This window comes from Ixodes scapularis, unplaced genomic scaffold, assembly GCF_016920785.2.
Source record: "Ixodes scapularis isolate PalLabHiFi unplaced genomic scaffold, ASM1692078v2 PGA_scaffold3__209_contigs__length_174095766, whole genome shotgun sequence".
NCBI classification, from domain to species: Eukaryota; Metazoa; Arthropoda; class Arachnida; order Ixodida; family Ixodidae; genus Ixodes; species Ixodes scapularis.
The window spans coordinates 132,284,647-132,407,679 of NW_024609868.1; the positions used below are offsets into that span (position 1 = coordinate 132,284,647).

General features: G+C 41.8%; 1 protein-coding gene across 1 annotated transcript; it reads left to right on the plus strand.

Moving 5' to 3' along the window:
• Positions 1-23,861: 23,861 nt before the first annotated feature.
• On the plus strand, positions 23,862-115,276 carry LOC8029480 (nose resistant to fluoxetine protein 6). Its single transcript, XM_040212424.3, has 13 exons — positions 23,862-23,967; positions 27,559-27,649; positions 32,715-32,818; positions 62,532-62,702; positions 82,164-82,257; positions 84,520-84,612; positions 85,889-86,057; positions 88,552-88,631; positions 88,960-89,082; positions 100,817-100,937; positions 107,475-107,661; positions 111,491-111,633; positions 114,972-115,276. Exons 1-13 carry the CDS (start codon positions 23,877-23,879, stop codon positions 115,236-115,238), a joined length of 1,734 nt encoding a protein of 577 aa, XP_040068358.3. The 5' UTR covers positions 23,862-23,876; the 3' UTR covers positions 115,239-115,276.
• The last annotated feature ends 7,757 nt before the right edge of the window (positions 115,277-123,033 follow it).

The following is a 123,033-nucleotide window of genomic DNA, read 5'->3' on the forward strand; positions in this document are numbered from 1 at the left end:
ACTTGTAACGCGAATTGCAAGCTGTAAGCATATTCCATCCTCCCTGTATCACTGGGGCACGTGTAACCTACCCAGCCCATCCTTTCGCCCCACTTCGCGGCGACAGCCTGCTGCGTCGCATTACCAGAAAAGTGGTCCCACATCCATTTCAGTTCAGTTCGTCCACGGCAGTCGTGAAAGCCCCGAAGGAGGGGACTTATTCTTACGGAATGCCACTAAAGCATTGGAGCTTTACTGGTCAGCAGAGACACTCGTTTGTCAGATTTGTTATACTGTAACGGATGGTTGGTCCAGTCCTTGTATCAATCATTAATGTTCTAGAAAGTTGCAGGCCACGCTCGGCTGTCATCGTACGTTGTGGTGGAGATGCTGGGTATGTTACCCTTGGCCCTTCACTTTGTGTGCACCGCGGCGGCTCCCCAGTCGAGTTGCCCGACAACAAGACAAGGGTGGCGGGCTGTCCCGCGTGTTTCACCCCAGGCGAGGCGTGAACTAAGTCCAAATCTGAGCCCGGCAGAAAAACAACAAGACGAGCAATACAACGAGCGAACTCCGCAAATACACCACGAAGAACCTGAAATCCGAGTCAATTGCTGCTATCAAGAAAAAACAAAAACAAAAAAAAACGCCGGTATTGGATCTCCTGCCAGAAAAAGCGAAGTGGACTAAGCCAAAGATGACAAACCCGTAGCAGCGAACCGCGTCCGCTCCAACCGTTGCTGGCATGCCCGTCGCACCTCACACTCCGACGCTCTTTCACTGCAAGGTGTAGAACGACGTCGAGGACTGGATTGAACAGTATGACCGTGTCGCCCGCCACGATGGGTGGACAGACGACCAGCACCTGCAGAACCTATACTTGTGAAGGAAACTGCCGGGCACTGAATTGAGAACCATGAATCCTTATCAGCGCCCTGGGAAGTTTTCAAGATCGAGCTAAAGTGCACGTTCGACGGCCAGCATCGAGCAGAGAGGGCCGAATACCTAATTCGGCTCAGGAGACTGCCCCGACGAGAGCATTGCCGTGCCTTCGTGGAGGATGTTTTGCACCTGATCAAGCGCCCGAACCAACCCTCATTCTACATAAGGCAAGAGGCTGAGAATCCTCATGTTCCTCATGTGAGGGACAACATCTTCGGCAGCCTTGTCCGCAACCCTGTGACAAAAGTCGAAGGGTTCATCACCAAGGCTTTCGGCACTGAACGTGCACTGCACGCCGGAGCCCGTAACCATCAACAACTCCCCAGCGTCTCCACACTAAAGTCGTCCAACTGCAACTTCGACGCCAGCCTCCCAGACGTTCGCGACATCGTACACAATGTTGTCCGGGAGGAGATCAGGAAGCTACTTACCGTCACCAGTGGCCCGGTTTTTATTGGTATTATCGAGATTGTTCAGGATGAAGTTCAACAGACATTTCAACCGGAGTCTTTTACGAGCGAAGCGGCATCTGATGAATCGAAAGTGATTTACGCTGCAGTGGTACAACGACCGCCAACGGCTGACCATTAGTACACCGATTCAACGGGACACCTTAAGGCCTCAGTATCTCCGACGTCGGGAAGAACCAGTGTGGGCCCGCACTGAACAAAGTACACCCAGGAAGACGGAGCTGTTCCGAACGGCCGACCGACGACCAGTCTACTACCACTACGTGAGCCTGACCATGTCTACCCGGGGGTGCCCCTACCAATGATTGGGCCTGCGACGGTTCGTGCCGAACCATCCTTGACCACGTATCGAGGAGCGACCGGGGTACATTGAGGAGCATCTTTGGCAGCCTCCGTCCCTGGTGCCGACATTACCCCGAAGCTCCCGATTCGAATCACTTCGCCGGGAGGTAAGCATGACGCATGCTTCTCCACTAAGCACGACAAGGCAGATGAGCGGCAATTCAATGACGGTTGATTTGGTGTCTGTCGTCGTCCTAGGCAATAATAATTTGCCGACATCATTTTTTTGTGTCCACTGAACGAAGCACACAATTTCCAACTTTGAGGAAGAATTCAGCTGAGTGGCTTGAGGAAATAGAATGGTTTGTCGTTTACATTAACTCAACACCAAGCATCACCCGACTTCACTTTGCCACACGAGACTTACACGAGTTGCGTTGGTCGCGGCATGCAGAAAAGATCGCCATTGTGGAATGGAAGTGAAGTGGCTTGGGATAGCAAACAAACATTGTTGCGAGCCGTCAGTTCAACGCAACAGCAAAGGGCACAGCCACTTATGCAATACATGCCCGAACTTAATACATTAACGCAGAAAACTGCCAGGAAATATTGCGGATTAGAAGCCAGCCCTGCAGATTCAGTGCATCAGATGCCAGTGGCGGCACATGACACATGATCACAAGATGGTATCAGGCAGTCAAACTTGCAACTCGTCCAAACTGAATACCGACGTACCAGGAGCGTCATCCGGCAAGGATCACAGTACTACGGCCGAACGCCTGACACAAGACTGTCGTAGAAAGAGCTCGTAAAGGAACTGTCTGACAAGACTCAATAATTGTGTAATTAAGTGGAAATAAGCATATTTGATATACTAACCAAGTATGCATAATATTCACACTCCAGTCTCTACGCCCTCAGAGCCTACACGCCAAGAATTGCGCTCACTCTGTGAGGTGGAGCTTTTAAGGACAGTTGCATCTCTGACCCCCCAAAATTCATACATGGGGCAAACCAAAGTGGCGGACTTGTTGCATGGGGTTGCACTTTTTCAACGTCTCCTAAACATGTGGTGCTTCCGGAAACAAACTCCAGTATTGTGAAAATGTTATTTTTCATTTATTCCCCTCAAGACTCCTGTAGGCATTCTAGGAAACGTGTTAAAAACATTAGACACATTAGAAAGCCATCATAGCACACTGACATTAATAAGCCCCACACGGGACCACCTACCGAAAATAAATGTTGCTCTCGCAAGAAATATTTATTGTTTTAACGTGTTAATTACAAAGACGGACACACCTCTGAGCACCTAGTCTAACAGCGTGTGTTGATGCATTGTCACATAGCCGTACATTTCATATACGTTTAACACAATAGACCCTTTGCAAAACCCCATCAAGCGACATTGACTGTCACCATTTTTGTTCGGCGTAAACCACGTGAATGGGCCCCAGTTCATGTCGAACGCTAATGCAGCATTCGAGTCTAATGGGCGCTGAGCCGAGTTCACAGTGATTGCTGACATAAGATCCTTGTCGAACAAATGCCGAGAGTGAGAAGGCCTTGGGTAATTATCGTATTAGCCGCTGTAATTCACTTCATCAAAATTTGCCAAAAGCGAAGGCTACAGTCCCAGTAAGCCAATATGCATGATTGAGAGAGGCGTGTGAACACAGATTATCAGGGTGCTCTCCTTCTGCGGACATTTCTCACATACTTTGTCTTCGTCTCTCTGATTGGCTCGAAAGGCTGTGGCGGTTGCCCTTTACCAAGTTACTGTGAAACGAAGTATAGCGGCCAACACTTTTGAGAAAAAGTATATTGAAGAGACTGAAAGGAAAGGTTGTAAACATTTTGCAACAAGACTGCTCTTCGGGCGAGGAACGATCGAAAATGTGAGTCTTCGTGCACAAGCAATAAGAATAATTAAATAATTGACCGACAAATACAATGCACTCTTGATGAAAAATATTATAGCTGGAGTAAAATATACGAAATAGAAAAATGCACAGTTAATCTTCTATTTCCGAGTTGAATTACATTAAACTAATTGATGATATGCGTGGTGCCGTCTCTGGACATCTAAGGAATGGGGCTGCATTTTTTATGAGATTCTAAATGTTACAGTGATAGATTAGACAACCAGCTAAGAGGAATCTAATTATACATATGGAGGTTACTGTGAAATATTGATATCGATCGTTAAGTTAAAGAGCCTACTAATACTAATTTCTAAAGGACATCAGGTTCAGCATTTTGTGCACTGATCAATCAAAAATGTGAAGATTTGCTAGCTGTCTTCTGAGTTCCAAGAGGACAGATGAATTGCTTTATGAATGTTAGTGGTGACATATTTGTTTTCGAATGACTGGTTCGAATGCTTTCTTCCAATTCGCGTGCACGACACTTATGCAAAAAACAAATTTTCATTTAAACAGAAGCACTGCGATGGGATGCAAGCTGGTGCAATGAAAGCACATTATATCAAGATCTTGAGAACCTCCAATACGCAGAATCGTCGATTAGCACAAAAAGATGAAAGATCGCAGAAGCTACCTCGCTAAAGTTGCTGTGATTATGCGGTTACTTAGGGTTGAAACAACTTTCGCGAGGCTCTACGTCTCACGCATACAGTTTGCATCGATTCTCAGACATTTTAACGTTCAAACAAGGCTAGAGTAGTGCGAAAATTACATGCTAAATTTACTAAAAGTTTTATTGATCCCCGAGCACATCCGGGAATCCGAACATCGGTACGGCGATACGGCTGATGCTGCCTGGCAGGTGTTAATATCCAGATGATCCCGAGTGACCTTAAGCAAGGAGAGTATAAAATGTAAGTCTTTCCTTTCTTCACATTTTTCCTGACTAAGAGAGCACGAAGAAGCCTGAAATCGCCGAAAAGCAGAGCAACATCACGATCGTCATGGGTACCGCGCACCGAACAAACAGGCATTCGGAAGCTCTTGGCGCTGCCATCTCACCGGTGACGTCACGGCCCTTGTGAGGTCACGTGATGAGTAGTCACTTTTGCGCAAAACATGGCGGCGATAGGGGGGGGGGGGGTGCCACTTCCGAACTTGTGGTTTATCACGCTAAGCCCCTATACCTTGTTGGGGTGGGGACACCCGTTTGTCAGTGGGGCATAGAGCGGGCCGTGTCCTACACCTAAATTGCATCTAACGGCGTAAATACTGAGAAGCATGCATAGTACAAGCATATATTTAAAATATGCTGGTCACATCTATGCTCTTCAAAAAAATATAAATTTTTGTTTTGTTTTCTTTTAGTGCACCTTTAACGGGGCATACATTCACCTCAAATAGAAAATGAAGGTATCTTTGAACTCATGCGGGACCTGCTCCTCAGCTCTAAGCAATATCAGGGTGTGCAAAAACGCTTGTGCAATTGTGACACAAGCCGAAACTTTATAGAATAAAGCTGTACATTGAAGAGAAATGCTATTTTATTCTATTTGTTTATCACAGAAAAACATTTGGGTGCCTTGTGAGTTACTACTGTTTTATCAACGTAAGTTCATACGTATGTTTGAGTGCTTAATGTCACACCCCCCCTGAGGTTACTTCTCCTACCAGCGCTCCTAAGGTTCGATATTTTTTGTGCTGTTTATACCTGTCTTAGTAGAAACAACGCACAATAACAAAAACGGATTGAAATTGAAAGTTGGATTATATCCGCCGCTTTAATTTAAGTGAAAATAAATAAGCAAATTACAATTTCAGTGCCTTGGTTGCTCTGTTAAAACACTAGCCTGCGCTAAGCAAACTGTCCGCCCGTTTGGATGTAAAGTGCGTTGTTTCCTAATTATTACCGTATTTCTAATCTAAATTGCAAAAACTACTCACAAGCCGCATACAAAAAAAGACGTCCTAGGCTTGGAGAAACCTAGTAAATCACAATGACATATAAAACTTTCTGAGTCTATATGAAGGATTTTAAAATTATTAAGAATATTCTGCGATTTTTTGCTAGAACGTTAGGATTAAAAGAACGAAAGACGTTTACGAATCTTTGTAATGCGAAACTAGAACGCAGCTCTTGACGAGGAGGAGCGGAGGGTACAGAGGGGAGGGTATGCACCTCCTCCTTCTCTCCACCTCCCATCCTTTACTTGTCATTCTCCTCCCATCCTCCTCCTTTCCTCGTCGTTTCCTCCTCCCGCAAAGATTACCCGCTAAATTTATCTCTAAATTAAGCGAAATTTCCCCGATAAATTTAACGGGTTACGTATCACCGTTAAATTTAGCGGGGAAATTAACCTCACGGGACCTGAACACCAATTCAGTTTTCGCCAAAAATTTAGCAGAGAAAATGACGTCATATGACTTCGTGTCACGTCACCCATGAACAAATTCAGTTTTTTCACTAGATGTAGCGGGAAAAGTGACGCCACGTAACCTTAACACCAATTCAATTTTCCGTTTAGATTTAGCCGGGCGGTTATGTCGACGCCGACGGCGACGCCGCAAAAAGCAGGAACGAGCGTTGAAGAGCTGTGCTCCAAAAGTAACCACTGTGACGAATCTGTTCCCCACGTCGTGGATGTTTTATTCTTCTCTAAGGACCAACGAGTATGCGTTGCCCTATTTCTTAATAAAGTGCCCCTGAAAAAAAAAGTTTTAAACAGTATGATTGTGACACGCGTGTTAAAATTAAATGTTACGCGCAAACAATTTTTTTTGGATCATCATTGACGGCACGAGACACGATTTAGTCGGTAGCCATCTCCATTCCACTTGTTTTCTTTCTCCGCATTTCGGCCGCGTGGAGGAGAGGAGGATTGACTTGGCCATCACGTTGAGGTGGAAAGAGAGTATGACCATTCCGTGACGTCATGGACCCCGCGCGCATAATTGAAAATCAATCTCGCGCCGTGAATATTGCTCGGAACAATTTTATTTCGCATAAAAGTTATTTTTGGCACACGAATGCCAACCAGACTGCTTAAAAAAAAAAAAAATTGTTTCTTTTTAGTGACCCTTTAGGAAGAGGAAATTCACTCCTGTTGAATAAGAAAGCAGGTAGTATAACTATTGTAGACACAACAACCGAGTGAACATTGCTACGTTTAAAAAATATAATTATGAATATAGATCAATCAGACAATATAAGCGGAATATCACACCCAATTAAAGAAGGATGCACTCTATGTAGGTTTATTTTTTATCACTTCGTCCATTACAATCAGTCTGGGTACATTTAGCATTTCAGATAAGAGTTGAAAAATGAAACATATATTTTTTCAGTACGAAACCAAAGGATGGTACAAAACCTTCCTTTCGTATTGCATCTCTCTCAAGTCAATGTTTAGAATCCATAGCCGCTCATCAATTTGGAGATTAACTAGCAAGATAATTATTAGAAGCTATCCAACCCATGTCGACTGATACGAACATGTTCTCCCATCACTTGGAACAATAACAACACCCCGTAACACCTAAAAAAAGAAATAGGCAAAGTGTTTAACACTCTCCTATGAAGTAAAACCAACGGATACGTACTCAAGTAAAAAATGCGTAAAATATTGGTCCGCTATCTCCTCCAATGACCGCCCCTTACACATTATAAAGTTGGTCAAGTCCACTGGCGAGAGTGCGACAGTCTCCAAGAGTTCACTTTGTTCAGCTTCCTGTGTTTATAGCCCCGGGAAAAAATTCGTCAGTTATTTTTTTTCTTCCTTTTACGCACTGCAATGCCCGAGTAATGAGAGCGACAAGCAAGGCTTCCTAAAGCGGCTATTTTAACGTCATGATTCTGGAGACCAGTAGCATGAACATTACGTAGTTTTATCTTAGCTGGACCGTGGTAAAAGCTATGAACCAACCCGGCCATTGAGACGCCGAATCCCTGTCACAACATGGTAATTTTCTGCCGAGTTGATGCCCGAAGCACATTCACGTGGAAAGGTCCAGCCCTGTGATTGGTTCGGCTGGTTCACACTCTTTACTACGTTCTACGTTATGCGTTGCGAAGTATACAGGTTCCCTTGCAGGCCTCAGAAAACACATTGGTTCTTTTACGACACAGCTGCTTCCACGGTGCATTCACTTTTTCTCGGAGAAACGCTCTTAGGAAGTACCTTGAAAGAGAGGGGGCAAGAGGGAGAAATCTTCCGGAAATGTGTTTCTCCTCCAAGCTTGCTGCTTATCTGCTTTCTTTTTACTTTTGGCATTTTACTGTAGCCTCTTTTGTGATGTTTTTGGGTTGTTTCCGTCTTTGAATGTTCGGAGAGCACACAATGGAACCTTTACTCACACCATACCTGCAGGCCTGCAGGGCGTGTTGCTTCAGTGCTCATATTATTTACACGGGAGGGAGGCAGGCGCTCAGTGTGTTCCGTGTACTCGTTGCACTTTTGGCTCCAGGAGCTTTCGTCCAACGGTGCTAGGCACAATGGTACGCCTTACACGCCAATGGAACAAGGGCTGTTTTTTGAACTATGGAAATCATTGTAATCGTATGATATTTCAGATTTATATTATTGTTTATTTTTTAATTTATCACTACAAAGTAAGAACTTGAGAAATACCTCGACCGTCAGTATTTATGCCTAAGTCATGACATAGTACCGGAAATTCCTCAAACATTGCTCCTTATCTGCTTGGCTTTCCTTTCTGCCATTTACTCCAGTCTTTTTTGTGATGTTTTGAGCTGTTCCAATCGTTGCATGTTCGGAGAACACACAATGGAAGCTTTATTCGCTCCATACCTTCAGGGCTTGTTACTTCAATACTTCAATGTAAAATAACAAAACAAAAATTTAGATTTTGTCTCTTGAAGGTATTTTTCTCCACAGCAACAACATTCCTTTTTGTCAGCATTTTCCCAAATAACTTGACTACCTCTGTAGAGGTTATAATGACAAAGAGGAACGCAGTTTAGCACCAAAAACGAGCTGTATGAATGTCCTTTTTGATTAATGAGAATCTTTATTAAACTTGCGCTAGCAACGATGCGTAATGAAAACACACCCTGCCGATTTAGCCATTATGTATTTGCTCCTTGCGATTTCGATTTGAGCGGACCTCATTGCGGTCGATTTCAGTGACCACAGAATTCGCATCTAGAGACTCCGGCTTAGTAGCGTCAGAACACTCGCTAAAAGTTCCCTAAGGAGCTTATACATTAGTTTTAAACAATTTAAATCTCACTTTTTGAAACCGAATGCTGCATACTTAACTTCAAATTAGATACCTGAATATACGAAGTTTTTTAATAATGCGTTGAAACATTTAAAAAGGAAGTCCAATAGTTTTGTGTGTAACTGTTGTTTTCCTCAAGAAATCAGCAGAATGGACTACCTTAAGGATCAACCGGTCATCATAGGTTTGTGTTCTCTATAATTTAGATGGTGCACCATTTAAACAATTCGTATTATTTCAATGAGTTGTTCCCTATATCTGTGTAGTGTGGACAAGAAAGGAACATAACCCCCTAACTTATTAATAATGGTTTCACAAATCTCTTTACAAAATAGAGCGGTTTAAGTGCTCTGAATAATGTGCTTGTCAAAGAATAGACGTATTCCCATGTGGAACGTATTCAGGCCGGAATCAGAGGTACAATCTTGATGGCGAATCTGCGATTGGGACATTGTTTAAACACACAAAGACTTGAAGGCACAGAGTAGTTAAAGGAGGCTATAATTAGGCAAAAAATGCGTCGAAAACTTTAAATGGATTTAAAAGCCTGGGGAACTGACGCCTAACCACTGTCATCAGAAATTGTTGATGGGCCATGCTGTGCAAATACATTCCTTTTTCTCCAGAAGCATAACTTTCGTTTTGGCTTACAAATATTTTCCAAGAAAATGTTTTGCAATACTGTATACTCAATTAAAGCATTAAAAAGAAGAACCACTGAGATTTAGTCGAGTGCCGTTTTTACCCTGCATATATTTGTCTCGGTGAATAATATAAAAGGATGATCTTGATGGTGAGTTACCCACTAAAATTAAAATTTGTGAATTTACACTTTAGTATTTGCTTGAAAGCGTAATATTGCAATAACAGTATGGGGCAGTTAATAGTAGAGGCCAGACTAATTAAAGGCATTCTCAAAAACGTAATAATTTATTAAATAATAAATAATCAGGAGTCATGTACTTATTACGATTTAAAAATTGCGTACAAAAGAAAAGTGCCTGAAGCCCCTCCCACAATAACGATAAGAAGAATAATGTGGCTTTTTCAATCACGCCGTCAGTAGTCTGGTCAGCGCACCCAAAGGTCACGCTGCCGAGATAGCGTCAGCATAACTGAAACGACTACATCACTCCTCCGAACGTCATTGTAGGCAGGTATTGCGATGCTCTTTTCGTGGGCAAATTTTAAGGCGGGCCAAAAAGACAAAATTATATCATGTAATATACAAAAGGCTATTATTTCTTTCGCAAGTACTTCTGTTTAGTTTTTTCTCAAATTTCAATTTCCATCAGTACTGAAATTGCCACACACACCCTCAAATCAAATTTTAGAAAGTTAATTAACTGGCTTATGCAATTTGCCAAATTACGATTATGATTACCGCCTCCTTTAATGTCCGTCGAGCCTGATATAAATGCGTGGCTAAGATGGAGCAGCCCATCTAACTTTTACTTATTACTAAAAAAAAGGTTTTCCGATTAAAAAGAAAGACTGTATATTTTATAGAGTTGAGATCAAAATGCGTATTTCTCACAGCTGGGTTGCAATCAAAATAAAATGAGGGCACATTTTATGTATATTACTTAAGAGATACGGATGAAATTCTGCAAGGCATATTGAGATATTTTGTTTTCTACTTTGTGTAATAATATATCAATACATAAAATATTCGTCCCCTGGTTTCCGCACATATTATAACAATAAAAAGAGAAACGTTTCCAGGAGTTCTGTATTGTTGCTCAAATTGTCTTTCATTCTTAACGGCTGCGATTCAGGGGAGATGCAAATAAAAAACAGGTTTCGCAAAAATATATTTTAGGGTTTTACGGAGTTTTATTATCCTTGCATATTTATATGTTATGTGCGAAATAATAAGGACCGATTATAACTGCGAATGCATTCAAAACGTATTTAAAACATTTAGGCGACCCAGAATGCCATAGATTTGCAATGGCAATATGCGGTCTTCGTCAAGTTCTTCAAATAAATATTATTTTTCCATGGCACAGGATTGTAGCCAGTAATTTGAAATGCGCCCTATATTTGTATTGTCTTCCCGTTCCTATTCTTTAAACTTTAAGTAAAAATAATCAATTCGTGCCAACTGGATAAAATAGCCCAGCGTCAGGTACCATCTGCACAGCTATATATACGAATACGTTTTGTCATGTTCCTCTTAATCCTGTTGCATATTGTGTAACGCAATATTTATTTCAACAAATATGAATCGCATTTGTGGAGCCTGGCAGCTACCATATTTTATGCAAACTAAATATAAGACAGCAAAGTAGCGTCCATGCAAAATACTATTGATTATTAATTCTTGGCATCCTAATTCTCACACACCCAGACAAAATTGGGTTTGAAATTAGTGCCGCGTGTATTGAAACACAATTTATTTCCACTTGTCACAGTCGGTACCATCGAACGTAATCCAAGTTCGTCTGGTTTGGTGTGGTGGCGTCAGACCACCGAGATCTGATTGGCTGAGACTGAAGGATTTTGGGTAGACCACAAAAAAAGCTTCCTTAAGATCTATTCACTATCCTGCAATCAGAGCCAGGAGAGCTCGAAGTTCTGACGTCACCACAACGCCTGCAAAATATGCACACGAACTTGCGCTCCACATTGTTTCGGGCCGCTCAAAACGATGCTGATTTAAAATAAGATTGGAACTTTCTATAGCATGAAAGTTAATGTCATTTGAAAGCCTTGGCTCAAATAATTACCGGGTGATTTTTCATAACTAGCCATCTCAACAATAAAGTTCTTATAACAGAGCTTTGGTAAAAAATGTTGAATTACCAGCCCTTTCCCAAGCACAATAGCCTGTCCTGCTCTCACCAAGAAGCACGAACTATTCATAACGTGGAGCTTACGATGGAGCGGATTTTCCTAATTTGTTATTTTACAAATGTTTGTAGCCCAGTACATAACACGAATAAAGAGTATGAATCCCCCTTAAACCGTCCAATGAAAGTTCTAAACTAGTAAATAAGGTTAAAGGTGAAGGAAGAATAGCCTTTTTAAATGTCTTATTTAAAAATAATTCTAAAATCTAGAGACGTGCAGGCGCTGTGCTCACTCTAAATCACATATGTTTTGCAAAATAATATTCAGCGAAACTACTCAAGTTCCATGTACCATAGATCAAACGACATATTACAGGGTCAAAGGTCCGCCACCCTTAAAGACCGGGAACTGGAGCACACGTGTGTATGGTCCCTTTCTATAGTATTATTTGCAAATTTCGGCCTCGATAAATCTTCCTGGAATACCCTTCAAGTTTCTCCAGACTTTAATGTTTTCACATTTTTTGGAACAGAAATCCTGCCTTTCCCTTTCTGCGGACGACACGCCTTACATTTTTACGATCATTTGTTCCCACATCATCACGGGGTGACAAACAGCGACCCTTCCAAAAGGGTCCATTCTAGATTTTTTTTTCAGTTGTGTTTGTGTGCTCTTTTACGTTTATTTTTTGAGGGAAAAAAGACCCAGAAACAAACGAGCGAAACATACATCAAGAAGAAACGAAAGATGGATGGCGCGTTCATTCTTTGCTCCTTTCTTACGTTTGATCAATCGAGCTTCTACACATTAAATTTTGCATGTGCCTCATTCACTGGGGTGTTGAGAAGAAAACGATCTGTTTAGCCTGAACTGAACCCATTAGTATAATAAATGCTATACAAAAATATAGTGACTTATAAAAAAATATTCTCTATATTTTATCAATCTGTCACTTTTTCTTTTATCCGAAAATTGTTCCCACAGATATCCGCAAATATTACTTAAATCGCATGACTACGTGATAGCTGTATGAAATAGCAAGGCCTCCTCTCACACGAACCTATTTCGAATAATCTAGGTTTGTAAAGTAAAAAGCAGCTTCCAAATACATTTCTTGAATATTTTATAGAAGTCAAGAACTATATTATAGGCATACGTTTCCAACGCAGTGCTTTCTCATCATTTAATCTTTGTGTTAATATAGACATCCTACACCCCAAATCCTCTGCTGCTTAGCCTAACTTTATGAGAGAAGGTTAGAATAGACTTGTCAGCCAAATCAGTCGAGTGTTTGCTAGTTTTATGGAAATGAGATTTAGTGTAATAGGGGTATCACGAATATTTTTAAATTTGCGAAAATTATTAAATCATTTGATTGATGTTTCAGACTGCTAATTTATTAGAAGATCTTTTGCTCTTACAGTAAACTTGAATATAATTCGAAATGTGCTCGATCCATTCAGTGGAAACGCTTGAACCTACCGCATTTCAGGCTCTGGCCTAGTGGTGGTGAAAACTAATAGGTATCTCGATAATCAATTAGCCACTAACCTGTCATAAAAAACACACATATATTATATAATTAACAACTATAATCGAATTCAGTCGCCTCATTAATCTCTTTATTTTACATTATCATGTATATCTAATGCCTAAATAAATATGCACATACACATTTTCGCTTGTCAGTAATGTCAATCAAGACAATTTGAATTGCTAACGAATCTGGCAAAATTCATGAGCCGTTCCACTCTGTAAAGGTGGATGACCAGCTAAGCTGTTCAGCTCATGACACAGACGTGACATAGAATTCACCGTATGCTTCATTAAGGTTGTCCAATTTAACAGCATCGTACTTGCGTCTTCCTGATGCTTCCTCCGCCCCGCGACGTTCGTCGTCTTGCCTGGTTTCCCGCATGCTCTCGGCGTTTTGTACACGATCTTCATCGGCGGTGTTTGCCGCCCGCCGCCGCCGCTGACATACTCGGTGCCGTTCTTGCCGTTGCACTTCGCAGGCGCGTTGCTCGTTGAGATTCCGGACTATATGCGGCCTCCCGATTGTGACGATACAAGAGAAGTGAAATAGACATGTTGCTAAATTACGCAAGCATCAAGGAGAATGCAGGTAATGGTGTTCCACGTACCGCACGTGCCGGCGTTTCCAGCTGTAACTGCTCTAAAGCAAAAGCCTAAAACAAATGGCATCTCGCACGCGCGTTCGTCAACTGTGTAACTTGGGAGTTTTGTTGCCTCCTCTATACTGACGAAGCCTGGCACATCGCCACGAGAAGCGGTCGCCGAAATTATTAAGGTAGAGCGCCAGACAACGGATGAGAGGAGAGCCACGTGACGGACGCCCCAGTGCGGCGAGACGCCGAAGCGCACTTCTAACGAGCGATGGAATCTCCGCTCCTGCTGCTCGCGTTCCTCGCGCTACCGCACTTCTTTCTTCGGGCTCAAAAGCATGTTTCGGGTTTTCGCCACAGCAAACGCTGTGCGCTGACGTCCAGGTTCCCCGAGAAATTCTGTATACTACGAGATCCTCGCGTTCCAAATCTGCGACCGGGCACTCTATGGCTCCGTCGTCAAACCGCCTGGCTTTGTGAGTATAGAGGAGGCTATGCTTATTTACTTCGAACTTTTTATACGGAAAAGGCGTGCGTGTGCGGCGCGTGAGGCGGTGCGAGTGTAGAGTTTTTGGTCACGCACACGAAAATTCCACGGAACCCTAGCCATAAGTAATTTCGCTGTAAATGTTTATTTAAAGACCGACCACCAGTTCGCGCTTTCCACTTTTCGCCCGCTTCCTCCTCTCCCTCCTACCCTTTCCACCCATGCCCGCCCCTCTTGGTCCCTTCTTTCCATCCTTCGCTTCCCTCGCCCGAAGGCGTGGAGAGGAGGGTCTTCTGCCTTGCAGAATCTCGAGTCTGGTTGTCGGCCTTTAACATAAAAAGATGAATAACGTAAACTAACGAGCACAAAATACAAGTACGAATGTAGCACACAATATTGGTGGCATATTTTGAAAAGTTAACAGCTGAAATTTCGAATCCTAAACTAACCTCCTAACAAATCCCACACTAGCGACCTCACTTTTGTCTTTGACGACGAGGGTAACAAAATTGGAGATAAATATAGTGAGAAAATGCTCGTGCACATATTTTGTCAGTGTTTACGCACGAACACTAAAACACTATTCTTTATCTAAACACGCCAGACCGTCCGCCAATGATCGCAATAGGTGTTTTGTAACTATTTAATTAGGAAGGGATTCAAGATATAACAATTTCTTTTAGCGCCGGTGAGAACTTTATCAAATCGAAAATTATGAAGAACTATTAGCACGCGGTCATTCTTTATTTGTATCCTATATTTAGGCAACCATTGTGACAGGAGACATGAAGAATACCGTAACTCAAAAATAGAAATAATTATTCCCTTTCACAAAAATGGGAATTGGAACCTAATCAGGAACTATCGCCCCTTGCAAGCTTCTTGAACATATTATTTTCTCAAACATATTCAACGACATAGAAAATGATATATTGTTATATACAAACCAAAGTGGCTTCCGTAAAGCATTATCTTGTGATACCCAACTGTTCCACAATGGTAATTCTTTTCAACCTTGATATGCCTTGATTTATCCTATGCGTTTTATGTGGTTCTTTAGCAACACCTCATTGCAAAACTAACACATCTTAGAATTTATCTGTCGATTCTAAGTCGGATCACAAAGTTCCCTAAAAATCGCACCCACTAACCGCTCATTAAAACAATAATTCTTTTAAGTCCCCTCTAACATAGGGCGTGCCGCGGAGAACGGTACTACGTCCATTATTGATTCCAACATGCAATAATGGCATATCAAATTTACGACTTTACTTGTGCTCCTTTTGCAGACGTCTGCGTCTTTTACAGATTCATCCAAACCACAGATGGCCATGTAGCATTGCAGAATGACTTCCATATATTTAGTAGGGGTGCGATGAATGGCATATGTGAACTAATATGAAAAAGTGCAATTTACTAACATTCCATCGCTGTACCATCGCTTCTAGTTTTCCTTACCATCTTGGCAGTATTAGCATCGATCACAGTACATCATATAAGTATTTAAAACTTCACCTCAGTATTGACCTCGAATGATGAAGTCACATTAAATGAGTTGTATTGAATACAAACCTCACACTTGTCAATCTAAGGCACAACCTGAAATTCACTTCAACTAAAATATAAAAAAAAGTTGGCCTACACAACACCTGTAAATTCGCAACTGGAATATGCAACGCCAGTATGGTCGGATTTCAAAATATTTTCATAGGCAATCTGGAGGGCATCTAAAACAGACAATTAAGGTGAATATTTACCGGACTCTTTTTCAAATATCTGCGTCACATCAATTCTGGAAGTTACAGACCCCCAAACCCTTTTTGTACGCCTAAGCTCTCCAGAATTCTCCTTCTTTATAATATCACGAGGCTAATATAAAAAACGGACTCTTTGAACACCCCGGACTGAGTTTTGGCAAGAGTTGACAATGTGTGTTAAATTTAATAAATGTATGCTTTATGTCCTTTTTTCGCTAATTCCACACTACAGCTCGGAATCGCTGATCGTAATTTACTCTCAAATAAAATTCTCAGAGAAACTGGCGTCACCAAATATCATAAAATGCTCAATGTCTTTATTAACCTTCAAAATTATGCTTAGTTTGTATTACAAATTCTAAACCTACTTTTGTCTTTTTTGTATGCTTTATGTTTTTCTCTCTTGCTATACCTTTACGAAATTATGAAATTATATTCACAATGACCTCTTGTGTAATACCTTGAAACGGGGTTTCAAGGTAAATATTTAAACAAATAAAAAATATTTAGTATGCACCAAAATATTTAGATATTAGAGAAATAACGCTGAACATTTGAATGTTGTAGATGCTGATGCTGACATTGGTGTTACAGGAAGTGTTAAGAAAATATTGTAGGCACGTCATTGAAATGATAGATTGGAATTTGCAACTGAGAAGGTGGGAGTAACTCCTAATAGTACCCTCGGTACATAGAGGTGAATAGCAGACGTGACGATCGTGCAGTCGACTAAACTGTGCAAAGCATTTATGTTAAAAAAAAGAAAACTTCGAGGACACCTAGTCATTTCTTATGAATTGTGAAGGCGAAAGCGTGAATGTCATTCCTCGGCTTCCTTAGTTTGTCTGCGGCGTAGTGGCGTGGACTCTTGATGTTCACTGTCAGACAACCTTGTCGTCGCAAAAACTCACATGATTGAAATGGAGAGTGCGACCAAAGTAGCGGTTGTAAACAATGCAAAAAAAGTCTCTAGACGCTTTAAATTTTTGCTTGGTTCGTAGAACCAATACAATTTGAAGCGCATAATTAAACTCAAGTTTCCTACGTGCGAAGGAAGGCTTCAAATTGAATATAAAAGTTGACAAAAAAGTTTTAGCGAACCTCTCGAAATATTGCCTAACGTCCGAAACACAGCCTGCGTAAAGTTCGAAAACGGCTCCTTTAAAGAGAAGGTTGAGTCAACGTAAACTCCTAAACTTCATTTCAACTTAAGTCCAAACGCAGCCTACGGTACGAGTTGAGGGGAGAAATCAAAGAGCGTCAAAAGCGCGCCATCTTAGTGTTTGTCGTTCTGTACGTGTTCTGTCATCGCTGAAGCCCCCATCAGCAGGAAAGACCTAGTAGCTTGCGCTTTTGTCACTGCTTATTTGATTCAATTACCTCGCAGCGTTCGAAGTGTCTGGGCCTTAACTGAAACCGCAGTATAGATATCACGTGCACTAAACCTAACCCAGAGGTAAATTGTCGAAATAAGGAGTAGAATTTATAATTAGTTATTTTCAGAGGAAGAAACAAAACTTCCGTATCTTTAGGATTTACATAGTGTTAATATATTAAGGTCGCACCAATGATGCAATTCCTTAACATAATTCACTTGTAGTACACAGTCGTGGCTAGATCAAGCCCGCCTAAAAGCAGGTTGATGTCATCGCCGTATTGTAAGATATTTGAATGTTTGACGCGGGAACTCTGATCACTTATGAATATCATGAAAATAATCGTCCTCAGTATGGACATCTGCGGCACATCTTATTATAATATATAAGGTCGAGAATGATGTCCAAATATTGCAACAATATAGTTTCATTCTGACAGATAATTATGAAATAATGATTAAAACTTGTTATCTACTCCGCATAACCTTCATTTGTGCACAAGATTTTAATAATCAACCATGTCAAAAGCTTTCCACAGATCAAAGCACGCGATATCTCTTCTCCCGCGCTCATTGACAATCGGTGAAACAATTTGTAAACATTATACTAGAATGATCTGGTTAGATCTACAAATAAAAAGAAAGAGTTCTGAATTGGACATTTTTTATAAAATTGCGCCAAATAAGGGCCAAACTCTACAATTTTATGAACTTTGGCAAACGCGTAAAAAAGCACTCAAGCCTATAATTCGTTTAATAATCGTACCTTCCACGTTTATGAATAGGCAAGATGCCTGCTATTTTCCAGAACCAAGGAAAGGTAAAACTTGACGGACACAACTTAAAAAGGCAGCAAGTATCGATCTTAAAATTAAGGAGATGCATTTTACAATAATACTTAGAATGCCATCAAAGGCGATTGATACCTTGGGTTTTATTTTTGTTATTTCAAGTTCAATTACTACGTTTTGAAATACATGGCATTGAAATATCTTAATTAAAATTGTAGTTGTCATCAGGCGTTCATGACTCAGCTTGACTGAAATAGTAAAGTGATTCGAGATAATCCGCGAACGCATTTGACCTACATACGTGTGCACTTAGCGCATTACCAGATGCGTGACGTAGGCTTACTCAAAAGGGGACGTGGTCATGTGATCATTGAAATACCGCTTAAATGTTATGCTCGCAGTTTAGGCTGCGTTTAACTGACTCGTTATAATATTTTTTCACCTCTTGGTCAACTATTTAGCCAGTGACCGTGATTCTGATAATCTATTGTATCTAGTCTGTGTTCTCGCACATATGATTTGTATGAGAGTGTAATTTTTTTTCTAAGCACACACCTAATCTCGTGTTAAAACTCTTGGAGATATCGGGATGAGTGACAACGATTATATAATTGAAAAGTTCGAGGGCGCTCCTAATACAGTTAAATAATAATGCAACGCTGGAATGCCCGTAGGTTGTGTTAGATATTGGTGTTCACTCAGCACTCCCAAGAAATTTGAAAAAAAGCTAAAATAGTCGCTTTTATTAAAAGCGGAAGAGTAATAACATATAATATATATGACCTTTCATGAACTTTTGAACGAAATGAAAAAAAAAACAATGTAGAACAAGAGTTTTAAAAAAACTTGAACGGGGTTGCCAACTTTAAGAAGTAGCGAAGGCGAGATGCAAGGAATTTACAGCAGGGTTTCGACAACTATTTAACGGCTTCAATTCCATAAATTTAATCAAGTTTAGTGTAGTATTCGTCTTATGTGTGAGACGACTGTACGACGATGAAGGTTGTTTTATATCCCAGCGTTTATCGGAACACTAAAATGTCCAAGAATGATAATATCATAAGAGTCTACATCTATTTTGTCACAAAGCAGTTTGTTTTTTGTTCAGAAATGCCGAGGACGTCGAGGCTTGGCGTGTACTAAGCTTTCCATTCAGCAATCCGGAGTTACCACAACAAAGTATCTTCACCCAGGCAGATTTGACGCTAAATTAGAGGAGAAATAGGCGGACAGCCCGCAGATGTGTTTTGACACTAATCAGTAGAGCAACTCCAAAGTTCACGGACATGCTTTCGTATTGTCTTCTCCTACAATATACAGTATACGGTATAGAATATTACTCAAATGACACAAAAGAGAAGGTGACCTATGATTTGATAAATGACAGTACGTCATATTCGCAAACAGCATATTTTTAAAACATGTTTTGGCCATTACATGTAGTCCACGAACATTTTAATAAAATGCATAACAGTAAATTTATAGAAATAGGCTAGAGTCTCGGATGACGTGTCTTTATTTACATACAAACAATAAAAGATTATTTGAAGAAGGATTCCATGGGCAAGACGTCATCATTATACTTCGCTTTACTGAAGTTCACAGGAAGCCGACGCTACAAGCTGATGAGACCGTTCAGACAGCTTCCAAATCGCACAATCATGTTTTTCGTCATGTTTTTGTACGTTTTCTATTATTTCTGAACCAATCATAAAAAAACTAGCAACCTGATGTTTTAACGCTGCATGAGCTCGTAGCGTCGCCTGCGCGTGGCCTTAAGCTGAAACGGAGCATATTAATATTTTTTAAATCTTTTTCGTTAAATGAAATGTGAAACGACGAGTAGCTTTCGTGCTTCGCTTTCGATTTGGTACACAAAAATGAATTGCGAAAATAATCCCTGGAGAGTGAAAGCAAGGGGGAAACATGGCAAACACAAATCTCCAGGGATTTGTGTTTGTCCTCTGTCCCCCTTGTTCACCTTCTCCAGCGATTATTTTCATCATTCTTCAACAGTTCGCTTGCACCTTTGCATTAATGCATAATCAAATGAAATGATTCCTATTTTCAAATTGGAGCGAGCACTGCCTCAACATCGCCACAGGTGATGGTTGGGTGCAGGTGTGAGACAAAAAGCGCTCTGCGCCTATGTGGTCTTGGAACCGAAGCCTGCTTCTATATGTGCAGGATCGCGATAAGTGCTTCACCCTTTTTTATGGAACAAGCATGTAATCTTTAGGATCCTTTGCTTCTTCACTCTCGCTCGTTAGGGACAATCGTAGAAGTTCGGCTGAAGCAATTCCGGTCGTGGGGAGTACACCGTTCTCAAGGTTACTTCCACGTATGCTTCTTAATATGTCATGAGCGCCTTGCAAAACATCACTCCTCGTAGAGTGCATTGAAAACTCGCCGGGAAGTAAACGTGATCTGCATGTCTTGTGTGATATTTTCCGTTCATGGCTTGTTATTGATCCCTTGCATGGAGTAGCACACACCGGGACGCAATGACTGGGGTTATAATTCTATCGGCATTCTGCCCAGCACTTACGTTGAACAAATGTAGGAATTGCCCGTACAAAATATGATGGACTCGGGTAACAATTCAAGCCGCTAGAAGAGGAGTTGCATTCATATAGTGGATCCGCTCCATGTCGCAAATAAAGTGGCAATCACAATGTGTACCTTACTATCATTCATGTGAATGTCATAATATCCCAAAAAACACCAGTCGTCAAAAACTGGCCCACCTTGATTTTCGGCATTATTTTCTATTATTCCAATGGCTTCAGTTGAACTCAATTTTGCACACCGAAAGTTAACCGACGCGGTATTTTCGCCTGTTATGCTCAAGGTGTTGGTGGGCTATCTCTCAAGATATTACGGGTAGTTTTGATTGAAACATTTGTTTATCGTGGCATTGGTATACTTGTGTTTCTCTGAAATGCATAGGGTAAACGAGGTCCTCTCCAGAATTCATGTATTCAAGAAATTAAATTCCCCTAAGACGAACGTTTATTTAAAGTATTGGTCAAATCTGCAGCTGGCCTTGCAGTCAGACAATTTGTAATTCGGCATTGATTTCGAAGTGTTTTAATTTCTCGGGTCGTATGTTTTATCTATTATTGTAAAAGAATTCCCATAGTAACGAGCTACTTTTTAAAAAATAATTTTGCCCAATACTTTTAGTGTTTAGTCCACTACTGTAACGTCTGAACTCTATCTGTGTACACTTGAATACCAGCTAAACGTAGAGGAAAATCGAAGGAGAGGAGAAAGCAAGGACACACACTGCTAGACTCTCAACCTTTTTAATGAAGAACTTCCCTTTCCTCGACACTGTCCGATGGAGAGGTGAATGCAAGGACACATACAGCGGTGTGTGTCCTTGTTTCCTTCTCTCTTTCGCCCTTCCTCTACGTTCAGCCGTTATTGAAGGAAGCATGTCAAACCAACCAGCTCAGCTCCAGGCTGTCACACCGATATATGTAATTTTAAGAAGTAAATACAGGGCATGTAATATAGAACCATTGTAATATAGCTTCTAAACATGGGCCTTTGGTGTATAGCGTGCTGCAATGTGAGCTTGACCAGCTGCGGAGAATCCATGAGTTAAAGCCAAAGTACTTTAGTGTATTTAAATGTAAGTTTAGAATGATCGACCCCATTACTCATGGTCGCAATGTGGAAGCTGTATTCATAGCGTAGCAACAGGAGGCTGCTAATGTGGCATTTCACTAATTTCGGCTAGAATTCGGCTGCACCAGCTGATATCGCCGCCAACTTGCGTTACTCTGTACAGCTATCCCAAATACCAACTGCTAAGTATCCGTACTTTACAATGTCAGCGAGGTAAGGAACGAAGCCGTCTTGTTCGCCTGCGGTGTATTTCGTCTCATCTTAAGTCGGAGCAGTGCCGATGCGACGAACCCTTATGGTCAATCGTGCAGCACAGAAAAGGCAACGTCACTGTTTTGTGGTATCTTTCTTGCGTGTGTCACAGTCGGCTCAATGAGAGCTTTAGGGAACCGTTTTTGCTCATCTGATACAGTACGGTGGGCCCTCCTGTACGAAACGCGCATAAGGAAGTCTTCTGAAGTAGCGCATGCGCAGTTCGTACCGGAGGGTCCATCGTACCGTGTCGGATGTGCAAAATCGTTTCCCTTAAACCCTTTAATGAACGAAAAAGGCGCACCGTTACCTCGCATGGGTATGTGCTTGCGCATCTTCCAACATTTCAATGCAATTTGACATATAATGAATATAATATATGCGACATGAAAAATTGTTTAATCTTTGTGCACCTCTTTAGTTTGTTTTATCCTCCAGATGCGCCCAAGTGATTCTTTTTTCCCCACCATCATCCAATGATGGCATGCGCTTGGCGTCATCGTCATCTCGCGTTATCTGCTCGATCTTTTATTCGCCGTTTATTGAAGTGCCCCTCCTAATGGGTGAATTCGCCAAAGACTTCGTTTAGAGCACTTGTTTGCCATATACGTTTGTGTTACGCGCGGCCATAGTATGCGTAAACTTTGACTGATATTTTGCATTCCTCTTGTTTTCTCATTTTCAGTTTTAGATGCGGCAGGCAAACCCGCTGGCGGCATTCTGACGGGGACTCTGACGGCTTTCGGCTCGTACGACCAGTGTGTGGCGATCGAGGCCAAGGACAGCCCGGACCAGACACCAAAGTTCACGGGTCGCTACTGCACTGTCGAGCTGAGGCCGCCCATACCGCACAAGCCCAAGTATTACACGCTGCACGACAGGGTGGAGCTCTTCAAGAATACTACCGAAAACAAGGCAGGCATACGCAGCTTCTTACTTTGGTGGTGAATTCTTGTCTAAGAGATATGACGCTCGCCTGTTTTCTTTAAGGATACACTGAGCACCCAAAGGCACACATTCAGCTTGTGGATTGGACAAACATAGTACAAGAGAACGCATAAAATAAAATAAAATATATAACTAAGTTACAAAACCTATTTTAGCTTTCCCGAAGCGTGCGAATGTGTCTGGGTTGACGCCTTAAATAAGAATGTACTTCGGGATTGCTAGAACTCTGAATAATGATTGCAACGTGAATATTCCCTCCAAATAACTGTCGGGACAAACGTTATCCTGTGAAATACGTTTCCTATTTCAACAGTTAAAGGTTGCTTTTTTGATGGGGTTGTTATCTAGTTTTGGCGATCGGGGAAGTTACGCGATCATTTTTGAGAAATATATTTATTCATTCAGATTAAAAAAAGCATACGCACTATCTATACAAAATATATTTGTTGCGCTTAGCTAAACAAGGATTTGTTTCGCCGCAACGTATGCATTAGGCGGTTTACAAAATTAGTTTACTCTTATACACGAGCTTTGCGGGTAAAAACGTGCGTCTCAAGAAACACCATTCAACAGCTTTCTGTGACTTCATGCCATCAGGCTTGTGTTGTTGTCCCGTCGCCATAACAAAAGAAAGCAAAAAAAAAACACACGAATTTGCAGCATGTTTGAAGCACCAATTTCTAGGGCCTGCTTACGCCAAGAAAAGGTACAAGTGATTGAGTGGAATATTATTATCTAGGAAGCATAACAATATTAAACTCGTGTTGTCTTCCTTCAGAATGACGGTGACCTAATTCAAATAATTCCAATTTTCTTTCTTTCTGTGGCATACACCTAACATACAGGTGACTGGAGAGATTGCCGAGAAGATGCACTTCTTCTACTTCTTGGTGTATCGGTACGGAGTATGTGTACCCTCCACCTGTCAGCGTGAGGACGTTGAGAAAATCGCCTCAAGCCGTGAGTATTATGCGGTTTTAGCTCTCGTCTGCAGCGATGTTTCACCTGCACAAAACCTAGATAAGTACTACATAGCCAAGAGAAACCATACAGAGATAGACAATTCACAATATATTTCTTGTACAAAGGATATATTCAGTTAATAAAAAAATAAATAAGTTTGACCTTATTATTCAGGGTTTAGTTGATACCTTTAGCGCCAATAAAAGCCAACTTAATGCACATAAATAAGCATCGGAAGCAATTAAGCGACCACTATTATGTTAAGACGTTTATCGGTTGATTAACCTTTTTTTCACTTCCAAAAAACTGCGGAATAAAGATCCGTTCTGTCATTAAGTGTAAAAAGAGGCTAATCTTTCTTATCAGCATTACTGCGTAAACTAGCTAGGTTACACTGCTGTTTTAGATTTTCCTAGACTGCATTTTTGCCAGTGCTATATTACTCTAGTAGACATAATATAACTTTGCCTGAAGCATACAAGTAAAACTGCCTGATTAAGGTTTCCACATATTTTGTTTTGTGTTCTCTTATGATATCTACTGTGGGAAAATGATCGCATTATTCTACTCGTTCGGCTTTGCAGTATGTAATAAATTTCTTGAATTGATGCTAATATTTCGGAAATTTTATTCACGATTTATTTTCACTGAGTTAGAAACATGTTTTTAATGTTTCTTTTTAAAATTATGCTTTCTTTGTATCTTATGGTAGCCATCTTATTACTACGCTTTTCACTAAAACGAATACAGTGAGCGTACGTCAAGATGTAAAAAATATCATTGTAAGAACTCTGAGTTTCTCATAGGAATCAAACAAGTTTTCTTCTTTGTCATTGCAGCACATTAATGCACTTATTTATTATTAAATTGAATGCTTGGTAGGCTCTCTTTTGTACGTATGGGAAATTGTAATTCGTGTTCTAGAAACAAAGCTTAAGAAATTAAACGTATTAAGTAAGAAGAGCCGATATTTGCAAAAAGAACATGTTATGCACTACGGAACGCAAAAAAAAACAAAACAGTAATAATATTTCTGTAATATTGGATTTCAGGCATGAATTCGTTTTAACGGCAGACCCCAGTCTAAAAAATTTGTTCATCCGTCCGTTCGTCCGCGCATGTACTGGTAGATATAGCGGGGAAACTAAACTGGTGTTTAAGTCACGTGACATCTACTGATATCATGTGGCCTGGAGTCAGGTGATGTAAACAATTAAATATGCCCGTCAAAATGGGCGTGGAAATTGATGTCGGATGACATGACGAGACGTTACTTATGCACAAATTGAGTTCCCCTGCTATATTTAGCGGGAAAATGACGTAACATGAATCGAAGTCACGTGACCTCCAAACCAATTCACATAGTTGAAAAAAACCCGAGACTGCTGGTAAAGGACAGAACACTAAAAGTCTCTCATACAGAACTTTTAGGGTTGTGTCGTTTACCCGCAGTCTCAGGGTTTTTTCAACCATGTGCAATGTACACCAGCTCGCTTGAGCCCTTACATTTTGTTCTTTAAACCAATTCAGTTTACCCAAAAATATTGCGGGGAAATTGATGTCATGCAATCTTACAGTTCTTGCTTCTACGCAAAATTTAGCGGACAAATTAACGCCACGTGACTTGACGACAGATGACACATTAATACAACTTCCCCACTCAATCTAGCCGGAAAATTTGACGTCATTTGTTTCACAAACTGTACTAAAAGTACTGGATTAAAATAATAAAACATAGAGGGGCCCAAACACAGACAAGTACATTCTTTCAAATCACAAGTTGGTTTGTTCATGGCGTAAAAACGACCGTTGTGAGTTGTGAGTTGAAAGAATGTACTCGTCTGCGCTTCGACCACTCAATGTTTGGTCCGTTCTGGTATCTAGCTTACTTTACCAACCCGATCGTCACGATTGTAAGAAATGCTTTGTAAAATAAAAAAAATAAAAAACAAGAAATGCGTAATTTGCAACGGTATCTTAGTAACGCAGTCCATGGCCGAAATCCAATTCTAAATATAATTTTACCAACCTCTGTAGTATTAATTGTATAAATTGCAAAGACAAGCGATCTTTGGAAGGAGCTCAAATAAGGACGGATTTAATTAGCCTTTTTGTAATACAAGGTCTATTGGCCGGAATCTTTTTAATGGGATTATGGTTTCAAGCAATCCACGATTGCAAAACGAATGTTGTTTTGTTTTGCTTTAGAAGGAAATATTTGGGGCTAGCGTAGATATGTTCACTTAATTTTCCTTTAATTCATTTGTAATCTAGTCGCTGACGAGGCATCAGTCGAGTTAGTGATGAAAAAAGGTCACCAGGATTTAGATTTACGTTAAATACACTTTAAATACACGTTAAATACACATGTCACAAAATTTTTATTTTCAATACTGATGTTTGCAGGCAGCTTTCCAAAACGACACGTGCCTTACAGTGAGACAACGCAAAATTTGATGTATGTATTTCCTTAATGAGAGAAAGCATTATGCTTTTTTGCATAAAGTAATTCTTAAAATACAAAGTAGTTTAACATGTTAACTTTGAGGAAGAGTAATATAAAGCTTACAAAAAAAGTATTGTTTACGTGCAGTCCTTTGATATGGAGATACGTATGTCATATTGACGGCTCTCAAAATTGGGAATCCAGAAATTATGAGATGTCCAGTGAAATGGTTTTAGAAACGCACTAAAATAGGCTATCGATTTATGTAGGTTGCGCTTATTCCTAACTCAACAGTGCAGGTGAAAGTAGAATTTTTTACATTGTATGGCTCATTAGCCTCCATGCCCTGATATAAATGATATTGTGTAAATAGGCGAGACTTGGAGTCCATATTCATAGACAGTATTAGTTTTATCGGTTGTCTCATTTACAATGTTTCCGTTTTTTAGGTTTCTTTAAATTTTTGTTGCTTTACTGATTGTATGGATTGGTATAGATTCTTGTATGTGCCTCTGATCGGTGCCTTTCCTGCGCGAGATCACGGCAGTCGGGATTTGTTTTATTTAAACCTGATCTTTCCGCATTTATTTCACTAAGCTTGATTATCTCCGTGTTCAATTTTAAGTTTTTTTTTGCTCTGGACTAGTAATAAAGGTGCTTAATAGATGAAATGTAGGTAAAATTTATTTGGTTAATGTGCCCCGTTTTAAATATTATTTTGTTTGTTACGGGCCTTTAGGATTTATGTTGCTCAATTTTTGTAGCTGCATTTCTGTACCCAATGCGATTAGTGCGACTGAAAGAAAGTGGTACATTATACTTTAACATTAGAGTAAACATTTTAAAGACAGAGCACCAGAATAATTAGATAATTCCGCTTGTTACATAACACACTATTTATATACTCTCTTCTGCGTTAGTGCCATAGATATAAGTAGGTCTTTTCTCATGGTACTGTTTTAATATAACTTAGCGATATTTATGAATTTTTTCTATGTTTGATAAGGGGTGCCTAATATATCTTAAAGAATCCTGAAAAATCATAGCCTTCCTTTACCAAAGTTCTGCGAAAGCACGCCCCGAATTTCGCACGAAATATAAAATCTGCCGGTACTTATTGCCAATTTCATTCTTCATTCCAGTGGCAAAGACTGCTGAATTTGAAGTCAAAGTATCGCGTTGCGAGGTTAAGCAAGATGGAGCAAACCTGAATCAAGATCAGACGACCATCGTGTGAGTTTCTACGCTTTCGAAGTTTCTCTGTGGTTAATTCGTGTTTTAGATATATATAATTTATTATTGAAAAATAAATTTCACGCTGAAAAAGAATTACCGCATGAATACATGTATATATATCTATATATATAAACATGTGCAGAAAAATGAACCGTACTTGATCCAATGAAAAAAAAATCGAAGTTTTATGAACCCGCCGAAAGCCCAAATGTACAAATGTACGCCAAAGCTTGGATATGAACTCTGGGCCTCTTAATGTCCCGTCGGGTATGCTGATATATACATATATATATATATATATTTAAAGCGCAATATATATATATATATATATATATATATATATATATATATATATATATATATATATATATATATATATATATATATATATATATATATATATATATATATATATATATTGCGTTTTAAAGATTTACAATAAAGGGTTTAAACACGACGCGATGCGTCAATTAACCATTAGGATAGCATATAATGCCGAGTTGTCTCGATGATCAATTCCACCAATAAAAGCCGCTGATCCTCATTATCACTGAAGAGGGGCTTTTTTGGCACTTAGATCAACCACTTCACGAAATAGGTTTAAAACAATTTAGTCGACAAAAATATCACAGCTGAATTGCCCCACCTTTTTCGAAAGATTAAAATAAAAAAAATTCCAATGTGGGTCCAGATCACAAGATGTGGAAATGTAAAATAATGATAAATTTAAAAAAAAGTGAGACCGAATGTTTTAAAAAAAGTTCAGTATTCGAACCAGATAAATTTAACTTCCCGATTTCAGGTAAACATCTTTTTTAGTTTTGTATAACGTATAACATCAATGCCCATAATCAAGGTGATCATCGGAAAGCTCCAATGTGTCGAATACCACACTTCAAGTAATTTTGTTTTTGAATGTATGAAATATAGAAATGCCTTGGCATACTAGCTAATAATGACTTATAGGCCGATACATTGAAGAAATAATCAACACAAATTATTAAAATACATTAACCTGTGACTTTCCAGCATTTGTATTATTGAGAATGGCTTGAACTAAGCCTTCCCTACAGCTAACACAACAAATCTACGATAAACTGTAAGGTTCGTGTTTGGTCTCATTTGTTTCTTGATTTAACCGTATTTTTAAGGACTCAAAGTTTGTTATTGCATATTCGGTTATATTCCTTATTAGGGTTTCGTAAGATAAACATGTGATCTGGTAAAGTAAATAAAGGAAATTTTCAAAATTTGATGAAATATTTCCGAGAAATGTTCTTAAATCTCTTAAAAATCTTCACTTTTAGTTCAGTGGTTGAACCATCAGGATCACTTCGTTTTTTTATGGTGGTCAAAAATTTATAAAAAATGCTCTAATAATGCCGATAGAAGGAATCTAACGCCTAAATGTAACTCGTGCATTAAAATAAAAAGTACACGTTCGTAATTTTTTAGTTTGTGTTACAATTAGTGTATAATTTCTGTCAATAAACAATTCTGGGAATGCAACGGCTGTAGTTGTTCGACATAAATTAGCTTCTAAAACATTTGGCTGAGGGTCGAATGTCCTCGAATATTGTGGATCGCATGCAACAAACTTCTCGATTTTGTAACACCGAACCGCCTTGTCAAGTTCTTGTTAAAAATAATACCGGTATCGTACGCTTTGAGCGATAGTCTTTTTATGAGACACATCTAAGAGAGAAAAAATGGGTACGCGAATTGTTGCGCTTTTGATATTAGTATTAAAATAATATATCCTTAAAGACGTAGATTGTATTGAGATTAAAATTTTACAGATACTTTATACTACAACTTTTATTTCTTTAGAAAACTGATGTGAAACATTAATATCAACTTTTTCTACGCCAATAATATTCCTTTAATATCTTCAATTCTTAAAACATGCGCAATGCGCGCAATACTTGGTTTGTATCGCCGCATAAGAAGGCGGTTTTGAACAGGGCTAAAACATGGAACCTATTTTTTTGTTATAATGAATGATGTCGTTCTCTTCATGAAGTTGCCTATGATTTTATAGTGTGCAAAAACAAATAGCTTAATTAATTTTTTCAGGATTATAAACATAGAGATCAAGCTTTAGTGGCCAATAAACAAAATTTGGATCAGCGTGATATTCACCATGTGCAAATGTGCCTGATATCCAGCTCAAAGCATCTAGTCTACACTTTTCTTAATAAAGAGCAAATAACACATGTTCTCTACGTAACCATATGAATATGATGGGTGCAGTTTCAACTATTCCCAATCCAACAACTTACAAAAAAAACGCTTCCCTTTTTTACGAAGGGTTCCCCGTTCCAAAGAAAAACAAAAACTCTCTTAGAACCTAGGAACACACTGGAGTTGTTTTCTCAATTATCATTATAAGCCAGAATTTATTTGTTCGTTTATTTTTACATTTCTTTACTGTATAGCGCTGTTTCATATCCTTCTATGTCGTTTTTTTCTGTTGCATTTTATGAGAGGTAGCAGTAAATAGTAGGTGAATAAAAACAAATATCTTTCTTTTTTATATTTTAGGGTCGACAACTTATTTTGTTTAAGAACTTCACGTTTTTAAATAAAATAAAAAAAGCCATGCGGCAAGCACGCTTACGGAAAGCATCTCCGTCTTGATCGCGACGTCAGTCACCTCAGCAAGCCCCTACACGAACAGCAATTGACATAAGCTTCGAGCAATTGCGCTCTCAATATCTAGAGTAAACGAACAGTTCATCTAAACTTCGTCAGCATCCTGGCCGGATAATGCCGCGCTCTGCATATTGTTTATGCACTGTATTGACACCCAAAAGAAGATGAGCTCTAATTATCATTAGGGTTAACGCGTTGTCAAAGCGGAATTTCTAACTACCCCATTTGCTTGGCGGAAACTTTACGGCTCATATGCATTTATCAAAGCGTTCGAGGGCAAAAGCAAAGATTTCTTTGGTCATCCTCTTTGGGAAAACGATCCCATCGTGGAGTAGAAATACGTAAATCAGCTACTTCTAAGATCGTAATGTAGAGAAATATATTAATAGCTTGATAGCACGGTCTGGAAACGCGATCACTCCTACGGTTTCCTCCCCAGTCCTGCACAAGTCCTGCACTTTTCCTGAAATGGAGCCGACGGAAAGAGTTCAGACCCAGACCTTAAGCCTTCGTAAAAAATAAATCGAATATAGTCATTAATCTGATGGGTATAAAATATCTAGGAAGCAAAATTGATTCTGTCACAAATAATACGTGGTCTTTTGTTTCTAATCTGTATAATATATTCTGCCAAGAACTGGAGTGGTTAGCTGTGTAGAGGGATCGGGTTTAATGGCAAGGATCTAGTGTCCCGGTGAAGGATGGACACGAGCAGGGGGATCTCTCCGGAAGAGAGTGCTTTGACAATGAAGGATGGGATATTAATTTAGCCATTTGCGTCATGCATTATGATATATAATATGGATAGTAATACTATTCCCGGATAGAAGTTCATCACACGCCACTAGGATATTAATCTTGAATATACATATCAGATTCGTAAGCTCCTTTGTGGGAAGCTTGTTTATAACCGTATCGTTCCGCGTGTTATAAAATATGACTTAAAACTTAATATATATTACTGGATATGTAAATATTGGCAGTTAGAAAAACAACAAGTCGCTTGAATAAAAATTGTCGGATAAATGATATAGTTTTCTGTTTATTAAAGAGTAATGAAGCACTCACTCGTTAGTGATGAACAACGTAATGAAATCCGGGATGCGCTGCCGTGGCTCAAACTGAGGGCACGAGATTATTTTCCAATTTACAATCCCCGACTTCAAAGTAGCCAAAGCTTCACTTTGACGCTAATTCAGCATACAACTTATATCCCAACAATCTGAGTTGTGTGCCGATGTAAACATACATCTTCAAGGTGGATTGCTTTTATATTCAGGAATGGTTTAGGAACTGCTGTATAGATCCTTTTCGTTGTTTATACATCTTTCACATTTATAATAGCCGTACATATGATTGTATAACTATTACACTTATTACGCCCACTAAAGCGCACGTGAATACTTTATAGTAAAATAACACAGTTAGCCGGAACATGCAATGTTTGCTTCCGCTTTCCTTATCCAATTCAAATGAGGTCATCAAACTGCTCGTGCGGTCTTGTGCGCGGCGCGAAACGTTTGAGCATTATGAAGTAATGGTTGCTAATTGATTTCAACATTCATGAACATACTTGATTGAAAACGCTATATGGTATCCATGCAAACTCTGCCGCGGAGTGTATATTAGATGCCATGTTCCACAAAAGGCTGACCATACGATCACTCTTCGTTGCCATGAATTGTATCAGGGCAGAATTATCAAAGTTACTATCTACTTTTACTGCGCACGAATATAATTTACAATGTTCTACACACTAGGGAAACAAATTGCGGTTTATTGTATGGACAACCTAATTATTCTAAGGCTTCTTTTCTCCGTTTATTATTTATATTAGGAAGCATTAAATTAAGTACCACGAACTAATGATTCGGTTTCAGGTAGGACGGGAAGCGTGAGGGAACTAGAATTTGAAATAATTCTTATTGCAGAATGAGGGAGTAAATTCGGGTCATTTTGACACCAGAGTTGTCGCACCAACACACATTGAATCAAGTGTGAAAACTACTGATTCTGGAAAATTCCTACAAGCCTTCCCGCAAACTTGCCTTGTGCTTTACGTGCGAAAACAGAAACCAACGATTTACCTTCTCAAATTTTACGAATGATAAAATTTCTTAAAAAGAGGCATGGAAATGTTGAAAGCACTAACCAAATTGAGGTATCGTAAATCACGTAAATGTATAGTTTTTATATGATCACGTGCTAGCAAATGCCATCTTAATATAGTAATAATGTTTGTTTTTCTAGAACGTTTAATCTTAAAGTTACAGAAATGATGACATGTATTTAATTCGAAGATTGTGAACGGTATACTTAAAAGCGATAATACTTCAAGGAATGCGATGGTGAAACTTTGTGAATACATACCTAAATCATTTTATCATGTGTCATGTTCTCTCTACAGTACCATGGTTGTCATCTTAATGGTGATAGTTCTACTCTCGACGGCGGTGGATGGGGTTAGAGAAGCAAGGAAGCAACCAGACAAAAAAGACAACGCCAGAGAATGTAAGTACGTTTCGTGAAAACGATAGAAAGCGAGGACTACTTAATGCTAATGTTATAGTCATTGTCAGCTTCAGAAGCGTAGGGTTTGGCCAGTCCCTACGCGGTTTATTATTGATCCGGGACCAAAGAGATTGCGGCATTTCAGATCAAAACACCGAAAACAAAGCGCAAAGCTCGAACCATAAAAAACAATAAACCCTACTGTGCGTTTGTAAGATGAAAGTGTTTATTAGACTCTGAGAACACAAAGAAACATATTTTAGCGCGATAAAATATAAAAGCCACCAAAATGATTCCATAAAGAACGCACTGTTTGTAATAATATCCGTACCATTGTGCGTTTTTGTTTCTCTTTAAACATTCAGAAGCAAAAAAAAAAACAGTGGGAGTTTACATATCATGTTCATAGCCTAATTAAATATTATTAATAACGGCGGTGAGGGAGACTAGTGATTGCGTAGTTCATCATTTTATACAAGGGGATTATTTTTTTCGATCAGTGAATAAGCGAGTTCAATTTTCGAGGCGACCGTTGGAATGTTTATGTTTGAAGTGCTACACCTTTATTATAATGTGCCACTCTCAATCTTTTTTTTTTTTGCTTATGTATAGGAAAGGCTTTAATTAAAATTCCTAGTGTTGAGTGATCATGCTCGGGGTATCCCTTACGAGGGAGAAGTTGGAATTTGTTATGACCGTCTCTATGCAGAATGTCGAAAATCGCCACTGGATGATCACGCTGTGTACATGTTGTTTGCCCGCACTAACAACTATATATGTCAGTTGGTGGACAACCGCCGACATTCACACGTGGACCATAGATCTTTAGGGGACACCTCAGATAACGTAAGTATAATAAAAGATTTAAAGTTCCTAATCAAAACGGCACACATTGGCTAGAGTGTTGACATGATCTCTTTTGTTTGCTCTTGTGTGGGGCGGACTTTTTAGTATCCTCAAAGCAAGAAATCCTTAGCCAAACAGAGTACCGTGCACCTCGCTGTATTGCCAAAGAAGAGGGCAGGTGCTCTAATGGCTTCCGACGCCTACGTTTTATGATTTTCACGGTTAGATAATTTTGGGGTTCCCGAAACCTTAAAGGGACCATGAAATGATTTTAAAATCGAGTTTCATCCACCGCACGTCGTAAAAGGTGTGAAAAGAAACACAAAAACACAAAAATAGGGAGCCAAAAAAATTATTTGCTATAGAACTTTTAAAAGAAAACTGGACTCTTTTGCGCCTTCCTTCCTTCGCCTGTTCACTACGATGCATCCGCGGAAATGGAGCACGTCAGCCAAATCCAGGTCGCCTATTGGGTAAAAGCCTACCTCACCAGCACCGCGATCGTAAACAATAAATAGCCGGCGAATGTTTCCTAAAAGTTTTGTTAAATAATATTCAGATCCACATTTTGTAGCATAATTAGAGATGTGTGGCGAAAATTGCCAAATTTTATAATGCTGAGAGCCAAGCGCCATCTATCGTGTGGTAAACGAAGCAACTACTGCGCGTGCGCAGTAGGGCAGGGCCGACAGTTACTTGGGTGACGGCGACCATTGATGGCGACCGACAAGCATTTATTTTCTTTGTTTTCCTTCCTCTCAAAACTCTGACTGACTGAACGTTTATTTTTCTACGTGTTCTTCCCGCGCGTGCCGACTTCAAGCAGCAAGAAAACAGTACTTAAAACAGACCACGACGAACAAGAACGCTGGATCCACCGACTCCGACGAAGCGTATAGGCCTAGCAGGCATTCCGACTCGGCGCTGCGTTGCTTCGTCGCAAGACCGTCTGCCTACGATCGGCTGGCGTGCTAAGTGGAATATGCCAGCGCGACCCTTGTGGACCCTTCCCGTATTATAGTTTGACCACTGACCTCAATTCTAGATTAAGAGGTGAGGTCAATCTCTTCCCCTTGTTTTCCGAGGCAGTGTTGACGAACACTCGTCGAAAAGGGACTCTCGTCGATTCTATCTTCTTGTTTTGTGTGATATAGACCTGAAATAAACGCCGTATGGATTACCTTCGTAACACGGTATGTACACTTTGTTATTGGTATGCCATTTTTATTCTAACAGACTGCACGTCACTGTCGAGCTATAACAGTTCGTGGGAGGTATACGTACAACCCCGGTCCAACCTTTCTTTGCCGAGTGTCGCGTCAGTATCGAGTTGCAATCGTAAAAGAACGGTCCCTAAGCGCTTACAAACAGCGCGAATACAAGACTTCCATCAAGCGCGCGCGTCCGCTCCGAGTGTAAACAGGTATTTACGCGGCTCTTGCTGACACTCGTGGTTCAAACGTATCTTTTTTAACGGCGGCTCGCTCCTGCATCTCCGAGGCCGCGAAAAACGCCATCTACGTCGCTTTGCAAACGACTGACACGGGCCGGCCCTTCTGCCAACAATGACGGGGTGGTTGACTTCTGGAGTCTTCACCGGAAGACTCGCTGCACTTCCCAACAGGCATACCGGCGTATGGGACTAGTCCCATGCTGTCGCTGTAGCGCAACATATCTCATTGAATTTCGCTCAGCTGCGATGCGGCGATGAGAGGCGCCGATTCAGGAAATACGTCGGTGACATCAGCGCAGTAAAACCCACCGGCGCACCCCAACTCGTTGCCGCTAACACTCCCATTCTCCTAGTGCCGAGAGAACTTCCGGTTCCGGAAACGGTCTACGTCACGGCTTCTTTTGCGGTCAGTTGGAGAGAATGAAAAGTCGATATTTCAATAATTTTTTGTGTAGAAGTTAATAAACCGAGACGAAAACGGATGCCTGTTCGGCATTCAGTGAACATTGACGGTTTAATGTAAAAGTTATCTGGAAAAAGTAAAAAGGTCACTTCATGGTCCCTTTAATTTTTACTTCTGAGCTAAAATTATAAATTAACTTTGTTTCCAAAAAGAAAGTAAGTTGCATCAAATAGGCATATCAGCATTCGTAATGCCTATTGAATATAAAACTTTAGTTTTGCACACTAAACAATTTATTACTCTTTATCATCTAAAAAGGTTGTACGCTAGAACGTACGCCCTTTAAACCCCCTTGTTACCTAATGTTTGAGCACTGAATGGTGTAACATGGGTCTACATACTGATCTACAACTCATATACACCCTTTATACACCGCACAAGTACGCACGGTGCATAAAATTGTGATATTTATACTTTATTCAATAATTACACCGTAGTTTTCAGGCAGTTCCAGAGGGATGTTTACAGAGAAGAAAAAAAAAACGTCTTCATTCAAAGAGTGCACTTGTTCTTCCGGGAGTAGATTCCATTGTGCAATCTTTCGAACAAAAAGAAAAGTATTGGAAAAATGTTTGTACTACCTTGGTACTCTCTAATTTCAAGACTATGATAATCCCGACTAGATACATGAGAGGGCTGTTTTAGGGAAATATCGCTAATTACTTCCGCTTTATTTTTGGCTATTGTGAACATGATTGTAAAAGGGTGTTCTTGCTCCTATTTACACCCTTCATTGACACGGTGTGAGAAGGGTGTCATAGTGATCCTGTCGAATTTATCCCTGATTTCATAGTCGTTCATGTTTTCACGTTAAACAGACATTATCGTAATTGCCAATTGAGTAGCTAGGTGGCATACGGGCTATATCGCAAATAGGAGCGTGTTTTGACTGTGTTCAAGATGGATGGATAACAATCAATATTTCCGCGATGAAAAAAACCTACACAGCACTGATTTTGCAAATTAAACTTGGGGCTGCATGACTTTCTGAGACGTGAACGCCAGCAAACGAACTGGCAGGAAACATTATAATATAACACCCTGAGATTAGGAAGTTGGTTGGTTCTCGTAGTTTTGACTGATATGATTTTTGCGGGTGCTGGGCGACGGATGGTCGTTGTTAGTGTATCTAGCGGTTTCGTTTACACTAGGTGTGCAGGCCCGATCTCCAATTTCTAGCTGCGATGCCTGGCGAAAGAACCAGAGGATCACATTTTTGTGTCGCTGGCTTTACTAATTACCATTTTTACTGTCCAGGAGTTTTCCTGCACTTGTTTCGTAACGACAGTGCACGTCGGAATGCATGTTCGTCCATCGTGTGCCGGTGAAATACTGGGAAACTCCTCATGCCAACTGACCGTGCATTGATATTATCCGATCACTTCTTCCCAGACTGCTATTGCGTAATCACCGCTTGCTAGCGGACGCTGGCCTCCCAACGAACTACATATCCGCATTAAGCTGGACGCTGTACCGTCAATGCTCGCTGACGGGACGCGTTTCCAAAAGCATCAGACGGTCCATGCGTGAAACGTTGTCGGACCAGGGTAGGTATTTTCCTCTCCCGCCGAGCGCCCGCACCAACGGTGGCCCGCCCCGCTCCCCCATGCCGTCTCGTGGAGGATCACGCGACCGCTGGTGTTAAACGGTGGTCATGTTTTTGTCGGCCCCGGGTTAAAGTTACCCGACGAAGACGAAAGTTCGGTTTCGGTCTATGCTAATGTTTATTGGAGGGTTAAACAAATGTATCCAATTTTTTCGTGAAGCATATCAAGCATCACCTTTTACTGGTGCTTTGGAGTTTGAATCACTCAGAATGACAAACTTTTCGAAGTTGAACAAAGTTGCCCTTTAAGAGCGCCAAATCGCTTAGGTCATAAGCCAAAAAAAAATCCATTTGTTTAAAACGTCATTGGAAGTTTATATCGCACGTTGAGCTTTACATGCATCTTGAAGCTTAGAAAGGCAAGAATATTCATCGCATACTGAAATTCGGGAACTAGCATCAATCAGACAGAAGAGTGCCCATCGAGTTCTTTATCGCCAAAATATATTTCTTGGAACTAAGAGTGCCGCTGAGTAAGTTCACACTCAGACACACACACACGTGAACACCCACAAACACACACACATGTTCAGAAACAAACAAAAGACAAAAAAACAACGCACGCAATCTCTCTCTCTCACACGCACGCATGCACAGGTACATGCACACGCACACACAACAAACAACACACAACATACAACACACACAAACACGCACGCGCGCACGCACGCACGTACGCACGCACACGCACGCACGCAAGGGCCCACACACTCGCACAGTTAGACACACACACAAAGAGTCACTAACCCGTTTAGTGAAAACCACGAACACGAAACTAACATCCGGCCGCCTTTGAGTATATCCCACCTACGGTCACTGTGTCCTCCCTGCTGCGCTGGCGGTGACGTTGCTCCAGTGTTCTTTTTTTTTTTTTTACGCTCGCTGGACGAGCAGTCTTCTGAAGAATCCTCAAGTGTTTACTTTGTTAGGTTTGTTCATTTTCTTCCTGGCTTTCTGTTGTATGTTTCACGTTACCGCAGTCAGCATGTCTCGTTGATGTACGTTAGTGCCTGTTACAACTCACCGGCTCCTGACTGGGTACAACGTGGAATGCAGCCAATGATGAAAGGGTTCGTGACGTCACTGATCAATTCCTTTGGCTTCCTACGCGTCCACGAAGATATATTGAGCGACTGAGCTTATGCAATGTCAGCGTTAATACGAGAACTCAGAAGCTCCGTTTTAAGGATAAAAATTATGTTAGCATGACTAACGCAAGACGTGACAAGCTCTGAGCATTTAATTTAGGCTCCACAGCCAGTGAGGGGACGGTATTCGACAATAAGAAAGTTGGGGAACGAAGAATAAAGGAAGAGATCTTAGCATAATAAGCCACTTGGTTTCTTAAGGTGTCAGCGACTGCAGTTGTATTATCGCCTCGATAGGTTCCATTTTTGGTGATCGACCATATGTAGGGTCCCTTGTTTACCGGTAAAGACCGATATTTCCCGATATTTAAACCCGAACATGTTTCTTGAAAAAAGGGTAAAGAATTATTTCTCCACTGAATTCATAGATTGAATTCCACTATTCTACATATTACTCAACTGTGAAAATATTTTCTACGAAGCAAAGGGTTTTAGAGGAACATGTACGATAGCCCTAGACCTCGGACACAAAACTAGATTCTTTTCACTTGAGTGAACTACAATGACAAAGATTTTCCCCAAAAGAGTGCCCTTTACGCCTATTGCGAAGTATTCTTCATCCTTTTTCTCGTTCCGCTTCAACCAGAAAAAAAAAATAAAAGAGAAAAAGAGAGCGAAGAAAAAATACAATTAGAACTTTGCTTCGAAAGGGACTTCAGATATTTTTATTTTCTGTGGAACTCAAGTGATAGTGTTGCGCGTTGCAAACGTAGGCTAAAGCTCTAAATTATGACATGTATCTACAAAGACCGGGTAGGAGTAGGGTAAAGACAAAGATAATACGCATGCAGAAGTCTAGTTAAGAAACAAGGATTATTAAACATCAAAGAAGCCCAAGTGGACTCTTTTTTTTCACGCTCCGATACTATCTCGTCTACTTAATTAACTTGATTTTGAAACCAAAAAAACTATAAACATTTCAAATATTGAAGCCGGTCAATGTTTTATAGTTATTTTTATGTATATATTTCTAAGCGTAACCTTAAAAACCCGGTTTTTAAGAATACCCAATTGAAAAACCCTAGCTCACGCTATTACCCACTTGGAACAAAGGACCCGATTTTCGCCCCGTTATTTTTTAAACTTATAAAAACTCGAAAAGAAGAACCGTAATCACAGGCTTGTCCCCCTTTGAAATGGTACAAACAGCACTCGCAGTCGACTTTGTGGCGTTCGCATGTTTTTAGCCACCCGGTCGGTAAGGGGGCACATAACGTAAAAATGCAAGTCACAACCTAATTTGTAAAGCTTACATTGTTAATAGGTTAATGTTTCCTAAAGAGCTCAGAAAACATACTGTGGACGTAGCTGACGGCCTTTCTCGTTTTAAAATAGGATATTGAGAATTATCTATGCTCTGTTTTTCTATAAGTCCTTGCACATCGAACGCTAAAATCCGACGGCGCCAATCGAGCCAAGCTAAATGTCATGCCCCGTGACTTCCGACGTTGCTTAATTTCCCATTTGGCAACACTCCACTTGATTGCAACCCCCAAATTGCACTATGACGGCGCACTTTTAGTGCTCCTTGATTGACTACATCCGATCGTAGCAACGGCTACCCTCGTACATTGCGTCAGACGAAGTAGGGTACTATAGATTATTTGCAAGTACGGTCTCATCTGACAGTCAAGCATTGCTGAGGCGTACCCGCAGCTTCAGCAATGCTCGACGATCACACGATCTACCCACACTATCAGAGCAAGATTGTTGCACCCAGAGGCCGTACATGCGACCGTTTATACGGTGTGGAAGCTCCTCTGCTTCTTGCGTATCTTGTGCGTTTGTTTACATCCCAAACGCGTCCACGTGCCCTTGTTTCCGCACACCAGAAGCAATCGCACGGCACGTGCTGGGCTGTTTAATCATCGCGAACACCCCAGGAATTATCTGGCTTGTTTCGACATTGGCGTACCACTCCTTGCGTTTCGATGCTTCAAAGACGCATTTAGGAACACTTGCTCGCCATATAGTCCCAGACGACTTAAGAAACGCGAGGCGTGGCAAGTACTGAGCCCCGTGGTTGTCGCTTGGGAGCCAATGCAATCACGGCATCAACCGAGAAGAAAGCCCAAGAACAAATCACCAAAAACGTGATAAGCTACGCCATGAGTGTTTGTCAGATTTTCAGAAGTTATATCTAAGGATCATTTGTCCCAAAAGACTGGATGTAATCCCTGAAGTCATAGAAGTACGTTACAATTTTACAGCGATAGAAAGCATCGATCGGCTCGCTAAATTACATTTAGCTCTCAGAAGCTTGAAGAGAAATAAAGAAGTAAAGCGCAGACCAATGTTAAATGCTGCTTCATTGCATTGCTGCACAGCATCTTGACTCATTCGTGTCATTTCTAACTACCCTGCTTTTTCCCTCGCGGAAAAGAATGCACCAATGAGACAAGAAATCGTGTTTTGTTTAATAAATGAGTACTACCCAAGTTTTTTTAATAAATACATAATTCAGGGCAGCTCCGGCCACTTTGCGGCGCAAGAAGCTATCTTAAAAAATAAATATAAAATCGAGTTTTCGCGGCCGTACATTAAGCAAAAAGTAGGCGCATCATCCAAAACCAAAAATTATGAAAAAAAAAACAAAAAACAAAAAAAAACTCCTATAGAGTTATTTCTTCGTAATTTAGAGCCCACCTCCCCCCGCACCCTTCGAATTTGCCCATTGTGCGCCGTGTTTACAGAAACCAAACAAAAATAATTCATGCATTGAACCGGTTCATCAATGAGTTTTGTCCATAAAGGGCTTCATATAATTATACAACACTGTTTTAACCCAATTGTTAAAATTCGGTTTAACGACAGCGGTGCTGGGGAATTATGGTCTGCTAGTTGTGGTAGATTTAGGAAGGAAAGTCTATCATTACTTGCGTAGAGCGCCTCAAGAAGCCCCTAAGATCCTTGCCTTTTCAACATCCGAACGCACTCTGCCTCCCGGCACAACGCTGGACCTACATGATGTTGTCTCTCCCGGGAGTCGCACTTCACTATCGATTGGAAGGCAAATAAAGAAGATACAAAGTAGAAACAAAAGATTAAATAGAAATACTCAATGGCTCCTTTTTCGACCAGGAGTCTAATTTGATTCTGGGGAAAAAAAGCTAAGATATAAGAATGGCCACATCTTTCCCCGGTCCACTCCAAACAATCCCCTCTTTCTCGCGCTATTCCCATCGAACGATCCTTTCCCAAGAACGTGCACAGAGATAATCGAGAGTCGGGCTTTTAGTTATGTTTTTCGGTAGATTCGAGAATACAGTAAACACTTTCGTGCGTTGTGCGCATTTCAGACTTTGGGGTTCACTTCTTTACATTTACGCTCAATTGTATTCCCTCTGCTCCTTGGAGCTAGGTGTTTCCAGCGTATGGCCTTTTATTTTATTTAATATAATATTAATGCAAAGTAATATTAGTCATAGAGTTATTATAATGTACGCTAGAGGTTCAACTGGCGATAGTGTCTATGCGATTTCCGGGAGGCGAATTGAAGCAGGCAGCAACCAGTCTACTTTTGCTGTGTTCCTGTGCATTCCTATCGGAAAACGCGCGTGAATTTTGTCTCTTCGCCGGAAAATAACATGAATAAGTTTCGTTATTTCCGTTGTACCGGACAGTATATATCTTTAATAATAATTATATTAAAGTGTAATTGCTTTACTTACAGCATTTTCCTTTACCACTGAACGATGTTAAACTTCGCTGTATTTCAGGCCCAAACCTCTGTACCATGACAGGTACGTAAAAACAAGCAACGAGTCTAAGCAAAATAACGATTAAAAGGAATGTAGAATGTGTGTTTAAGGTAAGCTAGCATTCCGCTGGCGCTTATATATCGCTAACATGTCCATTCTGTCATTATATAAAAATGACTCGGTCGTGCGCGTCTTACGATGAATTAAAAAAAAAATTAATTCCAGCGTAAAAACAAATCAAGTATGTGAGCTACAAAAGGTTGTATTTTTATTATTTTCTATGTCGAGAACCTTTCATCGGGCACCAGTTCTCTGGCTTCTCCCAATTCGCAAAGATTTGGAGCGTGCGAGTGGTGATTTGAACCCAAAACAAGCGTCTTCATACATATTCCTGATCAGAAAGAATAAAACAGTACCTATTTATTGGAAATCGGACTATGTTACGTGGCTTTCAATTATTTTGATCGTCTGCACGCACAATGAGTTACCTATCCAGTGTTGCTGCGTAGTTCTTGCCGTCTTAGTTTTCCACATGTCCTTCATTCGTTTGGCACTTATATCCCCCATGATAGAAAGCGCCGACGCCGTTTTCGCTCTAGCAGTGTTCGACAGTGCCAGACAGTGCACATAAATACATGTATGAAGCAATTTTAGCAGAGTTTTTCATGCCACGAATTTTAGATTAAAAGGCCGAAACTGAACAATTATTTCGTCTGCGTTACTGAGAAACGTTCCAATGTGCCTAGTGCGTACAAATTATTCGCTATATTTGCTCTTATAATCGAGCGCAGAGAGAAATGCACTTGCTTTTCCCTGTGGAAATGCTTTACCGGAAGTCAATTTCGGACTGGTTGCTGTCTGCTCCAATATCAGCAGCACATTAGGGTCAGTTGAACCTCTAGCGTACACTATAATAACTCCATGTTATTAGTCCCTCATGAAACTGCTAAGAATGGGCATATTTATTTTGTGGCAAAATACAAAAAAAAAGGATCACACTCAGGAACAAGAAAGACACGATAACATGTGTTAACGGATTTTCAGGTGGGTTGGCAAAAATGCCGGCACAAATACACATGAGTCATGTCACCGCTGACGTGATGCGTCATAAGACGCTTGGAATGAACAGAACGATTAAAGGGGACGGGACGACACGGGGCGGTATATTCAGGGCAAGAGTTCCAGTCACTGGTAGTTAAAGGCCGACGCACACTTCACGCTTTCCACTTTTGCCCGCCTCCTCCTTTCCTATATCCTCTCCACTTTTTTTACCTATGCCCAGCTTGGCTCCCCTCGCCGCTTAGGAGGGAGGAGTGCTAAAAGGATTATCTTCCCTGCACAAAACCGAGGTTGTACGTCGGCCTTTAAGGGAAAAAAATAAATCTTGAAAGAGTCATTGAAGCATTGGTGCTGACGCTATGTTTTTTCGAACATTTTTTGGATACATCACAAGTGACACAATCATTTTTATCTATCTGCAGAAAGTCGTATAGAATCATGTAAAGCAATCTAAACCTTTCTTACGCCGATTCTTGACTACCTAAATGTTAACTTTCAAGTAGGCTTTCTTTGGAGTGTCCAATCGACGATATTTGAAATAAATAAAACGCAAAGCAAGCCGTTGCACTCTATCTAATTTATGCACGTCTCGAATAGTGTGAGGACTCCAAAATTCGCAGGTATATTCCAGGAATGGACATAGCAGAGTTTTATATGTCAAAAGTTCAGTATCAGCTGAACTTAACTCCAAGGACCACCGTAAGTACCATAATGGAGAATTCGCTTTTTAGAGCGAGGCTCTTAGGCGCCCGTTTCCGGCATGAGTGGCGCCACCGTCGGCGTAACCGCGCGATGCATTATGGTAAACGTCCCATAACGGAACGCGCGGACGCCACTCGTGATCCACGCGTTGCATTATGTGACGTTCCCCCAACGACGTCACGAGGGTCACGTGTGATGCTACGAGGGTCAGAAGACGTCCCGTGCATTGCTTTATTTGAAACGTCCCATGATGCAACACGCGGGTTACTCGTGACTTGCGCGTTGCATCATGAAACGTTTTACATAATTACGTCACATGTGACGTCATGAGGGTCAAAAGTGACGTCACGATGCTCACGAGGGTTACGAGTGACGTCACGGTTACTCTTCAAGGTCACAGTGAAAATCACGACCTTCACGAGGCCTTCACGAGTGACGTCACGCGGCGGAAGGAGGGTGGAGGAGAGGGAGGAGGAGAGTCAACGAGGGGGACAAGGGGGAGGAGAGGGTGCGGAGGAGAACCAGGTGCATTCCCGCCTCTCTGTACCCTCCCCTACTCGTCCTCAAGAGCTGTGCTCTAATTCGGAATTACAGGGAGTTGAAAACGTCTCTGATTTTTTGCATAATATTATTTATAAGAGTTCCCTAACGTTGATAATGCGAGATGGCTTTGCCCAAATATTAGTAGAAACAACCCCTTACAACTGGGTATTCTTCGAGATTGTATGCAAACTCAGAGGGTTTGATTTTGTGCGTAATGGTCATACAGATCGTCTTCTTAAGATTTATCGGCATTTTCCATGTGTGGCACCATTAAGTAATGCGGGAAAAACATGTATTTAAGTTAAGTCGATCGGCGGACATCTCACTTTCTGTATGCAAAGTACGCCTGAGAACAGTCTTGCCTTAACTGTCAGAGAGACAGTATGTGAATGACAAACATTAAGAAAATCAGTGGCCCGAGAACATTACCTATGGGAACGCCCAATATGACATCGCTTGTATCAGAGTGTTTACCCTTGATTTCTACAAATTGCCTTTGCCGTGAAGTAACATATCTAGCCATGTGATCAGCCCAGGAATTTTAATATGGATTTCAATTTAATTAGGAACTTCCTGTGGTCAACCTTTTGTTAAGGACACAGAAAGAGATTGGTGGCTAGAGGGAATGCAGACAAAGACGGCTCTGGAAAGCTATAGATTAAACAAAACAGTTATTGCCAAAGAAAGCATTTATGACAATTCTAGGGGAAGGTCATTGTTGTTTGAGGCGAGAACGGGTGTTCTGCGAACCAGAAAACACAGAGTGAAGTACCAGGAAATGGATACAGTGTGCACTGCTTGTGGAGAGGAGGACGAGACGGCTGAGCACTTAATACTCTACTGTAAAGGGCTTCACCCTATGCCTACTGAAGACAACATAGATTTAATGAAGTCATTGGGTTTTAGAGACAGCGAAGGGAGAGTGAATTTCAAGACTGTAGAGATTACCAAGCAAAGATTAAGTGAATGGTGGCAGAAATCGAGAGAAAACTAGGTATTTTCTTATTCACTCATGGCTAAGGGGCTTTCATAGCCTCACTTTCTTTGCACTGCGGAATGAATATAGATTTCTCATTTAAATATTCTAAGCTTAAATGGTAAAACAAAATGGCTAGGTGGCATAAGCTACCGCCCGTTCCAAAGGGCTCAGCCGTATTCATCCACCCATCCATCCATCCATCGTGGCACGGCTCTAGAGGAGCGACGCGAAACTGCTCAACCTCGGCCAGTGTAGCTAACGCTACATTATTCATCGAAGTTTGGTTCCTGCAGAGTGCATCTGGGTCTTTTCTCGTCTTCGCCGCTACTTGTGCATACGTTACGGCGGAAAACGGTCGGATCGTGGGACGAACCGGGGGGCTCTTCGACGCCGGGAAGAGGCAGAGGAGGGAGATGTCTTGTGGCTCGTTGAGGCCACTCGAGCCCTAACGCAGTGCAGAGGCAATATCGATCAAAGCGCGACTGCGCTGTGCTTTCTCGGTAAACTTGACCCCCCGCGCGGGAGGTTCTCTGCCCGGACAATGCGGAACAATGAAAGACGCGTGCTCGGAGACTTTATAGTTGTTAAACTCAAATATGTATGCCTCTTTGGCTGTGCTCTGCTCCGAGAGTCGTACGCGTAATGAAGAAACCTTACGAGCACAGCTCGTTCGTTCTCCGCGTGTTTGTGTTCAATGCGGAAGAATGGAACGCACCGAGAAAGCCCAGAACAGGTCTTTTGATGCGCACGTAATGATCGTTTTGCTCTTCAGCTGTCCTCCTACCTGGCCCGGTTGAAAGGAGCGCGGGTGTTTCTTCACACTCATATTGCAGTTCGAAGTACTATGGCTACAGAGTGAGGCACTGTTAGAACAGGCAAACAATTGTGAAAGGGCAGAATTTTGGGGCGTGACAAAACCTTGTCCTTGTTTGGTTAAAAAATACATTTCGGTCGTATTGAATTGCATTGTATTGTATTGTGTCATGTTCACTAAAACTGTTCTGCGCAGTGTACGTAGGAGGTCGGGTTTCGGAGCTTCAAATTACAACAAAGTCGGGCTTTATAGCGAGCCTTCCAAACAAAAAACATCGGTGCTTTTTTTTCTTTTTTTTTTTTTTCTTGCCTTCCAATTAAACTAGACATCTCCGAACGCTCAACCTCCACCCACGTGTAGCTTTGGCTGTTGGGACCTGATGCCAAAGTTTCTGTACTTGCTTTTATTTTATTTATATATATAATTGACATTTTTTTAAATATTTATCAAAAATTTTCTTTACAATTGTCACATCATTTAAGTTTGTCAGAAATTAAGCGCGAGAAATACAGCATACTGATCGGTGAAGACCATTCTGGTAATTCTTGCATTTTCTTGTGGCTTGGTTAACACGAAAGCAACGATTAAAAACATACAATTTTGATTTATTAAGCGCCGTCCGGTTTTCAGTCGTTTGTGACCATATTACCAAGCTTTTTTTTTTAAAAAAAGAAAGATATACATTAATATATATATATATATATATATATATATATAAACGAATATGTGCAAATGAATGAACCGTACTTAATCCAATTAGTATATATATAATGTAAGTGTAATATATACCTTATATATATATAAGGTAAGTCAGAGATCCGTACTTGCGGAGTTGCTATGCTAGGAGTTTATTGTATGTATTACGACCCTCTCGGGCGAAACTGTCGTAATACATACAAAAAACGCCGAGCATACCAACTCCGCAAGTACGGATCTCTGACTTTTTACATTTTCCCGGTCCATTGTTCTCAAACTACTCTGCCTCACCTATATATATATATATTGTGACTTATCCAGCGTCCCGTGCAGCCATCACCCTCATTATCGTCATCATCACCACCATCGCCGATAGCTCGCGCTGCCCGCTCGGGGCAGCGCGGGTCAGTTCGAATATAGACATAATTGAAACCGGTCGCCAAGCGTCTGTCTTCCTCACATTATTGGTGGAGGTGCGGGGTATCCCAATCACTCTGGAGCTTCGTCCCAGAAGGCGACCAGCAACGATGACCAGCACTGGCCAATCCTCCTCCGGTGCCTCTGCAGCTGCCGTCAGTCCTGCCCCCAGCCAGTTGCGACATCCCAAAAACTTTGCGGGACTCCGCGAGGACGACGTAGAGGACTGGCTGGACGTCTATGAGCGGGTGAGCCTTTACAACAAGTGGGACGACCAAGCAAAGCTGCGCAACGCTATTTTTTATCTCTCCGATGTGGCGAAAATATGGTTCACGAACCACGAAGATGAAATCGCGACGTGGCTCCAATTCAAAACTCAGCTGGGGGAAATTTTCGGAAAACCCACCAATCGTAAAGCTATAGCTGAGCGTAAATTGGCAGCCAGGATCCAGACATCTGGCGAGACTTACACTTCTTATATTGAAGACGTTCTTTCACTTTGCCGCCGATATGACAAAGACATGTCCGAGGCCGACCGAGTCCGCCATGTTATGAAAGGCATCTCTGAAGAGGCATTTAATGTCCTTCTTGTGCAAAACCCGACGACAGTGAAGGACATCACTACGCACTGTCAGCGGCTAGATGAGGCCCGGAATTCCCGCCTTCAAGTCCGAGCTCTGCATGACAGCTCATCAATTGCACTGCAATCTATATCCACTGACTCTCTGAAGCAGATAATACAAAAAAGTGTACGAGATGAGCTTGCCCGTTTTCTCCGACCAACTACAAGCAACCCCACGCCTGAGACTGACGACACCGGGTTGCGACGTATTATTCAACAGGAGCTTGCATCCGTAGTTCCACCAACAGCGACTCCCTTTTCCATCACGGACAGAGTTTGTTCTTCCGATGAAACTCTTCGTTCGGGAATTCCTCAAATGACCTCGGACACTCCTGCCCTGGCTGCCATCTCCCCTGCCTTCACTGGGAGCTCTTTACCCGCCTGGCGCAGTCGCCCCACTTATGTTAACAACGCATCTTGGGGATATCGACAGAGGCCAGTCTGCTACTACTGTGGAATCACCGGCCACGTCGCACGAGTTTGCCGGAGACTACAACAAGACCATGCAACCCGCGACTACTACTACTACAACCGAGACCGAAACCACCGAGACTTCAGGAGTCAGCCGCGCGATCAATCGCCGCCCCCGGATCCTTATCCAGCACGTCGTCCACAGGCTCCTCGCCGCCGCTCCCCGTCTCCCTATCCTCGATCCTACTCGCCCATGGTCTCAAGGAGAGACGCGAGGCATGACACGGGAAACTAGGCACCGCAGTTGTCGGAGGAGCAACTGCGTCACAAAAAGGTCTTCATCATCCTCCTTCCGACCCATCTAACCTCATTGAAGTATACATCGATGGCTTACTTCTGTACGCCTTGGTTGACACAGGGGCGGCCACTTCTGTGATTAGAGAGGACATCTGCATCCGTCTTCATAAAGTAAGAACACCCCTCCATGGTTGTTCACTGCGGGCAGCATCCACAGACATTATTCATCCAACAGCCCAGTGCACGGCACGTGTTTTCATACAGGGTGCGTGCCACACCATTCAATTCGTTGTTTTATCATCTTGTACGCACGATCTCATCCTCGGCTGGGATTTCCTTAACTCTGCGGAAGCTGTCATTAGCTGCAAAGGGGTCGTTTTAAGGGATTCAAATAGCTGCGAATCCAATTCCAGTATTCCTAGAACAAAATTACGTGCCTGTGAAGACACGGTTATTCCCCCGCTAGCATCTCTTGTCATGAATTTCTCGAGTGAACCAAGCGTTTCAGGCACTTTTCTGGTAACTCCTTTTTCAAACATCTTACTATCGCACGGGTTTATTATACCTCATTCTATTTCTACATTTACCCATGGGAACACAGTGCTGCCTGTCTGTAACGTAACACATCAGCCACTGGTTTTTGTAAAAGGTACAATCGTCGCAAATATCGAACCTGATGTCTCTTTAGAACTTGCGTCACTGGAATCCACATGTAATTTTGATCCTCCAGCGCTTCCCGTTATCTCCAACGAAATCTTATTGAACGCCATCGATCCGAACCTTGCAGACACTCATAAAAAGCAATTAATTTATTTAATCACTCGTTTCACATCGTGCTTCGATGTTTATACGTCCTTTACAAGTTCCACGAAGTCAGTGGCACATGAGATTAATACGCCCCGCGGACAAATCGTACACCAGCGTCCATATCGCGTATCTCCTGCAGAACGCAGTATTATTGACCAAGAGGTATCAGACATGTTACGTAAAGGTATCATTCGCCAATCATCGAGCCCCTGGTCCTCACCAGTAGTCCTTGTAAAAAAGAAGGATGGCAGCATACGTTTCTGTGTTGATTATCGTCGACCGAATAAGACCACTCGCAAGGACGTATATCCTTTACCACGGATTGATGACACATTAGACACGTTACAAGGAGCTGAATATTTTTCATCACTAGATTTAAAGTCCGGCTACTGGCAAATACCAATGAAGGAAGAGGACAAAGAAAAAACAGCTTTTATTACATCGGACGGTCTTTTCGAGTTCAATGTTGTGCCTTTCGGCCTTTGTAATGCTCCGGCAACGTTTGAGCGCATGATAGATAACGTCCTTCGCGGTCTTAAATGGCACATATGCCTTTGCTACCTTGATGATATTATTATATTTTCTCGGACATTTGATGACCATCTCCGTCGACTCTCCGATGTGCTCGGCTGTTTCCAGAAAGCTAACCTTGTACTCAACACAAAAAAGTGCCGCTTCGCCTCTCGACAAATTAAGATCCTTGGCCACCTTGTAAATAAAGATGGCATCCGACCCGACCCAGACAAGATCAAGGCAGTACGCGAATTTCCTGTTCCCCTTAAAGGGAAGCTACGGAGCTTCTTGGAAAAAATGAGTTAGAAGTGAATTCTAGTGTATTTTTACCCCGTGAACCCGAATACCCAAACCATTTGCTGCGTAAGTATTGTTAAACGCGAGAAAAACGCGAAAGACAGTCGCTGTCCGTGACGTCATCGACGGCTCTTTTGGCTGCCCAAGGCTAGGGAGGCGGGGCTTCAGCCCTATTTTGAAATTGCTCTTGTGGCTCTCCGGCGCGTCGCATTGAAATATAATTTTGATATCTGTTAGTCTAAAGGCCAAATGAACGCAATTCAAGCGTTTTTTCTCAAATGTAGAAGTGCCCCATCTTCCCTTTAACATAAAAGAACTTCGCAGTTTTCTAGGACTTTGTTCTTATTTTCGTCGTTTTGTCCCACAGTTCGCACAGTTGGCTGCTCCACTCACTCGTTTGTTACGAGCTAATACAACATTTATCTGGTCCCCTGAATGACGTGACTCATTTCATGTTCTTAAAACCACTCTCCAGTCCGATCCCATCCTGGGGCACATTAATGACCTTGCGCATACGGAGTTGCATACCGATGCCAGTGGTTATGGCCTTGGTGTCGTCCTATTGCAGCGTGACCACAACACAACAAAAGAATACGTCATAGCTTATGCAAGTCGAATGCTCTCTACCGCTGAACAAAATTACACCATAACAGAAAAAGAATGGCTGTCGTTTGGGCCGTCAACAAGTTCCGGCCATACCTTTATGGTAGGCATTTCACTATCGTTACCGACCACCACGCCTTATGTTGGCTCTCTTCCCTAAAAGACCTCACTGGAAGACTTGGTCGATGGACTCTTGCACTCCAGGAGTACAATTCTACAGTCGTATACAAATCTGGTCGCAAACATACAGACGCTGACGGCCTATCTCGATGCCCCGTAGACGAACCTGATGAACGTCTCGAAAACATGGACGATGTATTCGATGTTTCCGCTGTCAACTGCGAACATATTACTTTAGAGCAATCCAAGGATCCATGGATCAAAGAAATAATCGAGCATCTCAATAAACCAACTCACTTCCTTAATAAAAAGTTGCGCAAACAGTTACAGCACTTTTCCCTTCAAGATGGTGTACTTTATCGGCATAACTTTTCCCCTGAAGGCAACAGATGGCTAGTTGTCGTTCCTCGCCAAATGCGCAAGGATATTCTTCAATCGTTCCATGATGATCCCACCTCAGGACACATGGGATTCCAAAAAACATATGCTCGAATTAGGCGACGCTACTTCTGGCCCCACCTTCAGACGTCCGTTTTTAAATACGTTCAGTCTTGCTTGAAATGCCAGCGTAGAAAACGCCCAACCACAGCACCTGCTGGCCTACTCCAACCTTTAGTTTGCAACAGTACGCCCTTCGAAAGAGTGGGGATCGATTTGTTTGGCCCATTCTCAGTTTCCTCGCACGGTCATCGTTGGGTTGTCACAGCCGTTGACCACTTGACTAGATACGCTGAGACCGCCGCGCTGACCTCTGCGACATCTGAAGAAATAGCTCACTTCTTTGTACATAATATACTCCTACGTCACGGCGCGCCACAAGTTCTCTTAAGCGACCGCGGACGGCAGTTTCTTTCGAGCACACTTGCAGCCATTTTGAAAGCCTGTCGGGTAGTTCACAAGACAACATCATCATATCATCCGCAGACAAATGGGCTCACCGAACGTTTTCATAAGACTCTCGCTGACATGATATCTATGTATATCTCAAGTGATCATTCAAACTGGGACACAATACTCCCCTTTGTAACTTTCGCGTACAACACTGCCCTTCAGTCTACTACAGGCTACTCCCCTTTCCATCTAGTGTACGGTCGCGAAGCTTCATGCACTATAGACACCATGTTTCCTGTTGCTCCGTCAACCGACCAAAATGACCTCCTCACCAATTTCATCTCCCGTGCCGAAGAGTGCCGCCAGCTCGCACAGCTACGCACATCGCGACAACAACATATAGCCAAGGATCGCTACGACAAGCATCATACCCATACCTCCTACGCTCCCGGTGCCCTTGTGTGGGTCTGGACCCCCGTCCGACAACCCGCCCGAATTGACAAGTTTCGTCACAAGTACATCGGCCCCTACCGAGTCATCGCGCAAACATCCCCCGTGTCGTACCTCGCCGAACCCGTGTCCTCCTCCTGCGATGGCCGCCGCCGCACTTGAGAGGTTCTACATGTGAACCGCTTGACACCTTACCACCCACCGCTACCCACCGCTTCCCTTTAACCACCCCAACCTCCCAACCCCTCCTCCCCCCCCCCCCGGAGGGGGGGGGGGGGGGTAATGTGACTTATCCAGCGTCCCGTGCAGCCATCACCCTCATTATCGTCATCATCACCACCATCGCCGATAGCTCGCGCTGCCCGCTCGGGGCAGCGCGGGTCAGTTCGAATATAGACATAATTGAAACCGGTCGCCAAGCGTCTGTCTCCCTCACAATATATATATATATATATATATATATATATATATACTTTTGTCTTTTTGATGCGCACTGCGCTGTTATTATATTGCAGAAAACTGCGGGATTCAGTTCACTGTTACTACATGTATATAATAATTTCAATACTTTATTATTAGCTGTTTTATCAATTTGATCATGGTTATTTACGGTGAACTTTAGTTTCATCTACACCTGAAATATCGAGTGAATGAAAACGCGAATCGCATATTTCCATAATTTAACGAATTTCGAATATCAGTCGATACTCTATGCTTACGACTTTTTGTAGTTTTAGGGTTCAATTATATTTCAATGTATCAACATCGTTCCCCGCTAGATAATATGACAAAATCTAATGCAGAACGTTCTCAGGAGGGGCACTCAGTACTCAATGTTTTCAGGGCCTCAATAACATGGCGTGATCAAGTTTCTAAAGGAATAGAGAGCCAAGGCGTGCTGGCTTCCGCCATCACGACCGATGGCAAAGGTTTGGACCGCGCCGCGGAGTGTAGAGGCATACTTTTTGCTATTTATAGAAAAGCACCTATTGACAACTCGCTCATAGGCGGCTAGGAATAGCGCCATTTGACGACACGCAACCCAGTGAAAGAAACAAAGTGCAGTTACGATACCTAAGAGGAACCTTTTCCGGCCGCAATATTTCCGCATCCGGTTGAAGCACAGCCTTGGTTTTAATATTTATATCTTGAGGAAATCGATGGAAGGTGAGCAAAAAAATTATGAGTCGTTGCATAGTTTCAATATGCTTTGGAAGCACTCCATGTTTGTCTGCTGGGTTTTGGAACGTGCTTTGAGCATGCGCAGTAGCTCTTGTGGAAAGTTCGATGCTGTGCATTCGTCTACAAACCATTTACTTCGTGTTTTGCAATTGAGTTATAATTAGGGTTTTGTATTTCCGGTATAAGCATAAAAAATATTATACCTCAGGCGGCTTTATTTCACATCGGTGAAAGACGAATAACAATAATTTAAAACAGTTCTGAAAAAAACAAAAAAACAAAACAAAAAAACACCAGTTTTATGGAAAGCAAGTTTTGACCCAACCTTTTTTTTTCTTGCTAGCCAGGGGCACAGCTGCACTGAACTGTCTCGGGGGTTGCTATTCCTATTGAAACCACACTCGGAACACGTTTTACTGCGACAGTTTTTTCTGTTTAGAACTTCCGTAGGCAGGGAAGAGTGAATGTGTGGTGAACCGTCTGGACCAGCTAGAGACATAGGCAACGCACCGGCGATGGGCGGTTTGAGCAGGATAGGGACAAGCGCACGGTCGCCTTCACGGGCGAGAGAAGAAATCAGGCACCCTTTGTGTGATTTTTGAGCTGCTTTGAGGGAAAGAATAGAACAAAAGCAACTGCTTCTTAAAGGGGTCATGAAACGCTTTTCCAATCTTTTCCTGTTTAGCTTTCCTCCCCAACTCATAAATCGCGCATTCCACCAAACAGTTTCAGAAGACGAAAAGAGTGGGGACCCCTCTTGCTCGGAATCTGGTTTATGTACCCGGACAGAGCCATTGTCCCCCTAGAAGATTAGCCCGTTACTCAAAATTCAGACAAAAGTTGCTTTCCCCAGCCCGTTCACCCCAAAGCTGACGGTGTTGTGGAAGCTACGTGCTCGTTGGGCCAGCCACACTTTCCACGTGATCACGCTCCTTCGAGCATACCCACACGCAGAGAATGAGGTCAGGTGATGAAAGGGAGGCGGCTGATTATTCCGGCAAGCGCGTAGCTTCCACCACAATGTCTGCGTAGTGGTGAAGAAATTAAGTGAGGTCCGGTTTCGTGTGACGCGCGTTTGGACCGGATGACGAGCTTTTGGGACCGCGGATGTATCACAGTGAAAAGGCAGAGAGCTTACGAAGGGGAGGAGGTACGAAATAGTCCGCTGCGTTTTCAAATTTTCGCACTGAAAGTCAGGCTTTTGTCTTTCTACCTTTTTTCTTCTGGCCCACTGAAAGATGTGCTATTAGTAAAATCCCAATCTAAAATGATTTATCCCAACTCAAAATTCGTTTCATGGGCCCTTTAAGCCTCGTTTTGTACTTTTGTAGAGTTCAGAAGTGCACCCCCCCCCCCCCCCCCCCCTCCCCGCACAAGGTTTCCGAGCAGGCCGAGGAAGCGCAGCCAACCAGAAGCCTTCCCCTGATGGGCTGCTGCGAAAATCTGTTTTGGATTATATTTTCGCCAGTAATTAAAAGTCACTCTACAACCCAAGTGCGATAAACACCAATTTCTCCCTGGCATTGAAATTCGACACAATAAACACAGATTCAAAGGGACCAAAATAAACACCTATAAGCAACGCTCTAATAAAAACAAATAAATGCCGAAAACATGGAACCCTAGTTATAATCGACGGAATCATGTATATATGTACCGTCTTCTGAACAAAGCTCGCGCGTGTATAGACACGGCCTGCTTAATAAGCGCAAGGGCTGGCTATTATGTTCGGCCTATTTGATTCGGACTTGGTTTTTCTCCGAAACCATTTCGTAACATTTGATCCTTATTTGCTGCTTCCCAGTAATAAGATGGTCGAGAGAGTCCACGCCCTGCACTTTTTATGTTTTCCTTGACGATTTTTTTTGGCATACCAGACAGCGAATGGACGAGAGCGTTTCAGGGTCGAAGGGTAGCAAACGACGAGGATCACGACATTCTGATTTTTAAAGCGCAGCTCTTGGGCCCCGTTTCCGTGTTGAGCGACGTCGGCGTCGGCGTAACCGCGCGCGTTGCATTATGGGACGTCAGAGTTTTCTTACTAAATTTAGCAGGGAACCTGAATTGGTGTCCAGGTCATGTGACGATAGTTTTACCGTTAAACTTTGAGGGAAAACCGAATGCGCAGTGTTGCATTATGGGACATCACATGCCTACACACAAATTCAGTTTTCTCCGCTAAATTTAGCTGGGAATTGAATTGGTGTCGAGGTCACGTCAATTTTCCACCTAAATTTAGCGAGACGCTTGGACGAATGGAAGGCATGGGGAGGAGAAGGGGAGGGTACGGAGGGGAGGGAGGTTAGGGTACGGAGGAGGAGGAGGACACGGAAGAGGGTTAGCGTGCAGAACCAGTATGTGAGGAGAGTGATCTATATCTGTTCATGCATACGTATTTTTCGGAATTCGCTTATCACTTTACGTCAAAAAATCAAAATACCTCAGGAGCCGCGCTTTACTCGTTGGCATAGTTTGCTGTAACGCGTTGCAAATGTATTGTTTCTGACATGAACAGTGAAATCAGCCACTTGAGACTCTCAATACTTAGCATACAAAACCCTCATTCGCCGAATTTTAGAATATGCAAACATCATTTAGGTTACATTCACAAATAGGCATTAATCGCATTAAACCAATAAAGAAGAAGTGGCAGATTTATTTTTAATGCGTACAATAATGTATTGGTATCTCCACTTACCCAACAGACGGGGTTTCCTTCAATTAAAAAAAGTAACCATACCTGCGGACTTCGAGTTTCATTTGAAGTAATTAAGGGTCAGTGTAACATTACCCTGGGTGAATACATACAGTTTTCTACCGGCAAGGGCACCCACTTTCCATGTTACCGCTCGAACCACGCATCAATTTCTTTAAAGTTTGCTTTTCCTCAGACAGTAATGTAATACAGTGGGCTTTCTTACCATATCAATAACAAGGATACTGCTAGTTGATTTGTTTCTATCTTGTGGTTCAAATGATTGTACAATTATCTTATTTAGAATGTTTTCTTTTGTGTATATTTCCACCGTACAATCATTCCTCCTCTAATGTAAGCCGCACTATTTGCAAACAAGAAGAAAAAAAAAAAAACAGTCACTGGCCGCTTAAGAAACTTGAAGCTTGACTTCTTATATTTACGCCTCTCGTTTCACGAGTCTCTATTGAACGTTCTTATAAGCTGATACAGCCATCAATTTGGCTGCAAACGATAATAGGATGATCACGACTCGCAACATCCTAAGCATCCCAATGGCATGCCAAATCGACAAGACTGTGATTTTGTCTTTAGTTTGCTGTCTAGGAATATTAGGGTACTTCTAGAAACTTTTCAAGTGGCGCGCTCCACGATATTTAAAAAAAAATGGAGCCGATTACGCCTGTCCTCGTTTAAAGTGGGTGTTACTTTGGGCTGGCACTGCGCGCTTCAATAATTTTGGTCTCGAAAACTTATTTCGTTGTATAAAATGAATGGATACCATTGTGTGTTTATTTTAGGGTGAATAGAAGTGGGCAAGCCAAGAGACATGTCATCAGTGGTATCCCACATCAGTAATCTTGCTTGTCGTGCACCCGAGCTTTTCATCCTCTAAAGCTGGCGGTGTTTTGTAGGTCTTTTGTGAATACTGCGATGCCATGTTTCCCTTCCAAACCACAAATATGCGTACGCTTTGTGTAAATCGATATGTCAACGTCCGCCCTCAACGGTGAGAGCATTTGCTAAGGAGTGCGACCTCCGTCAAAATCAGAAGTGTTGCGCATGGATATCCTGCGCCGCTCGTTCCAGATTTTATGGCTTCTGAGAAGGAGTTGTAGTCTTCCTCAATAACTTTTTCACACAAGTTGCGGTCTGCAAAGTGTGCTGAAAGAACTGTCTCAACCTTGGATAAGCACAGACTGGCGTCGTGTGAGTTATTTGCACAAACTGCAACTTGTGCGGAGAGAAGAACGTCCTACGCACGTCAGATCATGTCAGAGGTGCTAATGAATTTAATATTAGGTGCTCGTAAGCAGAATATATTCAACAAATATGTAAACGCCACAAAAAGTGTGCTGCAGTTTATAGCAGTGGCTGGTGTGTTGTGTAAAGGCATGCGGAAAGGGATCTGCCTTCATCCAGAGTGCTTTACATTGTTTGCAATTGATTACTTCCTTTATTACGATTGATGGATGCGACGCGTGTGTGGGACGGCCACGTATCCAGAAAAGGGGGGGGGGGGGGGGGGGCCCATGGGGCCCACTCTCCACCTCTCCAAAATGTTCCATTTTGCTAGGGCCTCCTCTCCCCACTCATACAGCATTTTGTAACGCCCCCCCTCCGAATCAAATTCCTGGCTACGTGTATGGTGTTAGATGTATGGTTTGGGAGAGCAATTGTGAGTGTTGCATTTATCGGGGGACACAGGTGCTTTCATTTATTTTGGCTGAAACTATCTTCTAGTGAAGAGTCGCCCCTACAGCACTTGCGGTGGAAGAAAAGAAAGCACGTACGCGAGGTCTTCTGTAGAGGCGCGGAGAACAAACGAGAACGGCACTTGAGTGGCAAAAGTAAGGCAGCGAGGGATCGTTTCCGATCCGCGCAGTCACGTAGGCGTTTCGCAACCGTGATTTCCTGAAGTGTAGGGTGGGAGAAAGGGAAAACATCGCGGGAGGGAATGCGGATGTGACACGAAAGGTGGGGAGGCGGAGAGCACTCCTTCCGTGATCACGTTAACTTTTCGGAAAGGTGGCGGCCTACAGGGGGAAGGTGGGCTGGGTGAGGCGGGGGGGGGGGGGGGGGGAAGGGGCGAGAGAGGTCCTTGACGTGTGTGAGGAATGACGAGGAGATGAAGAACAGTGCCTCCGCTGCAGAGTGAGATTTCGCGGACTTACACGAGCATTATTCACCTGGAAGGGGCACAATACTTCTTTTCAGCTTCCGTCCGAGCGCACCCAAAACTACGTGTGGCCGGAGCCAATCTCACGCCGGCAATAGGTCACGCGATCTCGCCTGCACTTTTGTATCACTCCGCTGCGCCGCTGATCGTCCGTGGCGCCCGTGCTCGCCGAGTGTTTCGTCTGCTACGGGTGTATCAACGGTATCGTCTGCTATAGGTTTAAAAAGGTCCCTTTCCCGTTCTGAAACGTAGTCACAGGGGATGTCCGTACGTAGGCTGGCCGCTGGCGTCTGTGTCGGAGCTTCGCACCTGCTCGTCATTTCGGCGTAGTTTCGAGATGTAGGTACACATTGCAAGGTGCCCGATGACCCGGCCGTTGATATTTCCTTGTATTGCCTGGATATACCAGCTTGAGGCGCAGTTCTTTCCACCAGGTTCTCGGCGCTCAATGTGATCGGCAGGTAAAAAGGTGCCCTGATATCGCCGCGTATCAGTAAATTGTAGTGGCCCGGACGCTTTTCTTGTTTACAACGCATTCGGGGTACGACGCGGCCAGAGTCTCCTGCCGAATTTGAAAGTAGACATTCATCACGACCTCTCGCGCCTGACGCTCAAACGTGCCTTTGCGAACGGGCGTTTTGAAGCGACTCGGTGAGGAAAGCAGCGAAGCATATGATTCGCCCATTGCGGGAACGAAATCACACAGAAAAACCGGGTGCTGGAGCCGTGTTGCCTGGGGTGGGGATGTTCGTGTTTTCACCAAACCACATGCATTTACATATATTAATAAAAACACAAACTTCAGATATTTAATTCATATCGCTGCAAATAATTCTCAGCAGCACACATTCGGAATGTTGTGCAATGTTTACGCACAAAACAGTTATTAAAAAAAAATATTTTGCGGACTAGTTTGTGGTGCGTAGGAGTGCTCTTCTCGAAGCTGCGAACCGTCCGTCAGCCCAGACTTGTACACGTTACTGAAAAATAGTAAGGAATCACACTTACACTTGCTCCAGGTTAAATTGTAAGTTAATACAATTACAATTACCCTGCCATAAAAGGAACTGACCGTTACCCCAAAAAGCAATCCATTACTTTCGTGGCGTTACATTCAACATTATTGCCCTCGAGTAAGAAACAAAGGGAAGAGGGTTATTCAAGTTCTTATTGTTGCAACCTCTTCCATTTAATGACCTTGAGTATTTTGAGCAATTGCTGACTCTCAAAAGTCTCATCAGGCATTCTGAGTTATTTCTTACTCAATATGACGAATGCTGCGCTGAACGCCCTCTGAGCTGAGGCACTGGATGGGAGTTCCATATTGTTCCTCACGAATGCTTCATGCTCTACATTGAGCTTTTTCAGTGAAGCAATAGAGTTGCAGCCGTTGCCTGATATTCGAGAGCTTTAGTAGATCGTTCCGATACCTCCGATGTCCCCGATAACGTTACGATGCATGCGCAAAGACGGCGGCGGGATATCGGGTATCGTTATCGCAGGCATCGGACCGATCTACTAAAACACTCCAGTGTCTAAATCGCGAACCTGTGGAAGTCCTTACACATCTAGCCAAAACTAGAATAAGTATTGATTTACGTTCATTTTACTATACCGACATATATTGCCAGACAACAGCAAAAGATAGTTGTAACAGTAAGGTGATAATTAAATAATAAAGAAGGTTTGACTCGATATTCATCTTCCTTTGGTTCTGAACAGGTCGAGCCTCGGTTAAGACGTTGGTGAATAAAAAAAAAAAAATTCGCCAGTGTATAAATATGATACAAAAAAGACACTCAAAACAACAATTAATTAGAAGGTCGGTTAAAATAAGGAAATGTAAACGCATGTTTGCCGTGTGTACCTTTCTTGGTGCCCTTCAAAAACGCACGGAGCACGAGCCGACTTCAGTCTACTGCGGTGTTCTCCAGATAGACGTCCGCTGTGCCATGGGCAGCTAAGGGCAGAGTACTAAGTAAGCCGCGCTATGACCCCACTCACGAGTTTCACCCTCTCCTCAAGCCCAGAATATCAAGTCTACACCAGTCACCATTATGTTTTAATTGGAAAAATACCTGCTTGAAATAAGATGCGTCCTGCGGGGGTAAAAACAGGAAGAAGAAAGGAAGACTATTATCATTTTCAAAGTGCTCGCTAAAAACTGACTCAGAAATAGGGTGACTGAGACGCATATAGCCTTGCTGGATTTCACAAATAAAGTAGACCAACCCTAGAAGTTCGACTGCAAAAAAGTAAGTAGCTTTTAAAACAGGTTCAAATAATGTGAAAGAACCAATAAAAAATACGTCCTGGTTTATAAGAGTGGAGCAACAATTGAGGATGCTTGTGGCAATAACACCTCACATATTATCACATCTTTTTTAAGGGATTTTAGGGTAGATGGACGTTGTCTCGCGTTATGACATTATAAAAATCGTCGTAATCACTATAACCGGGAAGGACATTCTTCATTGCATGTGCACTTACCGCCTCGAGCTTCTCGAAGAGGCACACAATCACTTGGTGTCCTCCTCTCCCCGTCTTCGATGCAAAAACAAAAACAAAGAGGCTAAACAAAGCGGATATAACTTGCCCCCTCCCCCCTCCCCCACCCCCGATTTTTTTCTTTTTTTAATTGCTTGTTTGGATTTTTTTACATTGTTGTTGAAGTCTTAAAAAAATAGAATCAGGTGCTGGGTGCTTCAAAAAAAAAAAAAGCAAAAAAAAAAGACTTTGTGGAACTGAAGAGTGCCAAGCCAACCTTCGCGCTGGTCAATTCGCGTTAGCGTCAATGCGCTCGGCTTCCCAAAATAAAAACAACCCTTTCTTTAGAAGGGGGGGGGGGGGGGGGTCCTGAAAAAGAAAAAAAATGTAACGGATTACAAGGAATCCGTTACGTAAAATAATGTAAGGGAATTACTTTAAAACTACTCTAGAAAATATGTAATTATTCCGTTACTGAATTACTGATAAATGTAAGGGATTACAAGTAATATCGTTACTTGCAACGGATTACGCACAAGTCTGCGACAGCCTTTGGCTGCGCTCGGACGGAAGCTGAAACGGAGTATAGCAGCTACATCTATAAAAAGGTGCGAGTCCGTTGGCTCTGATTACCGGTGTCACGGCAGGTGTGTTTTTAGATGTGACCCTGAACCGGAAGCTCAACGCCCGAATAGAAAAGGCTGCCTTTCAAGAGACTGCCAAAGGTTACTACAAAAAAAAAAAAAGTCAAAGCAAAATTACCAACACAATGCAAAAAAAAAGAAAACGCAGGAGGATAGGCATTATGCGTGGTTGAGAAACCGAACTTTAATTGGAGATTTCTGGAAAACACGTTTATAGCATTCAATGAAGATTTTCTCTGCGAACGCTAGAGCATTGACTGAGATGTTCTAGTCAGTTGTTGCTTCATAGTTTTTGAACTTAGTGAACCAAATAAATTGCATTTCCTTTAAAGATTTTTTTTAAAGCATGCTAAATGCATTTATTTTTAATATGGCTCAGAAAAAAGCCCGAACTATGGGTAACATTGGAAAACGTTTCATTGCCCTAGTTAGGTTAGATACATCTATTGCGTTCCTTAACTAAATGTAAAATGTTTAAATATTATGTTTTAATAACTTTAACACACTTCCCTTTTTTCATTGAACTTGGTATGGAACAGGTGAGTTACATAAAAAACGGCCTTGTATATTTGAATTGCTTTCTTAAAGGGGAACTGAGATAATCTCAAGTCATTTGACAGTTCTAAAACAACGTATCATCCCACCCTTAAGCCTTTACTGTCAATACTATGTAAAAAATATGTATTTCTATATTCTTGAAAAGCATTTCAAAGAGGCATTTACTTGGATCTAAGGAGGTATCTAGGTGAATGACAAGGTTAAAAATATGCTTATGCCTCAAGCAAAAAAAAAACACCAAAAACACCCTGCACTGTGGTACTGACCATGCGGTTTAAACATGCGCAGTGACACAGAGCATATATATAAATATTGTTTCGGTCTAAGTATATTTTCAACCTCGTCATTCGACGGGGTTAATGATTTGTTTGCAGCGATTGGCTCAATCTAAAACCTCTCCGTAAACGATAATGCGTTACCTTTCCGTTTAGAGAAACTTCCTCTCCACAGAGTACTTCGAGGGACCGTATATGCTCCACATTTTTCACAGTGTAGTAGCAATGTTCCGCGAAAACGTTTGATTTTGTTTACACATACGTATACACTGAAAACGAAGCTTATTAGTTATATTGATGGCCCTTGTTTTGCAGCGTTTCTGTCGCGTTTCACGACCTCCTTCTCGTTGATCCGGAGCGTGAAGAGCGTGTTCCGCTCCAACACCAGCCTGGGACATCTGAACGCCGTGCACGGATTGCGGACCCTCAGCCTGCTCTGGTTCATGCTGGGACACATCTTCCTCTTTCTCAACTACCAGTTTTTCCGTGAGTGGTCGTCGCACTTGCAGAAATAATTACCAGCGACCGTTACCTACAATTTCAACAAATGCGTGGCAAGTGGTATTTACAGAGCAATCACTTAAATTTGTCCAGAAGACATCAAACAGTCGTTTCCGGGAGTCAAACATGTATTGTTTTTAATTTGCAATATATATTTTCAAACAAAAGTGCGCCGGATGACCTGATGTTAGGTGACATCATGATATCCCATGCTACCGGGACATGACAGCATGAGGTTACGGGGCATCAATTTCGTAAAATATGAAGACATTTTTGTCAAAAGTTTAAATGGATACTGAACCGAAATTTCGAGCTCACTAAGCAAGGCCGGGCGGATAGGTGGGAAGCTGCAAAACCAGAAAATATCACTCATACGGCAATATATCTAACGGATCGCCGTATTTTTCTTAAAAGAAGTGTGCGATTGAACCCGGTCGACGAGGCCGGCGAGACAAGGCACCGTCACGATTCCCGTTCTCTCTCCTCCGCGCTACGTCCAGTCAAGCTAATGAACCGAAGCGAGGAGGAGGGAAGCGAAATCGCTTCTCCTCATTCTCAAATTCTCCCGGAGGACAGTTACGTCAAAGAACTCGCTTGATCGCTCCCTTCTTTTCCAAACATACGGCCATCCGTTTGAGGTATCGATGCACGAGTGATGTTTTGGAGTTCTTAGCGTCCGGTTCAACACTTCTGCAGCCTTACTTTGCGAAATCCAAATTACAGTTCAGTATCCCTTTCAGCCCTGGTGCCACCTGATTTCACGATGTGAAGTGGCGACAATTTTCCCGCTTAATTTAGTGGAAAAAGGGACTCCACAGTTTTAAGTAGTGGTGTCACGTGACCTGACAACACCCGACGATGACTTGTGACGTGACATTATGGTGCACGCAAAACCAGAAACTCACGTCACGTAAATTTTTCTTCTGGATTAAGCGGGGAAGTGCATGGAAGAACGAACAGATGTGCAAATGTATGGAATCATCAATTTCGTTACGTAAATCTTTAAATGCTTTAATATAAAATGCCTTAATATATAGAAAACAAACTTGAGTGTTACCTTCAGCTACTGTTCAGTTGGACTCTAGCACTAGGTAAAAAAAATTCTATGCTTCCAGTATTATACATCCCGGAACTAAATGCATCATATAAGAAAACCACGTCAGAAGTGCTCAATTAGAAACGAATTTTCCAAAACTGAATATCAGTTTTAGCTGACGGTAATGATCCCTGAAGAAGAACAAGGAAGGAAAAGGACGAACACGAATCTCCAAACAAAGCTAGGTGACCTTGTCCAAAATAATCTACCTGTTTCTGGTATCCATCCAGGGACATCTTTATTTCCAGTGGAGCGCTGTACAGACTGAGCTAACCAGGAGTTAGACGTCAGTAGAACATACGGGTTTTATCAGCTGCCACCGGTCTAACACCAACAAGTGTGCCCTGCATTTTTAAGTTTAATAAAATAATGCAAGTAATGAAAAGGTGCAGGCGAGCCAGACAAGAACACGATGATAATCCCTGAAGTAGTTTAACAAGGGGCTCAAAGGAAAAACAAATCCCCTAATACAGATTGGTGGCTTCTGCGCCATTGAAAAAAGATCTGCGTTTGCCCTTTGTCCCAAATCTTCACCTTCTCCAGGGATTATTATCGTCATTCTTGTCCAGCTCGCTACCATTCTTGCATTAATTGCATTTCATCCTAACCTTGAAATGCAGGCCGTTCACACTTGTTGGTGTCAGACTGGTGGCAGATGAAAAACCCGTTTGCTCTACTGACGTCTAACGCCTGGTTAAATAAGTTGACACAGCGCTCCACTGGAACTGCAGCGATCCCTGGTTCGATAGCAGTACCAGGCGGATTTTTTCGGTCGCGCACCAGGCTCCTAATTGTGTTTGGAAAATGGTTTGGTGGCCTATTTCACCCTTTTTAACCTTCTCCAGTAATTATTATCGCCATTCTTGTCCAGCTTGCTTGCACCTTTGCATTAATTAGATCTCATCGTAGGCCGAAACTGCAGGCCGTTCACCCTTGTTGGTGTTAGGCTGGCGGCAGCTGATAAAGCCCGTTTGCTCTACTGATGTCAAGCTCCACAATAGCTCAGTTTCCAGAGTTCTCTACAAAAAAAAATTGAGAGGTGCCTGGTTCGATGCCATGACCAGGTGGGCTTTTACGATCGCGCACTAGTCACCTAGCAGAGTCTGAACATTTTTGTTTGCCCTATTTTTCCTTGGTCCCTTTTTCCATGAATTATTATTGTCATTCTTGTCCAGTTTGTTTGCACCATTGCATTAAGTGTATTTCCTCAGTCTTTGTTGCTTTGTTTATCTATCCCGAATTCTACAAGTACTAATATTAAGAAAATCAAGCTAGTCCGGTTTCAGAATCACCTGTACTAATAATTAACTCCTCAAACTTTTTTTATAAACAATTGCTAGCCGACAAAAAACTCAGATTTTATATCTCTAAATACGTGCTGTTCTATTTTTGTCGCTTTAGCATTTGTATTTTTGTTATATTTTCATATAGCCGTAATCGTTACGTATTCACTATCAGTTTTAAAGACGCTCGTCTATCTTCGTTTCTCCAAAGCATTCGGGAACCAGACCACTGTGGTAAAGACTGAAAGTTATCAGGATGGAGAAAAAAATATAAAAGATATGTTGAGATCTAAAATTAAAACCTGATATAACACACGGCATGTACGTGGTATCTGACGTGCTGAGATGATTTACAGTGTCACATTGCCCATTGTATTTTTACATCCACTCGTATTTTCGCTATAACTATTCACCGGTCCCCCAAGTTCATCGCAGTTACTGCCTCTCGATGTGATTTGTAAAAGAAATATGTATACCCACTCTTTTAATACTGCAGTTTAAGCCTCTTTACATCTACAAAAAAAAAATAGAAAACAACATTTTACTCCCTCACGCCTTCTAAATTCGCACATCCAGGCACGTACACTTCTCTAAAATGTTAACTAAGTAACGCCAACCGTTACACTCTAGGAACGTAACTAAGTGCAATGCTTGTTACAGAGATTAAAATAAAACATGTCACTTCAACTAAAACGTAATGCTTTACTTAGTCGGTTCTATGAATATGCAATGTTTGTTTTCAGCAGTAGCCGCTTCTCATTGTTTTCTTTCGTTAGTAGTTCCTCGATTTTAACGCTTCATGGACGCCTGGAGTACCAGCCTTATACACACTGCTCAAAAAAAGAGACAAAAGATCGTTCCTCGTTCCTTTTGATTTTTGCAACGCGTTCCCGCTACAAGTTCTATCTGTATGCAAAAATGCATTCCCGTTACCACTTAAAAATGGAACGTACCGTTAGTTATAGGTTACCCGTTTATTGTGGTAATTACTATGTTTCGTTAGCTCAAACGAATTTTGTATATATGTCTCCCATAGAAGGACAACATACTAATTTAAATGTCGTGATGGAAGGACACCGGAAGAATACAACCGGAACCCTTGTTTCCTTTGTTGATATATTCACCTTTAAATATTTCAGCGTTTTTCTGTATTCCTGTTTGTGATTGACGATTCATGCGAGCCAAATGTACGGTAAGACGGGAAGAAGGAGCGGGGTTAATTTTGTTATTCTTTATTTAAGGGTTACCCGACATTGCGCAAGCGTTTTACAACAACCTCACACGTTTCGATCAAAGCCCTTTGCTTGAACTTAACAAGAGTTGCTTCTCAATTTTTCTGTCCGAACGACAAGCAATTGGAGGAGAAAGTACGGCGTTTGGAAGGTCACTCTTGAAAACTACCAGTCTTTGATAAAGATGGAATTCGTAGTTCAGTTCAAAGGTGAGGAAGAGAGGAAAAGGGAATAAACGTTAATGTTTATCGATCTTTTAAGTGACCAATGTTTAAGCTACGAGAGTGCGTTCGATCTCCGGTAATCTCCTCTTGTTGTCACTCTAGGTCTCTTTATGAAAGTACAGCGACGCATGTAGTCGGCCTTATATTTCTGGGTGTATGAGGATTCGTGGAAGTAAAGAAAGTAGCTGAGTTTGAGAGGTACCTTTTATCTGTCTTTTCATTCGACTAAAAGTTTTGTCGAAAAGGCAAACAGCGCACAGTAAACGGGGACTAGAGGAAGTGCAAACAGGACAAGCGTTGACTGTCAATTGAACTTTAATTACATAAAAACAAAACAAAGAAAACAGCAACCACGCCCACGTCACATCATACATTCACCCCGTGTCCAACAAAAAACAATCTCTTTACTACTTAAGCCCAGCGGCGTTGAACTTACGCAGTTGGCGCCTGCTTTGATAATTCAATGCGCCTCTAAAAGTTCTCTGTACACTCTGTTCCTTCCATTGCAATGATAGCAGTCTTACTAAAGATAGGTTTGCACCCCGATCTTTGACAATAGATAATGATCTTAAGTTAAATTCGCAAAACACCAAAGCCATTTTATTTAAATTCAACATGCTACAGCTATGCTATTTCCGCAACTGATTTTGAACAATGAAGAAATTGAATCTGTCGAGACTATTAAGACTTTGGGCGTTTGGTTCACAAGTATTATTTATTGGAATAAACATGTTGATTATCTTTCGTCTAAACAGTAAAAAACAGTGGGGTTGCTAGCCAAGTTTAAATCATTGTTACCTCGTTGTGTTAAGCTCTAAATTTACAATGGTTTGGTATATTCCCAACTTAATTATTACCATATAGGCTGGGGAAATACAACAAAAACACATCTAAATAAACTACATATTTTACGAAAGAAAGCTCTGCGTGCTATTGCCAATTTTTCATACTATGATCATACTGAACACTTGTTCTCATAGCTTAATATAAAACCAATTTCAAATATTTACAGGTCCCGACTTCTTGTTGCGTACAAGGAGTCTACGCAGTTTAAAAATAAAGTTTTTGAGGAATTATGTAACCTAGTGCCTTTCACTTCCTCTTATCAGCTCCGCCCTAAAGAAAAATGGTTTGTTTTACCATCACACACATTATACTATAATCGCACGCTAAATTACCAATTAAGTACTTTATTAAATGAATTATGTTTATAAGGTGTTGATTTTCATGCAATGACGCTGGCAGAGGTACGAGCATTATTTTAGGGTTGTTTTCTTAGGTACGGCTAAGGCATACGGATCACTGTACCATTGTGTACAACAATGAATGTATTAATTTTATTCTTTTTTTTTGTTTTTGTTTGATCTGTGATCTGTACATTTAATATAGTGTCCTCTCTCTCAATGTAGCTATTTTGTTTGTATTTGAAATTGTTTGGGAATCGCCTGCTGTAAAGGGGGCCAGGACCTCCGTCAAGCTGCTGCAGCAGATTTTTGTCTTGATTCCCCGTTTCAGTGATGAAACAAAATAACGATTTATTATTAATATTATAATGCAATGGCAGATGCCCCCCTACAGCTCCCACCACTGATCGCAACGACAAGTCATGCTCCCGCAGTCTGTGATAAACACATCTGCCCGTCTTACCGACGTAAGCTTTTCCACACGTTAGTGGAATCGTGTGCACAACTCCCACCTTGCAAAAACATATTGATTTTCACGCCTCACCGAGCGAGCGGGGCCTTTGTCCTTCTTATCGCCAACTCTCGCGCATAGTTGCGCCTGCTTCCACGGGGCCGAAAACACCAATGGCACATCGTACCTCAAGGCAAAGTTTTTCAAGTTGTGTGAAATTTTTTATGAAGATGCGGTATTACGAGGGGTCTCTTATTTGGCCTTTCCCACTGGGGACGGGATTCCCCCTTGAATTTTAACAAACCCTCCGCAATGCTAAATAAAACCGAAGTTGGGAAAAATGTCACTGTCACTCCGTCAACCTGCCGGGCCAATCAATCGTTAACCACATGATGACACGACTTCCCGGGTGCAGCTTGTAGGCAAGAGGAGGCAATGCTTCTCTTGACCAGCTTGGAGTGCGATGAATCATACGGAAGAAGACCCTTCTTTGAGCGTGGGTGATAAGACCAGCAAACGTGTTTAGCGATGAATTCTCTTCTCAAATCCAAAGATTGTAGGTAAGCCTCATTCTGAAGTTCGCGAGTGAAAGTGAGCCCCTCCAATGATGTGAGGAAACTTCTAAAACAGACCTCACGACACCTGCCTCACATATGCCCTCCAATCTAATAAACAGAAACAAAAAGTCATCCACATAACGAAACACTGCACAAACGCGCTCGCCATCCAGTTTATCAGATATTGCCCTATCGCACTTGGCTTAAAGAAATCCTAAAGCACAGGCGCCACGGACGAACCAATACAAATACTTTTTTTCTGAACATAAAGCTTACCGTTAAATAGCATAAAAGATGACTGCAGAGCTACTCAAGTTTTATCTGGAGTCAACGTTTATCCTATTTACCGGTAAGCTTTACGTGCAGAAGAAAGGAATTTGTATTGGTTTGTCTGTGGCGCCAGTGCTTTCTGATATTTTTTAGTCAAGTGCGATAGGGTCATATCTGATAAACTGGACGACGAGAGCGTTTGTAAAGTGTTTCATTATGTGGATGACTTTTTGGTTTTGCTTATTCGGTTGGAAGGCATATGTGAGGCAGATGTCGTGAGGTCTGTTTCAGAAGTTTTCACACATCATTCGGAGGGGCTCACTTTCACTCACGAACTTCAGAATGGGGCTTACCTACAATTTTTGGATTAGAGATTAGAATTCATCGCTAAAGACGTTTGCTGGTGTTATCACCCACACTCAAAAAAGGGTCTTCTTTTATATGATTCATCGCACTCTAAGCTGGTCAAGAGAAGCATTGCCTCGGCTTGTTTACAAGCTGCGCCCGAGAAGTAGAGTCGTCGTGTGGTTAATGATACTTTTGCCCGGCAGGTTGAGAAACTTGCAGTGAGAGGATTTCCAACTTCAGTTTTATTAAGCGTTGCGGAGGGTTTGCTAAAGAAACTCAAGAGGAACCCCGTTACAAGAGGGAAAGGCCAAATAAGATACCGCTCGTAATACCGTTTCTCCATAAAGTTTCACAAAATTTGAAAAATGTTGCCTTGGTGCACGATGTTGCATCGGTGTTTTCCGCTCCGTGCAAGTTCGCGCAACTATACGCGAGAGTTGACGATAAGAAGAACAAAGGCCACGCTTGATCGGTGAAGCATGAAAATCAATATGCTGTTTGCAAGGTGGGAGTTGAGTACAGAATTCCACTAACGTGTGGAAAAGCTTACGTCGGTCAGACGGGCAGGTGTATTATTCACAGACTGCGGGAGCATGACTTGTCGTTGCGATCAGTGGAGGGAGCTGTGGGGGGGGGGGGGGGGGGGCATCTGCCATTGCATTGTCATGGATGTGGGTGAAAACCTGTCTTCAATAAGACTGGTATCATTGCCAATGGAAGGGACAGAATGAACAGAGATATTTTAGAGGCGCATGCAATTACCAAAGCACGCACCAACTGCGTAAGCCTAATGTCACTGGGCTTAAGTAGTAAAAAGGTTGTTATTTTGGACATATGGTGAATGTATCATGTGACGTGGGCGGGGTCGCTGTTTTCTTCGTTTTGTTTCCATGGGATTAAAGTTCAGTTGAGAGTCAGCGCTTGTCCTGTTTGCACTTCCTTTAGTCCCCGTTTACTGTGCGCTGTTTGCCTTTTCGTCAGTATCAACCAACTAAGCCACATCGCCACCCTTGCCGGAGTTTCGGGCATTTAAAAAAAAAAGAATCAATATCCATTAGCTCGCCTGCACCCGATTGTTACCAAGCGAGGACCCCACAAAATAAACCCTAAAATAAGTAACAAAAAGTTAATGAAATTCTGCTCTTTGTAAAGTTATTGATTTGATACTTTTTAGAGTTGCCTCTTCAAAATAAAGTGAACATTTTCTCATTGGACGAAACAAAAAGGAACGCCAATCCTCTTTCCGTTCCTGTGAAAACGTAACAAGTTCCCGTTTCACTTCAATCGATGCAAGATGAAACGGCGGCGTTCCTTCGTTCCTCCTAAAAGGAACGCGTTCCATAAAGTTCCGTTCCTTAAAACGCATTTCCGCACAACACTGCTGAATACCCACATCAGCGCAATAGTGCTTGGAACTACAACCTAAGGATTTTTGCTGGAGCAGATGTAAGCGTCTTTTATGCATGTAGGTAAAAAAGGAAGGAGTGGAAAATGTGCGTTCTACCGTTTACCAACTGCTTGTTACTGGCTCAAAATTCTCTTCGCATATCAAAACAGAAAGCTCCTTACATCGAGAGTTTATTTTTAGGCTCGAAATTTGCCGTCACAGGCATGGCGACGGAACGTCGAGCACCATTGATTCTCGCCGTATACGGTGAGCATCAATGGTGCTCGAAAGCAACGCCCGCCGTGCCGTGTAATTTCTATTTTTTAGTAATAAATTAGGAAGGCTTCCTTCTTGGTAAAACGCAGTTGAACACGAATTCTCCCATCTTTATTTTGATAGTACTGAACAAAAAATAGGTGGTTCGTTTTACCTTGACCGCGTTGAACGGGAATGCTTGGGAAAAATACTATGCGAATGCTTGGCGCACGGCAAATGAGAATTGAAGACGACCTAACAGATTATGAATTCGACCCCGGGGGTGGGAGGATAGAGGGGAGAATCTCAAGAAGGATGCTTTCTGTGTGTGATTGTTTCTGCTGTCAGGACAATTCTCGGTTCAGCTTTTTGACATTAAGCGAGTTCACCTGCACCCTATCAGTGTCCTAGTTCTGATCGTATTAAAGGGCAAAATTTTCTCACTAAAGCAAGGGTAAAAAGCATACACACGCCAAATATGGAAGAGATCTTAGCCAAACGAACCTCGATGTGATGTTATATATTTATTTATTTTAAAGAGTTTTATTTTCTTCTATATTTAGTTATATATTTATCTATTTCAAACTGCTGTCAATTCCCTTGGTAAATTATAACATGCAAAGGTACATAAAAGTACATTTGAGGTAGTCAAAAACATTTTAGTGAAAATCGTCATATTCTCGAAATTTCAGTTATCTAAAAAATTTAATAAGAAGATGCTGTTAAAGACCATTAATTTTGGAACCTACCCTGGTCAGCTAAAGAAATATGTGTAATGGCTTTTCCAATATCTTATGGCAGAAGGCAAAAAAAAAAAAAAAAACGTACTCGAATGTATGGTTTTTATGAATATTCGGTAAGGGTATTGTTGTGTTTGTCTCTTGTTCTTTTTTGAGAAAGGTTCACATACTCATTTTCTCTATATTGAAAGCGTTGTTTAAAAGGAAATACAGGAATTAAAGTCGCCCTTATTTGCGCGATCCTCAATAGTAAAACACCGGATCCTTTTAGCAGCTCAGTGTTCATATTTGTGGTAAACAAACTATTGCTTTCCTCTGAACAATTTTTAATGGTGTTGATATTGACTTGTTTTATGAAAGAACCAGGCTATGATTGCATATTATTACCAGGCACACTAGTGTAGTATATGAAAGCAGTTTGGTTTCATGACCTGAGTGTTTTAAAGTTATTTAGAAAAAATATATTGAAAGGAGCTTTTCCCGTCATATCTAAAATGCAGGTACTTGTATTAAGTGACTCTTCACAAGTTTATTGTATTAAGTCACTCAATACAAGGTTCTTGTGTTACGTGACTCGACACAAGTTTATTCCATTTCAACTGCAAGAATAATCTAGAATTTTTTTTTTAGTAAGGAACATTTGAATCGCCTTTTCTCTGTTTAGATTCATTTGCCAGTCACTGCACCAGTCAAATACCTTCCTTAGAGACCTGTTTAGTAATACTTTGTCATCTTGACATGAAATATTACGATAAATATTGCAGTCATTTGCGAATAACTTTAAGTTGGCACCGAGGGCGTCTTTAATGTTGTATATGAACAGAAGAAATAAAAGCGGACAAGAACAGAACCTTCTGATACTTCCGGCTCCACTGCCACTGATTGCGAAACGTGCCTATTCATAACAAACAAACTGAAGACGTTTACTTAGATAATCTTCTATTCATTTCATTATTGGCCTTTCCCATGGTGTGTTTGAGCCTATTTATAAGTTTGGCGTGTGCAACGTGGTCGAACCCTTCGACATATTTGAAAAACGTGCATCTATTTTTCTTCTGTTATGTATAAACGAAAAGGAATCATGGAGTGTAACGATTAACTGTGTAATAGTTGCTAGTCAAAGATAATTGTGGCTATTTTTTAAACTCTATACTGATTTTTTTTTTAGTTCTATCTGGCGCATTTTCGCCATGAAAGTCACAAGCAAGAGATGGGGTAAAACTATGTTGGTGTGGTACATTGTGTTGTACGCATCCCTCTCTAGAAATAACTAATGGTTGGTGCACGTTACTTCGTTAAAAAAAGTTAATATAATACCTTACAAACTTGTTTTAAAAGTAACTAAATGCTTATGTCTTTAGAACAAAAATTGCAGGATAACGGCTCAGCTTCGCCTTTAAGCGTGGAACGCGATAGCTAAACATGTAAACCCCCGCTCGTTCACAAGTCGTACGAGCCTGTCTGCGCGGTCTAGTGGGTAGCTCGTCTGACTCGCAACCGATGTGTAGTGTGTTATGATCCATCCTGCACCTAAAATTCTTCGAATTTTTTTCTTTAACGTAAATGAATTACTCTGTAAAGTGAAATAATTCGAGACATTCGGCGACCTTTAATGAGAACTGCATGCGATGTTTTAATGACTTTAATTCGACGAGTGACGTCACGTTTCATATCAGCGTCGTGGTTTTAAAATTCCCGCGGGAGGAATTGTGGCTTTAGCGTCTTGACCCTAAAAACTCTAGATTTTGAGTTTTCGCCACCGACAGCGACGCCGACGCCGGCTTTTCTACAGCACGAGCTTCATAAAGCTATCGCTTTAAAAAGTAACTAGATACATGAGAAACAAATAACGCGGTTATTGTAGCGAGTAACGTACATGTTTTGCCAGAAGATATATCAATAGGCTTGATGTACCCAGCTGCTTTCACATGTAGTAAATATTACTATGCTGCTATTTTGTCAAGAAGACTCGATTATCGATGTGCATCTGCATTTTCTTCTTCAGCCCAAAGATAAAATGTATAAACTTTTCTTGCGCAGTACAAAATATTACTTTGATATCATATTAGACGACGTAGCCGTCGAAGGGACAATCGATTATACATGTTATTCTAGCTAAGTAAAAAAAATTATTGAAGTTACTAAAGTTATACCTTAATCCACAAAAGCATTTCTTGGGATTTTTTTATAGAAACTTATATAGCAGTTTCTCAACAAAGCTCAAGGGCGCAAAAGGAAACCACCTTTCAGTTACTTCCTTGGCTGAACTGCACAACGTAGATATTCTATTTCGCGTTAATGTTTTAGAAAAAATACACGAAAGACACACGGGTCAACCTACTTCCAAAACAAGTGACAAACACTTAGGTGCAATATCTCTTGTAAACCCCCAAACTGACAGTGTGATCGCCTGCCTTCCAATAAACAGTTTCGATGTAGTTTCTGGATTTTTTCCGAACTTGCAGAACATGTACCATTTCATCCCACATGCAGACGTCCTACCAAGCCTTCAAATAACCATCCAGGAGCAAGGGTTCATAAACTTTGAAAGTGCTCCGGGAATAAACCTAAACAACGTCCTGGAACTGCTGCAAATCTCCTGAACCGCGACATTATTGTCTCATCAAGATTGACAAGACCTTCGAAACCGAGTGTTTGCTTTGGGTCGCGAGTAGCCCCACACATCAGCGATGTGTTTCTCTTGGTTTCAGGAAATGCTATCCAAAAATTATCGAGGATCCCAAGATTGAGACGATTTCTCATTCTGTGAAAGGCTCTCGCATTTTGTATAGCACGGAGTATCCCGATCAAGTCAATGAAGCTACTTCATTTAACAACCTCTCAGCAGTACCACATTTAGCATCCCGTTGTTCAGTCACCGCAGCGCCAAAAGCGAAAAGAAATAAATAAAATTAACGTTTCTTTTTTTTACATTCCAGCCCATTGTCTTGGTTGCCAATGCACCCTCTTCGACAATGTTAAAAGAAAAAACAAAAATGCAGGCTAATGAATGAATGGGCTGGCCGTTGACGGAGAGACCGATAAGTGCGTTAGCACCCCATTCGCTGCGCCGCATAAGATTAAAAAGAAAAGTTTCTGCGGGAGGTCATTGCCTCAGAAAAATAGTGAAGCTCCAAATTCTAGAAATATAAAACCGAATCGTAGCGGACAGCTAGTAAAGGTGAAAAACGAAGCTGTTTAGTAATAATGCAGTCGTTAGGACAGCATTCCCCTTTTTCGCTGAATGGCAATGCCTCTATCTGTTTATGCGCAGCTCCTTTCATACACCACCATATACGTCCGTTCAACGCCTCTAGAATTCTTATTAGAACATTAGCTGCACTTGCATCGTCATCATAAATTACTGGGTCAATCAAAAACGGACGACGTGGGTCCGTGAACGCTTTCCAAAAAGGAGTACGTCTAAACATTGAAGTCAGCATGACGTTCTAAATATACACATCACACTGAGATTTTATTCCGTGCATCATTTTTTTTACATCCAAACGCTTTCTTGATATAATTTATAAGGTCCTTTCCTAGATAGAGGTGGGTGACTCTCAATTTTTAACATCACTGAATAGTATGTAGATAATGCCAAAAATATTACTTAACCAATGCGCACTAATTCGCATGGGCTCATGATATTTCGTTTTCAAAATTATTTACTCGTGCACGTTGTAAGTAGAATTAGCAAGTATTCTGTTACCGAATTGAAGATCACGTATTATTATGACATATTTATTTTATCAATTGGCTTAGCTATGCTTTTATTTTATTATTTCTATAACTTGAAGGTAAACGTTCGGCAGTCCTCTGCCTGGTTAGGAGTAGATATGAAGCGAAAAATAGGGACTCTATCCAAAAATTTAATAAACATTTACCCTACGTCTCGGGACCAGTTCGGTCCCTTGTTCACGGGTGAGTGACGAAAAGAAAAGAACACGTGTCGCCTAAATGCACATATGGATGTAGGGGGCTTTGCTCACGTCACGCAGTCCCGAGACGTGGCTGCTGGGCAGGGAGCCCGAATTGAGTGAAGCTCCGAATTTCGATAACAATAATTGAGTGACGCTCCGAATTTCTATAACAAGAATAGCTCTTCACACACAAATTACATAACAGAGAATGTGCGTGTTAGCCACTCGATGTTATCATTTTAAGGATATCTCAATTTACATACCTCATGTTCCGTTTTTTAAACACTCTAACGTTTTGATGAGAAATAGTTCATTTACTCATCTTGAAATATAGCGACTAGTCATGAACGAGGTGAGAGTCTTGACAAAACGAACGCTAAGACCTGACGTGTTCTATTTTCTAAGAAACAAGAGAAACACAAACACTCGACCCTCTACTCATGATGAGATTGTTCTGGCGCAATACATTATTCGGTAGTTTTGTTTCTCACTACCAATGCGTCATTTCCCAAGCTAGAGTGTTCTACCATAATATAAGAATGTAAAAAAAAACAAAAAACGACTCACTCACGTAGGTCCTTCCTTTAATATTTTGCGTGCCTCAATCACCTCTCTAGCTTGTTTATCCTTGTGTTTATGGAACACGACTACACTCTCTAGTACTGTATCTGCAGTGTAAGTTCGAGTTGGAAGACGCGGTCCCTCCTAAAAACGCCGGGGTGCCATTTTAGATCATGAGAATTCGTCCGCGTCGGCCAGGCGCATATTTTACCGCACGAGAAAGGTTTCTCAATATCCCCCCCTTAGTGCATGGCACATCTCAATGCGGTGTTCTTTGCCACAATCTCTTTCCTCCGACTTCTTTTTTTTTTTTTTTTACTCGCGCACTACTCCACTTCGGAGAAAATTCTGCTCCACCATGCCCGTGCCAGGGACATCGGTTCTACCCTATGCGGAGTGCAGGTTAGTATGATTTTTGCGAAGGGTTTGCGATGATGTCTCAATGCAGAATTCTTAATGGCTGATTGAAAAAAAAAAAATAGTGGGCAATCCTCAAGGTATCTAGCATTGAGGTCTATCCACTATCCTTTAAATCAAGGCTAATCATAGCTCGGACGTTGTTCCGAAATCACCGCAGCTCCTCCGCAAGAAGCAGACGACTTGCTCTCTGCAGACCCCGGAGGTGGCACTTTTAAACCCTCGCGACATGCAAAAAACATAGGAGACAACATTCTTCCTTACATTAAAAGGGATGGTGAATAGTAAGTTGGATAAAAGAAAAACAATGCTGGAGATGTAGGCGCGACGCTACAATCCCTACAATACTAGTAAGGCGATATCTTAAATGGAAGGCCGCATTTTTGGAAAAAGAAGCCGAAATTGAGCCAGGCCGACGATGCGCGTGACCGTGAAGATACCTAGTTTCCTTCTCTCTTCGCTTTGCTCCCTCAAGGCCGCGAGGCGGAGAAGACGCGAGGCTGTTCACTCTCCTTCTCGGGGAAGCATATGACGTCAACATTCCTGTAAAATGCGCGTCTTTTTTTAAAAAATGCGGTCATCCGTTCGAGATATCGCTCTATGAGTGATGTTTTGGTGTTTGTAGCATCCCGTTGCACGCTTTTGCCGCGTGTTTAGGGGATTCCAGATTTCGGATCAGCATCCCTTTAATGTTGCACCCTCCCCTGCGCCTCCTCCATGATTCATTTTTTTTTATTCGTGGTTGTTTTTACTCTCTCTTTATCTCTTTTATTTAAACGCCACAGCTTGTACATGCGCTAAAAGTTATCCAACCGCCTAAGTAGGGGTAAATGATCATAAAAGTAGGCTTGTCCCTTTCTACATTTTTTTTTTTAAAAAATCCGAAGTAGTTTTAAGTTTATTTCAAATAATGATTACATCCTTTTTAAATTGTGTGGTTCTGGTAGGAAACAACACGTTGTACGTGCGCGTTATTTTAATAGCACCAGCTGTTTAACTTGTTTAGTGACGGTGCTCATTTTCGCGGCTTCAAAAACAAATACTGCACGTGAAATGAGTTTTAAACTTTGGGTCGTGATAATCTACACGCTTTTTATAATCTCTACCACCACCTTTACCAAAGAAAATCATTTGGTTTTGTTGGTATAGCTTGTATTATATTAACATCAAAAGCTAAAAGGCAATTGAAAGAAATCATTACTCGACTGTACATATTAATTGAACCATTACTTGTTCACCGGATCAGAAAACAACTAAACGGAGCATTAATGTTAGTTGCTTACAAGGGCAACAGTTGTACGATTCGTACTATCAAGATGCAAATTGAAGCAAGCTTCAAACCATCCCTCAGAATAATTATTCCAAAATATTGTTATATGATACGACGTCTTCCTTACATAGAGCTTGACTAAAACAAAACTTTAAAGCGAAACATTTATAAAAAATTATAGGTTCATTATTATTGCATTTTTAATAATGTAGAGTTGTTCGAAGTCTATATGTTTGCTTGCTAGATTGCCATTGAAATAGGAAAGGCTAACATCTGAAAACAAAATCTGTGTTTTCAAATGCATACTTTTTCATCAACAAGATCCAATATCTTTGTTGCGTGTTCGAGACATTGTGCTCCCGAAGGGTGATGAATTATGCAAACAATGAAGGCCGACAGGAGTCATTTTTTTTTCAAGCTGGATTATGTAAAGTTCTCATTTAGAAGGCTGTTCCGAAACATAACCTCCAGATTCCTCCAATCCTAGCAGAGTTTTCAAGATATATCTGGCAACAATAAGAGCTAGATATGGCGCATTTTTTTTCATATAAGGAAAGCTCTAGATTAAGTGCATGAATTCAATCTAGTCTCGTTCGATTCTTTTTTTTTTTTCTCGTACGTGGTTTTAAGATTGCAAATTGAAAATACGACTTCAATGCAAATATAATCTAAAATACATCAGTAATTTAAAGGCGTATACTTCGGAGTGTGTGGTAAATAAATTTAACCTGAAATGTGAGCCACATGAGTGCAAAGTCTTAATCTTGGTGAAACCCATTGATGACTTACCCCTTACATATTTACCTCTCTAAATCCGAACTTCTTTAAAAATGCCTTCATATCTGAACGCAACACTAAAATGGGTCCTTCAACATTGTTTGACAGGAGCGAGCCCCAAAATGTGTTTTATGAGATGTTAGTTATGTTAACACCTGAGAGCAACAAAGTTGTTACTCTAGAGGAGACAAGAAATGTACTAGCAATTTGCCACGGTAGTTTTATGCACCAAAGCAGCAAATTCGCAACATGCAGGATATTGTTACGCACCATGGTAAACAGATTGCACATCATGTTCGTTGTAATGGCAATGTTTTTTGAGTAGTTGGTATGTTCAATTTTAGGTATACAATGAGATAAACAAAATGTCTGTACAGAGCGTTTTCTTAGTGATTTGCAAATGTGGGTAAACAAGTCGTGAAATCTACAGAAATACCGTATGCGCCGGAGATTTATATGGCCAGGAGGACATAATATAGTGAGATAGTCTTCACAAAAGGTTAGTTAATTAACTAAAGGTTTTAAAATTATTTTACTTATTAAGCTCGACATATGCTTCCGATGATAGACATGCTGAGTGTCGGAAAAAACACAAAAGATGTGAATATTAAAAAAAAAGATGGAGGCACCTGGTAGGGGCGATAGTACGCTAAAGTTACCCCTCGTGAAACAGGTGCAAGAGAAGCGCGCCCACTAAGTTTATCTGTCTATTATTTTCCGCGCTTTCGTACAGCCGGCATTCCACCCGCTGCATACATGATAACTTTAAAGGGGCCCTGCAATCATATTTAAGCGTCCACATTTTTTGCGGTTTCCACGTCTCTTGGGGTTCGGGGAAGCCAGCGGGCACGGAGAGAGTAACTAAATATCAGTGCGTCATATTTTAACCGGACGGCGCGGAAACCCCCTCCACCGACGAGGGCGACCCGCGTTACCGAAAGCGCGCAAAATGTGACGTCTTTGGTCCTGGGCTTACTACTGGTCAGAGCCGCTAAAAGCTTCTTTTTAGTCGAAATACAAAATATAATTGGCGCGAACCGGTTCAGTTATTTATAAAAGTAGTTTTTGTTCAGTATTTTAGATAAAAAAACAAAACGAATGCAGTTCATAAAGTACGGAAACAAGAAATAACCCGTCGACATATCCGCCACCAGGCGGTGGAAAAGGCGGCGTATACTAGAAAGGAGTAGTGGGATCAGGCGCCGACACGGAAAGGTCCCGGATGTACGCGGCAGCGCTGCGGTCGTTTGGGCAGGAGGATCCGACCGGCTCCGAGCGTCCCGAAGGCCTTCGGCGAGAAGCTTTGTCTTGCGGTTTGGCCGTTTCGCGGTATGGCAGCGCAAAGTAACTTCCATTCTGAACTGATCTTTACCCCGTGTTTGCTGTCGTTTCTGGCCAATGAAGTGTCATGCCGAGTTAGTATTTAATCACGCAGCAAATGCAATGAGAGCCGCTGTGGCTGCCCGCTGCATACAGACTATCCAGAACACGCTTTAGTGGCGCCCTCTCGCGCCGTCGGCTCGGAGTGCGGCAACCGTGAGCGCTGGATGAGCTCACTAGTTCTCCTCTAGTTCACGGCCACTCTCAAGCAACCAAGGACGTCATGAGGGACGTTATTTTTTGCTTGTTTTTGTAATTTTAGTTTGCCTATAACTTTTAAAATAAAGGGAATTTCGAGAAAAGAAAAGTTTCACTAAGTTATTACGTTCAGTGCGCTCAGGTTCGGTGCAAATTAAAAATTAGTAAAATAGTCATTGCAGGGCCCCTTTAATGCACCTGTGCACTTTCGACGCACTTTCAATAAAAATCAAAATGGTCTGTTTGTCTTTAATGACTAAGTTTTTTAATACATTTGTATCTTCAATATTATAAAATTAATGAAAGCGTTATATTTATTACCCACTTGTGGTGACAGTTACAACACATATTATGCCGGCCTGGAGGTATAACTTACCTTCACAGACCGCGTTACTGGCAGCTTTCACTACATTTCCAAAAACAAAACCTTAAAGCCTAAACATTCAGAACATGTTACATTGTTTTTTTTAAGCTTCGGAATAAGGCGAAATGCGCATTTTAGATTAGTTAGGCGTCCCACTTAAAGTAGGAAGAAAAGCTATGTTAAAACAACATTGATTTAAAAATTGTGTCTTTAAGATCTACCAATTAAATATATATCAAAGTATACTTTAGTTCTTGTGTTTGAAATAAATGACGTGAAATTTTCTGCTCGTTTATTGTTTACGAATACCTCCGGCAGAAGTTCTAAAGCGCCCTTTTTAGTATGGTTATCACTGCAAACATTCCCACCAACTTCAGTCGCAAATAACAAAAGTCGCTAGCAAAAGAATGTCTGAATCCCGGCCATCAAAAAGCTCAAGTTTTTCTTTAGTAAGTCGCGATAAAAGGTTATAGTTATCTCATGCACCAGGAAGACGCCGAGTCCTTTCCAACGAGTAAAATATATTGCATATTTCCTTAGCTAATATAAACATCGGCTCATTTTATTTTTACGAAAACTCAAGCTGGAGGACAAGTTGCATTGAACACACAGCAAGAAACGAAGTGCACAAGAGGAATCCTTTGCGTTATAAGCTTCTTTGAGGCGCCATTTTTATTGTTATTTTGTTTGAATTTTTATATTGATTCAAAAATGGAAATGCTGATGTTTTCTGAAAAAAAAAAATATAAGAAAATAGTGTTTTATGTGTGCCGCACTAAATAAGTACTGAAAATGTATGCATTTTTGCACAAAGAAGAACACAAAATACTAATATCTTAAAGTGCGAATCGAGACACGCAAGATAAAAACGTAGTATCGCTTCAACTTTAGGAAAACCCCATTATATTTACATCTCGAACCCAAGGGATGCCTCTTGAAAGGCATCTTCAGAATACACTCATGCACTATCTACTGAGAAGGCTTTAAAAGTTGAAACTGAATAAATATGCACGGGATGCTTACAAGGCTTTCGTGTTCACAAAGCCACTCTGAAAATAGCGTTTGCCCAGCAGCAGAAACATAACACTTTCGAACCTGTTTCCACGCAAATGTTTCGCATGGATTTACAGTTTACTCCTGAGTGCACTTTAGAGAAATGGATGCTCGTGAACAAAACGCTCTAATCCACATAAACAGTTTCTCCGTTCGTCCGTCTGCTTGCCTGAAGTTACGTGAACTATGCAACAATTCAGTCTATCCGGTAAAGAATAAAAATATTTAGCGTGGCTTATGCGGGAATTTGTTCTTGCCTCTACGTATATGGGAAAAAATTGATAAAAATATAAGGTCTTGTCCCCACAAAATGGCTGTTTGATTTCTGCTTAAAAAATATAATCAATTGCTCCTTCCCTGCTGCCTTCCATGCATTATAGAGATTTCCAGATAAAGGTTCCTGCGAACTTTTTAAATGTGCGCGTTGTCATTCATTGCCCCCGAAGCACCGTCTACAATACTTCCCGCTTTCCTGACAGGAAACCTGATGATCGCGGTGGGTTTCGCCAAGGACTTCTCCTTCCAGATGATCATCAATTCCACCCTTGCCACAGACACATTAATCTTTCTCAAGTGAGTCCCCGCCATGTCGCCGATCCGCGAGCCACACACAGCGCCCTGTCGGTGGGGAGCTGATCAGGCTTCCCGTCGTTCTTCACGACGAGGGACTTCCGGCAGGCGGAAATGAAGCCGCGTTCGTCTTGTGTCCGGGTGACCATGTCCGCTGGAATGCGAGCTCGGTCCCTCGGGCTAATGCACCCGAGGTTTTGGCCGCCTAGAGGGGACGGCCATGGGGGTTACGGGGAAGTATGCGCCTGAACCCAGCAACAGGCTCGCATAATTGCCCGTTCCAAGATGCTTTGGGAAAAAAAACTATAATAACTGTGCTTGATATTTTGCTTCGAACTAACTGTTGGTGCAGCCGATGCAACGATTCGATGTCGCCAAACATGCGGATCCATAGGTCACGGCGCTCGTCATACTTGGACCTTTTCGATCAGCAGCTAAACCGATTACGCAAGAAAAAAAAACTGCTAGTTCAGTGCACATTCAATGGTGCTTTCTTTTCGAATTGTTAGCCGATTATATTCTATGGACAAAGATGACGACTGCTGTGGCGACACACGGCTGGCGCCGATTGATTGGCTTTATCGGAACGCAGCGTTGTCTGCGCAAACACTTTGTGTGAAACGATGAAAACCATCGATTATTCGAATATCTAATTTTCAACCGGCGCCATCTTGAACGACTAGTTTTCTGGTACTGATCAGGTCTCGAACGTAGTACGATAAAGGTTCGTCCGCATGCAGACTGGTTCGATGAAGCTATCAAAGATGTTCATGTATACAGCGCTCGCCTCTAAGCTCTCAATACAGTAGAAGTTATGTGCTCGTTGGTTCGGTCGTTCGGCTATCTTCTGCCACGTGATCATGCTCACGCCCATAGGAGCGGGAGCAGGCAATGAGAGAGGTATTGGATTCGTCCGGCCGGATTGTAGCTCCTACCCCACTGTCAGCCTAGGGCTGAACGAAGCGCAACACTGCTCTAGGCCCATTGAGACCTGATATTTGGTGTTTTATTTTGTGCCGTCTTTACCCCGTGCAGGCTTTAGGGTATAATAAACCGTGGGTTCTTCAATTCACGGAGTATTTTGTTTCGTTTCTGCCGCAGTCTTATTAAATGTCCAGTTAGATATGTGAAATAAACCGGCGCATATGATGGACGTTTTATGCGTGAAGGAATTTTGTGCACATTCTTTTTTGAACATACGTTTAGTTTATGGCTGGATTTTTTTAGTTCCTTTCTATCTTTCGCGATTCTGTACAGTCTCAGTCTATTCACAGGGAGTGCGAGCGAGCAGCAGAGAGCAAAATAATGTTTTTTAACGTTGCTGACTTTCCTCACGATAAACGTAAACACTTGAAATCACCAACCCACGACTCAAATCGAATGGGTCATTCGAGGAAGAGAGAATAAATATTCTGTAGAGGTTTAAGAAGCATTTACTGTATAATAAAAATATTATTCAGTGTAAAGTTTTGCCTGAAGTCGGTTTTATGCATAATAGCGTGGGACTACTCGTTTCAGAAGGCGTTCCCAATTTTTATATTTTTTCATACGTACCATTTCTTGTGTTTTTGTAACCTTTATAGTATATTGCATTACTATAATGATATTGTGTGTACTATTTTATGTTTGGAATTGTACCTTCTATAAGTCTTCGGAACACCAAGTCTTTTCTATAAATAAATGCATTATTTAATAAATCTTCCCAGTTTTGGGCTCGGGAAAATTGTAGGGGACACAATATAATTCCTCAGCGGTAAAGCAGTCGCCGTCCATTTAACCAAGTTGTCCCCACAGCCATCTTTGAAGACATTTCAGGCTAGTTCACTAATTCGATTCAAAAGCAAAGTCTCCATGAGTTCATGGCATACTTCCGGAATATTACCTCGTACGATTTTATATATGGTACGTTGCAATGTGTGATCTGCGGTCAGGTGTACTTTAGTACTGAAATGGTCTACCAAAATACGCGAAAATGAGCGGAATAAATGGACAGGTATAGAAGTAGTGTACATATTTGGAGAAAAGAAATAGTTACGATTAATCATAAATTGGTTCATCATGCATGGCGAAATATAGAAGCTAACCTAAAATGAAGAAAGAGTTAAGAATCACAAGCCATCTGGAGGCTGTGCGGACGTCTTTGAAATGAGGGTGATTGTATGATTAAAGTACAGATAACAGCTTAAACATCTAATGTTGACTGAAACGTTCATTTCTAATTATTCCGTCAATATAAGGTCATTAAGACAACCTTGGTACTTTCAGCGGCTTCTTGTTTGGCTACCATGGTCTGGTCGACCATGACATCACCAGAAAGCGGAGACAGCCCTTCTTCAACACTCTGCACAAGGCGTACAGGTACCTGCCCTCGCATAGGCATACGAAACATCTCAAATTCCTATCCCACTTTAAATTTGCTGACATTATTGTTTAAATTATGCACAGCTATCTATAGCTGCTAAAGTTGGCGCCAACCACCCAGTTTCACCTCTTTTTAAGCTTCCAGACAGCGTCCCCCGTTACGCATCTCGGGAGCTAACTAAGTGGATAAAGAAAAATACGAAGTCCTAAAAGAGACTGTCAAACGATGTTGATGATAGCAATATTTACCGAACCTTGAGCAGCGAGACAAGAGGAATATGTAAATACTTAACTTTTGATAGGCTATCGATTTCTGACAAAACTATGGAACTATGTATAGGGTGGTTCAAGTCACCATGCTCGATCTAAAATGGACCGTAAAAATATCGACGCCTCCAGGTAGCCATCTAAACTTTTCGTCAAAGATGTATTTCACAGGTAGGTTTTGTCTTGTAAAATTACAAAGCGTAGTTCTCTTTTAGTAAAACATAGGGTCAAGAAATTTGCCAGGGTCTACGGCGGGCGGCGACCCAGACGACCAAGTCAAGTAGCGGGGTGTGTTTGGCGTTCATATTGATAGATGGCGTCGGGAGCAGCGTCTGAAAATACAGCCGACCAGCGAAAAATAGCAGACGACTCGCAGACAAAATTCGTTGGCAACAAAAGCACCGCCGTTATGCAGACGCGTGTTTTTACTTTAAGTTTTGCTTTTATTGTTCGCATTTATTTTTTTAACCGAAGGTACATTTCCAAAAAGAAGATTTTATTCATTTTAATAAACCACGGTGGTCGCGAGCCGTCGCGATGAGGAGGTAGCGCCATCTATCAATACGAACGCCAAACACTCCCCGCTACTGGACCCCTGTCGTCTGCTTTGCTACCCGCCGTAGACCCTGGCAAGTTCCTTGGCCTTATTTTTTACAGAAGGAGAGCTACGCTTTGTTATTTTACAGAAAAAAAAACCGACCTGTGAATTACACTTTTGACGAAGAGTTTAGATTGCTACGTGGAGGCGTCGATTTTCACGGTCCATTTTAGATCGAGCCTGGTGACTTGAACCACCCTATATATAATAGGTTATTGCACTGATTGTGGAATTGTCAAGAGAGGTGTCTTTTGTGGAGTTTAAATGAAGATGGAAATAAGGTCCTTTGTGTTGCATAATACGTTCATCCCTAAATAGCTAAGTTTAGTGGGTCTTTTCATAGGATTTACAAATTTCTAATATCTATGTTATTATGAGAGTTACATGAGATCGAGTGTCCATTTTCAGAGCTGCAGTTGCAATGCTGCTGGCTACTGCGGTGGCGATGCTTCTTCCAGTCATCGGCTCTGGTCCCATGTGGAAGGAGACAATGGACACAGTGGCCAGCAACTGTCGAACCAACTGGTGGCTCAACATTCTCTTTGTCAACAACCTATTCGTTTCGCCGCAAGATAGGGTGCGTATCGTGGTTTGATTGCGGCGTGCATCCCACCTTTAAAAAAATAAAAATTATATACAAAACATAAAGGGATTCAATGGGGCGCGTAAATATTTTTCTTACTTTTTCTGGAAGAAAATATTTTTTTGTATGTGCAATATGCACGACGCTAGGCGCAGTTTAGGTCGAGTTCACCGCACGCTCTAGGCTCCGCGCACAGAATGACGGCCCCACCCTTTACTGCTGGATTGGCATGACTACCTCGGCTGACAACGTTCGCAAGCCTGTCTCCCAGTCTCGACGTCCGTTACGTCTAGTCTGCCGTCCGACACCATCTGCTAGTCGTGAAAGAAGCCCGCGCGGCGGAAAACGGTGTCGGTACCCATTAGAACACACTACTAACCATCCCTGGAATGCCCTAAAGATGCGGCCACGAAAACGGAGCGTCTGCGTCCACCGTGTCTTGAGCCCACATGCTATTCCTTTCACATCTGATAGTGCGTTTACACTTGCGGATTCGCGCGCGGCTGACCGCAGGCGTAAAGTGAATTTTGCAGCCAGGTAGTGAAATTAACTCCTCGCTGCAAGAAACTCTGGAGCAGTGCGGGAACCCATGTCCATGTTCTCTGCCAGTGACCTGTCTATTTGGCCACCAGGGATACAAAATCCACTTTCCACCTGCGCGGATCCGCCCTCGAATCCGCAAGTGTACACGTGCCTTAATCCGCCTGCGATAGTCGCAAAACGTGACCCTGAAACCGCGTTCTAGCGTTCCGTGATGCACGAAGCCACGGTATAATACAAGCGTCTCTCAGTATATGCCGATGTGCGGTACAAAGCGATCGCAAAAACTTAGGAAATTTCACAATATAAACACGCGTGTTTATATTGTCAAATTTCCTAAGTTTTTTGTTAACAGAAGAGCTGAAAGGACTGCGCGCAGTCCTTTCAGCTCTTCTGTTGTGTCTTCCGGCATACTATGTCTTCCGGCATAGTATCCGCTTGTAAAGTGGTTAAACGTCATGATGATCAATAACGTGACGAAAAACATTAGGGAATTGTAGAAGACCGTTTTCCTCTTCCGCTACGGTATCCGCGAAGAAAACGCCGCAGCTGCGCATGCGCGCCGTCAGCATTGTCTGCATAGTTCAAGGGCTTGTGGCGGAATACGGAGCGCTATCCGGGTGCTTAGCGGGCTGCGGAAACGGTCTGCTACAATTCCCCAATACTCGATTTAGCGAACCTGGTGAATTGCTCAAAACTTTGAAGCTAAGAGCCTTCCGAACGGAATTGACGCATACATACCTGGATGAACTGGATGCGAGGCGAACAGCCTATTGCTTCAAGTCAAAATGCTCGGAAATTCTTACCTGTGTTCGTTCCCTCGCAGTACTAAAATTATGATTGCAGTCACGGTGCTTCCACGATTCTCAGAGTAGGGGTTCGCTTTTACGTGGACCGAAATATTTATAAAGCATCAAAACGCGCGAACGATTAGATCAAGCCAGATCAAGGAATTTGATTGGGGTGAGACGCTAGGCTTAAGCGCGCTTCAAACCGCGGAGAAAATATGGAAACCTACGTCACGACACGGAAAGGAGAAAGTTGAAAATATTTCAACTCTTGACTACGGGTGCCGGAAACCGTAATTACGTCACCGCCCGTACGGAGGGAGCGCTGTCGTCACCACGGGTTCCGGCACCCGTATTTGTATTGCGGGCCTGTTCGAACCGCGCTTTAGGCCAGTCCCGCTACGAAAACAAGCACAAGCTCAGCGTTTCTGAAAGCCTGCACTTGCAACAGTTGCTTGTTGCAAATTGCGTCGGTTGAGTATTTCTTCCGCTGAATACCTCGGTTAACGCAAAACGGCTCGCACTCATAAAAAAGAAGAAAAAAAAAACAGGCGACTTTAACGACCTACGCAGTTCTCCGAAAGCTCTCCGCATACGCCAGCAGCCATATTTGCTATCGTTTTGAAAGCAAAGGCGCTATACACCTCAAACATATCGTGAGACGGTCTTTCTCACGATATCTTTGACAACTGTAATACTTATCTGCATGGTGTTTTCCCGCGCTATACACCTTTTTAACACTGGCCCTCTACCCCTTTGCCTAATTTATCTACTAGTTTTTGGAACGCCTTTGGGCACGCGCCATAACCCTTTGGCAGAATTTCAGTCACCGTGCTTGCGTCCACAGCTCAGAAACCTGACTTTTTTTTTTTTTTTTTTTTTTTTTGGGGGTGGGGGGTCATAGACGATCGAAATAAGTGTAGAAAGAATCAACATTCAGACTGTGCATCAATTCAGAAACTCTCGTATATAACGTAATTACAGAAAGTTAGATGCTGACCTAAGTCAATATTTACGCCAGTCTTTTCCTCCCTTCTGCCAAACACCTTCTCTCTCTCTATATATATATACTTTTTTTCAGTTGACGCGCTCCGCACGCAACCATTCAGGTTTATTTTGTTTCGTTTTCGTTTTTTTTTGTTTTTGTTTTCTACTTGCAGTGCTTGGAAATAACCTGGTACTTCGCAGTGCTCATCCAGCTCTGCCTCGTGGGTACGCTGGTTATTTTTGTGATTCAAAAGTAAGTCCTTCTTCCTACAGTTTTTTTGTTTGTTTGTTCAAAGCAGCATTTTATTATCGGAAAAAAAGAAACAACCTCAACGGCGCAGCCTCTTCAAACTCGGCTCTTTGCTTTTGGGAACTGTAAACAGAAGGAGCTGAGGGGTTAAACCCTTGCTGCTGTAAGCAGTCAACCCTGATCAATAGGGGCGGCCACTTCGCTTTGTATCGATGTTAGACATCTGCAGCTCCTCCGCCCTCTCTTTGTCCTTTCTTTCCTAGGAATTTCTTCCCCGCAGAGACAGATAATAATGATTATGTGGCTTCTACTTCTTTTCCATTCCTCCCAGGCATTTCTTCATGGGCATGTTCCTGAACGCTGCTCTTATTGGTGCTGGGGTTGTGTCCATGGGCCTTTTGACCGCCGCCTATAAGCTGCCGCCAACCGTGCTCTTTGCTCAGGCGGACATAGAGTAAGCTCGGAATTCCAACTTTTGCGCTAGAGGCCAGACAATGGGGAAGCACTGGTGTGCTTTTTTTTTTTTTTTTTTTTGGGGGGGGGGGGGGGGGTGGGGGGGGGGCACTGGTGTGCCCTTGGGTTCACAGGAGTTTTCTGTTGATTGTCTGGGTGCCTTTGACCGAACCGGGCCTAATAACCATGTATATATGTTAATCACATGTTAATTGTTTTCTAATGGGCCGGTTTTACTAGAATAAACTGCGACACCAAAGAACCATATTAGTGTCATATTGCTAGATAAGCATCTAGATTTAAGCTAGAAATGGATACGAAAATATAATATAAGTTTCTTCAGTTAGTCTGCCGTTTAGCGTTTCTCTTACTGACGTATAGTTATAAGAAATAAAGAGAGAGAATACGCGAGTATTCCCTCTCTTGAGTGCGTCCGGTACAGGCAGAAAAACTTAGTAAACACCGTGCGCGAAGTCACGTGTGCGGCAATGTATTCCAAGAACCGGAGGCAACCCTGCTCGAGCTTGCGCTGCTTGCTGCACATGCTGTTAACAGCGTGGGGTGCCAGAAGCAATAAAGACAAGGGTGAGAAAGCGTCGCTGTATGGCCATGCTGCGCCTAGAAGGAAAGGAAACAATGATAGCGTTTTTCCTTTGTTTATCGATAACAACTTTTGTAGATTAAATAAAATATAATATTGGCCCAAACATTTTTTGTCACATGATAACTCCAAAGCTCCGCCAAGATGGCTTTCTGAGAGAATTATACTTTTTATCGGACGACTGAAAAACGCTGTCATATTATTGTTGCCCAATACGCGCAGCATGGTTACGGAGCGGAGATTTGGTGCGTAGCTGACATCACGCCAGCGCCAGCCGGGTGTAGTGGCAATTGTTTGAATAGCCAGGGCTCCATACGTGATATCGCGCTCAGCGCTCACTAGAGTGCTCTGCCAGTACTGACCCAGGTGGCAGAGAGCTTTGTGACAAAATTTGGCAATTGCCTGGGAGCTCTCGGGCTTGAGAAGCCTAAATAACCAAAGTAAAACCAAATCTGGCCTTTTTGTCATGCGTTTGAGTATTTCTACCCAAATTCACCAAAGAAGTGCAAAAGTTAGGCTGCACTCCCTAGTAGTCCACTTGTCATCGGACCTTGTTGTGCCTAAATCATCAAACCCGCGCCACAGTCAGGGTTACTTCCTGGTAGTTTGGCGGTTATCTGGCATTTTTAGGCCCAAATCGCAAAACCAGTGCTAACGTCAGGGTCATTGCTTGTTAGTTCGGCTGTAATCTGGCAGCTATGGACCAAAGTCGTCAAACAAGTGCCAGAGTTAGGCTTGCCACCTAAGAGTTCGGCTGCCATCTGGCATTTTTGGATCCAAATCGCCAAAAAAGGGTCGAATTTAGGTTTCATTTCCTGATAGTTCAGCTGTCATCTGACAGCCATGGGCCTAAAGCGACTAACAAGCGCTTCCTGCGTGAAGGTTATATGGTCATCTGGCGTCTTCGGTCCCAAATCACCGAACAAGTGTCAGAGTTCGGCTTCACTCTGTGGTATTACGGTTTGCATCTGGCATCTTAGGACGTGAATTGTCTAACCAATGCCAGATTTAAGTAATCAGGACAGGTTCCGTTGACTCTGGGTTATTTCCGCCTGGAGATGGATGACCAATGAGCTATTGGTGGTACGCGGGTGGTCTGCGACTTATTTAAATAAAAATGAATTTTAATTATCCTCGGAACATTTTATACTACTTTGAGTGTCTCTTGATTTTTCCAGCCCGAAGGTGGGCCGAGTCTTTTGTAGCGGCTGGACCAGACAACGGTGATTTTGCAAACGCATATTGCACCAGATTGTTGTATTCGCGCGTAGGTACACACGCCAATATCCGGACGCGAAGTTTCTACGTTACTTTAACTGCTGCCATCGAGCGAGCGCTGCGCGAGTCTAAGTGGGCACGCCTCCTCAACTAATGCCATTATTAGGCGAGACGCGTTGCAAAAGTGAGTGGAGCACTGTGCGTGTGCATTGCGATTGGCAACTGTTAAAGCCGAGAGATAACAATAATCAGGAGCGGCTGCGAGTCTCAGGAACCACGCCCGCTTTAAACTCGGGCGAACTAAGATGAAATCCTGGCCACCTCGGCGATTTCTTTTAACATTCATTTCAAGCGTTTGACGACATGAACACTGACATTTCTTTCTTTCCTAATCTTTAACACCCCCCCCCTTCTTTTTCCTAATTAAAGGTGACATTCCAAGCTTCTGCTTCAAAACACTACATTTTTGTTTATATATTGATTGCAACATCTTCGAGTCCCGAAAGCATTACAGAAGGGATTGGTAAATCAAAATAAAACAAATTCAAACAGCATATATAAAATACAACAACATAAAAGGAACAAAAGCTTAGTAATAAAAAAAAAACATTTCAATGGCAAATTTAAAATTGAGTGGGTCGCTTATGGTAGCGATCGAGGTGGGCAGGTGGTTCCATTGTGTGCTTTTTTTAGGAATAAATTTAAAAAAAAGTGCATGTGAGTGCAGCAGTGAGGGACATCTACTTTATGACTCTAGTCAGCAGAGGATGACAGGTATAACGTTTCAAAATGCAGCTCGCTTCTCAGTAAATAATATTTATGGTACATCTTGTGAAAAAAAGCTAGACTAGGCACTTTTTTGCATAAAGCGGGATGACGAAGGTATAAAGTAGCGTTCATTGCTAAAACATTTGATCAACAATTGTAATCTGATCAAATGAAACTTGCACTGAGATTTTAAACTGATTGTATGTTTTTAGTAAGAAAGTATAGGCTTGGATTCTGTACCGCAAAGGCGCACTTAAGATTTGGAATGGACAAAAGTTTTGGTTCAGTAAAAGCTTTAGAGATGACGGTACCTTACAAGAGTTTCGACTGAAATATCCTAGCCTTTGATTAGCTTCATTTACACTATAGTTAATATGCGTTCGCAAGAAGACGTTGGGGGTAATATAAAAAAAACTATGTACTTTTAGGACGTCATTTGTTGCAGCACAGACCCTACAGTGTTATAGTTTAAGTAGTTTTGACTGTTACCATGGCGGGAGATTTGCATTACTCGCAATTATTAGTATTGAGATGCACTTTTACGTGTCGCACCAAGTAGAAGTTTAGTTAAGTATGATGAATGAACGTTTCGGCACTAGAGGACACAACGCGAAAAAAATGCACAGTCGTCAGCAAAGTTTATGAACTTGGTTATGTTCTCTATGTAAACAAATAAAGAAACAAACGCAGGGGGCCGAAAACACAGCCTCCCGGCACAGTCCAACCGACCGCGTAAAGGTAAGGGGCAAAATTATTAGCGGTTACGAACTGAGTTCGTTTAGCTTAAAAAGTGTTCGAAAAACTAATAATATTCCTATAAATGTTTAGCTTGCTTAACTTAAAAAAAAAAAGTAGTTGGTGAGAAACAAGATCGAAAGATTCAGAGAAATATTGGAAAGCGCCGTCACCATAAAATTCATTGTCTAAGCCAATAAGAAATTATTTCGTATATGATATTAGCTGGGGATCTCCCATGAGAATAACTTACAGATTCCGTGATCAGATGACGTAAAAAATTAGTTGGCTGCGAGGAATTTAGTTATGTTGGAATGAATTATATTTTCGAAACGTTTGCGGGGATCGCTAGTTGATGAGATGGCCTGAAGTTGAGTGGGGAGTGTGCGTCACCGGATTTAAATAATGGAACCACCTTGCCCACCTTCCAAGCAACGGGTACCAAGGCGACACTAGTGACTGGGGAAAAATATTATACAAAATAAAGAATGAACACACTTCAGTATCTTTTAAAACAATCAAATTAATATTATCAGTTCCTGATGACGAAGAAAGCTTTGAACTTTGATGAGATGCATTATACCATCTTGTCTTCCCTTTCCTTAAAATACTATTAGTCAACCAAAAATGCAGGGGGAGCTTCTATGCAGTTGTCTGTCTCCCTTGGCCTCGCCGTTTGTTAAGTTTCTCAACTTGCTTTTGTGTTTTCGTGTGGCTGTAAGCGAACGCGATGGCCGCTTCAAGCAAATCAGAGGGGAGGAGCGAAACGCGTTATTTCTCTCGTAGGACGCCTTGCTTGTACGCAGCTGTGTCACGTGTCTCGTTTCGACGCGCTGATTGGATCGCTGGGGCCGAGGTTTAGGTCATTTGCCAAGCTATGGACATGGGTAGTGGGCCACGTAAATCCGGTTTCCGAAATGGGATCTTCTGTGTCCTGTTTTCTAAGCTGAAAGTCCTTCAGCGAAAACGTGTCGCCGACACAGAAGGTACCAAAACGTTTACGTGGCCACTCATGCGAATTAGAAGCAATGACATTAAGAAGAGTGACAGGGCGAATTAAGAGGAATCAGAGTGAATTAAAGAAAAATTAAAGTGAATTAAGAGTAATTAAAGACGAGTAAGGGTAATCAGTGGAAACTAAGAAGGCCTATCAAGCGAATAATGTAAAAAAAAAAGAATGTGAAAAAGAGAAGACAAAACAAAGTGAATCGCGTGTCTGCCTTTAAAGGGTAACTGCAAAGAAAAAAAAGTTTTTTTTAAATAGCCTAATTGGGACAAGCATGTCAAAAAACAATTTTTCCGCGAGAAAAAACATTTTTTACAGCAATATTTAGTGCGTGAGACTCGTTTTAGTTTGCGGCTATTTCGTCCGTTTTAAATCGCGCGCCACGAAGTTGTGATTATGTGACGTCAATCCCAAGAGGTTTTCATTGGCTAAGAGTTTGATTGACAGCTTAGATCTTGGTTGTTAAACCTTCGTTATATGTTGCAATTTCCTTTTGAGCGGCATATTTTTACGTTTAAAGAATAACCCATGTGATGAGAGTTATTATTCTTTACAAAAGGTTTACAAGACGGGCACTTCCGTTTGGATTCATACAAACAAAAGCTTCGCCATTCTTTCATGGCCGCCGAAGTCTCTGCTCCCGCCTGTCTCGCGTACCTCGACTAATCGTTTCGCCGAAGTGATCAGTGTTTCGTCGTTTCGTGCTGACCCAGGTGCTTGAGTGAGACTTCTTGAAGTGAAGTAGTGTGTGTTTAGCAGCTGTCGCAGGTGTTAGTGATAGGAAGCGACGCGGGGTTTTGGCTTTCATAGCGCGGTTCTTTCGTTTTCCTCTTTGCTTGCTTAGCGTGCTTTTTTTTTTGTTTGTTTGTTTTGCTTGTTTGCGCGTGCAAATGCTGACTTTTCGGAGATGTCAGATGCGTGATCCCGACAGTGAGCCTTCCAGCAGCCATGTCGCCGCGAAAGGAATGCTATTTGGCTGGAGGCAATCGGGCGTTCGTGTAGCGACCAACGTGCCTAGTTACGTTCTCGTCATATCGCTCTGTAGGCCGTCGAGATTCGCCCCGTGTGCACCTAACGTCCGCGACTAAACAGAAAATAAAAAAGCACTATGTCCACTACGTAAAAAGTGGTCTCAGTTCATGCATCTGTAGGCAGATACGAAATCGTGCCCAAATTTATTCGCACCGCACGATGCAACACGTCGCTGTGCAAACGCAGTTCAACACGAAGCATAAAAACGGCAGATTTAGGACAACAATTCGGAGTCCATTGTTCAATTAAAACGACGTAATTTATTTGAAAACGCCCGCAGCTTTTTACTCACGGTATGCGTCGCGAAACTTCCACATTTTGAAACAGAACGAGGCAGATTTACTTTTAAAAACGCTCCCAGCGTCCTCCCGGACCAGTTTGACTGGATCAGCTGACGACGACGGGACTTAACTGGTTGAACGTCAACCCCACAACAACCAATTTGCGCTCCGTGTTAGCACCGCATTACACACACCACAAAGGTTTCAGCTCTGTCGCATCGCCGTGTTACACCAAACAGAACGAGATCGCCGAAACCAACGCAGCGCTGCCGTGAACCTTGGCTTGTGGTTGCGCACTCGTGGATTCTGTGACTCCCTTCGCTTTCAAAGCGCGCACAACGATTACGAACGATACTTTCCGTCTTCCGGGAACATCACAGGGGCACTTCTCCGGTCACGTCTTCGCTACATGTGCTCGCAAACCACGTCAAACCAAACAATACCGCGGCCTGGCGTGGTTGCCAGATCTTGCCGGAAGTCGAGACGCTGCGTCGTTCAACTCGGCAACGCAAGGAGTGTGAGGGGCGGGGCGTACTCCTCTTCCGCGGGGGTCAAAAGAGCGGGAGTTTCAAATGTGGAGAGGTTCTGACTCTACTAAATTACGTCCTGTGGCGTAAATATTGATAAAAAAAAAATCATTTTTTTCGCGGAACATTTGTTTTGTGACATGCTTGTCCCAATTAGGCTGCTTAAAAAAAACTTTTTTTTCTTTGCAGTTACCCTTTAATGCATCTGCGCATGGGCTTTCGCCTTGAAGTCGTCTTATGGATGACATATCTTTTGCGTTGCAATCATGGTCGTGCTTTTTGCTTGTAAAGTGGCGTGGTACGTTCATGCGAAGTTTTCTGTAATGTTCGTTTTCTTCGTACGTGGAATTGTTGTGCTGTATTTGTTGGACGCGCTTCGATAAGAAACTGCTCTTCGGCGAAAGCCAGAATTTCATTAAATTTGGGCGACTTTCTTCTTTCTCAATTTTTGGTTTCTGTTGTTTTGCGTTGCCTGAATCGGATTAGGCGTATATCACGGATTATATGGTGTCGCCCTTTTATTAGTAAGTACACTGCAAGTGTATCTTAGATTGTAGTCCTGCTTTTCTCAATGCCCAGAGTCATTCGTGTTTAATAGTTTTGCTTGGCATGATAACTGTGTCAATCCTATATAATAATTTAATTTATTGTATTACAGAGCAGTATCACTTTTGTGAATATGTCACGAATAACCTGTGTGTAATAATGTTGGTATAATAAGCTTCTGGGAGCGATCGAAAGCAATTTAGCTTGTCGGCGTTTCCAAATGGTATTCAACAGTTGATATGCAACAGCCTATACAAATCAGAATTGCACTACACCCGGCTGATAGGGAGCAGACGCATTGTAGAGTATTTGTGGCGAAATGATGGTACGCGAATACAAATACCTGCGTATATATCGAGCGGTGGTGCAAAACTGAAAATTTGGCAAAAATTGGAACCGACTTTTCGAACGATATTGGCACGCCACTGTTAATTATAGCCGTGCTGTTTGAAAATGCAGATACTGACATGGACCATCGTGTTTCGAAAGTTTCTGTAATTGATTTTTTTTATGGAGAGCGTGAATGAGCAATTTTGCTTCACAAGAAAGCAATGCCAAACTTCAGCAGGCCTCTGGGTTTGCTTCGGTACTTTCGTCCCATATTTTGTACTCCCGTGGCTAGCCAGAGAAAAGCCAAATTTGACATGCAGGGAATCCCTAATTTAGTATTTAATCTGGCAGTTATGGCTCAAGTAGGACACGTATTTTGGCACTCCTGAAGCAGAAAAAAAAAAGCCAATCTTCGTCATGTCGGGAATTCCCAAATTAGAATTTTCTTTGCCAGTTATGGGTCAAGTCGGGCACTTACTTTAGAACTCCTCTGGCGGACCGAAGAAAAGTTAAACTTTGGCACCTCCGGAATCTCCGAATTAGGTGTAACTTTCGCAGGTATGGCGTAAGTCTGGCATTTACTTTGGCACTCCTGTGGCGTAGCAGAGAAAAGCAAAACTTTGGCATATCCGGAAACCTCAAAGTAGGATTTATATTTCAGTTATGGCTTAAGTCTTGCACTTACATTGGAACTCCTGTGGAGGGTCAACGAAAAGAGAAACTTCGGCATGAATCCGGAATCCCCGAATAATGATTTACTTTGGCAGTTGTTGCTCAAGCATGACACTTTGGCAGTGTACTAGAGAAAAGCAAATATATTGCATGTACGGAATCCCTAAATTAGGATTTACTTTGGAAGTTATGGCTCATGTCTGGCACTTACTTTGGCACTTCAGTGGCGGACCAGAGACAAGAGAAAGCTAGCTCGATTCAAACTTGGCCTATTACTCCCAAAGGTGCAAGATTCTAGGCTTTTTTTATTTTATAAAATAAAATAAAAACGTACTTCTTGAGAACTTTAACTTTTCTATACAAATTCTTAAACCAATATTTGTTAAAAATAATCTAAATGTAGTGAGTCTCCAAAAGTCACTCGTAGAAACTGATAAATTGGCAAGACGAACCTTCTGCATATTTGAAGCGCAAAAAGTCAAGAACAAAAATCGCTCGTGAATCTAATTTGCAGTTTAGTTCAAGTCAAATTTTTTACCAACATATAATACTTTCAGAATATTTTGAGGACCCATCATTTTTTCTGGCACTATTTGAGATGAAATGAAACATATTTGGATTCCAACCCTTAAATGTATTTTTAATTACTGTTCGATTGTGAGTTAGCGCTAGTCTCAGTACCGCAGCAACGGGAAATATTGAAGTGTCGAAACGCTCTCGAAATATCACGGTTTTCCTTTATATCCCTTTCCCCTTGTCGGTGTCATTTTTTTTTTTTTCGCCTTGCCGTTTTGTCAAGGCATAAAATATCCAGTGCAGTGTTTCTTTTTCTGTTTGGCAACCCACTACGTCGAGGGGCTGGGCCAACAACATTCCAAATCAAAACAAAGATGACGACCCCGTCCCTAGACTGCGTGAGAAACAGAAGTCCGTCTCCGGCTCTCTGAAGAGCTCTAACCAAACTCGACCGTGTTTGTAACCAAAGCATTCATTCAGACTCGTAGGTGCGAAAGGCTCAGCTCCCGACTTCACGAAAACCGCGAAATTCTGAGCACGAAGAACGCTGGCCTTGACTAGGAGAATGCAGGCGGCCTGATTAATGTCTCGTACCCTTTGAATCTCAGGAACTGGAAGACAATTTCAGGGCAGCTAAACAAAATTCAAAAATTGTATCACACTGACTGGAAACCATACACTGAGGAGAAAACAGGACAACGAAATGACAAATAGCTTAGCTTTTTCTTTGCGTTTCGTCTTTTTTTTAGAGTTCATTCGCCTGTACTCATTTAGATTCAGTAATACATACAACCAAAATGCTTAAAAAACCTTTATAAAAAAGAATTGAGAGAAAAATGCCGCAGCATATGCTCAACGGAAGACGTTCAAGCGCTCAAAATCCCTTGGTTTCAAAATGCACCTAGTTGACTTATTTAATCTCTGCACTGGGTAATGCTTATAATCTTGCGTTTAACATGTGAGTCCCGAAAGTTCCTTTACGTATATAGGCTCTCAAAAATTAGTTCCATGGCCATGAAAAATCCATAGCTCGATAATTTTGCGGGAGAATCGTTATTGACTTGCAACATCAAAAGTATCATCAACATCTCCAACAGAGTCTGCAGATTCACTTCAGCAGCACCGTCGTCCCTAGGCGAGAGCGATGTAGTGGACAATGGCCTCGGTTTCTATGTCGCAAGCCTCGACTTCAAGCAAATCTACAGCCTGTGTGAAGGATTCGTTTCTTTAAATGAACTGCCGGGGGAGTTTTGGTTTGGACACGGATATTGAGGGGCCGCACCACTTTGCGCATTTCAGCGGTACAGACCACTTCCCTTAGCCCGGAGGCCTTGTATCATAATGTAAACCGCCTGTTATAAATCCTGGCCACCATGCCCGTCAGCACCGCTGAAGCCGAACATACGTGCTCCAAGCTTCGAAGACTGAAGTCATTCCTGAGAGCCTCGACGTCCCAGGAGTGCTTGCTTCTCCGATCTATGCTTAGTATAGAAGCTCCCCCTTCAGCTCAAGCTCGCTGGCTTCTGCAGTGCTTTGGTTGCGCGTGTCTGCGCGTTAACACTTGAGTTAGAAAGGGCAGAAAGCTCGTGCTGACGGCACAGCTTCTAGTCTCAGCTTACGGAGTATAGGGGTGGCGCTTCTGAACATTCACCGGGGCCTCCAAGTCAGCTCCAAAAGAATCATCTCGTTTCTTTCTAGCCATTGACGGCGGCTTCCATTGAATGTTCAGACCCCACAAAATAATAGAAACGGTAACTTTTCTCAGCCAATTTATCGTAAAAGGACAACACGAAGAACGGGAAGAACCCAAAACATGACTATCGGCGTAGGAACAATGAGAATGACGCTTCACTTGGTTATCGCCCCAGTGCGCACTGCGTTTTTATGTTAAATCGTACTCTAAACTTCGCTATTCTCAGGAACTCATCCCCAGTTTTCTGTCAGTAGATACACGAATGTTCCGCAGAGGTGTGCACGCACCGGAATAATTTGTGAGCCTGTCTGGACATTTTTTTTTTTCAAAGCCCAGTAATATATTTTATGATAGCGTGTTTTCGTTGTTCACCATGAAAGCACTCATCTTTAAAGTTTGGACGCTCGAGATAGAAAAAAAAAGGTAGAATTTTTGTCTACTAAGAAACGCAAAAATAGGTATTAAAATTGTGTTTGTGCAACTTGTTTTTTTCCTGTTTTTTTTGTTTTGTTGGTTTTTTTTTGAACGACTTCAGCAAACGACCTCTCCCACTCCCCAGCATCCTAACTGCGCCATTGGCGTGTCCTTTTTTTTTTTATCCGACCGTGTTGTTCGTGCGCTGTTTTTATATATATGATCATTCTTTATATACATTGATATGCGCAGCATGCCTTCTTTGATCGCGCACTCAACCACCCCCCATAAGCGCACACCTTCTTCACGGACTCCAATGAATCTAGCGAATTACGCCCCGGGCCTCAAATATTGTACCTAAATACATTGTTTCTCTTCAGTATGTAATCCTGGCGTGCAGCTTATTGGTAAAATAATTGTGATAAGATATTTTTTAGGATTAACTTAATTATACAGGGTGTTTCACAAAAAGTGGAAAAATTCGATATTGCGAAAAATACGCGTGGCAATAAAAAAAAAATAAAGGCTTGTGTAGTTCTGGTCCTGGGCTAGGGGCCTATTTGGGAAAATTATTAAAGTCCGGGATAATCAGGTCGTTAATTAGTTTCGTATAATTAACTTTTTTATTATTGTGTTTAAGGGCACGGTTTCAATTATAAAATTGCTCAGCATCATCAAAAAAAAACACTTAATCACAAATTGCAGAACGCTAGAAGGCACCCAAAGCATCTTACGGCGTTCTAAAAAACCGCCACAAGTTCGACGGGTTTTTAAGTTTCGGTTTGCTATCGGAGCGCATCTCGGCCCCGACGGCACCGCGCCCCGTGGTGAAATACCGCAACCAGCCTCTGGTGCGCTGTAACTTAAAAACCCGTCGAATTTGTGCGGTTTATCAGAAAGCGGTAAAATGCTTCGCCTGCCTTCTATCGTTCTGCAGTTTGTTGAGTTAGTGTATTTTTATGATGCTGAGCAATTTTTTAATTAAAACCATGCTCTTAAACACAATATTAAAAAAAGTTAATTGCGTGAAAATAATTAACAACTTAATTATCCCTGATTTTAAATTTTAAATAGGCCCCTGGCCCAGGACCAAACCGACACAAGCCGTGTTTCGTTGCGATGCGTAGTTTTTGTAATATCGAATTTTTCCACCTTTCGTGAAACACCCTGTAATATGTGTATCCATGTATTGTTATTCCCCAGTTATTCTTCGATGACTCCTAGCTGTGTCACAGGTTGCTGTCTGTTCAAGTCGCCTTTGAATAGCAGGTATTAGTGCAAGTCTAGACTCCCGAAGGCAAGGAGTGTGACCATTGCTCCTTTCAAAAGAAAAACGGGTCTCTCATGTGAAGGGCATTTCTTTGGGAAGTAGCTAATCTTCTTCTGTCCATTGCAGGGCACGCCTTGTGATGGAGAACGTCATGTACCAAAAACCATACGCTCATCTTGGTCCTTTCTGCATTGGCATTGGCTTGGCCTGCATTTTGACTAGGAAGCCCGTGGTGACGTTGAACCCTGTAAGTACCCTAAGAACTCGTGATCCGTGTTTCTCTGACTTTATAGTTCCATTACGCTCTCTTATATTGGCATACGAAGGATAAATGAAGGATATTGAAAACGTTATTTGAAGCATAAAGTACCAGTCTCTGAACGTATCTCAAACAACCATCATTTATTATTTATTCCCGATTTTTTTGTTTTCACATTTCGACCGTCAGGCCCGGTCAGTTTTTGCTGCAAATTTGGTAGGTGGTAGCTCGCTGCTTCTCTGCTTCGTAAACATTGGCCGATTGTAAATAAAGACATACAAATAAAGACAACTAGCACCAGGAAATTTACTAGAGATGCCCTTAGAGTCAATAGGGACTCTAAAGGCCTCATTTACTTTGCCACCCTAAAATTCAAGTGGAGAATTTGTTTTTCTAAATCGTCAGTTTGTGTTTTGAGAGGAGCACGAAATACCTATTTAAGCTCATACGTTCCGAAGACGATGCCCCCTCCGTCCTTCCAAAGGCACAGACGAAGCGCACAGTCCCCGGCACTTTAATCGCCCCAATATTATCGCTTTGTTACATATCCGAAATTTTTTTGAAAAACCGCATAAACGTGCAAGATATGTTACTATTCTATTGGTAAAATTCCCAAATCTAACGATTTGAAGGTGCCCATCCTTAAATTCGCGCAATGTATAGCAAGTGTCGAAGCTTCAAAGATTAATAAGGGGTGGTGTGACGGTCTGGAGCTGAGCCGATTGATTTCACATGCTTCCTTGCATACCAGCTGAACGTAGAGGAAAAGCGAAGGAGCGGAGAAAAGATTGATGGTCCCAGCAGTGGGGTTCTTCATTTTTTTCTCTCCTTCGCTTATCCTCAATGTTCAGCTGGTATTCAAAAGGATTAATAATGAGTGCAGTTCCTGGAACAACCTTCTGTTGATCACCCCAGAAGACTTGCATCCCCTAATTTGTGTGCTAATTTTAGATGGTCAACAAACCTGAAACAGATTCAAAATTATGACCCGAAAAAACTAATTTTCATGGTCTCTATCTATTATTGCATTACATTTCGCATCGCCTCTCTGAGTATTTATGCTCCAATATTATTTACGCTGCAGCCTCCTTCCGCAAAAAAATGGGAAAGTAACGTTGAATGTTTGCTATGTATTATTAAGCATATATATTTATTTTATGTCGTGTTTTACGTTTACAACTTTTTGTTCAAAACGTAGAGGTATACATGTAACACTTTCTTCGGCATCATTTGAAAAAGTATTACGCATTGCTGTTTCTAACTCGAATGTTTTCTCTGCCTCCTCATATATTCCTTCACGACAGTGATAGGGCACTATATATTAAACCCAAATGCGGGGACAATGGAATTACTCTAATTCCCCTTTATCTGTCCTGACCTTTACCGCCGAGAAATTCACGCAACGTGCTCTATGCTCCGAGCAGGTTCTTTTTGAAGGACCTAATATGGCTTAAGCGAGCAGTATTATAGCTCAGCGTGCTGATGTCCTTCTTATTTTCCCTCAAAACTACTATCGCTTTAAGGTATTCCATAAAACTGTGAAGCCCTTAATCACGTATCTGGCTGCATGGCTCTGGTTAATCGGAAAAATGAAAAAAAAACACGCGTTAATGTTTTTACAACCAAAATAATGGGGAGGCTTAGTAACGGCTGCGTTGGTCCGTGAATAATTTAATTGCATTTCTTTTTAACGGGCATTGCGGTAATGGTTTTTGAGCACGGGGAAAAAAAAAACGAGCAATAATAATGCAGGGCCTGTGGCCATTTCTCTGAAGATGCTTGATTGCTCATTCCTTAAACTCAAGTATTGCACATGCACTCGATACGAAACAGTACGCGGCGAGGTGCCGAACGAGAATGGGTATAAATAAAAATAAAATAAAGTCTTTTTCGGATAATTGTTTTTATGACGTGTCTATTTATAAAAAAAACGCCTTTAAATACTGAGCGACGGGGATTTATGTAAAAAAAAGTGTTTAAACTCCAGGAGTGCATAGCAAGGAATTGCAGTACCTACCAACTCAAGGAGATAACGTAATCTCACATTCCAATCAAATAACGAAGGAGGTATTGTTTGTACAGACCTAAGTATTGCTGGTCTTCAATTTTGTGGCGCATACAACTTTTATTTACAATTATGCCTGTGCTGTAGGTTTCGAAGTCGTACGTTTACAAAAACCCAGTAATGCCCGTTTAGACAGATTTTATGTCATTAGAATTTATGCCTTTATGCTTCAAATATTGTGCGACACCGGTGTAATTCAAGGACCATCGTCCTGTGGCGTTCAGACTTGGCAATAGCAAAGAACAATTTAAACTTGTCATAATCATTCTAATAAAGCCGGGCAGAAAATAATGTGTCGTGCGTGTATAATGCGTGCATTACAATATGCTTTGGCTGGTTTCTGGGAGCGTTGGGGGGCTTCGGGAGCCCTGCACACACGACATATTTTTTTATTGCCGGGTTCATGAGAATTATCAAAATAAGTTTAACTTTCTTCAGGAGTACAGTATGCCATAAGCTACGCCCGCACGTCCTTTGTGCGTGCGGGCATAGCCTTGAGTTCTTCGTGCTTTTGAACTGTAAGGACCCTTTGAGTTTTGTCTCGTGTATTATATATATTCACGCTGCGCCATCCCTTGGTACGCACTGTTTTTCCCCGTGATGCAATGAGTCCACGTGCATGAGGAGCTACGCTTTGCCCAAAGCCTGCTGCACGCAACAGCGCTCGCCTGCACACTAATGGCCAATTCGTCTGGGCCGGCATCGCACCGGTGCAGTGCGGTCTGTATTACACGGAAGGTCAAAGGGGAGAGGGCTACTGAGAGCTTAATCATAGAGCAGTTTCTCAGGGTAACAATGATAAAAGACACATTTTTAATTTTCCGTATAAGTATGGTGAACATTGTACTCGTGACTTATCGCTTATCATTTCACAGTACGTAAACAACAAATGGCAACTACCAAACGCTTTATTAATTTGAAGCTCTATTTTTTTAACATAAAGCAGAGTATTATGGTAGTTTTATATTTCCTTCTGCGGATTGCTTACATTCAGATTTGTGCCCATGACTTCACCAAAAGTAATTAGCTCCACATTAAATTACCTGGCCAAAATGCAGTGGGCTACTGTTACAGATGATTCGTATTGAAAATAAATCGATTACTTACTTTGTAGCGTTACTCAATCACCCTTGTCTCACTCCAAGAAACGCACAGATGGCACGCAGTGCCTACAGCTTGTTTGAATTATTTGCCCCATTAAAATAAAGCGCAAATAACCTTCGCAAACTACAACCTACCCTTAATTTTAGGTTTATCATTTGAGGGGGACAAACCCATACAATCTCGATCGACCTAAGTAGAAGTTCCGAATAAAGGCGCCTTGCACTGGATTACACGAACACGTGTCAAATGCAATCGAGCAGACTAGGCACGAGCACTATTCCACATAATCCAAGCTTGGCATCAGCGAGCAGCAAACGCTTTTTTTCTGAAGTTGTGTTTTTTAATGGTTGTTGCATATCGCCTAAATGGAGGGTCTTTTATCCAGTAAAAGTGACAGTGAGACTAAAATTGTGTACTTGCTTTTGGGTAAGTATCGATGAGTGCTGCTGACGAAGGGTGCTTTCCGGCAGAATGACAGACTTGATATGATATCTTTCAAAACACATCAAAACCAACACTTCACTAAAATAATTAGTTCACACACACACTGAACTAAAATCCAGTTCAGAAATTATTTTAAAAAAAAAGAAGTTTCATCGGTGGATCTTTAAGGAATACGTTAGCACGGCACTTGGGAAGTGCGACACACATCCCCCTCTGAGGAATGATGAGAACATTCCCTACAAATCCACCAGCGGATATTCATTTACTTTTTTTAAGCCTTGGCGATTCTCGTTCACCCGCCTTGCAAGCTTAGCCGCGGCGTCTACTGCCTAAAGCTGATTTAGGTGTTCGCCGGTTTTGGCAGCCCGTCTCCCTTGTTCAAAATGCGGCTTCTTTCACCGCCTACCTGGACCAGTGCTGGTACTTGGTTTACAGTCCATTTTGTAGCACAAAGCAAGCCACGGGCGCTCCGCACACCTGCAAGTTCAGACTCGCCCCAGTATCCGCGCGCGCATCGGCTTCCGGCGCGCGACGTCGCCTCCCTCTCTCCTTTGTCCTTCACTGCTCTCCTCCTCTCTTCGCGGCGCACTTCCCTTTCCATTGTTTTGTCCGAAGACGGGCGCCGTCAGCTTTCCCCTGTCATGTTGCTACTAAAGGCCCGTTCGCACACATGCGACCTCTTGGAACCTCTAAATATATCTAACAACGAGAGGACACACTGGCGCCATTTATTGGGTAGTTGTGTAAACTTGGCGAGCCCGGCATCTTTCCTATTTCTCTAGCGCATTATCCTTTCTTTCTTGGCTCGAAAATACTTTCGTCAACGTTATATACGAGCGTTTCTCATAGGTACGACGCAAATTTAACCTCCGAAATCCTGCGAAACATTCGCTTTTGTGAAATAAAGATCCAGGGTCACTGCATAGATGGCGCCAGAGTGCCAGTGTGTTCTCTCGTCCTCAGAAATTTTAAGAGGTTTCAAAAGGTCTCGTCTCTCTCGTTGATACTCGGTTGCAAGTGTGTGAACGGGCCTTATTGCTGACGCATTAAATATAATTGTCATTTGTTAGGAGGCTTTTACGTCTTTAACGCGTTTACAGCTGTCCTAGACTGTATCAACTCTAGTGTCACGTCATCCACCTTTTTTTCTCAGAAAGCGCGGGGCTCCTTTCGTATCCCTAAAGTTCAGCCCGTCTCTGCCTGCACGATCCGCTGGCTATGATCCCGGAATTCTCGTTTTTGTAAACACAAGACTTATGGGCTTTGTACTGCTATCATCTGATGGTCTGCTGCTCAAAAGTGATGAGTTTTGAGGGTCAGCGCCGATCCCAGTTTATACTGATAACAAGGTTGATGCTACTTTCTTTCCAAGACATGGATGTGACCGCAACCCCAAAGGTACTGCCAACACGCGCCCACTAGCGCGAAATCACGTGCCATGGAGAGCATCACTGGTCGGTCCTGCCAGTATTTGGCATTTACAGCGCTCTCAGGGTTTACCAGGCGCGAGGTGCCATCACTCTGTATGGGGGCACACGTGCGTACATAGTAACACTGACAAGCATGTAAGGAACTTCTCCGGGTTCTTTCGGTGTCGTGTGGCAATTACGAAAAGAAAAACACAGATTGACTTTTGGGGGACAAGGCGGAGAGAGGGATATGCATATGCCCCACGGATCTTCCTCACCCGACAGGTTGATGGGTCATTATTTTTCAACTATTTTGTGCGCTCAAAGCAGTTCCTTCGTTATCCGAAAGCTCGAGTCTTTTTGCCTTAAAGTATGCACGACGCTAAATCTGCCTACCTATACAGAGCGAATTAAAAAGCTCGAAAATGGGAATTCCGGGGTATCGTGCTCTCGGTGATTTCGTTTCCGTTCCCTCACTAGCAGTCTTCTCCATCGCGGACCCACGCCTCCTTAGGTTACCATATAAAGAGCGCGAAGTCCACTGTGTTTCCAATAGTTGGCTCTATATCTCCTTTTGGTGGAACGAAAATACAGATAGAGTAACTGTCAATATGTCCCTGCCCAAAATGTGATGAAAAACATCGAGAATATTTTTCAGATAAGTAAGGAATGAGTTCTCAAATTATAGAAAGTAAGAGGTTACAAGATATTCCTTCTCTTGTAACGAATTACTTCCATGTCTGCTTGCATCTCTGCCTTGTCATTGCTTTCTCGTCGCTCTTTTTCAAGACAAGAAAAAAAACTAAAGAACACGGTGTTTCTTCAGATAGTCATTTGTTTGTACCTTGAGTTAAATCTATCGCTATAATGTTTTAGAAAATTTAATTTATATTTGATGATCGTGAGAAAAGTAAAGTGTTTTTTAAAGATCCGCCACCGACACTGGGAAAACCGTCCGCGTTTTGCCCTGGTTTCTATTTTGTGGTAGAGCGTGCCACCGAATACGGAAATTATTCATATTCAAATAAAGTGACAACAATGTGAAAAGTAAGCAGTAAGATATATCCAAGAAAATGCAAGTTATAGCCTGTTGGTGGTGGATGTACGGCATTTACGCAATTAAGTCAATGGAATGCCAACGCTGATCTTGCAATAAAATGCGATCAGGAGTATTCGAGGAACCAAACAAATATTGGTTCTAATTGCGCAGTTAAAGTTTAACTTACTTTTTGCAATATCGTTTTCTTCATTCGAAACTGCTCTCCTTTATGTTATGCGATTCTATCTTACCTTCTGAAAAAAAGACACAAAGAAACACATAGTACGTCAAAATAATGACTTAGTTAAACTGTATGTCATGAGAATGAGTCGTTAAAACTCAATCCTTACACCAGAAATCTTTATTCTAATACATATCACAAGAAAACAATTTCGTGGCAAATACACACTATAAAATATCGCACAGCAAACACTATTTGAAGACTTTGCACGTAACGTCCGCAGGTGCTCAGAACGCTCGGCTGGGTCTGCTCTTTCCTCTGCGCCGTGGCGGTGCTGTTCGGCGCCTACCGGTGGAACTGCGGCGAGGGTCTGGGCACAGCACAGGTGGCTCTGTACGCCGCCGTCCACCGCACCGTGTGGGCGCTCTCCATTGCTTGGGTGACCTTCGCCTGCGCCACTGGAAAAGCATGTGAGCCGAGACCAAAGTGTGGCCGCGAGTCTATCAACGCTGAACATGACATCACCAATCAGTCTTGCAGTACCCACCGGCTATCTTCCGGCATTTTTCGCATGACATTTGGAAGTTTGCACTGATGGTGAGGGCCATTGGCACGTGCATCCAGTCATCGGTAGTTGAAAGGGATAACATCACCATTGCCACTCAGGTCCCCGTTTAGTAGCGATCATCCCATTATATTTAATACTGGCGTGCCATATTGCGGAAACTCTAAGTCACACCACTCATGCCAAATATTATATCGTTTTTTTTTTTGTTTTTTTTTTTTGTTTTAACACGGACAAAGACATTTTCGGGGCGTGAACACACTAAAGAGAAGCACTGTTCATATAGTATTGGTCTCTTCCAAGGGTCCGCGTTAGAAAGTAATCAACGTTTGGTACATTTAAGCTGTTTTATTGCTTTTGAGTAATTTTTTTTTAATTACAAACTATAAAGGTTTTGTGGCAATCGAAAAGTTTTCGCACATGTTTGAGAACTACTAAATCATCGCATTTACAAAACTAGAGTACACGCGCAACATTTTACAGGGTGCCGAAAACAACAGCTCGTTGGACGCGTTTGTAATTTTCAGTTTCCTTTTAAAACTCACCTCCGCTCCAGCCGTCTTGCTCCCGTCTAGCCAGAGTGTGAAACTAACATGTGCAGTACCAGTGCCTCCTCTACAGTCTCAGTTCCTTGTAGAAGAGTCAGAAAACAATAAGCCGCCGCCGCAGTCGCGAGTGCAAAGTTTTCCCGCTGGGCGCGCAACTAAAATAGGGTAGTTTTGATGGATAAACAAAGGAATGCAGTGCATCCATCCGTCCGTTCATTTTGTTCAGAATACGCGGGCGGTACGCTAAAACGGTACCACACACGCATTCAGAAAAGAATGTGGCCATGTTACAATTCTGGAGCTCTGCTTGCTCTACTTTAAATATGAACGTTCCGTTATTTCGAAAGAAGCACACGGCATGCGGTTTTGCGCTCGCTGCAAACCGTAGTGCAGCACGACGTCGCACTCTGTATCCAGTTTTATCGTCGGATTGCCACAATACCTTTTCTTTTTATGAAATCAATGTCAGCTGGAATTTGAAGAAACGAAAGCCCCACAGCCTTCTTTTGTTATCCGGGTTGAATCGGTGCACACAACAGAACGCCGTTTTTATAATCTTTGAGGCAAAGCGCAGGCAGCAGACGATGTCCAACGCCGTGCGTCAAACGCAGGACGAACCGAGGCGGTGGAAGCAGAGGATGTAGCTACAGTGTGAACTTAGAAAGCCTAGATTCAAGAAAAGGATCAACTGAAATCATAAGCAGCGACAATGTAGTGCATGCGCACTCGCAAGTGCGTGTGCACTACATTGTCGCGGGGCTAGAATGAACGCGGGCGGAAAGGCAGATACGCTTACAGACGATCAACACTCTCTTCTCCTCCTCGTAGCTCATTTATAAACACGACTACTATGTAAACCCAATCGAGCAGTTGAAAACACTCTGGAATCTAGGTACACAACGCGCGATGATTATTATGTACTGTCTTAACATGGTGTCCTCAAGCGGTTGCTACGCGCGGTAGGTATAAGGGCCTCGAGATGACCTTTTGCCACGCTCTGAACGTATATAGGAGGAACTGGCAGCACAATAATAATAACACAATAAAGTAATCAAGGACATCGTGTAATTGTGAGCTGTCGTTCAAATAAAATAGGCGGTTAAAATTACTTGAGAGTTAATATTTACTAAATCACGGTAATATACCTGTTTTACAAATACAATCGTCACATCGCATTGAAGTCGCTCACCTGGAGTGAATAAACCTGCTAACTTACCTGTACATATCAGACTAACACAAAGCAGATTTGGGGTCGTGGGTGCTTGCACACGGCACCCAGCTACTATCGATATGCGATAAGATCTGTGTTTAACTCCATTAGTTATATTTACTATTCTAGCTTGACAGTTTAGCTCCTTCTTCAATCAAGTTTCTTGATAGCACTATTAATCTCACTGGAGACACACCTTCGGCTGTGTATATTTTATGCCCTATTTAGAACATTTGGTCCCGTATTCATGGACAGAGCAAAGCATGCCTTTCAATACTAAATGGATGCTTCAAGTTTATACAAGGTTTGATCAATAAGTTCCGCCACTAATTCTGCAGCGTAAAAATAGGAGACAGCACAGTGAAGCTCGAGGAGCAGTCGAAGAAATGGATCTTTCCGTCTGGCTATTCCGAGGGGTGTCGCTCTTCAGCTATTTGGATTTGCGCTACACGTGTTCGATTGACCACATGCAGGAGCATATTGCCGATCTCTCAGTACTCTGCAAACCAAAGCGCGAGCAAACATCAATATTACGTCCAAGTCGGCAAATCGAAAACAGAGACCTCTGAAATAATATAAAAGTCTGATGTCTGAAAGCAGTAAAGTGAGCTAGGTGTTTTGAGTACCACAAGTGTCTCAAGAATTGCAGAACGTCACTGAAGTCGAGGAGAGACAGGATAAGGTCGCCCTACCGCACTTTTTTTCAAGCGATGTTTTGTCGTTCTTGTAGAGCGATTGCCACCTAAAACACTACGCAAAATTAGCTGATTTTTGACGGAAGCCCGCAGAATGAATTGAAAGGTCTCTGTTTTATATTTGCCTAGTTTGGCTCCGAATGGATGTACGCTCAAGCTCTGGTTTGCAATCTGTGGTGAAATCGCCATTGTGCCAGTGCACGACGTCAGAAAACTTGTGTAGCGCAGTTCCAAATGTTTACAGAGCGACGCTACTTGGTATAAGGGAACACAAAGGTCCCTTGCTTCGACTGCGGCGCGCATCACTGTGCAGTTCTCTCTTTTTATGCTACAAAAGCGGTCCCAGAACTTTTTGATCACACCTCGTATAAGGCCTTCCTGCTGGTCGCTGAATGTCAAGACGTTGCGACATTGTCGTATTAAATCCAGATTCTCCGGAAGCTCAAGAAACAGTCTTAAAAAAAAAAAAAAAAAAAACACCGAAGACATATAAGACTGCTTATGAGTAGGAATGCAATAGCGTTCCTTCACGCAGCGCAATCTTACAAGCAGCACCCCACTTATTCCTTTTGCACACAGTGCTCCGGCGGTGATATCACGCTCCCCCACTGCGCAGGCGCCGCGCCCCCGCCTGCCTCACGGCTTCCGTGACGAAGAATCTGGGTTGCTTTGCTTTTTTTTGTGCTTTATTCCTAAGGAGCGTCCGCTTTGAACTTGAGCGACGGGTGCTTGATGGCGTATTTTTGTGGCCATCTTTCGGGCACAACCCCGACGCCGCCTTTTCGCGTAATGGGACATATAAGGCTTTCGCGTTAAAAGTTACCCCAACGACAGTCAGCCGAATGTAGCAACGCTCTCTCCTTATACTCTCTGTTGACCCTAAGCACCAGCGCAACCGCCGTTACGATTTTTTCAAGCTAATAAAAAAGCGTCAAAAGTGAATCGTCACGGTGAATGTCATCTTTCTGCATTTTCATTCACCGGCGTAACGAATGATGTACAAACAAAAAAAAGCGTGAGACCACGGTGCATATTTTGCGCGTGCTTGGTTTGGCCTTTGACACCAAACGCCGAATAATGACAAGCGCCATGACCATGCAATTTTGTTGCTGCGTGATTGGCTCCACTGATCGGTCCGCTGAGTCTGCTGCGCTCGAACTTAGGCAAACTTAGCATCAAACTCGAACTTAGTATGGCAGAGATTGAGACCCCTCCACGGCTGCCGTACAATTGTCGGCAGCCTACCAGCAGGGAGACATTTGTATGTGCGAGACGACGCAGGGCTCGTGGGTGACTTCCTGTCCTGGTCCGCCTTTGGTCCACTGAGCCGCCTGGCGCCGCTGGTGTTCCTGCTTCATCCACTGGTGCAGAACGTTTTCACCGCTTACGTGCGGGAGCGTGTGCAGGCTGACCAGCTGATGGCCGTGAGTCGCTTTTTCTTGTGATACTTGTTTCAAACTGCGTGTGTTTGGAATATAATCACAGATTGTGAGGATGAATAACAGGAACGATTGATCAAAGCTGATTTGCATTATCGCACGCCATCTTCCACCGGGCAGGCAATATTTCCAAAATGTGCATTCTCAAGATACGCGAAGTGCATCGTCCAATACCCTAGGCGCCGATTTTTCAGACATTTCGGGAATAAAACAAATCAATAGTTTTTCAATAGGTTTAGTAAAAGTACAATTATTGATGCAAAATGCATTCACAGTGGCAGTGAAGGTTATCGTTGTCGATACGAAAAACCAAGGGGTTAAAGTTGCATTCACGCGGTCACTCATCGAAACCCCTTCACCTCTTAATAAAATGCATTTCCAGATATAGAATGGAACATTGATGGCAATTTGATATTTGTTAACACATATAGCGAACCCTGAGTTTCGCATATATTGTACATGGGCCGATGAGCAGCTACAGCTGAGGAAAATAAATACTCCCATGGTGTATCAACTTTTTTCAAACCTCTCCGATATTCAGTGAAGTTCACCAGAGTACCCAAAGTGTAGAAAATCTATATAGCTGAGCGTAAATAAAAGAGGAACGCAAAACAAAACATACATTCTTTCCGCAACAATCTTCGACCTGTTGCTTAATTTCAAGTGTGCATTAGTTTTCTTGAAATTATGTAGTCAAAAATTGCACATGATTATGAGCCATAGCGACTTGCAAAAACATCCTGATGATTTGTCCTGAATTTGATGGCTTCCCTTTACAGCTTGAGACCATAGCTTTCTAAACAAATTATTGCGAGTTAAAACAAATAAACCTAAAATTTTTGACAACCCCACGGTTTTTAAAGTTTCAAAGGAGAACAAAATAGCCTTGCCTCGTATTGGATTTTGTAGAAGCTGCTACTTATATAATTTGCAATTCTGCAGCAAGATGGCAATATGTTTTCCTATGGTTGTGTGCCTGTGCAATATTTTTGAGTTTAGTACAAATTTTCACACGTTCCCTCAATTGGAGATATGCCCATTTAAGACGTACAATGATAATTTCACTTCTACTTTAGAGGAATTGTTATGACTTTGTTAAAAATGTTTTTCAACTGAGGTAAAACTTAAAAGGTAAATTCTTGAAGGGAAACTGAGCCAAAATTTCGATCTCACAAAACAGGGCTTCACTGAAAGGCAGGACGCTGTAGAACTTAAAAGCTCCACTCATACCAAGATATTTTGAACGCATGGCCGTATTTTCGGAAAAGAAATGCGCGATTGAACAGGGCCGACGAGGCTCACGAGCCATGATTCTTATTCCCTCTCCTTCTCTCTTCGTCCCGTCAAGCTGGTGACCCGAAGCAAGGAAGAGAGAAGTGAAGCAGCTTCCCCTCATTCTTAACTATTCCAGGAAGATCGTGACGTCAGAGTCCTCGCTTGATCGCGCCCTTCTTTTACAAAGATACGGCCATCCGTTTGAAATATCGATGTATGAATGAGGTCTCAGAGTTCGTAGCGTGCGGTACAACGCTTCTGTGGCCTTACCGTGCGAAATCTAAATTTCGGTTCAGCATCCCTTTAAAGGCTTCAGGGACACATTCTGGAAAGCGGTGAGGCGAAAGTGTCTTGCAAAATATATTCAAAGCAGCGCGAAACAAAAATGAATAATAGAATGAAATATATTGCTTTTACTGTTGTGTATCTGATACCATATAATTTTCAGTACTACAACATTGGTAAGCGAAATGGTGCGCCTAATCATCCAGAAGACTGGATAACACCCTGGAATTGTTTTTATTATGTAATGTGAACCAAAGTACAACATTCGGCAATTTATTTAATAAATATTTCGGGGACCTGAGAACTACGATGTACTTTGTGTAAACAAAAATGTATTTAAGAACGCTTCATGAGCATTTTCAAGATATAGTAATGTTTTATCTACGAGCAAGATAATTACAATTTTATTTTGTAATACTCTCTCTCTCTCTCTCTCAGCCGGGTTCTTTTCTGCAAGACTTTTAATAAAGCCTGTAGTACTACTCATTGTGTATTCGAACAGAAAACACTTGGGGATACTTACGTGCGAAAAACACAGAAGTAATTATAATCTCCGTTTTTTAAGTTTCAATTTTATTAAGAAACTTGACACGTTACAGGAGCGGCTCTTTAAAAACATAAATTGTGCCAACGTTTAGTGGAGTTGAAGATCTGAGCACTTTGCGGAAACGCAACACGCGAGAACCTCGCGACATATTCCTTATTGTGTCTAAAACCCTTAGGCAATATTTAGGGGCCGAGTTTCAAAAGAGCTCTACATATCCCTTTTGCATCTTAAGCAAGAATTTCATAACCAGCATCGTCTGAGTTTTACCTGCTGCATATGTCATTCGTCCATCAAAAAACTTCTATGCAATTCGAGACAGACAAAAAGTACCCAAGTGGATGCGAAGGATAGGACTTTTACGCCTGAGTGCGGGTAATGGCACAATAATTTGACGTAGGAAGTTTTTCAGGTAGCCGAGTGAAAACGAGGACTGCGTCAAGTCTAGCTTTTATTTATAGTCAGCACACCTAAACGTCACACTAAACAAAACGTTCGGGGCCACAGTTAGTACTAACTTCTTTTTTCACTAGAGATGGAGATTGAAAGCGTGTTTCTCCTCCACGTGCTGGCCAAAAGAGCGTGATGTTTTCTCAGTCAAAGAAATAATAAATAGGCTTACTTATCATTACGCAAGCAAGAGAAAAGCAATATAATAAAATGAAGAGCCAGAAATGCAGGGTCTCGCCAAAAAATTAGGGGGATGTCTTTTACGGAAACAATTGCGCGTCGCGGAGCGCTTATTCTCCGCCGAAATGTAGCGCTAGTGGTTGAAACCAGATGCCAAAGTTTCAGAACTAACCGGTATACTATTTAAAACGAATACGTCATTTACTAATATACTAGGCGAATTGCGGCCGTAATAAATTAGAGGGCGCGAGTTACAAAAAACGCGGGGAAGCCATTCCCATTTCACCATTAAAATGTTCGTCAAACCAATTATAACATTTCACTGTGATAATCGTTGGGTTTGAATCTTCTAATTCTGGTTTGGACCGAATAGAATAAGCATTCGGCGAATGCGTATTTTTAATTCGAAAGATATTCAACATTTAGAGGAGAGAGTGGGCACGGCGTATTTCTAAAGTGTATTTTATTAAATACTGATATTGGTGCAACGCGTTCCGTAGTGCCGTCCCGGACAAGCTAGATGCGCTAGTTGACAACTCCTCCCGGTAATGGGGGAAGGAACCGCAATTTTTTTTCTGATTTCCCGCAGCTGTTCCTTTTCTGTGGCCTCATTGTCATGGGCTACCTCGGAGCATTCCTGTGCAGCATTATCACCGATGAGCCCCTGCACGCCCTCGAGCAGATCATGTGCGAGAAGATGGGAATCATTGCCGCAAAGGACGGGTGCCCTCGAAGGTTCCTAGAAGTCGCCAAGCCAGTGCTGAAGGCCCTTCCTTTGCCCAGCTGCACCAAAATCACCATCCTCGGGGAGAAGATGCACGCCGACGGCAAGCCCAGCGGCGACTGTAGACTGTAGCAGCTCGCGTCTTCAAGCACTACCGCTTGTCATTCGCAAAATTGTCCCGAGTCTGTAAGGATGCGCCACGGAAATCAGCGAAAAAAGCGAAACCGAGGGACGTTTTTATTTCATATTTTTTCCTGCAAAATCAGTTGACCATTTTATTTTGTGCAGGACATGTTATGACCTCGAAGCACAAGAAACCATTTAGATCCAAGTTTGAAGTTCTCCTCGGATACTCAGTTCTTTCGCCCATGTTTCCAGTCTTAGAATTGCATGAAAAGTTATCGGCTTTTTCGGAATATCCTGGGAATTTAGTTAAAATGACAGCTACGCCCTGTCGTGTATTCGCATGTTTTGTTGGCTTTAGCAAGTTGTTGACATGCACAGATAGTCTATTGCAGTTCATAGTTTAGAGAAAATATTGTTGTTTCCAATGAATGCATCTATTCCTTTAGGCCAAAGGTAACGTGTGGTTTGGAGCATCAAATATAGTATACATCTGTTGATGTGACGTCAGAATATATGGTAAAAAACGCCCTGTTGACTTCCCTGATCTTTGCGACACCAAGTGGCGGATTGAACTGAATATTTTCCTCTCACATTGTTTTAACATGTTCCTACGGGTAAAACTGGCTTTCCTTAATATTTTTTGTATCTGTCAAGAATAGTTTCGTTAAACTAGAAGATAATAAATTCATCCCCTTAATTCGGTTATCTTGTATGTATATAAAACGGCGATAAAATAGGCATTGGCTATCATTTGCTGTTTCTCTCAAATACTTGATGATACAAGAGAAAATGGCTCTTCCAGTATAAAATATATAAGTTGTCTTCTTGCATTCCTATGTAACCCGCTGACAATCCATCACTTATTACAACTTACCCAGCGTTCAGTAATAATAGAGACAGAACTGATCATCTATAAAAAATAGTTTACGTGTACTACGTAATTGACATTGCAAAGTCAAACATAAAGAAGAGAAAGAAACATTTGATTGTTAAAGCTAGAAACTTAGGACTTTTTTAAGCATTCAAAATAAGCAAAAAACAAGAGACTACAAATGCATGCATTTTCAGGGTAAGAATCTGAACAAGGCTGTCGGAACAACAATCCATCATTAGGTAGGGACCCAGGCAAGAAAGCCCTACGCCCATGCTTGATGTTTTAATTTGTGAATCTCTAAAAATTCACAACGCTAATGGGTAAATTCATCATCATAAAACAAGGTATAGTTGCTACCCCAAAAGCAACTCTTGATATTTTCTTTTTATTTTACTACGTTGCTACCTTGCAGTGTATACACAGATGCTATCCCAAACTTAAAATCACAAGGCGCAACCTGTAAATATTGCCTGTGTGAAACGAAGAATAAATGATCAAGTATTTTTGAAGTGTCTCGTGTGACTTGTTTTTTACTTTGTGAGGACAAGTATGGCTTTAACATCTCGAAACGCACACCCTCTATACCAGCCAAGAACCATTTGTCCAAAGTCAATTACGTATTCTCCCAACGCTTCCTTACACAAAAAGCGTCGGTCTCCTGGTAATTAAAAAAAGACCTGGTAATTGAAAAAGTGTTTCCAAATGTTAAACTGAAACAATCAAAACACCTAACGATGCCGATTTTTATTTATAATATATACAAAATATTTATAATAATATATCGCTTGAATGGGAATTTATTTAGTTGTTTTGAAGTTTCCGTGACATAAAAGGCAGAAACTCAATAAAAAAGCTGAGATACATAGCTTTTCAATTCAATATATTTTAAAAAGTGTAACTTACAGTTAAACATACTATTCCTCCAAGTAACCTTTATAACGTGGTAAACCTTGCTCCGCGATAACGTGATAAAGAGTGAAATATAAGTTTCGCTAATCAAATCGCTAATCAATTTCTCAAAGCAATGTAAAATTGAATTTATGGACTAGATGGTGATTGATTAATAAAATAAAATAACAGCTCGAAATATACAGAAACATCGCATCTTTTTTTATGTTTGTCCGATTTTGCGCGGTTCTTAGATGTTTTTCCAGGAATCTTTAGCTTGCGAATTTTATTAAGATATTTCTAACCACTACCACAAGAATTAGAACCACTAGTACACAACAAGGAACGTTCTCTTTACGCAATTTACGTGGTAAATTTAGTTTGTGCTGCGATGAATCTATAGAAGTTGAAAAACATGAGAGATAAAAAAACCGTGACTGGCTTGTCTCTGCCGATACCATAACGATAATTATTTGCTGAGATCATAACATCACGTATTTGATGAGACAATAATTCCCAGAAATGTTGTCTTGCGGTCGGATTGTCTCGGAATTAATCACCACGCTTTACGCAAGTGATAATTTGCGTTTTCTTTGTGGCAGGAGTTATCTTTCCTTTGTGCGACTCAATATTCGTATTGGGGTTTATTCCGCTTTAAATCACCACTGTATATTCTAAACCATAATTTGATATTGTTGAATGTTTGAACTGCTGCACGATTTTCCCTAATCATTGGGCATAATTATTTTATTAAAATGTACAAGGAAAATGATAATTGCAAACATTCAACAGTAGATTTAACGTACTATTGCTTCAATACATGATTATACTTTCAGATCCTTTGTGGCGCCTAACCTTATTGCGAACTTACAATTAAGCAATGAAAAAACTTTATTAAATAGTTATCCTTAACCATGCATGTACCTATATTTATCACAAATCCATGTCATGTGGGGATTTTTCGACACTGATCTTTAGACAACCATTGTGTCGGCCAGAGGGCATTGCGCCAAGCCATGCTATGTGCAAGCATTCATATCACACACGTTCACAGCTGTGGATAGATGAGTACGTTTCTAGCAAGTTCTGGCGCTAAACACATATACGTTATAATTTAATTATTTTTGTCTCAACGACTTTTATATGAGTAACGTTCTTACAGCGTAAAATTTGTTACAAAATATAGTCTCCGATGCATTTAGAAAAAAAATTCAGGCTGACTGTTGTTAAGAACTTGTAACACGGCTCCAAACCGGTGACATAATTCACCACGTAAAACAAGACTGAAATTTGGAAAAGACATAGACACCTAGTAAACCATTTTAAGCATTGATAGAGTGCAGGTGAGCTTGTAATGGATCAAAACTTTGTAAACACTGGATGTGGAACAATGAAAAAAAAACAGAAGAAAGCAACAAAATCTTCGTCAATCTTTTTATTGTTCTCATCTCAGAATATACAAGGTGTAGTGAACTATTATTTTACAACGTAAATTAGTTTAGGTCTTTTCATACGTTGGAATAACTACTAATAATGTTGGAAGTTAAACTTTTTAAAGAAATGTAAAGTATTACATAGCTAGGTATTTTTTTTAATCGAGATGTACTATTGTCAATACTAGGATTCGCGAAGCAAGTATATAAATTCAGAGAGCGTTGAAATTTTTATTTATGACTTTTTTTCAATTTGCAGTTTCAGAATTGTAATAAAGCAAAATCACGAGTTGTCGCCAAGACAAAGATTGTATTGTCTACATTTTTCTTTGGAAAAGTAACACTATACTGTATTCACTGCTTGACCTAGGATACAGCAAAAAATATGTGGTGTTGTTACTAAACAAAATAACCAGGTACAGGCAAATGAATATGAAGCTACATCACACAGCGTACATGGGATCGGAATACACAAGTATAAAACCTTAGGGCAGTACCCACAAAAAGTTTCTAAAAAATTTGCTTACCTAGGTACAAATAAGGGGCTGAGGATATGTATATTAAAAACTGTTAAAAGTGTAAGCTTCCGAGGCGTCGTCCTAGCTCCATAAACTTTTAATATCTTGAGAGATTCATACCCTAAATATGCAACTTTCTTTTTGACAACCTGCCATGGAGCTAAAACACACATACTCTATAAAAACTAGAGCAGTTTAATGTACAACCCGTTTGAATAGTGACTTTATAATAGTTCGTACGGCTGCATTTAAGAATATATTCCCGTTATTTACTTTGCTCACATTTTTTTGTTGCCCGTTATATTTTCTCATTTTACTGCTGATAATATATTTGAGCTTTCATATGTACAACTATACTGTCCAAGATAAAAATAGCTATGATATGATCGGCAACCTAGTTCCAAGCAACACGCGCTACCATTTATCGGCGGCCAGGTTGTCTACAGAAGACGTGTACAAGTTACTCAAAAAAGTAAGGTAATGAATATTGGCCACCAAAAGTAATGCGGGTAAAGTAGAAACTAATTAATTGAAAAGTAATTGAGTAAACTAATACCTACCAGAAAATGTAGCGAATTACTTTCCAAATTATTCTTCGTCATTAAAAACCAAATATTAAGGTAGCCATTTGCTGGGGAACTGGGTTGCGCGTGAAACGTGTGGCGTCTACGCTCTCGGCGCTTTTCAACGGGTAGTTCAGCGTCTGGCCTAACACGTGGAATCTACACTCGATATGAATTCCTTAAATGGAGACTCCGGCTTCAACCCGGCTTTAAAAACGCGTGACAGTGGTGAGTTGCTATCTACCGGCCGGAGAGCGGAAGCCGCTCAGTTCCTTACTTCAAATGGCACATCAACTTACGGCAATGTGTCGTTGCATGCTGAAAAGGCAATCGCATATTAGTCTACAATTTAGACCATTTGACCAATCTAGTCTAAAAGTATAAATATTTGGCTTTTAACCAATTTAGACTAATACCATTTAGACTCTAAGAGGTATGGGTTCGGTTCCTGCCGGGCGGAAACGCTTTTGTAATGCGATGGCCTTTTCCACCCTCCCCCCCCCCTACTTTCCACCAACACACAGACAAAAAAATCTAAACAAATCAGTGTATAGTCTCGAAGCCACGCTTTTATTCAGGCTTCAATTTCGGTCTGCAGTAAATGTTAAACACCTAGCAAAAAAAGTTTCCCGTTAAAAAAACAGAGGATTTGATCCGGTAGATGAATTCCACTAGCCTAATAAAGAGACAAGCATTTCCGTGATTGCGTTTTTACAAAAATAATTTATTAGGGCGAAGAAGCCACTTGCTCTCAAAAGCTTTCCCTGATGATTTTGCTTCTGCATTCCTTAGCTTTTCTTCTTTTTTTTGTTTTTTGGCAGAGGAAGGATTAGGGATGTAAAATTTTTACTTTGAAGTTACGCCCTCTTGGTGCTTGATTTCGCCGGCGGGGTTTGATTGTCTTTCTTTTTTGAAGTTTTGGGAATACTATTGGTTCTGTAATTCATCCCTATTTTTGTACGACTTCCATATTCTGAGTTTTGGAGGACAAGGCAACGAAAAGCGGTTGTAGCACACCGGACAGGAGCACCGCACAAGATTCGGAGCCTGTGGTGGGTAGTCTTGTCTTCTTTGATTGAGGATATTGTTTGTAGTGACAACTCTCGCAATGCTTGAAAGTTTATATGTGATAGAGAAAGACGGGTGGAAGGGGGGGGGGGGGGGGAAGGCGCCAATCTGGTGCGCGAATTTCACTGCTGCTCAGGCAAACTTGAAAACACATATGAGACACACGTTGAGGATTCGTGTCCGGTCCAAACTATCATTGATATAGGCGGAAAAGAAGACAAAGCCCTTGAAAGATAGCTTTCTCGCTGAATTGCATTGACTTGCGGTCTTCCGACTCTTTCAGAATACAAGCTGGTCTTCCTATATTATCTCTTTTTGTGCGCAAAAACCTGTTGATAAGCAAACCTACACAGAGTTTAGGAAGTAATTTGTAGTTTGAAAACTGGCTCCGAAACATTATTTAACGACAACTACTAATTACCGAAATAAAATGTAATTGAAAGGCAATTAATTGCGCAGAAAATTTGTTTAAACTAAAGTAATTAAGTAGACTTGTTGAATTACCAGTACGCTGTAATGTAGCCCTCGCTGGAAACCATGCGTAGAATAATTAATACGAAGAGTCCGGAATGCAGGCCATCCTTTTTAAAAATGGATGGTTTCTTGATATAATAACGTGATCCTATGTTCCGACAGAACGAAGTATATAATTCTGCATAATATTCCGGCGATGGGCCATTCCATGTTGTGCAAAGATTTGTATAGTACGTTTTTTCCAGTCGTCCCTCAATGATACGAGGCTGAACTCATAATCTTCATAAACAAAGTGATTGTTTTCGGGCACAGCTCTTATTGCGGCCGTTTCCGTGTTTCGTGGCGTCGGCGTAACCTCGCTAAACTTAGCGCGAAAATTGACGTCACGTGACGTCAACACCAATTCAGTTTCCCAGCTAAATTTTAGCGGGGAAAATAACGTCACATAGGAACAAATTCAGTTTTTCCGGTAGATTTAGCGGGAAAGTTGACGTCACGTGACCCCAACAGCCATTCAATTCCCCGCTAAACTTAGCGGGAAAATTGACGTCACGTGATTTCAACACCAATTCAGTTTTCCTGCTAAAGCTAGGGGGGAACGACGTCGCACGACTTTGCGTCACGTCACCTATGAACAAATTCAGTTTCTCTGCTAGATTTAGCGGGAAAATTGACGTCACGTGCGAGGGAGGAGAAGAGGGTATGGAGAAGGGGGAGGAGGGGAGAGGAGGTGGAAAGAAGTAAGATAATGGGAGAGGATGAGGAGGAGAGGGGGGAGGTGGAGGAGGGGAGGAGGAAAGGTGGGGAAGACGAGAAGCAGTGGAGGAGGGCAGGAACAGGGCAGGATGAGAGGTTGCGGAGGAGGAGGAGGGGCATACCCTTCCCTCTGTACCCTCCCTTTATCTTCTTCAAGAGCTGCGCTCTTATTTCGTACCACACAAATTTGTAAACGTCTAATTCATTTTTTTAAATGATGTTTGTTACAATGACACCGCCTTGCTGCTTGTCTATCGATATCACTAAATTCAAAAAACCGTAATGTCACTTGGCTAATTAAGTTATGTGCTTATTATACGTTTATGAATAATTTTATTGCTCTGGGTGAAATTGTAGATATTAAAAATTATCCGATACATAATAGATCCTAACTCAGGTTGTGCAATCTATCGTCTGGTTTCTAGAGTAGATACACAGCTAGTGCTTTAAGCCATGGTCCCACTATTTCCCGAGGGCGACGATTGAACTGGCATGCACTGTCAGTTCGATCGTCGCCCTCGGGAAATCTGGCTGTGCATTGTGACAGATGTGGGTGTGTCCCGAAGTTTGACAACACCATTATCTTGGCTCGAAACCGAAACAAAATGACAAGGGAGATATTAGAAGCTTTTTTCATATCGGAGTGCGTTGAAGTAACGTGTGTCAGCGCTCCATCTATAGCCGTGTTTGACTCTGAGGTGGCGGTTTTTAAATCTTTCATAAAGTAGATAACGGACAGACGAACACTGATTGGGTGATGTCGCATTTCTGTAGTGCATGTGGCGATTTCACGGTGTATATGTATGTGTGTTTTCTGAGAATAAAGTTCAGTTGCAAGTAGCGCTCTCTGTTGTTCATTTCTTTTACTTATCCATTGTTTTTAGCGCTTTCACCCTCACAAACACGGCTACTCCCCTTATCTCATAAGTAACTCCCCAAAACTACATTTCGTCGTTCTGTCCACTGACGTCGAGCTGGTGATACCAGCATTTAAGAGCGGCTATTATTCGAGCGATACAACTTATTAAAATAGCTAATGTACTCATTAAAGGCTACATTAAGACAATCAAGGTTTTTTCGGCCCGGCTACAAAACCTCGGTAATTTTTTTTTTAGTCTTTGATAGGCACATTAGTTATATAATACGTTTTATCCAACAGCTATCAAGCCGCTTGTAAAAGTTTGTATCTCCAGCTCCACGTCAGTGGACAGAACGGCGATATGTAGT

What these genes read in the sequence shown, in the direction of transcription:
- LOC8029480 (XM_040212424.3), top strand. Translation starts at nt 23,877, where the DNA reads ATGCACTTCTTCTACTTCTTGGTGTATCGGTACGGAGTATGTGTACCC. An exon ending in CCGTGGTGACGTTGAACCCT is followed by an intron (nt 100,938 to 107,474) that starts GTAAGTACCCTA and finishes TAACGTCCGCAG; the next exon opens with GTGCTCAGAACGCTCGGCTG. An exon ending in AGGCTGACCAGCTGATGGCC is followed by an intron (nt 111,634 to 114,971) that starts GTGAGTCGCTTT and finishes GATTTCCCGCAG; the next exon opens with CTGTTCCTTTTCTGTGGCCT.